This window comes from Chiloscyllium plagiosum, unplaced genomic scaffold, assembly GCF_037043375.1.
Source record: "Chiloscyllium plagiosum isolate Xiang-an unplaced genomic scaffold, Cpla_swu_hap1 HiC_scaffold_7, whole genome shotgun sequence".
Lineage (NCBI taxonomy): Eukaryota > Metazoa > Chordata > Chondrichthyes > Orectolobiformes > Hemiscylliidae > Chiloscyllium > Chiloscyllium plagiosum.
In genome coordinates this window covers 56,770,975-56,872,851 of record NW_028270145.1, presented here as the reverse complement: position 1 = coordinate 56,872,851, position 101,877 = coordinate 56,770,975, and the positions used below count along the sequence as shown (strand labels likewise).

Here is a 101,877-nt window from a genome sequence, read left to right as displayed (position 1 = left end):
TGTACAGATCCTGTCTGTACTGTACTGACCCTGTCTGTACTGACCGTGTCTGTACTGACCATGTTTGTTCTGATCATGTCTGTAATGACACTGTCTGTAATGACCCTGTCTGTACTGAACTGACCCTGACCCTGTGTGTATTGTACTGACCCTGACCCTCTCTGTACTGTATTGACTCTGTCTGTACTAAACTGACCCTGACCCTCTCTGTACTGTACTGACCCTCTCTGAACTGACCCTACCCCTGTCTGTACTGTATTGACTCTGTCTGTACTGAACTGACCCTGTCTGTACTAAACTGATCCTGACCCTCTCTGTATTGTACTGACCCTCTCTGAACTGACCCTACCCTTGTCTGTACTGTATTGACTCTGTCTGTACTGAACTGACCCTGTCTGTACTGAACTGACCCTGTCTGCACTGAACTGATCCTGACCCTGTCTGTACTGAACTGAACCTGACCCTGTCTGTACTGTACTGACCCTCTCTGAACTGACCCTACCCCTGTCTGTACTGTATTGACTCTGTCTGTACTGAACTGACCCTGTCTGTACTGAACTGATCCTGACCCTATCTGTACTGTACTGACCCTGACCCTCTCTACTGTATTGACTCTGTCTGTACTGAACCTATCCTGACCCTCTCTGTACTGTACTGTACTGATCCTGTCTGTACTGTACTGACCTTCTCTGTACTCTACTGACCCTGACCCTGACTGTACTGAACTGATCCTGTCTGTACAGATCCTGTTTGTACTGTACTGACCCCGTCTGTACTGACCCCGTCTGTACTGACCCCGTCTGTACTGACCCCGTCTGTACTGACCCGGTCTGTACTGACCCTGTCTGTACAGTACTGACCCTGTCTGAACTGACCCTGTCTGTACTGAACTGACCCTGTCTGTACTGACCCTGTCTGTACTGAACTGACCCTGTCTGTACTGAACTGATCTTGACCCTCTCTGTACTGTACTGATCCTGTCTGTACTGAACTGATCCTGTCTGTACCGATCCTGTTTGTACTGTACTGATCCTGTCTGTACTGACCCTGTCTGTACTGAACTGACCCTGTCTGTACTGACCCTGTCTGTACTGAACTGACCCTGTCTGTACTGAACTGATCTTGACTCTCTCTGTACTGTACTGATCCTGTCTGTACTGAACTGATCCTGACCATCTCTGTACTGAACTGACCCTCTTTGTACTGATCCTGTCCCTTCGGTATTGTTTCTGATCTTGTCTGTACTGATCCTGACCCTCTCTGTACTGAACTGACCCGGTCTGTACTGAACTGATCCTGACCCTCACGGTACTGTACTGACCCTGACCCTCTCTGTACTGTATTGACTCTGTCTGTACTGAACCTACCCTGACCCTCACTGTACTGTACTGACCCTCTCTGTACTGTACTGACCTTCTCTGTACTCTACTGACCCTGACCCTGTCTGTACTGAACTGATCCTGTCTGTACAGATCCTGTTTGTACTGTACTGACCCTGTCTGTACTGACCCTGTCTGTACTGACCCTGTCTGTACTGACCCTGTCTGTACTGACCCTGTCTGTACTGACCCTGTCTGTACTGGTCCTGTCTGTTCTGACCCGGTCTGTACTGATCCGGTCTGTACTGACCCTGTCTGTACTGTACTGACCCTGTCTGAACTGACCCTGTCTGTACTGAACTGACCCTGTCTGTACTGACCCTGTCTGTACTGAACTGACCCTGTCTGTACTGAACTGATCCTGACCCTCTCTGTACTGTACTGATCCTGTCTGTACTGAACTGATCCTGACCATCTCTGTACTGAACTGACCCTCTTTGTACTGATCCTGTCCCTCTCTGTAGTGATCCTGATCTTGTCTGTACTGATCCTGACCCTCTCTGTACTGAACTGACCCTGTCTGTACTGAACTGATCCTGACCCTCACGGTACTGTACTGACCCTTTCTGTACTGATCCTGACCCTCTCTGTACTGAACTGCAACTGTCTGTACTGACCCTGTGTACTGAACTGATCCTGTCTGTACATATCCTGTCTGTACAGATCCTGTCTGTACTGTACTGACCCTGTCTGTACTGACCCTGTCTGTACTGACCCTGTCTGTAGTGACCCTGTCTGTACTGACCCTGTCTGTACTGATCCTGTCTGTACTGATCCTGTCTGTACTGATCCTGTCTGTACTGACCATGTCTGTACTGACCATGTCTGTTCTGACCATGTCTGTTCTGACCATGTCTGTACTGTTCTGACCCTGTCTGTACTGTTCTGACCCTGTCTGTACTGTACTGACCCTGTCTGTACTGTACTGACCCTGTCTGTACTGTTCTGACCCTGTCTGTACTGTACTGACCCTGTCTACAGTACTGACCCTGTCTGTACAGTACTGACCCTGTCTGTACAGTACTGACCCTGTCTGTACTGAACTGAACCTGTCTGTACTGACCCTGTCTGTTCAGTACTGACCCTGTCTGTTCAGTACTGACCCTGTCTGTTCTGTACTGACCGTGTCTGTACTGACCGTGTCTGTACTGACCGTGTCTGAACTGACCCTGTCTGAATTGACCCTGTCTGAACTGATCCTGTCTGTACAGACACAGTATGTACTGTACAGGCCCTGTCTCTACTGTACAGGCCCTGTCTGTACTGTACAGGCTCTGTCTCTACTGTACAGGCCCTGTCTGTACTGAACTTAACCTGTCAGTACTGAACTGACCCTGTCTGTTCTGAACTGACCCAGTCTGTACAGAACTGATCCTGACCCTGTCTGTACTGAACTAACCCTGTCTGTACTGAACTGATCCTGACCCTGTCTGTACTGAACTGACCCTGTCTGTACTGAACTGATCCTGACCCTCTTTGTACTGATCCTGACCCTGTCTGTATGAACTGACCCTGTCTGTACTGAACTGATCCTGACCCTGTTTGTACTGTACTGACCCTGTCTGTACTGATCTGACCCTGTCTGTACTGAACTGACTCTGTCTGTACTGAACTGACCCGGTCTGTACTGATCCTGATCCTGTCTGTACTGACCCTGTCTGTTCTGATCCTGTCTGTTCTGATCCTGTGTGTTCTGACCCTGTCTGTACTGTACTGACCCTGTCTGTACTGTACTGACCCTGTCTGTACTGTACTGACCCTGTCTGTACTGAACTGCTCCTGACCCTGTCTGTATTGTACTAATCCTGTCCCTGTCTGTACTAACCCTGTCTGTTTTGTACTGACCCTCTTTGTACTGATCCTGACCCTCTTTGTACTGATCCTGACCCTGTCTGTACTGAACTGACCTTGTCTGCACTGAACTGACCCTGTCTGTACTGTTCCTGTCCCTCTCTGTACTGATCCTGATCTTGTCTGTACTGATCCTGACCCTCTCTGTACTGAACTGACCCTGTCTGTACTGAACTGATCCTGACCCTCACTGTACTGAACTGACCCTTTCTGTACTGATCCTGACCCTGTCTGTACTGATCCTGTGTACTGAATGAATTCTGTCTTAACTGAACTGACCATTTGTACTGAACTTGATCCTGTCTATACTGAGCTGATCCTGACTCTGTCTGTGCTGAACTGACCCTATCTGTACTGACCCTGTCTGTACTGAACTGATCCTGTCTGTACTGACCCTGTGTACTGAACTGATCCTGTCTGTACAAATCGTGTCTGTACTGTACGGACCCTGTCTGTACTGACCCTGTCTGTACTGACCCTGTTTGTTCTGATCATGTCTGTAATGTCCCTGTCTGTACTGTACTGACCCTGTCTGTACTGTACTGACCCTGTCTGTACCGTACTGACCCTGTCTGTTCTGAACTAACCCTGTCTGTACTGACCCAGTCTCTACAGAGCTGAAAATGTGTTGCTGGAACAGCACAGCAGGTCAGGCAGCATCCAGGGAACGGGAGAATCGACGTTTCGGGCATAAGCCCTGTTCCAGCAACACATTTTCAGCTCTGATCTCCAGCATCTGCAGACCTCACTTTCTCCTGTCTGCACAGACCCAGTCTGTACTGTACAGACCCAGTCTGTACTGTACAGGCCCTGTCTCTACTGTAGAGGCCCTGTCTGTACTGAACTTAACCTGTCAGTACTGTACTGACCCTGTCTGTTCTGAACTGACCCTGTCTGTACTGAACTGATCCTGACCCTGTCTGTACTGAACTGACCCTCTCTGTACTGAACTGATCGTGACTCTCTCTGTACTGTGCTGACCCTGTCTGTATGAACTGACCCTGTCTGTACTGAACTGATCCTGACTCTGTCTGTACTGTACTGACTCTGGCTGTACTGAGGAGGAGGTGAGGTCTGCAGATGCTGGAGGGGCATTGGAAATGCGATAAGTGGGAAGAGGTCAAGGTGAGGGTGATAGGTCAGAGTGGGGTGGGGGCGGAGAGGTCAGGAAGAAGATTGCAGGTTAGGAAGGCGGTGCTGAGTTCGAGGGATTTGACTGAGACAAGGTGGGGAGAGGGGAAATGAGGAAACTGGTAAAATCTGAGTTCATCCCTTGTGGTTGGAGGGTTCCTAGGCGGAAGATGAGGCGCTCTTCCTCCAACTGTCGTGTTGTTGTGGTCTGGCGATGGAGGAGTCCAAAGACCTGCATATCCTTGGTGGAGTGGGACGGGGAGTTGACGTGTTGAGCCACAGGGTGGTTGGGTTGGTTGGTCCGGGTGTCCCAAAGGTGTTCTCTGAAACGCTCCGCAAGTAAGCGGCCTATCTCCCCAATATAGAGGAGGCCACATCGGGTGCAGCGGATGCAGTAGATGGTGTGTGTGGAGGTGCAGGTGAATTTGTGGCGGATATGGAAGTTTCCTTTGGGGCCTTGGAGGGAAGTGAGGGGGGAGGTGTGGGCGCAAGTTTTGCACCTCCTGCGGTTGCAGGGGAAGGTGCCGGGAGTGGAGGTGGGATTGGTGGGGGGTGTGTATCTGACTGAACTGTGTACTGAACTGACCCTGACCCTCTCTATACTGTACTGACCCTGTCTGTACTGTACTGACCCTCTCTGTACTCTACTGACCCTGACCCTGTCTGTACTGAACTGATCCTGTCTGTACAGATCCTATTTGTACTGTACTGACCCTGTCTGTACTGACCCTGTCTGTACTGACCATGTCTGTACTGACCATGTCTGTACTGACCCTGTCTGTACTGTACTGACCCTGTCTGTACTGTACTGACCCTGTCTGTACTGTACTGAACCTGTCTGTACTGTACTGCCCCTGTCTGTACTGAACTGAACCTGTCTGTACTGTACTTACCCTGTCTGTACTGACCCTGTCTGTTCTATACTGATCCTGTCTGTTCTGTACTGACCCTGTCTGTACTGACCCTGTCTGTACTGACCCTGTCTGTACTGACCCTGTCTGTACTGACCCGGTCTGTACTGATCCTGACCCTGTCTGTTCTGACCCTGTCTGTTCTGACCCTGTCTGTACTATTCTGACCCTGTCTGTACTATTCTGACCCTGTCTGTACTGTTCTGACCCTGTCTATACTGTTCTAACCCTGTCTGTACTGTACTGACTCTGTCTGTACTGAACTGAACATGTCTATACTGTACTGACCCTGTCTGTACTGACCCTGTCTGTACTGACCCGGTCTGTACTGATCCTGACCCTGTCTGTTCTGACCCTGTCTGTTCTGACCCTGTCTGTACTGTACTGACCCTGTCTATACTGTACTGACCCTGTCTGTACTTTACTGACCCTGTCTGTTCTATACTGACCCTGTCTGTTCTATACTGACCCTATCTGTTCTGAACTGACCCTGTCTGTACTGACCCAGTCAGTACTGTACAGACCCAGTCTGTACTGTACAGGCCCTGTCTGTACTGACCCTGTCTGTTCTATACTGACCCTGTCTGTTCTATACTGACCCTGTCTGTTCTGAACTGACCCTGTCTGGACTGACCCTGTCTGTACTGACCCAGTCAGTACTGTACAGGCCCTGTCTGTACTGACCCTGTCTGTTCTATACTGACCCTGTCTGTTCTATACTGACCCTGTCTGTACTGACCCTGTCTGTCCTGACCCTGTCTGTTCTGAACTGACCCTGTCTGTTCTGACCCTGTCTGTCCTGACCCTGTCTGTCCTGACCCTGTCTGTCCTGACCCTGTCTGTCCTGACCCTGTCTGTTCTGACCCAGTCAGTACTGTACAGACCCAGTCAGTACTGTACAGGCCCTGTCTGTACTGAACAGATCCTGACCCTGTCTGTACTGAACTGACCCTGCCTGTACTGAACTGATCTTGACCCTGTCTGCACTGAACTGGCCCTGTCTGTACTGAACTGATTCTGTCTGTACTGAGGTGATCCTGACCCTGTCTGTACTGAACTGACCCTGTCTGTACTGACCCTGTGTACTGAATTAATTCTGTCTTAACTGAACTGACCATCTGTAATGAACTTGATCCTGTCTATACTGAGCTGATCCTGACTCTGTCTGTGCTGAACTGATCCTGTCTGTACTGACCCTGTGTGCTGAACTGATCCTGTCTGTACAGACCCTGTCTGTACTGTACTGACCCTGTCTGTTCTGATCCTGTCTATATTGTACTGATCCTGCCTGTACTGAACCTGTGTACTGAACTAATCCTGTCTATACAGATCCTGTTTGTCCTGTACTGACCCTGTCTGTACTGTACTGACCCTGTCTGTACTGTACTGACCCTGTCTGTACTGACCCTTTCTGTACTGACCCTTTCTGTACTGACCCTGTCTGTTCTGACCCTGTCTGTTCTGACCCTGTCTGTACTGAACTGACCCTGTCTGTACTGAACTGACCCTGTCTGTACTGAACTGACCCTGTCTGTACTGTACTGACCCTGTCTGTACTGATCCTGTCTGTATTGTACTGATCCTGTCTGTATTGTACTGATCCTGTCTGTATTGTACTGATTCTGTGTACTGAACTGATCCTGTCTGTACTGACCCGGTCTGTACTGTACTGACCCGGTCTGTACTGTACTGACCCTGTCTGTACTGTACTGACCCTGTCTGTACTGTACTGACCCTGTCTGTACTGTACTGACCTTGTCTGTACTGTACTGACCCTGTCTGTACGAAACTGACCCTGTCTGTACGAAACTGATCCTGACCCTGTCTGTACTGAACTGATCCTGACCCTGTCTGTACTGAACTGATCCTGACCCTGTCTGTACAGAATCTGACCCTGTCTGTTCTGAATCTGACCCTGTCTGTACTGATCCTGACCCTGTCTGTACTGAACTGATCCTGACCCTGTCTGCACTGAACTGACCCTGTCTGTACTGTACTGATCCTGTCTGTTTAGTACTGACCCTCTTTGCACTGATCCTGACCCTGTCTGTCCTGATCCTGACCCTGTCTGTCCTGAACTGACGCTGTCTGTCCTGAACTGACCCAGTCTGTACTGTACTGACCCAGTCTGTACTGTACTGACCCAGTCTGTACTGTACTGACCCAGTCTGTACTGTACTGACCCAGTCTGTACTGTACTGACCCTGTCTGTACTGAACTGACCCTGTCTATACTGTACTGATCCTGACCCTCTCTGTACTGAACTGACCCTGTCTGTACTGAACTGACCCTGACCCTCGCTGTACTGTACTGACCCTGTCTGTACTGTACTGACCTTGTCTGTACTGTACTGACCTTGTCTGTACTGTACTGACCCTGTCTGTACTGTACTGACCCTGTCTGTACTGAACTGACCCTGTCTGTACAAAACTGATCCTGACCCTGTCTGTACTGAACTGATCCTGACCCTGTCTGTACAGAATCTGACCCTGTCTGTTCTGAATCTGACCCTGTCTGTACTGAACTGACCCTGTCCGTACTGATCCTGACCCTGTCTGTACTGAACTGATCCTGACCCTGTCTGTACCGAACTGACCCTGTCTGTACTGTACTGATCCCGTCCCTGTCTGTCCTGATCCTGTCTGTTTTGTACTGACCCTCTTTGTACTGATCCTGACCCTGTCTGTACTGATCCTGACCCTGTCTGTACTGATCCTGACCCTGTCGGTCCTGATCCTGACCCTGTCGGTCCTGATCCTGACCCTGTCTGTACTGAACTGACCCTGTCTGTACTAAACTGACCCTGACCCTGTCTGTCCTGATCCTGACCCTGTCTGTCCTGATCCTGACCCTGTCTGTACTGAACTGACCCTGTCTGTACTGAACTGATCCTGACCCTGTCTGTACTGTACTGACCCTGTCTGTACTGAACTAATCCTGACCCTGTCTGTACTGAACTGACCCTGTCTGTACTGAACTGCTCCTGACCCTGTCTGTACTGAACTGACCCTGTCTGTACTGTACTGACCCTGTCTGTACTGTACTGACCCTGTCTGTACTGAACTGACCCTGTCTGTACGAAACTGACCCTATCTGTACTGAACTGCTCCTGACCCTGTCTGTACTGAACTGACCCTATCTGTATTGATGCTGACCCTGTCTGTACTGATCCTGTAACTGTCTGTACTGTATTGATCCTGTCCCTGTCTGTACTGACCCTGTCTGTTTTGTACTGACCCTCTCTGTACTGATCCTGACCCTCACTATACTGATCCTAACCCTCTTTGTACTGATCCTGACCCTGTTTGTACTGAACTGACCCTGTCTGTACTGAACTGACCCTGTCTGTACTGATCCTGACCCTGTTTGTACTGAACTGACCCTGTCTGTACTTCTCCTGACCCTGTGTGTACTGATCCTGACCCTGTCTGTACTGAACTGATCCTGACCCTGTCTGTACTGAACTGACCCTGTCTGTACTGATGCTGACCCTGTCTATACTGAACTGACCCTGTTTGTACTTTACTGATCCTGTCCCTGTCTGTACTGACCCTGTCTGTTTTGTACTGACTCTCTTTGTACTGATCCTGACCCTCTTTGTACTGATCCTGACCCTGTCTGTACTGAACTGACCCTGTCTGTACTGAACTGACCCTGTTTGTACTGAACTGACCCTGCCTGTCTGATCCTGACCCTGTCTGTACTGAACTGACCCTCTCTTAACTGTTCCTGACCCTCTCTGTACTGATCCTGACCTTGTCTGTACTGATCCTGACCCTCTCTGTACTATACTGACCCTGTCTGTACTGTACTGATCCTGACCCTGTCTGTACTGACCCTGTGTACTGAATTAATTCTGTCTTAACTGAACTGACCATCTGTACTGAGCTGATCCTGACCCTGTCTATGCTGATCCTGACCCTGTCTGTGCTGATCCTGACCCTGTCTGTACTGAACTGAACCTGTCTGTACTGAACTGAACCTGTCTGGACTGAACTGAACCTGTCAGTACTGTACTGTCCCTGTCTGTACTGATCCTGTCTGTTCTGTACTGACCCAGTCTGTACTGTACTGACCCAGTCTGTACTGTACTGACCCAGTCTGTACTGTACAGACGCTGTCTGTACTGTACAGACGCTGTCTGTTGTACCGGCCCTGTCTGTACTGAACTTAACCTGTCAGTACTGTACTGACCCTGTCTGTTCTGAACTACCCTGTCTGTACTAAACTGATCCTGACCCTCTCTGTACTATACTGACCCTGTCTTACTGAACTGATCCTGACCTATCTGTACTGAAATGACTCTGTGTGTACTGATCTGACCCTGTCTGTACTGAACTGATCCTGACCCTGTCTGTACTATACTGACCCTGTCTGTACTATACTGACCCTGTCTGTACTAAACTGACCCTGTCTGTACTGAACTGATCCTGACCCTCTCTGTACTGAACTGCCCCTGTCTATACTGAACTGACCCTGACCCTGTCTGTACTGAACTGACCCTGTCTGTACTGAACTGACCCTGACCCTCGCTGTACTGTACTGACCCTGTCTGTACTGTACTGACCCTGTCTGTACTGAACTGAACCTGTCTGTACTGTACTGACCCTGTCTGTACTGATCTGACCCTATCTATACTGAACTGATCCTGACCCAGTCTGTACTGTACTGACCCTGTCTGTACTGTACTGACCCTGTCTGTACTGCACTGACCCTGTCTGTACTAAACTGACCCTGTCTGTACTGAACTGATCCTGACCCTGTCTGTACTGAACTGCCCCTGTCTATACTGAACTGACCCTGACCCTGTCTGTACTGAACTGACCCTGTCTGTACTGAACTGACCCTGACCCTGTCTGTACTGTACTGACCCTGTCTGTACTGTACTGACCCTGTCTGTACTGTACTGATCCTGACCCTGTCTGTACTATACTGACCCTGTCTGTACTATACTGACCCTGTCTGTACTAAACTGACCCTGTCTGTACTGAACTGATCCTGACCCTGTCTGTACTGAACTGCCCCTGTCTATACTGAACTGACCCTGACCCTGTCTGTACTGAACTGACCCTGTCTGTACTGAACTGACCCTGAACCTCGCTGTACTGTACTGACCCTGTCTGTACTGTACTGACCCTGTCTGTACTGAACTGAACCTGTCTGTACTGTACTGACCCTGTCTGTACTGATCTGACCCTATCTATACTGAACTGATCCTGACCCTGTCTGTACTGTACTGACCCTGTCTGTACTGTACTGACCCTGTCTGTACTGCACTGACCCTGTCTGTACTGCACTGACCCTGTCTGTACTAAACTGACCCTGTCTGTACTGAACTGACCCTGACCCTGTCTGTACTGAACTGACCCTGTCTGTACTGAACTGACCCTGACCCTCGCTGTACTGTACTGACCCTGTCTGTACTGTACTGACCCTGTCTGTACTGAACTGAACCTGTCTGTACTGAACTGAACCTGTCTGTACTGTACTGACCCTGTCTGTACTGAACTGACCCTGTCTGTACTGATCCTGACCCTGTCTGTACTGAACTGATCCTGACCCTGTCTGTACTGAACTGACCCTGTCTGTACTGAACTGACCCTGTCTGTACTGAACTGACCCTGTCTGTATTGTACTGACCCTGTCTGTACTGAACTGACCCTGTCTGTACGAAACTGACCCTATCTGTACTGAACTGCTCCTGACCCTGTCTGTACTGAACTGACCCTATCTGTATTGATGCTGACCCTGTCTGTACTGATCCTGTAACTGTCTGTACTGTACTGATCCTGTCCCTGTCTGTACTGACCCTGTCTGTTTTGTACTGACCCTCTCTGTACTGATCCTGACCCTCACTATACTGATCCTAACCCTCTTTGTACTGATCCTGACCCTGTTTGTACTGAACTGACCCTGTCTGTACTGAACTGATCCTGACCCTGTCTGTACTGTACTGACCCTGTCTGTACTCTACTGACCCTGTCTGTACTGAACTAATCCTGACCCTGTCTGTACTGAACTGACCCTGTCTGTACTGTACTGACCCTGTCTGTACTGTACTGACCCTGTCTGTACTGTACTGACCCTGTCTGTACTGAACTGACCCTGTCTGTACGAAACTGACCCTATCTGTACTGAACTGCTCCTGACCCTGTCTGTACTGAACTGACCCTATCTGTATTGATGCTGACCCTGTCTGTACTGATCCTGTAACTTCTGTACTGTACTGATCCTGTCCCTGTCTGTACTGACCCTGTCTGTTTTGTACTGACCCTCTCTGTACTGATCCTGACCCTCACTATACTGATCCTAACCCTCTTTGTACTGATCCTGACCCTGTTTGTACTGAACTGACCCTGTCTGTACTGAACTGACCCTGTCTGTACTGATCCTGACCCTGTTTGTACTGAACTGACCCTGTCTGTACTTCTCCTGACCCTGTGTGTACTGATCCTGACCCTGTCTGTACTGAACTGATCCTGACCCTGTCTGTACTGAACTGACCCTGTCTGTACTGATGCTGACCCTGTCTATACTGAACTGACCCTGTTTGTACTTTACTGATCCTGTCCCTGTCTGTACTGACCCTGTCTGTTTTGTACTGACTCTCTTTGTACTGATCCTGACCCTCTTTGTACTGATCCTGACCCTGTCTGTACTGAACTGACCCTGTCTGTACTGAACTGACCCTGTTTGTACTGAACTGACCCTGTTTGTACTAAACTGACCCTGCCTGTCTGATCCTGACCCTGTCTGTACTGAACTGACCCTCTCTTAACTGTTCCTGACCCTCTCTGTACTGATCCTGACCTTGTCTGTACTGATCCTGACCCTCTCTGTACTATACTGACCCTGTCTGTACTGTACTGATCCTGACCCTGTCTGTACTGACCCTGTGTACTGAATTAATTCTGTCTTAACTGAACTGACCATCTGTACTGAGCTGATCCTGACCCTGTCTGTGCTGATCCTGACCCTGTCTGTACTGAACTGAACCTGTCTGGACTGAACTGAACCTGTCTGGACTGAACTGAACCTGTCAGTACTGTACTGTCCCTGTCTGTACTGATCCTGTCTGTTCTGTACTGACCCAGTCTGTACTGTACTGACCCAGTCTGTACTGTACAGACGCTGTCTGTACTGTACAGACGCTGTCTGTTGTACCGGCCCTGTCTGTTCTGTAGAGGCCCTGTCTGTACTGAACTTAACCTGTCAGTACTGTACTGACCCTGTCTGTTCTGAACTACCCTGTCTGTACTAAACTGATCCTGACCCTCTCTGTACTATACTGACCCTGTCTTACTGAACTGATCCTGACCTATCTGTACTGAAATGACTCTGTGTGTACTGATCTGACCCTGTCTGTACTGAACTGATCCTGACCCTGTCTGTACTATACTGACCCTGTCTGTACTATACTGACCCTGTCTGTACTAAACTGACCCTGTCTGTACTGAACTGATCCTGACCCTGTCTGTACTGAACTGCCCCTGTCTATACTGAACTGACCCTGACCCTGTCTGTACTGAACTGACCCTGTCTGTACTGAACTGACCCTGACCCTCGCTGTACTGTACTGACCCTGTCTGTACTGTACTGACCCTGTCTGTACTGAACTGAACCTGTCTGTACTGTACTGACCCTGTCTGTACTGATCTGACCCTATCTATACTGAACTGATCCTGACCCTGTCTGTACTGTACTGACCCTGTCTGTACTGTACTGACCCTGTCTGTACTGCACTGACCCTGTCTGTACTAAACTGACCCTGTCTGTACTGAACTGATCCTGACCCTGTCTGTACTGAACTGCCCCTGTCTATACTGAACAGACCCTGACCCTGTCTGTACTGAACTGACCCTGTCTGTACTGAACTGACCCTGACCCTGTCTGTACTGTACTGACCCTGTCTGTACTGTACTGACCCTGTCTGTACTGAACTGAACCTGTCTGTACTGTACTGACCCTGTCTGTACTGAACTGACCCTGTCTGTACTGATCCTGACCCTGTCTGTACTGAACTGATCCTGACCCTGTCTGTACTGAACTGACCCTGTCTGTACTGAACTGACCCTGTCTGTATTGTACTGACTCTGTCTGTACTGAACTGACCCTGTCTGTACGAAACTGACCCTATCTGTACTGAACTGCTCCTGACCCTGTCTGTACTGAACTGACCCTATCTGTATTGATGCTGACCCTGTCTGTACTGATCCTGTAACTGTCTGTACTGTACTGATCCTGTCCCTGTCTGTACTGACCCTGTCTGTTTTGTACTGACCCTCTCTGTACTGATCCTGACCCTCACTATACTGATCCTAACCCTCTTTGTACTGATCCTGACCCTGTTTGTACTGAACTGACCCTGTCTGTACTGAACTGATCCTGACCCTGTCTGTACTGTACTGACCCTGTCTGTACTGTACTGACCCTGTCTGTACTGAACTAATCCTGACCCTGTCTGTACTGAACTGACCCTGTCTGTACTGTACTGACCCTGTCTGTACTGTACTGACCCTGTCTGTACTGAACTGACCCTGTCTGTACGAAACTGACCCTATCTGTACTGAACTGCTCCTGACCCTGTCTGTACTGAACTGACCCTATCTGTATTGATGCTGACCCTGTCTGTACTGATCCTGTAACTGTCTGTACTGTACTGATCCTGTCCCTGTCTGTACTGACCCTGTCTGTTTTGCACTGACCCTCTCTGTACTGATCCTGACCCTCACTATACTGATCCTAACCCTCTTTGTACTGATCCTGACCCTGTTTGTACTGAACTGACACTGTCTGTACTGAACTGACCCTGTCTGTACTTCTCCTGACCCTGTGTGTACTGATCCTGACCCTGTCTGTACTGAACTGATCCTGACCCTGTCTGTACTGAACTGACCCTGTCTGTACTGATGCTGACCCTGTCTATACTGAACTGACCCTGTTTGTACTTTACTGATCCTGTCCCTGTCTGTACTGACCCTGTCTGTTTTGTACTGACTCTCTTTGTACTGATCCTGACCCTCTTTGTACTGATCCTGACCCTGTCTGTACTGAACTGACCCTGTCTGTACTGAACTGACCCTGTTTGTACTGAACTGACCCTGTTTGTACTAAACTGACCCTGCCTGTCTGATCCTGACCCTGTCTGTACTGAACTGATCCTCTCTTAACTGTTCCTGACCCTCTCTGTACTGATCCTGACCTTGTCTGTACTGATCCTGACCCTCTCTGTACTATACTGACCCTGTCTGTACTGTACTGATCCTGACCCTGTCTGTACTGACCCTGTGTACTGAATTAATTCTGTCTTAACTGAACTGACCATCTGTACTGAGCTGATCCTGACCCTGTCTGTGCTGATCCTGACCCTGTCTGTGCTGATCCTGACCCTGTCTGTACTGAACTGAACCTGTCTGGACTGAACTGAACCTGTCTGGACTGAACTGAACCTGTCTGGACTGAACTGAACCTGTCAGTACTGTACTGTCCCTGTCTGTACTGATCCTGTCTGTTCTGTACTGACCCAGTCTGTACTGTACTGACCCAGTCTGTACTGTACTGACCCAGTCTGTACTGTACTGACCCAGTCTGTACTGTACAGACGCTGTCTGTACTGTACAGACGCTGTCTGTTGTACCGGCCCTGTCTGTACTGTAGAGGCCCTGTCTGTACTGAACTTAACCTGTCAGTACTGTACTGACCCTGTCTGTTCTGAACTACCCTGTCTGTACTAAATTGATCCTGACCCTCTCTGTACTATACTGACCCTGTCTTACTGAACTGATCCTGACCTATCTGTACTGAAATGACTCTGTGTGTACTGATCTGACCCTGTCTGTACTGAACTGATCCTGACCCTGTCTGTACTATACTGACCCTGTCTGTACTATACTGACCCTGTCTGTACTAAACTGACCCTGTCTGTACTGAACTGATCCTGACCCTGTCTGTACTGAACTGCCCCTGTCTATACTGAACTGACCCTGACCCTGTCTGTACTGAACTGACCCTGTCTGTACTGAACTGACCCTGACCCTCGCTGTACTGTACTGACCCTGTCTGTACTGTACTGACCCTGTCTGTACTGAACTGAACCTGTCTGTACTGTACTGACCCTGTCTGTACTGATCTGACCCTATCTATACTGAACTGATCCTGACCCTGTCTGTACTGTACTGACCCTGTCTGTACTGTACTGACCCTGTCTGTACTGCACTGACCCTGTCTGTACTAAACTGACCCTGTCTGTACTGAACTGATCCTGACCCTGTCTGTACTGAACTGCCCCTGTCTATACTGAACTGACCCTGACCCTGTCTGTACTGAACTGACCCTGTCTGTACTGAACTGACCCTGACCCTGTCTGTACTGTACTGACCCTGTCTGTACTGTACTGACCCTGTCTGTACTGAACTGACCCTGACCCTGGCTGTACTGTACTGACCCTGTCTGTACTGAACTGAACCTGTCTGTACTGTACTGACCCTGTCTGTACTGATCTGACCCTATCTATACTGAACTGATCCTGACCCTGTCTGTACTGTACTGACCCTGTCTGTACTGTACTGACCCTGTCTGTACTAAACTGACCCTGTCTGTACTGAACTGATCCTGACCCTGTCTGTACTGAACTGCCCCTGTCTATACTGAACTGACCCTGACCCTGTCTGTACTGAACTGACCCTGTCTGTACTGAACTGACCCTGAACCTCGCTGTACTGTACTGACCCTGTCTGTACTGTACTGACCCTGTCTGTACTGAACTGAACCTGTCTGTACTGTACTGACCCTGTCTGTACTGATCTGACCCTATCTATACTGAACTGATCCTGACCCTGTCTGTACTGTACTGACCCTGTCTGTACTGTACTGACCCTGTCTGTACTGCACTGACCCTGTCTGTACTGCACTGACCCTGTCTGTACTGCACTGACCCTGTCTGTACTGAACTGATCCTGACCCTGTCTGTACTGAACTGCCCCTGTCTATACTGAACTGACCCTGACCCTGTCTGTACTGAACTGACCCTGTCTGTACTGAACTGACCCTGACCCTCGCTGTACTGTACTGACCCTGTCTGTACTGTACTGACCCTGTCTGTACTGAACTGACCCTGTCTGTACTGTACTGACCCTGTCTGTACTGAACTGACCCTGTCTGTACTGATCCTGACCCTGTCTGTACTGAACTGATCCTGACCCTGTCTGTACTGAACTGACCCTGTCTGTACTGAACTGACCCTGTCTGTATTGTACTGACCCTGTCTGTACTGAACTGACCCTGTCTGTACGAAACTGACCCTATCTGTACTGAACTGCTCCTGACCCTGTCTGTACTGAACTGACCCTATCTGTATTGATGCTGACCCTGTCTGTACTGATCCTGTAACTGTCTGTACTGTACTGATCTTGTCCCTGTCTGTACTGACCCTGTCTGTTTTGTACTGACCCTCTCTGTACTGATCCTGACCCTCACTATACTGATCCTAACCCTCTTTGTACTGATCCTGACCCTGTTTGTACTGAACTGACCCTGTCTGTACTGAACTGATCCTGACCCTGTCTGTACTGTACTGACCCTGTCTGTACTCTACTGACCCTGTCTGTACTGAACTAATCCTGACCCTGTCTGTACTGAACTGACCCTGTCTGTACTGTACTGACCCTGTCTGTACTGAACTGACCCTGTCTGTACGAAACTGACCCTATCTGTACTGAACTGCTCCTGACCCTGTCTGTACTGAACTGACCCTATCTGTATTGATGCTGACCCTGTCTGTACTGATCCTGTAACTGTCTGTACTGTACTGATCCTGTCCCTGTCTGTACTGACCCTGTCTGTTTTGTACTGACCCTCTCTGTACTGATCCTGACCCTCACTATACTGATCCTAACCCTCTTTGTACTGATCCTGACCCTGTTTGTACTGAACTGACCCTGTCTGTACTGAACTGACCCTGTCTGTACTGATCCTGACCCTGTTTGTACTGAACTGACCCTGTCTGTACTTCTCCTGACCCTGTGTGTACTGATCCTGACCCTGTCTGTACTGAACTGATCCTGACCCTGTCTGTACTGAACTGACCCTGTCTGTACTGATGCTGACCCTGTCTATACTGAACTGACCCTGTTTGTACTTTACTGATCCTGTCCCTGTCTGTACTGACCCTGTCTGTTTTGTACTGACTCTCTTTGTACTGATCCTGACCCTCTTTGTACTGATCCTGACCCTGTCTGTACTGAACTGACCCTGTCTGTACTGAACTGACCCTGTTTGTACTGAACTGACCCTGCCTGTCTGATCCTGACCCTGTCTGTACTGAACTGACCCTCTCTTAACTGTTCCTGACCCTCTCTGTACTGATCCTGACCTTGTCTGTACTGATCCTGACCCTCTCTGTACTATACTGACCCTGTCTGTACTGTACTGATCCTGACCCTGTCTGTACTGACCCTGTGTACTGAATTAATTCTGTCTTAACTGAACTGACCATCTGTACTGAGCTGATCCTGACCCTGTCTGTGCTGATCCTGACCCTGTCTGTGCTGATCCTGACCCTGTCTGTGCTGATCCTGACCCTGTCTGTGCTGATCCTGACCCTGTCTGTGCTGATCCTGACCCTGTCTGTACTGAACTGAACCTGTCTGTACTGAACTGAACCTGTCTGGACTGAACTGAACCTGTCAGTACTGTACTGTCCCTGTCTGTACTGATCCTGTCTGTTCTGTACTGACCCAGTCTGTACTGTACTGACCCAGTCTGTACTGTACTGACCCAGTCTGTACTGTACTGACCCAGTCTGTACTGTACAGACGCTGTCTGTACTGTACAGACACTGTCTGTTGTACCGGCCCTGTCTGTTCTGTAGAGGCCCTGTCTGTACTGAACTTAACCTGTCAGTACTGTACTGACCCTGTCTGTTCTGAACTACCCTGTCTGTACTAAACTGATCCTGACCCTCTCTGTACTATACTGACCCTGTCTTACTGAACTGATCCTGACCTATCTGTACTGAAATGACTCTGTGTGTACTGATCTGACCCTGTCTGTACTGAACTGATCCTGACCCTGTCTGTACTATACTGACCCTGTCTGTACTATACTGACCCTGTCTGTACTAAACTGACCCTGTCTGTACTGAACTGATCCTGACCCTGTCTGTACTGAACTGCACCTGTCTATACTGAACTGACCCTGACCCTGTCTGTACTGAACTGACCCTGTCTGTACTGAACTGACCCTGACCCTCGCTGTACTGTACTGACCCTGTCTGTACTGTACTGACCCTGTCTGTACTGTACTGACCCTGTCTGTACTGAACTGAACCTGTCTGTACTGTACTGACCCTGTCTGTACTGATCTGACCCTATCTATACTGAACTGATCCTGACCCTGTCTGTACTGTACTGACCCTGTCTGTACTGTACTGACCCTGTCTGTACTGCACTGACCCTGTCTGTACTAAACTGACCCTGTCTGTACTGAACTGATCCTGACCCTGTCTGTACTGAACTGCCCCTGTCTATACTGAACTGACCCTGACCCTGTCTGTACTGAACTGACCCTGTCTGTACTGAACTGACCCTGACCCTCGCTGTACTGTACTGACCCTGTCTGTACTGAACTGATCCTGACCCTGTCTGTACTGAACTGATCCTGACCCTGTCTGTACTATACTGACCCTGTCTGTACTATACTGACCCTGTCTGTACTAAACTGACCCTGTCTGTACTGAACTGATCCTGACCCTGTCTGTACTGAACTGCCCCTGTCTATACTGAACTGACCCTGACCCTGTCTGTACTGAACTGACCCTGTCTGTACTGAACTGACCCTGACCCTGGCTGTACTGTACTGACCCTGTCTGTACTGAACTGAACCTGTCTGTACTGTACTGACCCTGTCTGTACTGATCTGACCCTATCTATACTGAACTGATCCTGACCCTGTCTGTACTGTACTGACCCTGTCTGTACTGTACTGACCCTGTCTGTACTAAACTGACCCTGTCTGTACTGAACTGATCCTGACCCTGTCTGTACTGAACTGCCCCTGTCTATACTGAACTGACCCTGACCCTGTCTGTACTGAACTGCCCCTGTCTATACTGAACTGACCCTGACCCTCGCTGTACTGTACTGACCCTGTCTGTACTGTACTGACCCTGTCTGTACTGAACTGAACCTGTCTGTACTGTACTGACCCTGTCTGTACTGAACTGACCCTGTCTGTACTGATCCTGACCCTGTCTGTACTGAACTGATCCTGACCCTCTCTGTACTGAACTGACCCTGTCTGTACTGAACTGACCCTGTCTGTACTGAACTGACCCTGTCTGTACGAAACTGACCCTGTCTGTACTGAACTGACCCTATCTGTATTGATGCTGACCCTGTCTGTACTGATCCTGTAACTGTCTGTACTGTACTGATCCTGTCCCTGTCTGTACTGACCCTGTCTGTTTTGTACTGACCCTCTCTGTACTGATCCTGACCCTCACTATACTGATCCTAACCCTCTTTGTACTGATCCTGACCCTGTTTGTACTGAACTGACCCTGTCTGTACTGAACTGATCCTGACCCTGTCTGTACTGTACTGACCCTGTCTGTACTGTACTGACCCTGTCTGTACTGAACTAATCCTGACCCTGTCTGTACTGAACTGACCCTGTCTGTACTGAACTGCTCCTGACCCTGTCTGTACTGAACTAATCCTGACCCTGTCTGTACTGAACTGACCCTGTCTGTACTGAACTGACCCTGTCTGTACTGTACTGACCCTGTCTGTACTGAACTGACCCTGTCTGTACGAAACTGACCCTATCTGTACTGAACTGCTCCTGACCCTGTCTGTACTGAACTGACCCTATCTGTATTGATGCTGACCCTGTCTGTACTGATCCTGTAACTGTCTGTACTGTACTGATCCTGTCCCTGTCTGTACTGACTCTGTCTGTTTTGTACTGACCCTCTCTGTACTGATCCTGACCCTCACTATACTGATCCTAACCCTCTTTGTACTGATCCTGACCCTGTTTGTACTGAACTGACCCTGTCTGTACTGAACTGACCCTGTCTGTACTGATCCTGACCCTGTTTGTACTGAACTGACCCTGTCTGTACTTCTCCTGACCCTGTGTGTACTGATCCTGACCCTGTCTGTACTGAACTGATCCTGACCCTGTCTGTACTGAACTGACCCTGCGTGTACTGATGCTGACCCTGTCTATACTGAACTGACCCTGTTTGTACTTTACTGATCCTGTCCCTGTCTGTACTGACCCTGTTCGTTTTGTACTGACTCTCTTTGTACTGATCCTGACCCTCTTTGTACTGATCCTGACCCTGTTTGTACTGAACTGACCCTGTTTGTACTAAACTGACCCTGCCTGTCTGATCCTGACCCTGTCTGTACTGATCCTCACCCTGTCTGTACTGAACTGACCCTCTCTTAACTGTTCCTGACCCTCTCTGTACTGATCCTGACCTTGTCTGTATTGATCCTGACCCTCTCTGTACTGATCCTGACCCTCTCTGTACTATACTGACCCTGTCTGTACTGAACTGATCCTGAGGAGAAAGTGAGGTCTGCAGATGCTGGAGATCAAAGTTGAAACTTTATTGCTGGTACAGCACAGCAGGTCAGGCAGCATCCAGGGAACAGGAGATTCGACGTTTCGGGCACAGGCCCTTCTTCAGGAATGTCCCTTCTTCGGTCTGTGCCCGAAACGTCGAATCTCCTGTTCCCTGGATGCTGCCTGACCTGCTGTGCTGTTCCAGCAATAAAGTTTCAACTTTGAACTGATCCTGACCCTCACTGTACTGAACTGACCCTTTCTGTACTGATCCTGACCCTGTCTGTACTGACTCTGTGTACTGAATTAATTCTGTCTTAACTGAACTGACCATCTGTACTGAGCTGATCCTGACTCTGTCTGTGCTGATCCTGACCCTGTCTGTGCTGATCCTGACCCTGTCTGTACTGAACTGAACCTGTCTGTACTGAACTGAACCTGTCTGTACTGAACTGAACCTGTCTGTACTGAACTGAACCTGTCTGGACTGAACTGAACCTGTCTGGACTGAACTGAACCTGTCTGGTCTGAATTGAACCTGTCAGTACTGTACTGTCCCTGTCTGTACTGATCCTGTCTGTTCTGTACTGATCCTGTCTGTTCTGTACTGATCCTGTCTGTTCTGTACTGACCCAGTCGGTACTGTACTGACCCAGTCTGTACTGTACTGACCCAGTCTGTACTGTACTGACCCAGTCTGTACTGTACTGACACAGTCTGTACTGTACAGACGCTGTCTGTTGTACAGGCCCTGTCTGTACTGTAGAGGCCCTGTCTGTACTGAACTTAACCTGTCAGTACTGTACTGACCCTGTCTGTTCTGAACTACCCTGTCTGTACTAAACTGATCCTGACCCTCTCTGTACTATACTGACCCTGTCTTACTGAACTGATCCTGACCTATCTGTACTGAAATGACTCTGTGTGTACTGATCTGACCCTGTCTGTACTGAACTGACCCTGACCGTCGCTGTACTGTACTGACCCTGTCTGTACTATACTGACCCTGTCTGTACTATACTCACCCTGTCTGTACTGAACTGACCCTGTCTGTACTGAACTGATCCTGACCCTCTCTGTACTATACTGACCCTTTCTGTACTGAACTGACCCTGTCTTACTGAACTGATCCTGACCCTATCTGTACAGAACTGACTCTGTCTGTACTGATCTGACCCTGTCTATACTGAACTGATCTGACCCTGTCTATACTGAACTGATCCTGACCCTGTCTGTACTGCACTGACCCTGTCTGTACTAAACTGACCCTGTCTGTACTGAACTGATCCTGACCCTGTCTGTACTGAACTGCCCCTGTCTATACTGAACTGACCCTGACCCTGTCTGTACTGAACTGAACCTGTCTGTACTGTACTGACCCTGTCTGTACTGATCTGACCCTATCTATACTGAACTGATCCTGACCCTGTCTGTACTGTACTGACCCTGTCTGTACTGTACTGACCCTGTCTGTACTAAACTGACCCTGTCTGTACTGAACTGATCCTGACCCTGTCTGTACTGAACTGCCCCTGTCTATACTGAACTGACCCTGACCCTGTCTGTACTGAACTGACCCTGTCTGTACTGAACTGACCCTGAACCTCGCTGTACTGTACTGACCCTGTCTGTACTGTACTGACCCTGTCTGTACTGAACTGAACCTGTCTGTACTGTACTGACCCTGTCTGTACTGATCTGACCCTATCTATACTGAACTGATCCTGACCCTGTCTGTACTGTACTGACCCTGTCTGTACTGTACTGACCCTGTCTGTACTGCACTGACCCTGTCTGTACTGCACTGACCCTGTCTGTACTGCACTGACCCTGTCTGTACTAAACTGACCCTGTCTGTACTGAACTGATCCTGACCCTGTCTGTACTGAACTGCCCCTGTCTATACTGAACTGACCCTGACCCTGTCTGTACTGAACTGACCCTGTCTGTACTGAACTGACCCTGACCCTCGCTGTACTGTACTGACCCTGTCTGTACTGTACTGACCCTGTCTGTACTGAACTGACCCTGTCTGTACTGTACTGACCCTGTCTGTACTGAACTGACCCTGTCTGTACTGATCCTGACCCTGTCTGTACTGAACTGATCCTGACCCTGTCTGTACTGAACTGACCCTGTCTGTACTGAACTGACCCTGTCTGTATTGTACTGACCCTGTCTGTACTGAACTGACCCTGTCTGTACGAAACTGACCCTATCTGTACTGAACTGCTCCTGACCCTGTCTGTACTGAACTGACCCTATCTGTATTGATGCTGACCCTGTCTGTACTGATCCTGTAACTGTCTGTACTGTACTGATCTTGTCCCTGTCTGTACTGACCCTGTCTGTTTTGTACTGACCCTCTCTGTACTGATCCTGACCCTCACTATACTGATCCTAACCCTCTTTGTACTGATCCTGACCCTGTTTGTACTGAACTGACCCTGTCTGTACTGAACTGATCCTGACCCTGTCTGTACTGTACTGACCCTGTCTGTACTCTACTGACCCTGTCTGTACTGAACTAATCCTGACCCTGTCTGTACTGAACTGACCCTGTCTGTACTGTACTGACCCTGTCTGTACTGAACTGACCCTGTCTGTACGAAACTGACCCTATCTGTACTGAACTGCTCCTGACCCTGTCTGTACTGAACTGACCCTATCTGTATTGATGCTGACCCTGTCTGTACTGATCCTGTAACTGTCTGTACTGTACTGATCCTGTCCCTGTCTGTACTGACCCTGTCTGTTTTGTACTGACCCTCTCTGTACTGATCCTGACCCTCACTATACTGATCCTAACCCTCTTTGTACTGATCCTGACCCTGTTTGTACTGAACTGACCCTGTCTGTACTGAACTGACCCTGTCTGTACTGATCCTGACCCTGTTTGTACTGAACTGACCCTGTCTGTACTTCTCCTGACCCTGTGTGTACTGATCCTGACCCTGTCTGTACTGAACTGATCCTGACCCTGTCTGTACTGAACTGACCCTGTCTGTACTGATGCTGACCCTGTCTATACTGAACTGACCCTGTTTGTACTTTACTGATCCTGTCCCTGTCTGTACTGACCCTGTCTGTTTTGTACTGACTCTCTTTGTACTGATCCTGACCCTCTTTGTACTGATCCTGACCCTGTCTGTACTGAACTGACCCTGTCTGTACTGAACTGACCCTGTTTGTACTGAACTGACCCTGCCTGTCTGATCCTGACCCTGTCTGTACTGAACTGACCCTCTCTTAACTGTTCCTGACCCTCTCTGTACTGATCCTGACCTTGTCTGTACTGATCCTGACCCTCTCTGTACTATACTGACCCTGTCTGTACTGTACTGATCCTGACCCTGTCTGTACTGACCCTGTGTACTGAATTAATTCTGTCTTAACTGAACTGACCATCTGTACTGAGCTGATCCTGACCCTGTCTGTGCTGATCCTGACCCTGTCTGTGCTGATCCTGACCCTGTCTGTGCTGATCCTGACCCTGTCTGTGCTGATCCTGACCCTGTCTGTGCTGATCCTGACCCTGTCTGTACTGAACTGAACCTGTCTGTACTGAACTGAACCTGTCTGGACTGAACTGAACCTGTCAGTACTGTACTGTCCCTGTCTGTACTGATCCTGTCTGTTCTGTACTGACCCAGTCTGTACTGTACTGACCCAGTCTGTACTGTACTGACCCAGTCTGTACTGTACTGACCCAGTCTGTACTGTACAGACGCTGTCTGTACTGTACAGACACTGTCTGTTGTACCGGCCCTGTCTGTTCTGTAGAGGCCCTGTCTGTACTGAACTTAACCTGTCAGTACTGTACTGACCCTGTCTGTTCTGAACTACCCTGTCTGTACTAAACTGATCCTGACCCTCTCTGTACTATACTGACCCTGTCTTACTGAACTGATCCTGACCTATCTGTACTGAAATGACTCTGTGTGTACTGATCTGACCCTGTCTGTACTGAACTGATCCTGACCCTGTCTGTACTATACTGACCCTGTCTGTACTATACTGACCCTGTCTGTACTAAACTGACCCTGTCTGTACTGAACTGATCCTGACCCTGTCTGTACTGAACTGCACCTGTCTATACTGAACTGACCCTGACCCTGTCTGTACTGAACTGACCCTGTCTGTACTGAACTGACCCTGACCCTCGCTGTACTGTACTGACCCTGTCTGTACTGTACTGACCCTGTCTGTACTGTACTGACCCTGTCTGTACTGAACTGAACCTGTCTGTACTGTACTGACCCTGTCTGTACTGATCTGACCCTATCTATACTGAACTGATCCTGACCCTGTCTGTACTGTACTGACCCTGTCTGTACTGTACTGACCCTGTCTGTACTGCACTGACCCTGTCTGTACTAAACTGACCCTGTCTGTACTGAACTGATCCTGACCCTGTCTGTACTGAACTGCCCCTGTCTATACTGAACTGACCCTGACCCTGTCTGTACTGAACTGACCCTGTCTGTACTGAACTGACCCTGACCCTCGCTGTACTGTACTGACCCTGTCTGTACTGAACTGATCCTGACCCTGTCTGTACTGAACTGATCCTGACCCTGTCTGTACTATACTGACCCTGTCTGTACTATACTGACCCTGTCTGTACTAAACTGACCCTGTCTGTACTGAACTGATCCTGACCCTGTCTGTACTGAACTGCCCCTGTCTATACTGAACTGACCCTGACCCTGTCTGTACTGAACTGACCCTGTCTGTACTGAACTGACCCTGACCCTGGCTGTACTGTACTGACCCTGTCTGTACTGAACTGAACCTGTCTGTACTGTACTGACCCTGTCTGTACTGATCTGACCCTATCTATACTGAACTGATCCTGACCCTGTCTGTACTGTACTGACCCTGTCTGTACTGTACTGACCCTGTCTGTACTAAACTGACCCTGTCTGTACTGAACTGATCCTGACCCTGTCTGTACTGAACTGCCCCTGTCTATACTGAACTGACCCTGACCCTGTCTGTACTGAACTGCCCCTGTCTATACTGAACTGACCCTGACCCTCGCTGTACTGTACTGACCCTGTCTGTACTGTACTGACCCTGTCTGTACTGAACTGAACCTGTCTGTACTGTACTGACCCTGTCTGTACTGAACTGACCCTGTCTGTACTGATCCTGACCCTGTCTGTACTGAACTGATCCTGACCCTCTCTGTACTGAACTGACCCTGTCTGTACTGAACTGACCCTGTCTGTACTGAACTGACCCTGTCTGTACGAAACTGACCCTGTCTGTACTGAACTGACCCTATCTGTATTGATGCTGACCCTGTCTGTACTGATCCTGTAACTGTCTGTACTGTACTGATCCTGTCCCTGTCTGTACTGACCCTGTCTGTTTTGTACTGACCCTCTCTGTACTGATCCTGACCCTCACTATACTGATCCTAACCCTCTTTGTACTGATCCTGACCCTGTTTGTACTGAACTGACCCTGTCTGTACTGAACTGATCCTGACCCTGTCTGTACTGTACTGACCCTGTCTGTACTGTACTGACCCTGTCTGTACTGAACTAATCCTGACCCTGTCTGTACTGAACTGACCCTGTCTGTACTGAACTGCTCCTGACCCTGTCTGTACTGAACTAATCCTGACCCTGTCTGTACTGAACTGACCCTGTCTGTACTGAACTGACCCTGTCTGTACTGTACTGACCCTGTCTGTACTGAACTGACCCTGTCTGTACGAAACTGACCCTATCTGTACTGAACTGCTCCTGACCCTGTCTGTACTGAACTGACCCTATCTGTATTGATGCTGACCCTGTCTGTACTGATCCTGTAACTGTCTGTACTGTACTGATCCTGTCCCTGTCTGTACTGACCCTGTCTGTTTTGTACTGACCCTCTCTGTACTGATCCTGACCCTCACTATACTGATCCTAACCCTCTTTGTACTGATCCTGACCCTGTTTGTACTGAACTGACCCTGTCTGTACTGAACTGACCCTGTCTGTACTGATCCTGACCCTGTTTGTACTGAACTGACCCTGTCTGTACTTCTCCTGACCCTGTGTGTACTGATCCTGACCCTGTCTGTACTGAACTGATCCTGACCCTGTCTGTACTGAACTGACCCTGCGTGTACTGATGCTGACCCTGTCTATACTGAACTGACCCTGTTTGTACTTTACTGATCCTGTCCCTGTCTGTACTGACCCTGTTCGTTTTGTACTGACTCTCTTTGTACTGATCCTGACCCTCTTTGTACTGATCCTGACCCTGTTTGTACTGAACTGACCCTGTTTGTACTAAACTGACCCTGCCTGTCTGATCCTGACCCTGTCTGTACTGATCCTCACCCTGTCTGTACTGAACTGACCCTCTCTTAACTGTTCCTGACCCTCTCTGTACTGATCCTGACCTTGTCTGTATTGATCCTGACCCTCTCTGTACTGATCCTGACCCTCTCTGTACTATACTGACCCTGTCTGTACTGAACTGATCCTGAGGAGAAAGTGAGGTCTGCAGATGCTGGAGATCAAAGTTGAAACTTTATTGCTGGTACAGCACAGCAGGTCAGGCAGCATCCAGGGAACAGGAGATTCGACGTTTCGGGCACAGGCCCTTCTTCAGGAATGTCCCTTCTTCGGTCTGTGCCCGAAACGTCGAATCTCCTGTTCCCTGGATGCTGCCTGACCTGCTGTGCTGTTCCAGCAATAAAGTTTCAACTTTGAACTGATCCTGACCCTCACTGTACTGAACTGACCCTTTCTGTACTGATCCTGACCCTGTCTGTACTGACTCTGTGTACTGAATTAATTCTGTCTTAACTGAACTGACCATCTGTACTGAGCTGATCCTGACTCTGTCTGTGCTGATCCTGACCCTGTCTGTGCTGATCCTGACCCTGTCTGTACTGAACTGAACCTGTCTGTACTGAACTGAACCTGTCTGTACTGAACTGAACCTGTCTGTACTGAACTGAACCTGTCTGGACTGAACTGAACCTGTCTGGACTGAACTGAACCTGTCTGGTCTGAATTGAACCTGTCAGTACTGTACTGTCCCTGTCTGTACTGATCCTGTCTGTTCTGTACTGATCCTGTCTGTTCTGTACTGACCCAGTCGGTACTGTACTGACCCAGTCTGTACTGTACTGACCCAGTCTGTACTGTACTGACCCAGTCTGTACTGTACTGACCCAGTCTGTACTGTACAGACGCTGTCTGTTGTACAGGCCCTGTCTGTACTGTAGAGGCCCTGTCTGTACTGAACTTAACCTGTCAGTACTGTACTGACCCTGTCTGTTCTGAACTACCCTGTCTGTACTAAACTGATCCTGACCCTCTCTGTACTATACTGACCCTGTCTTACTGAACTGATCCTGACCTATCTGTACTGAAATGACTCTGTGTGTACTGATCTGACCCTGTCTGTACTGAACTGACCCTGACCGTCGCTGTACTGTACTGACCCTGTCTGTACTATACTGACCCTGTCTGTACTATACTCACCCTGTCTGTACTGAACTGACCCTGTCTGTACTGAACTGATCCTGACCCTCTCTGTACTATACTGACCCTTTCTGTACTGAACTGACCCTGTCTTACTGAACTGATCCTGACCCTATCTGTACAGAACTGACTCTGTCTGTACTGATCTGACCCTGTCTATACTGAACTGATCTGACCCTGTCTATACTGAACTGATCCTGACCCTGTCTGTACTGCACTGACCCTGTCTGTACTAAACTGACCCTGTCTGTACTGAACTGATCCTGACCCTGTCTGTACTGAACTGCCCCTGTCTATACTGAACTGACCCTGACCCTGTCTGTACTGAACTGACCCTGTCTGTACTGAACTGACCCTGACCCTGTCTGTACTGTACTGACCCTGTCTGTACTGAACTGAACCTGTCTGTACTGTACTGACCCTGTCTGTACTGAACTGACCCTGTCTGTACTGATCCTGACCCTGTCTGTACTGAACTGATCCTGAACCTGTCTGTACTGAACTGACCCTGTCTGTACTGAACTGACCCTGTCTGTACTGTACTGACCCTGTCTGTACTGTACTGACCCTGTCTGTACTGAACTGACCCTGTCTGTACGAAACTGACCCTATCTGTACTGAACTGCTCCTGACCCTGTCTGTACTGAACTGACCCTATCTGTATTGATGCTGACCCTGTCTGTACTGATCCTGTAACTGTCTGTACTGTACTGATCCTGTCCCTGTCTGTACTGACCCTGTCTGTTTTGTACTGACCCTCTCTGTACTGATCCTGACCCTCACTATACTGATCCTAACCCTCTTTGTACTGATCCTGACCCTGTTTGTACTGAACTGACCCTGTCTGTACTGAACTGACCCTGTCTGTACTGATCCTGACCCTGTCTGTACTGAACTGATCCTGACCCTGTCTGTACCGAACTGACCCTGTCTGTACTGTACTGATCCTGTCCCTGTCTGTCCTGATCCTGTCTGTTTTGTACTGACCCTCTTTGTACTGATCCTGACCCTGTCTGTACTGATCCTGACCCTGTCTGTACTGATCCTGACCCTGTCTGTCCTGATCCTGACGCTGTCTGTCCTGATCCTGACGCTGTCTGTCCTGATCCTGACACTGTCTGTCCTGATCCTGACACTGTCTGTACTGAACTGACCCTGTCTGTACTGACCCAGTCTGTACTGTACTGACCCAGTCTGTACTGTACTGACCCAGTCTGTACTGTACTGAGCCAGTCTGTACTGTACAGACGCTGTCTGTTGTACAGGCCCTGTCTGTACTGTAGAGGCCCTGTCTGTACTGAACATAACCTGTCAGTACTGTACTGACCCTGTCTGTTCTGAACTACCCTGTCTGTACTAAACTGATCCTGACCCTCTCTGTACTATACTGACCCTGTCTTACTGAACTGAGCCTGACCCTATCTGTACTGAACTGACTCTGTCTGTACTGATCTGACCCTGTCTATACTGAACTGATCCTGACCCTGTCTGTACTGTACTGACCCTGTCTGTACTGTACTGACCCTGTCTGTACTGTACTGACCCTGTCTGTATTGCACTGACCCTGTCGGTACTGCACTGACCTGTCTGTACTAAACTGACCCTGTCTGTACTGAACTGATCCTGACCCTGTCTGTACTGAACTGACCCTGTCTGTACTGAACTGACCCTGATTTTCGCTGTACTGTACTGACCCTGTCTGTACTGTACTGACCCTGTCTGTACTGAACTGACCCTGTCTGTACTGAACTGACCCTGTCTGTACTGATCCTGATCCTGTCTGTACTGAACTGATCCTGACCCTGTCTGTACTGAACTGACCCTGTCTGTACTGAACTGACCCTGTCTGTACTGAACTGACCCTGTCTGTACTGTACTGACCCTATCTGTACTGAACTGCTCCTGACCCTGTCTGTACTGAACTGACCCTATCTGTATTGATGCTGACCCTATCTGTACTGATCCTGTAACTGTCTGTACTGTACTGATCGTGTCCCTGTCTGTACTGACCCTGTCTGTTTTGTACTGACCCTCTCTGTACTGATCCTGACCCTCACTATACTGATCCTAACCCTTACTATACTGATCCTAACCCTGTTTGTACTGATCCTGACCCTGTTTGTACTGAACTGACCCTGTCTGTACTGAACTGACCCTGTCTGTACTGATCCTGACCCTGTCTGTACTGAACTGATCCTGACCCTGTCTGTACCGAACTGACCCTGTCTGTACTGTACTGAACCTGTCCCTGTCTGTCCTGATCCTGTCTGTTTTGTACTGACCCCCTTTGTACTGATCCTGACCCTGTCTGTACTGAACCTGACCCTGTCTGTCCTGATCCTGACCCTGTCTGTACTGAACTGACCCTGTCTGTACTGAACTGATCCTGACCCTGTCTGTACTGTACTGACCCTGTCTGTACTGTACTGACCCTGTCTGTACTGTACTGACCCTGTCTGTACTGAACTGACCCTGTCTGTACTGAACTAATCCTGACCCTTGTCTGTACTGAACTGACCCTGTCTGTACTGTACTGACCCTGACCCTGTCTGTACTGAACTGCTTCTGACCCTGTCTGTACTGAACTGACCCTGTCTGTACTGAACTGACCCAGTCTGTACTGATGCTGACCCTGTCTGTACTGATCCTGTCCCTGTCTGTACTGTACTGATCGTGTCCCTGTCTGTACTGACCCTGTCTGTTTTGTACTGACCCTCTCTGTACTGATCCTGACCCTCACTATACTGATCCTAACCCTCTTTGTACTGATCCTGACCCTGTCTGTACTGAACTGATCCTGACCCTCTTTGTACTGAACTGTCCCTCTTTGTACTGATCCTGACCCTGTCTGTACTGAACTGATCCTGACCCTGTCTGTACTGATACTGACCCTGTCTGTACTGAACTGACCCTGTCTGTACTGATGCTGACCCTGTCTGTACTGAACTGACCCTGTTTGTACTGTACTGATCCTGTCCCTATCTGTACTGACCCTGTCTGTTTTGGACTGACCCTCTCTGTACTGATCCTGACCCTCCCTATACTGATCCTGACCCTCGTTGTACTGATCCTGACCCTCGTTGTACTGATCCTGACCCTGTCTGTACTGAACTGACCCTGTCTGTACTGATGCTGACCCTGTTTGTACTGAACTGACCCTGCCTGTACTGATCCTGACCCTGTCTGCACTGACCCTGTGTACTGAATTAATTCTGTCTTAACTGAACTGACCATCTGTACTGAGCTGATCCTGACTCTGTCTGTGCTGATCCTGACCCTGTCTGTACTGAACTGAACCTGTCTGTACTGAACTGAACCTGTCTGTACTGAACTGAACCTGTCTGGACTGAACTGAACCTGTCAGTACTGTACTGTCCCTGTCTGTACTGATCCTGTCTGTTCTGTACTGACCCAGTCTGTACTGTACTGACCCAGTCTGTACTGTACTGACCCTGTCTGTACTGTACTGACCCTGTCTGTACTGAACTGACCCTGTCTGTACGAAACTGACCCTATCTGTACTGAACTGCTCCTGACCCTGTCTGTACTGAACTGACCCTATCTGTATTGATGCTGACCCTGTCTGTACTGATCCTGTAACTGTCTGTACTGTACTGATCCTGTCCCTGTCTGTACTGACCCTGTCTGTTTTGTACTGATCCTGACCCTCACTATACTGATCCTAACCCTCTTTGTACTGATCCTGACCCTGTCTGTACTGATACTGACCCTGTCTGTACTGATACTGACCCTGTCTGTACTGAACTGACCCTGTCTGTACTGATGCTGACCCTGTCTGTACTGAACTGACCCTGTTTGTACTGTACTGATCCTGTCCCTATCTGTACTGACCCTGTCTGTTTTGTACTGACCCTCTCTGTACTGATCCTGACCCTCCCTATACTGATCCTGACCCTCTTTGTACTGATCCTGACCCTCGTTGTACTGATCCTGACCCTGTCTGTACTGAACTGACCCTGTCTGTACTGATGCTGACCCTGTTTGTACTGAACTGACCCTACCTGTACTGATCCTGACCCTGTCTGCACTGACCCTGTGTACTGAATTAATTCTGTCTTAACTGAACTGACCATCTGTACTGAGCTTATCCTGACTCTGTCTGTGCTGATCCTGACTCTGTCTGCACTGATCCTGACCCTGTCTGTACTGATCCTGACCCTGTCTGTACCGAACTGACCCTGTCTGTACTGTACTGATCCTGTCCCTGTCTGTCCTGATCCTGTCTGTTTTGTACTGACCCCCTTTGTACTGATCCTGACCCTGTCTGTACTGAACCTGACCCTGTCTGTCCTGATCCTGACACTGTCTGTACTGAACTGACCCTGTCTGTACTGAACTGATCCTGACCCTGTCTGTACTGTACTGACCCTGTCTGTACTGTACTGACCCTGTCTGTACTGAACTGACCCTGTCTGTACTGAACTAATCCTGACCCTGTCTGTACTGAACTGACCCTGTCTGTACTGTACTGACCCTGTCTGTACTGCACTGACCCTGTCTGTACTGAACTGACCCTGTCTGTACTGTACTGACCCTGACCCTGTCTGTACTGAACTGCTTCTGACCCTGTCTGTACTGAACTGACCCTGTCTGTACTGAACTGACCCAGTCTGTACTGATGCTGACCCTGTCTGTACTGATCCTGTCCCTGTCTGTACTGTACTGATCGTGTCCCTGTCTGTACTGACTATACTGATCCTAACCCTCTTTGTACTGATCCTGACCCTGTCTGTACTGAACTGATCCTGACCCTCTTTGTACTGATCCTGACCCTGTCTGTACTGAACTGCTCCTGATCCTGTCTGTACTGATACTGACCCTGTCTGTACTGAACTGACCCTGTCTGTACTGATGCTGACCCTGTCTGTACTGAACTGACCCTGTTTGTACTGTACTGATCCTGTCCCTATCTGTACTGACCCTGTCTGTTTTGTACTGACCCTCTCTGTACTGATCCTGAACCTCCCTATACTGATCCTGACCCTCGTTGTACTGATCCTGACCCTCGTTGTACTGATCCTGACCCTCGTTGTACTGATCCTGACCCTGTCTGTACTGAACTGACCCTGTCTGTACTGAACTGACCCTGTCTGTACTGAACTGACCCTGTCTGTACTGATGCTGACCCTGTTTGTACTGAACTGACCCTGCCTGTACTGATCCTGACCCTGTCTGCACTGACCCTGTGTACTGAATTAATTCTGTCTTAACTGAACTGACCATCTGTACTGAGCTGATCCTGACCCTGTCTGTACTGAACTGAACCTGTCTGTACTGAACTGAACCTGTCTGTACTGAACTGAACCTGTCTGTACTGAACTGAACCTGTCTGGACTGAACTGAACCTGTCTGGACTGAACTGAACCTGTCTGGACTGAACTGAACCTGTCAGTACTGTACTGTCCCTGTCTGTACTGATCCTGTCTGTTCTGTACTGATCCTGTCTGTTCTGTACTGACCCAGTCTGTACTGTACTGACCCAGTCTGTACTGTACTGACCCTGTCTGTACTGTACTGACCCTGTCTGTACTGAACTGACCCTGTCTGTACGAAACTGACCCTATCTGTACTGAACTGCTCCTGACCCTGTCTGTACTGATGCTGACCCTGTCTGTACTGATCCTGTAACTGTCTGTACTGTACTGATCCTGTCCCTGTCTGTACTGACCCTGTCTGTTTTGTACTGACCCTCTCTGTACTGATCCTGACCCTCACTATACTGATCCTAACCCTCTTTGTACTGATCCTGACCCTGTCTGTACTGAACTGCTCCTGACCCTGTCTGTACTGATACTGACCCTGTCTGTACTGATACTGACCCTGTCTGTACTGATACTGACCCTGTCTGTACTGAACTGACCCTGTCTGTACTGATGCTGACCCTGTCTGTACTGAACTGACCCTGTTTGTACTGTACTGATCCTGTCCCTATCTGTACTGACCCTGTCTGTTTTGGACTGACCCTCTCTGTACTGATCCTGACCCTCCCTATACTGATCCTGACCCTCGTTGTACTGATCCTGACCCTCGTTGTACTGATCCTGACCCTGTCTGTACTGAACTGACCCTGTCTGTACTGATGCTGACCCTGTTTGTACTGAACTGACCCTACCTGTACTGATCCTGACCCTGTCTGCACTGACCCTGTGTACTGAATTAATTCTGTCTTAACTGAACTGACCATCTGTACTGAGCTTATCCTGACTCTGTCTGTGCTGATCCTGACTCTGTCTGCACTGATCCTGACCCTGTCTGTACTGATCCTGACCCTGTCTGTACTGAACTGACCCTGTCTGTTCTGACCCTGTGTACTGAACTGATCCTGTCTGTACAGATCCTGTTTGTACTGTACTGACCCTGTCTGTACTGACCCTGTCTGTTTTGTACTGACCCTGTCTGTTTTGTACTGACCCTGTCTGTTTTGTACTGACCCTGTCTGTGCTGTACTGACCCTGTCTGTGCTGTACTGACCCTGTCTGTGCTGTACTGACCCTGTCTGTACTGTACTGACCCTGTCTGTACTGTACTGACCCTGTCTGTACTGTACTGACCCTGTCTGTACTGAACTTAACCTGTCAGTACTGTACTGACCCTGTCTGTACTGACCCTGTCTGTACTGACCCAGTCTGTACAGTACTGACCAGTCTGTACAGTACTGCCCCAGTCTGTACAGTACTGCCCCAGTCTGTACTGTACAGACCCAGTCTGTACTGTACAGACCCTGTCTGTACTGTACTGACCCTGTCTGTACTGTACTGATCCTGTCTGTTCTGAACTGACCCTGTCTGTACTGATCCCGTCTATACTGACTGAACTGATCCTGTCTGTACTGACCCTGTCTGTACTGAACTGACCGTTTGTTCTGTACTAATCCTGTCTGTTCTGAACTGCTCCTGTCTGTACTGATCCTGTCTATACCAGTCCTGCGTACTGAATTTATCCTGTCTATTCTGACCCTGTGTGTACTGAACTGACCCTGTGTGGACTGCACTAACCCTGTCTGTACTGATCCTGTCTGTACTTACCCTGTCTGTATTGAACTGATCCTGCGTACTGAACATATCCTATCTGTACTGACCCTGTCTGTACTGAAGTGATTCTGTCTGTACTGTACTAATCCTGTCTGTTCTGAACTGATCCTGTCTGTACTGAATCTGCCTGTATTGAACTGATTCTGCCTGTACTGATCCTGTCTGTGCTGACCCGTTCTGTACTGAGCTGATACTGTCTGTACTGACCCTGTGTACTGAATTGATCCTGTCTGTACTGATCTTGTCGGTACTGAACTGATCCTCTCTGTGCTGAACTGATCCTGACTGCAATAAACTGATCCTGTCTGTACTTAACTGATCATGTTCAACTCCAGGATATGCTGTCTGAAGTGACTTGATCTTGTCTGAACTGCTGTGATTCTGTCTGAACCGACCAGGTCATATCTGTATTGAGTTGATCCTGTCTGTACAGACCTTGTCTGCTGTACTGATCCTGTCTGTACTGATCATCTCTATACTAAACTGATCATACCTGTACTAACTAATCTAGTTCTTACAGAACTATTTATGTCCAACTCCAGGACATACCATCTGAACTGGCCTGAATCTCACTGAACTGACCCGATCTTGTCTATACTAAACTGATCCTGTTTGTACTGAACTGAACCTGTACTAGCTCGGGCAGTCTGTACAGATGCAGTCTGTACTGAACAGATCATGTCCACCTCCTGGATGTGCTTTCAGAACTGACCTGATTCTGTCTGAAGTGACTTGGTCTTTTCTGAACTACTCTGATTCTGTCTGAACTGACCAGAGGCTTCCTGAAGAAGTGCTTATGCTCGAAACGTCGATTCTCCTACTCCTCGGTTGCTGCCTGGCCTGCTGTGTTTTTCCAGCACCACATTTTTCAACAGATGCTATCTGAACTGAGTGATCCCATGTGAAATATCCTGACCCTGTCCAAACCCATCTGATGCTGAAGAAGCTGATCTGATCCTGACCAAACTAAATAGATATTATGTCCAAACTGACGTTTATGAACTGGAGCAGACCCTTCAGCCAGTTGAGCCTGCCTGCCATTCAATACAAACATGGCTGGTCAAATACATTGATGCCTTTTCCTCACCTCACACACACCAACTATACACCACTAGTGATCAAAAATCTATCAATCGCTACCTTAAACATAGACAAAGACTAAACCTCCATAGCCTTCTGTGGTGGAAAATTCACAGTCCTTTGAGTGAAAAGAAATTCTCCTCATCCCAGACCTAAGTGGCATTCCTCTTATTTTAAAATTATGCCCTGGTTCTAGATTTCCCAACCAGGGAAACATATTGCTTGAATTTTCTCCCTGTCTCCCATCAATTATTTTGTAAGTTTCAATGAGATCACCTCTCATTTGTCAAAACCCTAGAGAATACAGGCCCAGATTACCCAAATTCTCCTCATAGGATAACCCCACCATCCCAGGAACAAGTCTAGTGAACCTTGGCTGCACTTCTATGGCAATAATATCTTCCGTGAGATAAGGAGACCAAACTTTACAAAATACTCCAGGTGTAGCTAACCAAATTCCTATGAAATTGAAGGAATTGGCCAAACTGCCATAAACATTTTCAAACTGATTGATCCTGACTAGCATGAACTAACCTGTTGCTGTCCAAGCCTAGCTGATACTGCCTGTAATATCCTGATTCTGGATTAGTGGTGCTGGAAGAGCACAGCAATTCAGGCAGCATCCGAGGACAGGCAAAATCGACGTTTCAGGCAAAAGCCCTTCATCAGGAATAAAGGCAGAGAGCCTGAAGCATGGAGAGATAAGCTAGAGGAGGGTGGGGGAAGGGAGAGAGTAGCATAGAGTACAATAGGTCAGTGGGGAAGGAGATGAAGGTGATAGGTCAGGGAAGAGAGGGTGGAGTGGATAGGTGGAAAAGGAGCTGGGCAGGTCGGACAAGTCCGGACAAGTCGAGTTGCTGGAGGTTAGAAACTAGGATGAGGTGGGGGAAGGGGAAATGAGGAAACTGTTGAAATCCACATTGATGCCCTGGGGTTGAAGTGTTCCGAGGCGGAAGATGAGGCGTTCTTCCTCCAGGCGTCTGGTGGTGAGGGAGCGGCGGTGGAGGAGGCCCAGCACCTCCATATCCTCAGCAGAGTGGGAGGGGGAGTTGAAATGTTGAGCCACTGGGCGATTTGGTTGATTGATGCGGGTGTCTCTGAGATGTTCCCTAAAGCGCTCTGCTAGGAGGCGCCCAGGCTCCCCAATGTAGAGGAGACCGCATCGGGAGCAACGGATACAATAGATGATATTAGTGGATGTGCAGGTAAAACTTTGATGGATGTGGAAGGCTCCTTTAGGGCCTTGGATGGAGGTGAGGGAGGAGGTGTGGGCACTGGTTTTACAGGGGAAAGTGCCAGGATGGGAGGGTGGGTCGTAGGGGGGCGTGGACCTGCCCAGGTAGTCACGGAGGGAACGGTCTTTGCGGAAGGCGGAGAGGGGTGGGGAGGGAAATATATCCCTGGTGGTGGGGTCTGTTTGGAGGTGGCGGAAATGTCGGCGGATGATTTGGTTTATGCGAAGGTTGGTAGGGTGGAAGGTGAGCACCAGGGGCGTTCTGTCCTTGTTGCGGTTGGAGGGGTTGGGTCTGAGGGCGGAGGTGCGGGATGTGGATGAGATGCGTTGGAGGGCATCTTTAACCACGTGGGAAGGGAAATTGCGGTCTCTAAAGAAGGAGGCCATCTGGTGTGTTCTATGGTGGAACCGCTCCTCCTGGGAGCAGATACGGCGGAGGCGGAGGAATTGGGAATACGGGATGGCATTTTTGCAAGAGGTAGGGTGGGAAGAGGTGTAATCCAGGTAGCTGTGGGAGTTGGTGGGTTTGTAGAAAATGTCAGTGTCAAGTCGGTCGTCACTGATGGAGATGGAGAGGTCCAGGAAGGGGAGGGAGGTGTCAGAGATGGTCCAGGTAAATTTAAGGTCAGGGTGGAATGTGTTGGTGAAGTTGATGAATTGCTCAACCTCCTCGCAGGAGCACGAGGTGGCGCCAATGCAGTCATCAATGTAGCGGAGGAAGAGGTGGGGAGTGGTGCCGGTGTAATTACGGAAGATCAACTGCTCTACGTAGCCAACAAAGAGACAGGCATAGCTGGGGCCCATACGTGTGCCCATGGCTACCCCTTTGGTCTGGAGGAAGTGGGAGGATTCAAAGGAGAAATTGTTAAGGGTGAGGACCAGTTCGGCCAAACGAATGAGAGTGTCGGTGGAGGGGTACTGTTGGGAACGTCTGGAGAGGAAAAAACGGAGGGCTTGGAGGCCCTGGTCATGGCGGATGGAGATCCTATCTGAACTAACCTGGTTCTGTCCTAACTGACCTGCTGATCCTGTCCAAACTGACCTCATCCTATCAGAACTGAACTGAACCTGTCCAAACTGCTCTGACCCTATCCAAATCAGTTCTGAGGAAAGGGTCACTGGACCTGAAACGTAAACTCTGTTTTCTCTCCACAGATACTGCCAGAGCTGTTGAGTTTTTCCAGCAATTTCTGATTTTTTTTTGTGATCCTCTCCAAACCAACCTGGTCCTATCTGAACTAACCTGATCCTGGCCAAACCAACTTAATCTTGCACCTGGTTGGTGAGAATCTCTGATTTTTCCTTAAATACAGGGGTAGTAGCAATACACTGAACAATTGCAAATTTTACACCTGTGTTCAGCAAAGGGTGTAAAAATCAGCCCAGCTATGACAAATGAACGAGTCAGATTTACCTTAGTCGTGGAAATTTTTGGAAAAGGTAATTCAGGGCAACTGACTTAATGTGGAATCATTAAGGAAAAGCAGCTTAGATTTGTTAAGGGCAAACTGTTTTTAACTAACATGGTTGACCTTTCTAATGAGGTATCACAAAGGGTTGACATGATGTCAAAGACTTCCAAAATGCATCCTCAATGATAAAGAAGGCCAACACATCAGTTTAAAAACAAGGCTGGAACATTTTTACTCATCTTTAGCCTGAAGTGCTAAGAAGATGATTCATTTTGGCCTCGTCCAGAAGTCTCCAGTGTTACAGGTTCTAGTTTCTAGGTTAGTTTGTTCTACATGATAACAAGAAATAGCTGAAAGTGCAGGATACTGCAAAGGCTCTGAACCCTCACAACATTCTGGCAACAGCACTGATTAGCTGTAACTCTAACTGAGCAGTGGCAGAAATTTTTCAGAATATTCAAGTAAGTATTCCTAACAGAAAGAAGAATTCCAAGGGGAGGACCCATCACCTCCAGTGAACTAAAGAAATCAAGGAAAGTATCAAACTAATGGAAAAAGTATATGAGCAAAAATGAGTGCTAGGTAAAAAGATTGGTCAGCTTATAAAAAATGTAGAAACTACTAATTGGGAGAAAGCTATTACAGTACAAAAGAAAGATAGAAATGCAAATTAGATAGCAGTAGTTTCTACAGGCATCGAAAAAGGAAAAGAGTGAACAAAGTTAGTGATAATCCTCGAGAGAATGTGAATGCCACCTGCTTTATTATCACTCTCTTAATGATTTATTTTCATATACATCTGCGTCCCTATGCTGCTGCACTCCAGTCCTCCTGCCAGTTTCTACTCATACTCTCTGATTTTTAAATTTACTTTCTCAATTTATAGGAATTCTCTGAACTTTCTTTGATGGACCTCATTCTCATTTATGGAAGTGTTATCCACCTGATATCAGTCAAAAGCTCATTTTGTTTTCTGTTTCACTTTATTTCACAGTATCTTTTTCATCAATGAGGAAGCTCTGGGTTTGTTTCTCCTACCTTCTTTCACCTCAGTAGGAAGATATCTTGCCTTATTTAAAGTACATTTACAGTTTACTCTGTTAATCTTTGATGCCAATTTATCTGAGTCAGATTTATTATCACTACATTGAAGCTGACTTTTCCCCAGTGAATTATTGTTGTCCTTTTCAAACCAACCTTATCATGGTTACTGTTCCTTGATTGACACTTGATCTACTTGGCACAATTCATTCCCATGAGCCATTGCTCAGGAAAACAAGTGCTTTACAGCCAATTAAATATGCTAGAAGTAAAAATACTGTTCAAATGTAAGAAATACGACAGTTAAGTTAGCACAAGGTCCCATGAACATCAGTGTAATAATGACTAGATAATCTGCCTTTGTCATATTGATTGAAGAACAAAATTGTAACCTTCTGACTCAGTACTATGAGAGTACTATGAAGTGAGCCAAAACTGACATGACACATGGGTAATTTTTTTTATTGAAGTGAGCAATAGACTCCATACATTCAATCTTGACCTGCAATCTTCTTCCCGACTTCTCCGCCCCATCCCCTCTCCAGCCTATCACCCTTACCTTAACCTCCTTCTACCTATCGCATTCCCAATGCCCCTCCCCCAAGTCCCTCCTTCCTATCTTTTATCCTAGCCTGCTTGGCACACCCTCCTCATTCCTGAAGAAGGGCTTATGCCAGAAATGTCGATTCTCCTGCTCCTTGGGTGCTGCCTGACCTGCTGCGCGTTTCCAGCAACACATTTTTCAGATACATTCAATGTATGCCTGGAACTATTCTAGCATTCTCTTTTGTGGAAATTCATTTAAACAACCTATGGAATACAAATTCACATGACCATAATATAGTTTAATTGAATTCATTTTAATGGATATAAGGCCGAAACATAATATGCAGAGAGATGAACTGTAGAACTCAAAAATCTTTTTAAGTACAGAGGGACTGCCATATCCGTGGAGTCGGTTTCCATAGTTTGCCGCAGCCCGAACATATTACACAGAACATTCTAGAACCAGGGACCAAGGGGCTGTCGGAGAAGAGGTGAATTTCTTATTTAAATGACTGGATTCGCTAATATCCGCAGTTTCAGGCTTCTGCAATAGGTCTGGAAACGTACCCCCCACCCCCCCCCCACGGGTAGGAGGGGGGAACTACTGTATATTAACAATCGATAATGTTCAAATACTCATATTTTAGTATATTTATAATTCATCTATAGAGTGAAATGAAATTGCTTTTTAAAAATACATATTGAAGTAACATAAACATTTCAACGACTTAATAGACCTCGATAATTAATGAAAAGGGAAAATAAGATCGCAAACACTTATTACACATATGTAACTGAATCATTTGTGAATGAAATACAGACGCTGTTTCTCTGGATAAAGACCATTACAGATGTCCAGGTTCATTCAGTAAGACACAAATGAATGATTCTGTTAGGTTACATTTTTATCAAGGTCCAACATAAAATAAATTTAGAATAAATGAAAAATATAGAGATTTACCTAGATTAATTTAGAATTTGTGATGAAAACTGCAGTACTTTAAGAATACTTTTGGAATGTTCTAAAACTAATTCCAAAACTTCAAAAAGGCTATTTTCTTTAGGTTGTTTGACTCAGCATTTTAATTTGAGTATTGCCGAAAAATGACACATTCAGTCAAATTGTTTTATCCCGCTCTCAAGACAATTTGAAAGAAATACCAAAGGGAAAGGAACATGTTTACTAGATGGAAGGAGAATGCTGGTTGTTGCATCAGACTTAAATTCCACTTGCTCCTGCAGAGTGCCCTCAAGCATTTTTCCCAAAGTTAATTACCTGGTTATGCCTACTTCTTTATGAATGCATGTACTATCTTTTCGAATGTTTGTTAGAATTTTGGCAAATTATCAATAACAGCATTACAAATATCCTCCCTTATTTCATTGTCTTTAAATCAATGGTTATTGTATTATCATGGACTTGACATTCGTATTATGACATAGAAATACAGGAGTTTGAAGCATGAGCAGGATATTTGGCCCTTTAGTCCTGCTTTGCCAGGCAATAAGATCATGTCCGATCTGATTGTGGTCTCAATTTCACTTTCTTACTTGTTCTCCGTAATGCCATCATCAAAATATCACTTCCTTAAATGAATTCAATGATCCACCCTTCACTGCCGTCTGAGGGGAGAGACTCTCAAGATTATCAGCAAGAGAGCTAGGAGGGAGATGAGGAGAAACGTCTTTACTCAGCAAGTTGTTAGGATTTGGAATGTGCTTCCTGGAAGAGTGGTGAAGGTAGATTCCATCGGAGGCTTCAAAAGAGAGCTGGATATATATTTAAAAGTGATGAAGTTAGAGGGTTATGGAGATAGGTCTGGAATGTGGGACTAGCTGGATAGCACTTTCAGATGTTGATTCAGACATGATGGGTTGAATTGCCTCTTTCTGTGTTGTAAAATATTATGATTCTATCATTCTGATTTTAGATACTAATGAGCCTCTGAGAGAAAATAGTCTCCTCCTCTCCATCTTAAATAGGTAGCCTCCTATTCTTAACCCATATCCACTTGTTGTAGTCTACGCACAAGAGGGAACATTTTCCACACTGTCAAGTCCTTTCTGGATCTTAAATGTTTCAATAAAATCTCTGCTTATTCTTCTAAACTCCAGTGAGAAAATGTTTAACCTTCTTCATGAGATAAGCCCTTCATCCTAAGAATAATTCTAAAAATCTTCCTGAAGTGATTCTATTGTAACTGTATCTTTTTTCAAGTAAGGGAACCAAAACTACACAGTCTCACCAAGGCCCCATACAATAGAAATTCTCACTTTGATATGTGGCTCTGGTTACAATTTACAATAATTCAAAATTCCATAAATCTCAAAATAAAGTGATTCTACTGGCCGCACCATGTTTTACTTGTAATTTCATTTTAACATGAAAATGAAGTGGTCTTGCTGCTAGTCCCTGTCTGTTCTCATTGACATTAATCCAATCCCACATGTCCTGCTGTTACAGAGTGATTTGTCACGACCGCAGAAAAAGGCTATCAGTTCCCCTTCTCTTTGCTTGTTCCCTTCTATTGATAGGTTTCCTGGTGCTAAGGTGGAAATCAACAATTTGTTTCTCTGAATTGCTTGTTGTTGTACAACATATTACCTGCATTCAACATTTGTGATTCATGCATGAGAATACCCAGATCCTCTCTTTGTACCACCAAATTCTGCAATCTCTTACCATTTTAATGCGATATTATTGATAATATGTTGTACAACAACATGAAATTCAGAGAAACAAATTGTTGTTTTCCACCTTAGCACCAGGAAACCTATCGAAAGAAGGGAACAAGCAAAGAGAAGGGGAACTGACAGCCTTTTCCTGCAGTGGTGACAAATCACTTTGTAACAGCAGGACAAGTGGGATTGGATTAATGTTAATGAGAACAGACAGGAACCAGCAGTAAGACTACCTCATTTTAATGTTAATATAAAATTATAAGTAAAACTTGGTGGGGCCAGGCTTAGAATCACTTTATTTTGAGGCAGATAGCTCAAAGATTAGAAGGAAACAATGTCACCTACATTGACAAACATCAAGGAGGAATCATAGAATTGCTACAGTGTGGAAAGAAGCCACTTGGCCCATCAAATCTGGATCAACCCTCTGAAGAGCATCCCACGTCGACCCAACCCACCACTCTATCCCTGTAATATCTATGGCTGACCCACCTAGCCTGCTCATCCCTAAACACTATGGGCAATTTAGCATGGCTGATCCACCTAACCTGCAAATTTTTGGTCTGTGGGAGGAAACTAGAGCACTCAACAAAAATCCACGCAGACACAGGGAGAACATTCAAACTCTATACAGACAGTCACCAAGGCTGGAGTTGAACCAGGGTCCCTGGTGATGTAAGGCAGCAGTGTCAAACACTGGTCCACTGTGCCAGCCTTTTAATTCAATTAGAAAGAAATGAAATAAATAAATAAAACATCAAGAAATATTTATATTGAGCAATATATCCCAAGACAGTTCTGAGAAAAATAGTCATATAAGAACATTTTAAACTAAATAAGACATGTCACATGAGGAGATATTGGCCAGAAATTTCGATAGGACAGGTAATTCTTGCACAGCATATATTTCGTATCAAGACGATGTGGAAATAATGACATAGCTGACTCCCGTGAGCTGCTTGTAAAGTTGGAATTTACTTGGGGTGATTACCTGGCATCAGGAACCCTCTGATAAAGTCCCAGTTTTGAGCTGGAAGTGGAGACTTCAGAGTATTCTGACACTTAAGTTTAATGGTTACCCAAGAAAGATCAGAAGAATAAAACCTGCTCTAACTCCTGAGTCACTATTAAATAGACTCACCAAAACATCATTAACAGTCATCCCCACTACATCTGACAACACCACACCACTCCCTAACCACTGATATCTCAGCTCCAAACCTCCCCGAATCCCAATCCCACCAAAACCAACAGCCCCACAACAAGCTAACTCCACTTTACTACTAGTGACTTAGATCAAGAGACCATAAGTTATTCATGGATGAGTTGAATTAAAGGGTCTGTTTCCATACTGTACATCTCTATGACTCTAAATAGGAACAGGATTAGGCCAGTTAGCCTCTTGAGCCTGCTCTGCCATTCAATAGGGTCATGGCTGATTTGACACTGCTCACCCACTTTCCTGCTGTTTCCCTATAATCATTGATTCCCCTACTGTTCAAGCATCTATCTATCTCAGCCTTAAATATATACAAGGCCTCCACCCCCACAGCCCTCAGTGGCAAGTAATCACAAAGACTCACAACTCTCTGGAACTACTCCTCATCTCAGTCTTAAATTGACACCTTATAATTCTGAGACTATGCTCTCTAGTCCTAGGTTCTCACATGAGGGAAAACATCTACTGAGCATTTACTCTGTCAAGCTCTTTAAGGATCCTATATATAGGAATCTTCTCATTTCCTAAATTCCAATGAGCAGAGTCCCAATCTTTTTAACCGTTGTCACATGGTGAATCGCAGCATCAATGGGATGAATAGTGGCAATGTGAGAAGCTCACCCATAAGGTTTCCTGTCATAGACTTAATGTGGGAGAAGGTGAGGAGGTGGAGCAGTTGCCACCTACCACCAGACTACTCAATTTAGTGCTTTCGACCCTGGAGTATGGCACATGGATTCTGACCACCCCACAAATATATTAGTTTGCATTTGCTTCATGTGCAATTACAGATTAAATCCAAAGCTTAAGGTGACTAGTGTTTTCCCTTCTTCTCCATATCAATCACAAAAACAGATAATATGTAAAGTTGATGCTTCAGAAATCAGGATCCTGTGGAATAGTAGGCATTTCTGGAATTTTTAAACTACATTTTACTTTCCATGGGAGTTTGTGGAGCATGACAATATTCACATTATTGGATTTCCTATCAGAGTCCAATTTTAATAGCTGATTATCTGAATGAATTGTATGTGTATTCATTAAATGTGCACAAAATAATGAAATATTTGAATGTCATCCAAAGTAAGTATGTCACATCAAGGCATATTTGTTTTCCAATATTGTGTTGATGCTTAGTGATTTCCTGCATGCCCATAAAACATAGCAAATTTTCCAGATTTTATCCCCATAATCTGCATGAGAGAAATATGCATTTAGTTTCACTAATCAGTGTTAAATTAGGATTTAATATGTGAGAGTAAAGTTATTTATCCTGGCACCAGGGAGGCAACACACCATTCTGATTTTTCACTGACATCAGTGAGCCTGACATCAGTGGTGGGGAAGTGTTGCAGAGAATCATGACGGACAGGATTTACATGTACTTGGAAAGGCAAAGACTGATTAGGGACAGTCAGTATGGCTTTATGTGTGGGAAATCATGTCTCACGAACCTGAATGAGTTTTTTGAAGAGGTAACAAAGAGGATTTTTGAGGGCAGAGTGGTAGACGTGATCTATATGGACTTCAATAAGGCATTTGACAAGGTTCCCATGGGAGACTGGTTAGCAAGGTTAGATCTCATGGAATACAGGATTAACCAGCCATTTGGACACAGAACTGGCTCGAAGGTAGGAGACAGAGGATGCTGGTGGAGGGTTGGTTTTCAGACAGGAGGCCTATGACCAGTGGTGTACCACAAGGATCGGTGCTGGGTCCTCGACTTTTCGTCATTGACAAATGATTTGGATGTGAACATAAGAGGTATAGTTAGTAAATTTGCAGATGATATCAAAATGGACAGCAAAGAAGGTTACCTCAGAGTACAACAGGATCTTGATCAGATGAGCCAAAGGACTGAGGAGTGTGAGGTGCTGCATTTTGGAAAAGCAGATCAGAGCAGGATGTATATACACTTAATGGTAAGTTCCTGGGGAGTGTTGCTGAACAAAGAGACCTTGGAGCACAGGTTCATAGTTCCTTGGAAGAAAAGTCTCAGGTAGGTACGATAGTCAAGTGTAGTCTTGGTGTGCTTTCCTTTATTGGTCAGAGCATTGAGTGTAGGAGTTGGGAGGTCATGTTGGGGCTGTATGGGACATTGGTTAGCCCACTTTTGGAATAGCATGCAATTAGAAGGATGTTGTGAAACTTAAAAGAGTTCAGAAAAGATTTATTAGGATGTTGCCAGGGTTGGAGGATTTCAGCTACAGGGAGAGGCTGAATAGGCTGGAGCTGCTTTCCCTGGAGCATCGAAGGCTGAGGGATGACCTTATCAAGGTTTATAAAATCATGAGGGGCATGGATAGGATAAATAGACAAGGTCTTTCCCCTGGGGTGGAGGAGTCCAGAACTGGATGGCACAGGTTTAGGGCGAGAGAGGAAAGATATAAAAGGAACCTAAGGAGCAACTTTTCCACACAGAGGGTGGTGTATATATGGAATGAGCTGCCAGAGGAAGCAGTGGAGGCAGGTACAATTACAGCATTTAAAAGGCATCTGGATGGGTATATAAATAGAAAGGGTTTAGAGGGATATGCACCAAGTTCTGGCAAATGGAACTAGGTTAAGTTAGGATATCTGGTCAGCATGGATGAGTTGAACCAAAGGATCTGTTTCCATGCTGTATGATTTTATGACTGTAATTAGGTAAATAGCTTGTAGTATGATGGAATAGTTACTCTTCATCAAAGCAGATTGCATTATTTATCTCACATACTGTCACACAAGTAGTTTATTGAATTCCTGTTGAACCATAATGATGTCAAATGCAGTTAGCATATTGCCACTTTGTAATTGGACTTTTATGTCTGGATGGACTTTAACAGCATGGTGTAAACAGGGTCTTAGCAGGCTGTGCATTTTCATTTGGAAGTTGGTAAATCTGCTTTGAACACTAATGTACCTTTTCTAATCTGCTCATCATCTTCATTTTTCTTTGGTTGCTGAAATGAAGTTGGCAATGTATAAAAACGACTCACTTTTCTGTGGCACGGTTGCTGACCTGTTTTTAAAGTTGAAGTTTGAATGCAAGAACCATGAGACCTGGAAGAATCAACATCCTTTTTGTTTCTCTCTATGGTATTTGTTACATTTCCTTGTGGACTTTGCTGCTTTTCACAAGAGTTTTCAAACACAATGTTTGGGATTTGGCCTTCATTTACTTTATCCTCACAGTTTGGAGTGTGATCAGAACCTGGAATTGGCTCAGGTAAATATTTTAAGATGAAGGATAGTTCAAGAGTCGTAGGAGAAGAATATTGTGATATCTCCGATATATTTTCATTGCAGAATGGAGAGGATACTTCAGTATACTGGTCCCCAAATATGAACAGAAGATCTGAAACTGACAGACAATATTGTTGGTAGTTATCATCTAAAGGAAACTCTTCTTTTCATACATTTGATTGAGCAAGAATTTGCAACCTTATGTCTCTGTGGATCTGTTTTGAGGAAACATGTAAACCAGCTAGCTCGAATCACTGTTAACATTATATTATAATACGAACATAAATACAGCATAAATATATGAATAAACAACAGAAATAGGCCATTCAGCCCTTTACGTCTGCTATGTCATTCAAGGCAATCATGGCTGATTTCTTTGTGTTTTGACTTCCATAACCTCATCTGACTCCAATAAGCTTTGATTATCTCATCTAACAAATATCAATATACCTCCACCCTGAAAATATCGCTTTCAATTTCCAAAGACCTCAGACAGAAAAAAAAGTCCCTTAATATCTGTTCTAAAACAGTGACCCCTAATTTTAAAAATGCTCCTTGGTTCTGGACTCACCCATAGAACAGAGAACAAAGAACAATGTAGAACAGGAGCAGGCCCTTCTCCCCTCCAAGCCTGAGCCACTATAATTTGCCTTCCATACTAAAACTGTCTTCACTTACAGGATCCATTTTCCTTTATATTCATATATTCATACAGATGTTTCTTGAATGCTGTTACTATGTCTGCTTTCACTCCCTCCTCTGGCAACACATTCCACCCTTAGTGCGAAACACCTGACTCACTCATTTCTTTTAAACTTTCCCCTTCACACCTTGAACCTGTGTCCCCTAGTAATTGACCCCTCTATCCTGGGAAAAGCCTCATACACTCCACTCTATCCATGCCATTCACAATCTTTTAAACTTCTATCAGGTCGTCCCTCGACCTCCTGCACTCTAGTGAAAACAAATCCATTCTAGCCATTCTTTATAGCTAAATTATCCCATACCAGGCAATGTCCTGGTAAACCTTTTCTGTACCCTCTCCAAAGCATCCACATCCTTCTGGTAGTGTGGTGACCAGAACTGTTCGCGATATTCCAAGAGTGGTCCAACTAACGTTCTATAAAGCCGCAGCACAACTTGTTTATCCTTATATTCAATGCTCCTTGAAATGAAAGAAAACATATCCTAAGCCTTTTTTTACAATCTTATTTACCTGCACTACCATCTTCAGTGGTCTGTGCACACCCAGACCTCTCTGCATTTCAATAATTCTAAGGTTTCTGCCATTCGCTGTATAATTTCCACCTGTACCTGACCTTCCAAAATGCATCACCTCACATTTGTCTGGATTAAACTCCAACTGCCATTTTTCTGTCCATGCCTCCAACTGATCTGTATCCTGCTGTATCCTCTGACAATCCTCCTCACAATGCGCAACTCCATCAATCTTTGTATCATCTGCAAACTTACTAATTAGACCAGCTACATTTTCCTCCAGATCATTTATGTAGATCATGAACAGCAGAGGTCCCAGCACTGATCCCTATGGAATACCACTAGTCACAACCCTCCATTCTGAAAAGCATCTTTCCACCACTACCCTCTGTCTCCTATGACTAAGCCAGCTCTGTTTCCATTTTGCTAGCTCATAACTGATACTGTGTGACTTCACCTTTTGTACCAGTCTGCCATGAGGGACCTTGCCAAAGACTTTACTGAAGTCCATGGAGACACTTTTTCTTCATCAATCAATTTCATTCCTTCCTCAAAAAACTCAACCAAGTTAGTGAGGCATAACCTCACTTGCACAAAACCATGCTGTCTATTGCTAACAAGTCCATTTGCTTCTAAATGTGTATAGACCTTGTCCCTGAGAATCTTTTCCAATAATTTCCTATTACTAATGTGAGGCTCACAGGCCTGTAAATTCCTGGGTTATCTCTGCTACTGTTCTTAAACAATGGGACAACATTGGCTATTCTCCAATCCATTAGGACCTCACCTCTGGCCAAAGATGATACAAAGATATATGTCAATGCTCCAGCAGTGTGTTCTTTTGCCTCCATCAATATTCTAGGATAGGTCCCATCAGGACCAGGGGACTTATCTACTTAATACTTTTTAAGATGCAGAACACCTCTTCATTTTTAATAGCAACTTGGCTTAAAAACTCAACACTCCGTTCTCTGAGATCAACCCCCACCAATTCCTTCTCTTTGGTGAATACTGACACAAAGCATTTGTTTAGGATCTCACCTACCTCTTCTGGCTCCACGCATAGCTTCCCTCCTTTATCCTTGAGTGGGCCAACCCTTTCTGTGCTGCCCTCTTGCTTTGTATATATGTATAAAAAGCCTTGGGATTTTCCTTAAGCCTGTTTGCTAAGGACTTTTCATGATCCGTTTTAGCCTTCTAATTCCTTGTTTAAGTTCTTTCCTACTTTCTTTACATATTTCAAGAGTTTCATCAGTTCCCATCCTCCTAGACCTTACTTATGCTTCCTTTTTCCTTTTTACTAAGGTCAAAAAATCCTTGGTCATCCAAGTTCACATAACTTGCCATATTTATCCTTCATTCTTGCAGGCATGTGCCACTCCTGAACTCTTTTCAACTGTTGTTTGGAATGCTCCCAACTGTCTGATGTAGAGTTACCCTCAAACAGACACCTCCAATCAAAATTCTCCAGTTCCTGCCTAATATTGTTGTAGTTCACCTTCTAGGAGAAAGTGAGGTCTGCAGATGCTGGAGACCAGAGTTGAAAAATGTGGTGCTGAAAAAACACAGCAGGCCAGGCAGCATCCGAGGAGCAGGATAATCGACGTTTCGGGCATAAGCCTTTCTTCAGGAATGAGGCTGGTGTGCCAAGCGGGCTGAGATAAAAGGTAGGGGGGAGGGAATTTGGGGGAGGGGTGCTGGGAATATGATAGATGGAAGGAGGTGAGGGTGAGGGTGATAGGCCGGAGAGGGGGTGAGGGTGGAGAGGTTGGGAAGAAGATTGCAGGTCAAGAGGGCGGTGCTGAAACCGAGGGTTGGGACTGAGATAAGGTGGGGAGAGGGGAAATGAGGAAGCTGGAAAAATCTACATTCATCCCGTGTGGTTGGAGGGTTCCTAGGCGGAAGATGAGGCGCTCTTCCTCCAGGCGTCATATGGCCAGGGTCTGGCGATGGGGGAGGCCAAGGACCTGCATGTCATTGACGGAGTGGGAGGGGGAGTTAAAGTGTTCAGCCACGGGGCAGTTGGGTTGGTTGGTGCGGGTGTCCCAGAGGTGTTCCCTGAAACATTCCGCAAGTAGGCGGCCTGTCTCCCCAATGTAGAGGAGACCACATCGGGTGCAGCAGATACAGTAAATGATGTGTGTGGAAGTGCAGGTGAATTTGCAATGGATATAGAAGGATCCATTGGGGCCTTGGAGGGAGGTGAGGGGGGAGGTGTGGGCGCAAGTTTTGCACTTCTTGCGGTTGCAGGGGAAGGTGCCGGGAGTGGAGGTTGGGTTGGTGGGGAGTGTGGACCTGATGAGGGAGTCGCAGAGGGAGTGGTCTCTCCTGAATGCTGATAGAGGTGGAGAGGGAAAGATATCCCTGGTGGTGGGGTCTGTCTGGAGGTGGCAGAAATGACGGAGGATGATACGATGTATCCAGAGGTTGGTGGGGTGGAAGGTAAGGACCAGTGGGGTTCTGTCCTGGTGGCAATTGGAGGGACGGGGTTCAAGGGCGGAGGTGCGGGAAGTGGAGGAGATGCCACCTCCATGCAGACCCCACCATCAGGGATATATTTCCCTCTCCACCCCTATCAGCATTCAGGAGAGACCACTCCCTCCTCGACTCCCTCGTCAGGTCCACACCCCGGACCAACCCAACCTCCACTCCCGGCACCTTCCCCTGCACCTTCCCCCTCACCTCCCTCCAAGGCCCCAATGGATCCTTCTATGCCCATTGCAAATTCACCTGCACTTTCACACACATCACTTACTGTATCTGCTGCACCTGATGTGGTCTCCTCTACATTGGGGAGACAGGCCGCCTACTTGCGGAACGTTTCAGGGAACACCTCTGGGACACCCGCACCAACCAACCCAACCACCCAGTGGCTGAACACTTTAGCTCCTCCTTCCACTCCGCCAATGACATGCAGGTCCTTGGCCTCCTCTTTCGCCAGACGCTGGCCACACGACGCCTGGAGAAAGAGTGCCTCATCTTCTGCCTAGGAACCCTCCAACCACATGGGATGAATGTAGATTTCTCCAGCTTCCTCATTTCCCCTCCCCCCCACCTTATCTCAGTCCCAACCCTCGGATTCAGCACCGCCCTCTTGACCTGCAATCTTCTTCCCGACCTCTCCGCCCTCACCCCCTCTCCGGCCTATGACCCTCACCCTCACCTCCTTCCACCTATCGTATTCCCAGCGCCCCTCCCCCAAATTCCCTCTCCCCTACCTTTTATCTCAGCCCGCTTGGCACACTAGCCTCATTCCTGAAGAAGGGCTTATGCCCGAAACGTTGATTCTCCTGCTCCTCAGGTGCTGCCTGGCCTGCTGTGTATTTCACCTTCTCCCAATTTAACACTTTCACGTATTTCCACGTATCACCAAGGCGAGTCACAATGCTTCTCCAGCTCCAACGTGGAACGTTTAAGCTTTGCCATTTCAAATCAGCCTCTCACAATCATGAGCATCCCCTTGAATGACCCAGGTAGTTGATTTCACAAATGGTTTTGCTGCTAGCAGATGACCTCTGCAGCAGACACATTCATCACTTTTTGTTCTGAGAAAAAGTAAATTGTGCCAATTGCACTGAAATGTGACATGGATCTCTGTTTGTCTAGATGGGTAAACTTCTAACTGAAATCAAAGTTCATCCATTGAAAACTGTCTGTAAATAAATTATGATATGTTTTGGTCTTCTATATGCAAACATCTGTGCTGGCCTTCCTGTGAGCAATTTACTCTTGTAGCTAATTAATAATAATGGCTGTATCCTAGGATTGATTAAGTTAGAATTATATTTTCAGTGATTTGTCTTGTCAATGTATTAATATAGTGATAGTGGGAAATTTGCAATTGTGGCACAGTTAATGGTCAGGATGAGGCAATTGGAATTTTTTTTGTTGGAGATTCTTAAAACACGTGTAACACAAATGCTACACTTGTCAGCCCAAATCCTGATATAGACTGGAATAGGTTTTTTTCATCATCAGAATAGTTGTAAATGAAACTTTATTCTGTGGAATCGTCAATAAACAGCCATGCACCTGATCTTCTGTCATTGATAAAGCAGCTAAGGATGGTTTGACCAAGGACATTTTTCTGAAGAACTCCAGCAATGATATTCTGAGATTGCTATAATTAGTCTCTGTCGCTCACAACAAACTTCAAATGTATTAGGTACAGCTCTAACCTTTGAATTGTTTTCACATTGATTGATTACTTTCCTGGAGACATATGGTGTCACATTTGGTCAAATGTTGACTTGATTTTAAGGCTGGCTACCTTCACCTCTTCTCTAGCATTCAGCTCTTCTGCTTATGCCTGAATATAGGGTGTGATGATTTCAGGAATCAAGTGGTTCTGACAGAATCCAAATTTAGCATTTGAGAACATGTTATTGGCAATAGATATTGAGTCCTTTGTGTCACTTCTTTTTGTGATTATGTGAGGGATGATCAGTTAATGATTGACCTACATTTTTCCAGCTTTTTGTAGTAGGGCATAGCTGGCAATTTTCCAAATTATTGGATATGCATAGAAAGATGCAGAAGAACAGTTTGAGAAATGTTAAACTTTAACAGACAAAAAAGAGAGAAAGAAAATGGATACAGAAAATAATCATAATATAGAAATAAAAGAACAAAGATTTAAGAGAAGGTCAGTGAAGCCAGAAAATAACCAAATAAATTAAATGAGAATGGAGGAGCAAAAATAAATAAATGGATGGATAACTAACAGCACAATAACTTGTATATATCCGCATCTTTACAGAGTAAAAAATTCCGAGGTGTTTTATAGGAATATTGTAAAGCAAGATTTGACATTGAGTCGCATAAATTGAAACTAGGGCAGGTGGCCAAAATCTTGGTCAAAGAGATAGGTTTTAAGGAGCATTCCAAAGAAGGAAAGAGAATAGAGAGGTGGAAAAGTTTGGAAAGGGAATTTCAGAACTTAGGGCAAAGGTGTTAATGATGGAGCAATCAGAATAGCCAACGTTCAAGAAGTCAAAATTAGAAGAGTAGAGTTACCTTGGATGATGTTTTGGTCTGGAGAAGATAACAGGAATTAGGAGGCCCACATCATGGAATGCATTGAAAATACATGTGATAATTTAAAAATAGAGGCATTGCTTAACTGGGAGACAATGGAGGTTGTTGAGAGCAAGGATGATAAGTGAGTGGGATTAGGATTTTAAGTATATAAAAACAAAAGGGAAGAGACTGAAAGGGGTAAGTTATATTCATATTTGTGCTACTGAGACTTTATAAAGTTCTGGTTAGGCCCCATTTGAAGTACTGTGTCCAGTTTTGGTCCCCACACCTCAGGAAGGACATACTGGCACTGGAGCGTGTCCAGCGGAGATTCACACGGATGATCCCTGGAATGGTAGGTCTAACATACGAGGAACGGCTGAGGATCCTGGGATTGTATTCATTGGAGTTTAGAAGATTAAGGGGAGATCTAATAGAAACTTACAAGATAATACATGGCTTGGAAAGGGTGGACGCTAAGAAATTGTTTCCCTTTGGCGAGGAGACTAGGACCCGTGGACACAGCTTTAGAATTAAAAGGGGTAAAATTCAGAACAGAAATGCGGAAACATTTCTTCAGCCAGAGTGTGGTGGGCCTGTGGAATTCATTGCCGCAGAGTGCAGTGGAGGCCGGGACGCAAAATGTCTTCAAGGCAGAGATTGATAAATTCTTGATGTCACAAGGAATTAAGGGCTCCGGGGAGAATGCGGGTAAGTGGAGTTGAAATGCCCATCAGCCTTGAATGAATGGCAGAGTGGACTCGATGGGCTGAATGGCCTTACTTCCACTCCTATGTCTTATGGTCTTATGGTCTTATATTTGTAAATATACTAATGTATATCTTGACAGCATCTGAATGATAACATAAATTACTTACAGAGGTTATCAAAGATCTATTCTTGTAAACTTCAATGATGTGGAGCACTAGAACTGTATGAAATTTTTAAGCAATTTAAATACTAGTCTATGGGAATTGACTAGTGTTAAAAAATATAATTAATTTTACTATATAATACTGCCTTTTATGAAACAAAATTGCGAGTCCACACAGCATAGTCTGACCCTTGTCGATGTAAAGACCTATTGGTGCCTTTACACTGTCTGGATTGATCTTGCATATGCTTTGTCTTCTGTCCTTTCCTCATTTCCTCAGGTTGGCTCACCAGGATTAGAACCTCATCCAGGTTTTGGGTACAAATTCATATTCCAATGGTTAGTCCTCACAGTGTATTGTAGCTCTGAAAATCTTTATCACCAGAAGGCAGTAATTTTGATCTCATTTTAACTTAAGGAGAAACAGCAAGCCGTGTTAGAAAGGTCAGTTAAAACTCTTATAGTTGAAGTAAAACTGGTTAAACGTTCAATGAAAATGCAAATTATAATTCTTTAATGAACTATTTCTTACTCTGGGCCAAGGTATCAGCTGCTTCATCTCGCAAAGTTGAAGCAAATGGTCTCTTGTATTGATCCACTATTAGGCCCCTCTTAATAAGACTATCAACCAAAATGTGGCATGATGGGGGGATTTCAAAATATGGTGGACTTTCTTCCACAATCTAGAGAGGAAATAATTTGTTTCATTAAAAATTGTAAAAAGCCAAATGTCACAACTTATCATGTGGAAACAACACAACAATTTCTATTGAGGAAAATCCATTTGTTTTAAAACATATTCAAAAATAAGATTTATTACAAAGGTCAATCCTATACTTGTATAAAAGGAAACAAAAGTATATTTATATTCAATTGCAGTTAAATGGTAATCATACTGCAGGAATGTTCAATTTGCACATGTGCAATTTGTGAGGAATTTTGAGGAGGGTTTTAACTTTATTCTTACTGGTAGTGAGGGTGGGTGTTGGCAAGGAGGTGGCCAGAAGCAAGGCAATTAAAGTTGTGTAGAACCTCTCAGAAACCTGTCTGGTTTTGAAATTTAACTGGAGTTTACAGCAAATGCAGGTGAATCCGTTTAAAGTACTGACCAGCTGTGATCTAATTGATTGGTGGAATAGGTTCAGAGGACTGTATGGTCTATTCGTATGGTCTCTACATTTGCATGAATGTTTCTGCACTTAAGGTGCAATGGAGAAAGCACCATTTTCCATAGTCATCAAGTGTTTCCAGGTCAAAGTAAAACTCATTTCATTCTGAAATAACAATGCACGGCTATATCCTCATCAGAATATTTTAGCTCCTTCTGATTGCCCCATTTTAGCCATTTTTATGGTCTTTGTGAAAGTAGTTACCAGGGGGCTCAAAACTATGAATAGATATTTTTATTCATACTCATTGGAAATGAGACTGCTTCAAATTCATTTCACCTGAGACCTTTATATCAAACAGAATGAGTATTCCTACATTCTGCCAGAACAATATAATTCAAATTCTGGATTAGTGGTGCCGGAAAAGCACAACAGTTCAGACAGCATCTGAGGAGCAGTAAAATCGACATTTCGGGCAAAAGCCCTTCATCAGGAATACAATATAATTCAAATCAAGTTTCAGAGATGAAAGTACAGCAGCAACAATCAGTCTTCAAAATGACACGGCGGCTAAATATTTACTAAACGTGCATGTTCATAAAAAATTAAATACTTGACTACTAAAATGTTTTAAAACTGTTTTGAATTATTTTCGTATAATGATAAATTGCACTTACCACCTTATATAAAACATGTATTTCACTAAACTTCTTTAGCCATGGTTGCCTTCCATTAATCATGTGTAGAAGGGTACAGGTCGCACTCCAAACATCTGCTCTCCAGTCATGGCCAATACTCTGTGCTACTTCTGGAGCCATATGTGTTTGTGTACCTACCGGAGCTTCTCCTGAAGGAATAAACAGGGAAAGGTTTCTTACACTTTAACATACGTATCCCCTTGGGTATCTAAAGTGGCCTAAGGAGGCAAAAGTTTTAATTAGTGCACAAAACGTACACAGTAAGCTTTGGTTTATTCTATACTTTGAAATCTCAGATTTTTCTTGGCCATTCAGATCATTAGTCGTTAGATGGTTCAACTGTTACCATCAGCTCCCTGTTGACACTGAACAGAATTTTATTTTGAAAAGTGAAAGTGGTAGGTTCTAGTGCAGGTTGGGGGGATGGGGAGTTTAAAGAGTCAAACAAAATTTGGAGGTGTCGGAAGCCATTTTTAATGGCCATGCATTTGGAGGATCATGAGAAGTCATTGGAATTACAGCCCGCCATTTTACTATGTTAAGGGGCAATTAAATAAATATTTAACAGACAGTGGCTTTCTGGAGTGGCTTTCTAAGCTTTGTAAAACATACCCGTGCCAACAAGGCAAGAAATCAGTAGGTCTTAATGATTTTGTGAAATGGACAGGATGGAATACCTTAAAATACAGAAACAATGCAGATGTTTTACCTTGGTGAAGGGTTCTTGCTCAAATGAATTTTCTAAGATTATGCTTGCATTGCTTTAAAGGAGATTTCCAAAATTCTGAAGTTGTTTTGCTAACCTGGATCTCTCATTTCCCTGCTGTCAACATTCACTGCACAATGGGAGCAACCTATGCAGGCCTACCGGTGAGAACAAAAGGAGCAGTAGCAGAAATAATAACATCAAGAGCATCAGAAGGAATAACAATAACAGTAGCTGTCCCCTCCTGAGCCACATGTCATTCCACAGGGAAAGGGAAATGGACACAGCTGAATGGAAGCAACAGCACAGTATATATAGCCAGAGGATCGACTTTCTCGACGTGATTGAGTAACAGTGCCTCAGGAGACTGAGCCTTTGCTGGCAATTGCTGTTGAAATCTGTAGCCTTCTGATGCAGAAACACCTTGCAAGAGAGCCATTGAAGCTGCAATGCCTCTGGCTACTCAGGTCACCACAATTCTGAATTTCTTTGCTGTAGCTCCTTTCAGGGATCTGTTGCTAGCATCTACAGAATATTACAATCTGCTGTGCAAAAGTTCATCTCCTGAGTGATTTATAACAGGGTCACTCACAACGAGGACAGACCAAACCAGTAAGTTCTGTTTTTTTCTGGAGTGGCTGAATTGGCAGAGTCCAGGTACAACAGAGTACACAAACAGGGAAATCAAAGTACTGTCAGATTAACCAGAAGACTTCAATCAGAAAAGATTCCAGGGTCCCATCACCTCAATGTTCGCTGTTATGTGATTTCTGAAAAGTAACAAATCATGCCTGTGTATGATAAGGGGAAGCTGACAAACTGTTTTAATTCTGGGCCAATCACATCATCCATAGACCTTTGGGTCTCCAGGCAGAGATTGCTGGGACCTTCTTGGAGTCACTATCTCGAAAGACTTGGATGAGAAAGGGTCACCAGACCCAAAATGTTAACTTTGATTTCTCTTCACAGATGGAGCATCGGAGGCTGAGGGGTGACATTTAGAGGTGTATAAAATAATGAGGGGCTTGGATAGGATAAATAGACAAAGTCTCTTCCCTCGGGTGGGAGAGTCCAGAACTAGAGGGCATAGGTTTAGGGTGAGAGGGAAAAGATATAAAAGAGACCTAAGGGGCAACATTTTCACACAGAGGGTGGTACATGTAAGGAATGAGCTGCCAGAGGAAGTGGTGGAGGCTGGTACAATTGCAGCATTTAACAGGCATCTGGATGGGTACATGAATAGGAAGGGTTTAGAGGGATGTGGCCAGGTGCTGGCAAATAGGATTAGATTGAGTTGTGATATCTGGTCGACATGGACAAGTTGGATGGAAGGGTCTGTTTCCGTGCTGTACATCTCTATGACTCTATGGGCGGCACGGTGGCACAGTGGTTAGCACTGCTGCCTCGCAGCACCAGAGACCCGGGTTCAATTCCCGCCTCAGGCGACTGACTGTGTGGAGTTTGCACGTTCTCCCCGTGTCTGCGTGGGTTTCCTCCGGGTGCTCCGGTTTCCTCCCACAGTCGAAAGATGTGCAGGTCAGGTGAATTGGCCATGCTAAATTGCCCGTAGTGTTAGGTAAGGGGTAAATGTAGGGGTATGGGTGGGTTACGCTTCGGCGGGTCGGTGTGGACTTGTTGGGCCGAAGGGCCTGTTTCCACACTGTAAAGTAATCTAATCTAATCTATGTTGCCAAACCTACTGAGCTTTTCCATTTACATCCACAGTTCTTTCATTTTTTAAAAGATTTGGATGATGATGTTTATGAGGGCTCCTCCGAAATAATGCAGAGAAAAGATACAACTGAGGCCACATAAGCACAAGATCATATAGGAGAAACCATTGTGTCGAGATAAGGGTGTATGGATAGAACTAGGAATGCTATATATTGTGCTGCAGAAGGGAATGGAATCACAGAAGGAGGAAGATGATGACTATTCTGCATTCTGGAAGGCAGATGAAGAGGAAGTTTGTGTTCAGGATGCTTGCAGCCACTCTCCTAGCTGCTGGAGAAATCTACTTTGACCTCAAGCAACATAGTTCAGATATTCTGAATATATGAACACTGCTGAATCCTGTCCAAACACAACCAATGCACATATACTTCCTGCCACGCAGCACAACCCAAATCCTTCTCACTGCCTGTAATTTCTTCATTACATCAATATCTTTTACCGATCTTCGACTCTGGTCATACTATTCTTCTTGAAACTAATGTTCATTCGAAAAGTAGGACCCAATAAAGAAGATGACTGAACAATGAAGACTTGAAATAAAGGTTATGATTCAGTGACATTTTCCAATTCATTACCATAGCAACATTGTTAAAAATAGCCAAGTGAATCCCTTGTGCAAGTAAAAAGTCTTTCTCTTCCATATCTTATTGCATCCCTATGATATTATTCCATTAGCAGAGCTAGAAACAAGTTAGTTTTTCTCCTGTAGTGACTGCTGAGGTACTTATCGTCGGATATCATCTGTGTCCCTGAGTTTTGGAGCTCAGGACATCCCTACCAAGGGCTTTCCCCCCTGTACTGATGAAAGGGAGAAGACTTGTTCACTGGAGTAGGAGGCTACATAGTTTCTAACTTCAGAAGGGTTTGGTGGAGGTGAAGAATGAGATGTTGACGTGCCAGGAGCAGCTTTCCTATTTCCTGGTACTCTTTCTCCCTCATTCTTCTCATTGTACTTCCTTGCTAAATTTGAAGAGCAATTTTCTGCAGTTCAATGAAAAGTCAGGGAGTGGCTTTCTTTCATCGTATTTCAGTTGTAAAACTAAGAATGAAGACCATTGATCAGTCAGTACACACATGCACTTGCTTGCCCACTGCATCTAGTTCATTGCATGTGACTTTTCTTTATATGGAGATGTCTGGAATATAATAAATATGTCAGAGACAGAACCCAGCAGTCTCCCTGCAAATGTATGTTGTGCCTCTGGAAATGCCAATAGATCCTCATACATTCTCTGCTGCTGCTCCAGAATTGCCCTCTTTTCTGATGAATCCAGAGGCTTAGCATTTGCATCCGGCTTACTAGAACTTAGAGCAGCCTCCAACAAGGATCCCTGTACCTGTCTCCAACCAGTTCTTGCTCATTTTGTGAAAACCTCGCTAACCTGGAGGCTCTATTGAGGAGTTCATCTTTTTGCTATTGAAAGGTGAACATGAGTCAAGTGCATGAGTTCCCTTAAATGTGAAATTTCTTTTAAGGACTCCTCACTTCCTCCTGTTCCAGCTTACCCTTCAAGTAGTCTGTGAAGGACCAGTATTAGAAATGATGCAGGGACAATATTTAAAGTCATCATTATACAGGTGCTTATGTTTCAGTTACCAGTGACAACAAATCAATATTAGCAATGTGCCAAGTGACAGTGGTCTCTACTCCTGCAAGAAGAGAAATCTGAGTTAAAGGTTTCGACAAACGGATTGTGTGAAGAGGATTGAATGATAACATTTGTGGAGGCTGACTCTGAGACAAGGGATTGATGTAAGTGAGGGTGAATTTTGGTTGTTCAACTGGGGATGTGAGAGATTGCTCAAAAAGACAGTGGAATGAGTGCATTCACAAGGTGTGTTGGTGTGAGGAGTGCGTCGAAAAGCACTGAGGAATTATGTGTGGGTAGGCACTTGAATGTGTAATGTGAATATGCCCGAAACGTCGATTCTCCTGCTCTTTGGATGCTGTCTGTCCTGCTGCGCTTTTCCAGCAACACATTTTTCAGCTCTGATCTCCAGCATCTGCAGTCTTCACTTTCTCCTGAAGGGCTTATGCCCGAAACGTCGATTCTCCTGCTCCTTGGATGCTGCCTGACCTGCTGCGCTTTTCCAGCAATACATTTTTCAGACTTGAATGTGCAATATCAAACGCCTTTTAAATCCTAATAGGACTACCATACTTCTTGCATATTGATTGCAACTGAAGCACACATTCCCTTTGTTGTCTTCAGCTACTTCCAACCATGGCTGTTTCATTTGTGAGACAGGCCCCTTCCTCCACTCTGTGTGGAATTCCACTTCTCCTGTAGCACTTAGCTGCAATAATGACCTCCAGGGAAGCATCAGAAAATGGAGAACTTTCCCCATTGAACATCCATACTTTTACTTGTTCTCTTATGAGTAACAGGTCTGCAATGGAGTCATTCTGGACCCCACTGGGACACATGCAGGATGCAATCTCTCTTGATTGATCGAATAACCTAGTAGCAGTTTTCTAACGCTAAATCTGAGTTAAGAATCTATGGCAAAACTCATGCTGACAATCCCACACTGCTGTAAATAGTCAGCAACATAAAAATTCAACCTTCTGACTCAAAATGGTGACTTCTATTGCCAATGAGCAGGGTAAATGAAATACTTTAACTTTTAAAAGAAAGGGAAATGGAATAATTATATGGTCTGAAATGATAGTAACTTCCAAAAGGGAATCATATAAGGGAAAGGGAAATTGCTTGTGGGATGACAAGTAAAGATTGAGTGGCCCTTTCAAAGAGCTGGGACATGCATGTTGGACCAAATGGCCTCCTTCTGCATTATCATTCTATGATAGTGACATAAAATAGCACTTTGTACATGAAGTTGTCATTTACTTTCCCGATTAAAGGACATAGAAGCAATTTCCAATCGTTGTTCTAAAGTAGCTGAGTTTGCAAGTCATAAAACATGAGTTTTATAAATTATTCCATTAGTTGAAGGATGAATTAATTTTAATTTTATTGCATTTTTTGGAAATGCCTTATTACATCAAATCATATTTCCCTGATAATATATTTCAAAAATGTCTGACTCAAATTGCATGTAATCATTCTTTTTTATAATGCATTCTTGCAAGGGTGACATTTAGTGCTTATCCTGAGTTGCCCCCAGTAGTCAGTGTTGCTGTCTTCTTGAAGCACTCCAGTCATTCAGAATGGTTTGATGTACCTGAGAGGATTGTTGGCCATTGTAATGGGAAGCAAAGAATGAGTTACATTGATGTGAGAATGACGACACGCATAGGTCAGAATGGTTAAACACGAGAAGTTTTCTTTTTGTAAGGTGAACCAGTTGGATTTTTATGCAGATGCATGATCTTTAAGGTTCACTTCTTGCTGCCATCTGCGTTTATATTTCCAAATTCAGCTACAACACTGGCATCCATCCAACAATGTGGAAAATGGACTAGATATGCCCTGTACACAAAAAGGAGGATAAATCCAACTCAGACAATTACTGCCCCATCTGTCTGCTCTTGATCATCAGTAAACTGTTGGAAGATGTCATCAACAGTATTATCAGTAACACTAGCTTAGCAATAACTTGCTCACTGATGCTCAGTTTGGATTGTGCCAGGGCCATTCAGCTCCTGATCTCATTACAGCTTTGGTTCAAACATGGGCAGAGCTGCTGAATATCAGAGGTGAGATGAGTATGACTACATTTGATTCAAAGGCACATTTGACTGAATATGGCATAAACAATCCGAGCAAAACTAGAGACAATGGGATTCAGGGGAAAACTCTCAGCCAGCTGAAGCAAATAGGAAGATGGTTGTAGTTAGGAACATAGGAAGAGAAATAGGCCATTCAGCCCATGAAGTCTTCCCCATCATTCAATACAATCATAGCTGATCATACTCAACTCATCCTTATATCCGGTATGTCACTGGAAATTAGAAATTAGAATATCTTAAACATACTCAAAGACTGGATCTCCACAGCCCTCTGTGGTAGAGAATTCCAAAGGTTCACAATCCACCGAGTACAAAAAAAATCCTTCTTATCTTAGACCTAAGTGGTATTCCCCTTGTTTTTAAACTGAGGTCCCTGTTTCTAGACTCTGTAACCAGGTGAAACACCTTACCTGCAACAACGCTGCCCATCCCTTTAAGCACTTTGTAAGCTTCAATGAGATCATCTCTCATTCTTCGAAACACAGAGAATGCAGGTCCATTCTCCTCAATCTCTCTTCATAAAACCTTCTGCCATCCTGTGAACAAGACTGGTGAATCTTTGCTGCATCCCTCTATGACAATTGTATATTTCCTAAGATATGCGATTTAAACTGCACATATGATTGTAGTAGGAGGGCAGAAGTGATATTGTGAAGGGGAGCTCACATTAAGACCCGGTTTCATTTCAGGGACACATTCTAATTTCTAATTTCCAGTGACATTTTAATAAAGCAGAAGGGTCTCATGCTGGAAAGGACATCAGGCAGGTACAAAGTCTCAGGCCAAGAATACTGGCAAACCGAGGAAATGGACCCTGATGTAAAGTTAGTGATGAAAAGTGGGATTAGCAATTAATCCAGCTCCTATGTGGGAGGTGAAGATAGGATCTTACGATGCATAAGGATTACTTGCAGGGATCTGGAGATCATTCTATACTTCTCCCAACCCATAAACATTTTCTATAGAAAAGTTACACTTTTAAACTTTCCTTGATTACTTTTCGTCATGTACTCTGCAATTCTCACCATGGTATGGCTGTTGGGCTTGACCTTTGCTGGCTATCAATTTCTAATTTAGGGTACATCCCTGAATTCTGGAAATGGCCAGTCCTTCCATGTTCTCAGGCAAGTGAAAATTGAAGATGGGAAGTCTGAGAATTCTCTGTGGCAACTCAACATTTCAAACTCTCACCCAAACCTCTTAATCACCACCCTGTCCACAATGTGTATGCATACAAAATATTCCATAGCAGCACCCAAGTCCTGTTGTAGTCAACAACGGTGAAGGTGTTTCAACAAAAAAAACTTAATGCAAGTAAATTAAGATAAATTTAAGTAACTGCTTCCCAACAACTTTTTTAAAAATGATCAGTTAGAAGATTGATAAACTCATTTGATCATAACATTTTGGGCATTTTGAATTCTAAATTTGAAGACCTTGATACTTGGCAGAAGAATACCTATTTTTAAGAGGCTGCATGGACTCCTGAGTTTCCAATACAACTGCAGCAAGCATGTGTTCAAAATGAGCAGGAATTGTTTTACTCACCATGCTGATAATGACCAAAAGCAAATAAGGTCCAAACACTTGTTTCTGCAATATATTTCTTTGGTTTCCTTCAGGAAGTCCAATCTACAAAACTGCTAATAGGCAATCCTTAAAGGATCTGCTAAACTACAGTCAACAAGGTAAGATTTTAAAATAGGAGAAAGTGAGGACTGCAGATGCTGGAGATCAGAGCTGAAAATGTGTTGCTGGAAAAGCGCAGCAGGTCAGGCAGCATCCAAGGAGCAGGAGAATCGACGTTTCGGGCAATGAGTCCTTCTTCAGGAATGAAGATTTTAAAACATACTTACATATACTTGAATATGGAGCTCAGAGTAACAACGGTGCATTTCAAAGAAGGTGGAGTGTTGCTAGATCTGGCTTGCCCCATTGCTGACATTGGCTGACCAAAGGTACCTCATCCTGGACATTGCTGCTGTTTGCCTGATCACTGACCCAGTCAACCCCTTTTTTCAACTGCCCCCTCTTTCTCGATTATGGTTCATCAAAACTGTAACCCCTTCCAGTCTCTTTTTCCTACTTACCTGAGAGCTGCTGTTGAAATTGGAGTGGCCTGATTTTCCGTTCCTCTTCACCAGGGAGCTGCCAAGGGCTTAGAAGCCTACAGCTCAGCAGTGAAGATGATGAGGCCCAAAGGCTTTGATGTCCTTTGGGCCTCACCTGTTAAGTGAAAGAATTGTTCCTTGCACCCTTCATGTACCCAGAATTTGCTCAATTTTCAATTCTGTAGTATATAAATCCAACAAGAACTTGGAGTTATAGTATACTCCTCAGGGTGAGTGTAGAGAGAGGATGAAAAAGGTTTTCAAAATAAAGAAAGAAGTAGTAAGTCTGAGTGATTTAGAAGTGCATTTTAAGAAATAGGAGCAATATGACTGAAAGATCAGCCTCTGGTGATGCTATCGAAAAACAGCTATACACTCTCATTAGAGTGTGAAAATAGATAAGTCCCCCAGGCCAGATGGGATTTATCCTAGGATCCTCTGGGAAGCCAGGGAGAAGATTGCCGAGCCTTTGGCATTGATCTTTAAATCGTCATTGTCTACAGGAATAGTGCCAGAAGACTGGAGGATAGCAAATGTGGTTCCCCTGTTCAAGAAGGGGAGTAGAGACAACCCAGGTAATTATAGACCAGTGAGCCTTACTTCAGTTGTTGGTAAAGTGTTGGAAAAGGTTATAAGAGATAGGATTTATAATCACCTAGAAAAGAATAATTTGATTAGGGATAGTCAGCACAATTTTGTGAAGGGTAGGTCGTGTCTCACAAACCTTATTGAGTTCTTTGAGAAGGTGACCAAACAGGTAAACCGGTTGATGTGGTGTATATGGATTTCAGCAAGGCATTCGATAAGGTTCCCCACAGTAGGCACTTGAACAAAATGCGGAAGAATGGGATTGTGGGAGATATAGCAGTTTGGATCAGTAATTGGCTTGCTGAAAGAAGACAGAGGGTGGTAGTTGATGGGAAATGTTCATCCTGGAGTCCAGTTACCAGTGGAATACAAAAGGGTCGATGTTGGGTCCACTGCTGTTCATCATTTTTATAAACGACCTGGATAAGGGCATAGAAGGGTGGGTTAGTAAATTTGCAGACGACACTAAGGTCGGTGGAATTGTGGATAGTGACGAAGGATGTTGTAGGTTACAGAGAAACATAAATAAGCTGAAGAACTGGGCTGAGAAGTGGCAAATGGAGTTTAATGCGGACAAGTGTGAGGTGATTCATTTTGGTTGGAGTAATTGGAATGCAAATGACTGGGCTAGTGGTAAGATTCTTGGTAGTGTAGATGAGCAGAGAGATCTCGGTGTCCAGGTACACAAATCCTTGAAAGTTGCCACCCAGGTTGACAGGATTGTTAAGAAGGCATACAGTGTTTTAGCTTTTATTAATAGAGGGATCGAGTTCCGGAACCTTGAGGTTATGCTACAGCTGTACAAAACTCTGGTGCGGCCGCACTTGGAGTATTGTGTACAGTTCTGGTCACTGCATTATAAGAAGGATGTGGAAGCTTTGGAAAGGGTGCAGAAGAGATTTACTAGGGTGTTGCCTGATATGGAGGGAAGGTCTTATGAGGAAAGGCTGAGGGACTTGAGGCTGTTTTCGTTAGAGAGAAGAAGGTTGAGAGGTGACTTAATAGAGACATATAAGAGGGTTAGATAGGGTGGACAGGGAGAGCCTTTTTCCAAGTATGGTGACGGTGAGCACGAGGGGGCATAGCTTTAAATTGAGGGGTGATAGATATAGTACAGATGTCAGAGGTAGTTTCTTTACTTAGAGAGTAGTAAGGGTATAGAATGCTTTGCCTGCAACGGTAGTAGATTTGCCAACTTTAAGTACATTTAAGTCATCATTGGACAAGAATATGGATGTACATGGAATAGTGTAAGTTAGATGGGCTTCAGATTGGTATGACAGTTTGGCGCAACATCGAGGGCTGAAGGGCCTGTACTGCACTGTAATGTTCTAAGTAATTCGACATTTACAGCAATATGTTTTTTCATAAGTCTTTACAATTTCCAGTTCATTGCAGGTAACATGGTCACGTAAATAGCAAAGCAAATAATCAACTACCATTGAAATTTGATGTAGGGCATTTTCATAACCAATGCAGTCCGGCCACAGTTGATGCTTTAACACAAAAGACAAAAGCCTTTTGTCTAGATAAGATGATGAATAAAATTTATAAATCCTGGATGGTCAGTTAAGGTATTTTGGAAAATTGTCAATCTGGACAGATTCCAGTTCAGCAATAACATCTCCGTTCCATTTGCAGATCAGCATTACATTGGGGGTTCAAAGGTGGCTATGCAAGGCATGGTAATATGATACATTCCACCTATGCTTTCAGTAGGCCCAAGTGAAATTCCATCACCCTCGTAGCCTTTAACAAGGCCACAAACATGAACTGAGGTAAAAATTCTGCTGGGAACCAAAAATTTTATTTATCTAGAAGACCTGTAACAACTTCTGGTAAATGATTAGCTAATTTGAATTGAATTGAAAATTTGTGCTGTGTCCTACTGAAATGCACTTATAGGTGTGATACATACATTTCTGTCATGTCCTTTTTCCCTGGGATCTGGGCCTGGTTCTCTGGTTTTTGACCAGGAAGAAATGTATCCTAATCTACTCGTCTTGCATTGCCAGAGCAGCTCTTGACTAACTTGAACAATATGTTTGCTGACAGCAATAGTCTAATGATGATTACCGATTGTGCAAGCTCACCACTGATTATTAAAGTCTGTGCTTGTGTACTCACATATGCACAACACCAACCCAATTTTTAAAATATTAAAAGTTTACTTTGTTTTACATTTCAATTCTCTTGCTTGCTCTAAACTTTGATTAAAATTGTATCATTATTTGGTACTCACCACTTTTGTTAAACTATATTTATGAGAGATGTCACTATTAAAGCTCATACTTCTGGAGGGTCAGCAAATATTGTCCAATTTTAAGACAAAAGTTATACCCTTCACTCTCTTTCATTACATCCTAATTGTCAGAGTCATAGAGATGTACAGCATGGAAACAGACCCTTTGGTCCAACCTGTTCATGCCACCCAGATATCCCAACCCAATCTCGTCCCACCTGCCAGCACCCGGCCCATATCCCTCCAAACCTGAGGTTACCATGGTACAAAGATTCCATGATATTGCAGTAAGACAACAGAAGAGCAGGTCTCAAGAATTACATCAGTTGGTATGGAGATTGAACCAAGTCATTGACATTATTAAGGATCATGCAATTACCAATGAGTTATCTGGCTTTGCTATGCTTCTAGGATATCTTTTACAAATCTGCCTGGATTAAATGAATCTCAAGGTTGCATTGTATGTTGCAGAACCTTGATCACAACTGTTGACATTTATCAGATTCAACTTTCAGTTCTGAATCTGTTGGTCAGAACTGTCTGATCTTCATGCCATTTTACTCTTTAAGCATGTTGTGTAAACAGTACCAATGCCTCTTCATGTGGGCCTTAGCTGTAATCTGGGTTTGAACATTGTGAAGTATTTCATAAATCCACAATTTTTATATGACAGGGCAGGAATGTAATACAAAATAAGTGTACTTTAGAAGACTACTTAAACTAGTTTACCTTTGGGTGTGAGCTGTCCCAGTGGTAGTCTTTGAGCAAATGTAAAGTCACAAAGCAAAAGTCGCTGTTCATTGTCAGAAAGAAGAATGTTGTCACCTAAAATATTTCAAACTTATAGTTATTAAAAATGATCATAAAACTGCTCATTATTTATCTGTTTGGGTGTTAAGTTAATGAAAGTAGAACATATCAATAAATTATTTTCATAAGTACAATTTATAGTAGACTGAATTGAGCATAATAGAACACAAGGGGAGTTCTGCTGATGGATATCTATTCAGTTGCTTCCTTGACAAATATAAATGCTAAAAGTTTCCCAATTTAGCACTGAGCTAATTCTAAACTGAACCCAATTTCTACATCCTTTGCATCCTTCTGGGAAATTATTGTTAGCTGTGCTTTTCAGCTTGAAATAGCGGTTAAATAGTATTGAGCTGGTTTTATTTTTCCCAGAAGGTTAGGAAACATCTAACTTGACACACATTATTCATTTATCTGTAATGGTACAACAAGGGTAAGGCCTGGGTTGGCCAACTACAATCATGGGCTATGGCTGAATTACAAACCTACTTCAATTTTTAAAAAATGTTATTGTCAATCTGCATGAGAATTGCAAATGAAAGCAACTTCTTGTGTTTTAAATAATCCTTTTAACCTCATCAGATTCTAGTTTCTAAAATACTCCAGAATTTTAATAATACTATTTATTTCTCCTTTTAACATGCACTTTGATTTAGGATATGTTATCTTTTGACCCATTCGAACAGCATCATTATTTATATTGGATATTACTGTGATTGAATCCAGTGGGCATAATGTTTAAAATGTAGGCTTGGTGCCAGCAAAGCCAAATAGCTAGTGCAGCGTTCAGCCATTTCCCCAGGTGATGAACACTTAGTGCTCACTCACTGGAAAATCTTAGCAATTAATTCTCTGAAAAACCTAATAGAAATATAGTTGCTATTAATAATTGAATAAATACTTCAATCTGTCAAAAGTGAAAAATAATAATAATGCTATAATACCCGTGCTGGTTATTAACTAGCAACAAACAATGGCATGAAGCTTTCTTCTACCTTTCACGTCGTTGTGAATGATGCTGCATCGGTGCAAATAGTCAAGGGCATCCAGAAGCATTTTGAAGTACTTTATGGCCACTTTGTGAGAAAGGCAGACCTTTTTCTTTATTAGTGCACTTAATGTTCCACCTATATGGAAAGAAGGATGAATATAAAATATCTTTCAATATAAAATGTAAGGAAAGTAATACTGTTGGAATTAGTTTATTCTTAATTTGGTTGGCAAGTGCTGTATCACTTGGAAAGTGCTGTTTTACCCCACAGGGTTGAATGATCAACATGCATATACCTTCAGGGAAAATGATTAAAGATAGAGATCTGGGTTTTCTAGTGCATTGATTCCTCCTGTGTAATGATAAATGGCAAAATATCTCACATGAACATTGCATTGTAAGTGAATTTGATTGTAAGGTGAGCATATTTTAGTCTGGTACAAGACTTTGGTTAAACCTCAGCCAGAATACGGAGAGGGATAAGGAGTGAGGAATTTTAACTTTTTGACCTGCCCAGAATGAATAGAGCAGCTGCCTACTCACTTTGGAGTTTTGACTCTGGAGTGCACATTCAAACTGACTGCTGTTTTGACAGACCAAACATCCATCTATCTCAGTCTTAATTGTATTCAATGATGAAGCATCCACAAACCTCTGGAGTTTACAATTAGAAAGTTTCATAAGCCTTTGAGTGAATTAATTTCTCTTTAGGGTCCTTATCCTGAGACTATGGCCCCATTTTCAAAATTCCAGCAGAAAAGAACTCTTAGCATCTAAAATGTGAAGCCCATTTGCAATTTTGTAGATTTCAATGAGATCACTTCTCATTCTCATAAACCCCAGAAAGTATAAGTCCTTTTCATTCATAAATTCATGGGATATGGGTGTGCCTAGCTCTAAAGTCATAGAGATGTACAGCACAGAAACAGACCTTCGGTCCAACTCATCTATGCTACCAGATATTCTAACCTAATTTAGTCCCATTTGCAGCATTTGGCCCATATCCCTCCAAACCCTTCCTATTCACATACCCATCCAGATGCCTTTTAAATGCTGCAATCGTACCAGCCTCCACCACTTCCTCTGGCAGCTCATTCCACCCTCTGCATGAAAAAGTTGTCCCTTAGGTCTCTTTTATACCTTTCCCCACTCACTCTAAACCTATGTCCTCTAGTTCTGGACTCCCCCATCCCAGGGAAAAGACCTTGTCTATTTATTCTATCCATGCCCCTTATGAAGGGCTTATGCCCAAAATGTTGATTTTCCTGCTCCTTGGATGCTGTCTGACCTGCTGTGCTTTTCCATCACCACACTCTTCGACTTTGTTCTCCAGCATCTGTAGTCCTCACTGTCTCCTAGTGTATGAGTCCTGCTCTGATTTGCTTTTCCAAAATGCAGCACCTCGCATTTAATTCAATTAAACTTCATCTGCCACTCTTTAGCCCATTGGCCCATCTGATCAAGATCCCATTGTATTCTGAGGTAACCTTCTTTACTGTCCACTACACCTCCAATTTTGGTGTCATCTGCAAATTTACGAACTATACCTCTTATGTTCACATCCAAATAATTTGTATCAATGACGAAAAGTAATGGACCTAGCACCAATCCTCATGGCACTCCACTGGTCACAGGCCTCCAGTCTGAAAAGCAACCCACCACCCTCTGTCTTCTACCTTTGAGCCAGTTCTGTATCCAAATGGCTAGTTCTGTCTGTGTTCCATGAGATCTAACCTTGCTAACCAGTCTCCCATGGGGAACCTTGTCGAACACCTTTCTGAAGTCCGCACAGATCACATCTACCACTTTGTGTTCATCAATCCTCTTTGTTACTTCTTCAAAATCAAGTTCATGAGACATGACTTCCCATGTACAAAGCCATGTTGACTATCCCTAATCAGTCCTTGCCTTTCCAAATACAAATAAATCCTGTCCCTCAAGATTCCCTCCAACAACCTGCCCTCCACCAACATTAGGCTCGCTGGTCTATAGTTCCCTGGCATTTCCTTATCACCTTTCTTAAATAGTGGTACCACTTTAGCCAACCTCCAGTGGGGACCTCACCTGTGACTATCAATGATACAAATATCTTAGCAAGGGCCCAACAATCACTTCCCTAGCTTGCCACAGAGTTCTAGGGTATACCTGATCAGGTCCTGGGGATTTATCCACTTTTATGCATTTCAGCATTTTTCTCCTCTGTAATAAGTACATTTTTCAAGATGTCATCTATTTCCCCACATTCTATATGGATGGCATCTATTATCCATCCTGACCTGCCCTTCAAAATGTAAGTTGACTTCTTACATTGCTGCAATTTGTGAAGTTTAGAAACATTTACAGTGCAGTTGGTTCTTGGATTTTGAACCAGTGACAGTGGAGGAACAGCAATATATTTCAAAGACAGAACATGTGTAGCTTGGAGAGGAACTTGCTGATGGTGGTGTTCCTACAAAACAATTGAAGCAAGACTTCTTTCCAGCTATACTCAAATCCTCTTGTGATAAAGATTTGAATTTCTGGCTGTACCTTCATGCTAGAATTCAGTGACTTATAAGCAAGAACATATGGGTCCCTTTGGACATCAACACTTTCCATCTGCCACCATTCAGGAAGTATTTTACACCTCCCTTTCTCCTACTTCTCACACTTATTCATTATATTCCCTCTATCAGATTATTGCCCATTCACTTTGTCTAATTTTTGTTTGTGTATTCAGGGAATGTGGATGTGCTCACTGACTGGGCCAGTATTTAGGCTCATCCCCAATTGTCCTGGAGAAGGAGATGATGAACTGCATTCCTGAAATGCTAGAGTTCATTTGGTATATATTAGGGAGAGACCTTTAGGTTTTAACACAGCAGCCATAAAGCAACAATAATATACTCCAAGTCGGGTATAAGTGGCTTGCAGAGGTACTTGGCAGATGGTAGATGGTATCAAGCCTCTTGAGTACATTTGGAGCTGCACTTATCCAGGCAAACACTGGGTATTCCTTCATATTTCTGACTTATGGAGATGAATGCTGTGTTGCAGGATTCCTAGACACTGACTTGCTCTTGTAGCCACAGTATTTATCTGGCTAATTCAGTTTAGTGCAGTACTAGCCAAAAAAATATCAATAGGGATGATTCAGCAATAATATTATCATTAAAGATCAAAGAGCAATGGTTAGAACCCCTCTTGCTGGAGATGGTCATTGCTGGGTATTTGTGTGGAACAAATATTACTTACCATTTCTTAGTCCAAACCTGGATATTGTTCAAGTTTTGTGACATTTGGGCATCAACTTCATTATCTAAGAGTTCAGAATGGTGCTGAATGTAAATGCAATCATCAGTGAACATTTGTACTTCTGACCTTATGATGGAGAGAAAGTCATTGATGAAGCATCTGAAGATGGTTGGGCCTAGGAGCCTCCGCTGGGGAACTCCTAGAAATGTCTGGAACTGAGCTAACTGAACCACAACCATCTTCCTATGTACTAGGTATGTGGCAAAGCTTTCCTGCTGATTCCCATTGATTCCTGCTTTGCTAGTGTTCCTTGATGTTACACTGAGTTAAATGTGGGCTTGATGTCAACAGCAATCACCCTCACCTCAACAATGGAGTTCAGCTCCTTGTATCCATGTCTGAACCAAGGCTGTAATGAGGTCAGGAATTCAATAGCACTAGTGGAACCCAACCTGAGCATTATTGAACAGGTTGTTGCTAAGGAAGTGCTGCTTGATAAAACTACTGGGGATAACACCATCCATCACTTTTGATGTTAGAGAGTAGACTGTTGGGGCAACAATTGGCTGTGTTGGATTTGTCTTGCTTTTCACCCGGACCAACCAACCCAACCACCCTGTAGCTCAACATTTCAATTCCCCCTCCCACTCCACCAAGGATATGCAGGTCTTTGGACTCCTCCATCGTCAGACCACAACAAAACGACGGTTGGAGGAAGAATGCCTCATCTTCCAGCTAGGAACGCTCCAACCACAAGGGATGAACTCGGATTTCACCAGTTTCCTCATTTCCCCTCCCCCCACCCTGTCTCAGTCAAATCCATCAAATTCAGCACCACCTTCCTAACCTGCAATCTTCTTCCCGACCTCTCCGCCCCCACCCCAGTCTGACCTATCACCCTCACCTTGACCTCTTTCCACCTATCACATTTCCGACGCCCCTCCCCCAAGTCCCTCCTCCCTACCTTTTATCTTAGCCTGCTGTACAAACTTTCCTCATTCCTGAAGAAGGGCTAATGCCCGAAACGTCGATTCTCCTGTTCCCTGGATGCTGCCTGACCTGCTGCGCTTTTCCAGCAACACATTTCCAGTTTTCATGCACAGGGCATACTTAGGCAATTTTGGAAGATAGATGCTAGTGTTATACCCTGTAGTTGTACAGGTTGGCTGAGGGCAGGGCAAATTCTTGAGCACAAGGTTTCAGCATAGTTGCCAGACTATTGTCAAGGGTCATAGTCTGTTCAGCATCCAACAGCTTCAAATACTTCTTAACATGCAAGGTTTGTGAAGGTTTGTAGCTCAGGTTGATGTTTAGGGTGTGGGTTTGCTCGCTGAGCTGTAGGTTTGATATCCAGACGTTTCATTACCTGGCTAGGTAACATCATCAGTGGCGACCTCCAAGTGAAGCAAAGCTGTTGTCTCCTGCTTTCTATTTATATCTTTCTCCTGGATGGGGTTCCTGGGGTTTGTGGTGATGTCACTTCCTGTTCATTTTCTGAGGGGTTGACAGATGGCATTGAGATCTATGTGTTTGTTTATGGTGTTCTGGTTGGAGTGCCAGGCCTCTAGGAGTTCTCTGGTATGTCTTTGCTTAGCCTGTCCCAGGATAGATGTGTTGTCCCAGTCGAAATGGTGGTTTTTTTCATCCATGTGTAGGGCTACGAGGGAGAGAGGGTCGTGTCTTTTTATGGCTAGCTGGTGTTCGTGTATCCTGGTGGCTAACTTTCTTCCTGTTTGTCCAACGTAGTGTTTATGGCAGTGCTTGCATGGAATTTTGTACATGACGTTGGTTTTGTCCATGGGTTGTACTGGGTCTTTTAAGTTTGTTAGTTTTTGTTTGAGAGTGTTGGTGGGTTTGTATGCAACTAGGATTCCGAGGGGTCTTAGTAGTCTGGCTGTCATTTCTGAAACTTCTTTGATGTATGGTAAGGTGGTTAGGGTTTCTGGCTGTGTTTGGTCTGCTTGTCGTGGCTTGTTCTTGAGGAATCTGCGCACTGTATTTTTGAGTATCCGTTCTTCTTGAATACGCTGTATAGGTGGTTCTCCTCTGTTTTCTGAAGTTCGTCTGCAGCACAGTTTGCCCACCCTTTGTTACGCCTGAGTTACACCCTGAATTTGGCAGTGATACCAGAGGGTCTTTTCCTTGTTTATATGCTAATAACATGCAATTTTCAAAATTAGACTTACTGCAGTTCTCACTGAAACAAAACTTGTTTTAGGCCTATAGGAGTTTACTTCATTTTTTAAAAGTATTTTACTTCAGGAAGTATAAAAGTAGTCAAATACGGGTCTCAAATTGATGCCAAATTTAATATCATTGGTGAGGAAAAATTCTAAAGTGAAGTAATACTGTATACTGAAAGGAATTGAACCAGAACTCCCCATTTTCAGTGAAACCTGTACTGTTGCTACAGAAGTTGCAGTTGAAATAAAATTAATGCCAATTTCTAAGTTTTGTCACCATTACAGATTCTTTAGAATGTGTAATATTTTGTCTAATATTTTCAAATTAATAACTTTCAGCAATATACAAACTGCAAGAAGTTGAAGCAATCAGATTGTTTTATGTTATTGTGAGTTTGTAGCTTTCTTGTCTCCTAATTAATGCAATTGTTTTTGATTAACTAATTGGGAACAATTGGTTACTTGAGCAAACTGTACCTTTATTCTGACCAATCATGCATGATTTTCTTTTCACCGCAGGTGTGTGAGCTAAAGGTAATTACTAGCCGTGAGTCTGAAGTACAAAAATTTTAAAATCCCAATATGAAAGTAAAATGTATTTGTGAGCTACATCGCTTTGCCTCAATGTAAATTAGGTCAAATATTTTAAATGTATTATTCTTAGTATGATACAGCCTTTTTATTGCACTGAGCGTATGATTATGAGTTCCATCTGATATCCACTTCAGAAATATGACAGCACCCATCTTTACAAATTATTGACAAATTATTTTGAAAAAATTAAAGTTTGACTTTCTCAACTGATGACAGTTTAGAGGTTGTAAATAATTCCAATTAGTAATTACCATTCACCAGTTCCATGAAGAATATTACACAATCTCCATGTACAACAGATCCAAACAGCTGAACAATGTTCACTGCATTCAGACTTTTCCAGATTTCCAATTCTTCTTGTCTATAATGTTTCCTTGGAATCTAAAAATGCACAGAGATGGTCAAATAGCAACCAAAGAAAGTTGTTGTCTTGAATTGATGTAATTGATGTAATGAATTAACATTTCATTTTACTTAACATATAGCAATAATACAGTTTTACAAAATTGTCAATACAAAAGTCTCTACTAAAACTTGACCGATCCTTTAAAATCAGAGATTATTGTCTGTTTCTGCCTTGAAGTAAAGACCGAGGATTTAATCGGCAAATTTTTCACAAGCTTATTGGACAGCTAATGCTCTCTCCATATCACTGCGTATCTTTGCTCAGTCTCTGTCAATGAATGAGGATGTGAGTCAAAGATTTATGATATCCATCCCTTTGTACAATTTGTATCTACAGCAATGATACTGACTAGTTCTGAGTTACAGTGAACAAAACTATCAGCTGATATCAACTGATTTCTCAAAAGACCTCTGTTATGCTCCACTCAGTAAGAAGTATTGTCCTGTCGTAACAACTGATGTGATGGCTTATCAATGACAGCTGGTTAGAATGGAGACTTCCTGACTTAGTTTATCTTATCCATAAATCTTTGGAGTTTGGGCACATTCTGGTGAGTTGGGAACTCCTTGATTGCTCATGTCTTCTGCAGATCAACTCTTAAATCAAATGTTTCTCCAATATGTCCAAGGTACTTGGAGGTCTTGACTTGTGAGAACTCACATTTGTTGTCAGGTGCAGTTCCTGCTTCCTGTAGGTATTGCTGCAAAGCTTACATTCTAATGCCATGTTCTGAATGAATTGATCTTTGAGTTAGGATATCATCCATGTGACACAAGACTTGATCCAATTATTTTAGGATGTTAAAGTACATTCTAAGTCTTTTACAGAATGCCTCCATAAGTATTTTACAAACTGACAATGGTGAGTTTAAGGCATATGCTTTTGGAAAACAGCAAATGTTTTGTTCAATACCCATTTGGCTAGACCTGAATAAAGAGATGTAGATTTAATTGAAAGTATTGAAACTTTTACATTGATAACCACCACAACACTACCAGCAACAATCAGCGACCAAATGAAATCAGTGATGCACTGAGAGAGAATCAGAGAATACTATATCTAAGTATGGCGGACATATGTTCCACAAACTCTCATACTCAGATGAACAGAAGGGAAACCTCAGGGTAGTAGATCTTTTCTTCATCTGTGACAAGACTCTCATTTTGAAATGACTGCACCTAGTGCATCAAGGTATCACAAAATATGGAGGCAGAGTGAGAGATTCTGTTTGGTGGTCATGTCTCTCAAAAACATTGGAAGAGACTTTTTTTGTTCATAGGTTGTAGGCATTTGGGCTAGGACAGTATTTATTGTCCATTCCTAACTGCCTTGGAGGAGATGATTTCAAATCAGTATAGTGTGTGGTTTTAATGGGAACTTGCAGGAGGTAATGTTCCTATGCATCTGCTGTACTTATTCTTCTAAGTTGTAGAGGTTGCTAGTTTTGCAAATGCTATCGAAGTAGCCTTTATATGTTTCTGCTATAAAACATGTAGGTGGAATACTCAGCTTGCTGCTTTGCATTGGTAATGAAGGGAATGAATGTTGAAGATGGTGGATCTTGTGCTCAAGCAGGCTGCTGTGACCTGGATGGTGTCAAGTTTCTTGAGCATTGTTGGAGCTGCATCCCTCCAGACAAGTTGGGATTCTTCCATTGCATTCTTGACTTGTGCCTCTCAGATGGTGGACAGGCACTGAGGAGGCAGGAGATGAGTTACTCATCACAGAATTCTTAGCATCTGATCTGTTGTTGTAGTTACTAAATTTAAAATAAAGCTGTAATTTTTTGTGTACTATTCATTATCAAGAGACAAGAGAAGTATTGATGTCACTCTGCTTTCACCAAGGCCATGGGAACATCTTGAAATGGATGAGCACAGGGATAAAATGTTCTTGATTATAGTAGACTTCTACTCCAAATGGATTCAAGTCAAACAACGGCAGGGCTACACATCTGAAGCAGTGATGTTCCTCTGAATCTTGAAAAAAAGACTAAGGTCAGAGGCTGGCAATACCACATTTTTGTTTAGCTAGCAATGTAATGTGGCAGGATGGCATTCCTGGGACCAATCCTGGAACAATGTAAAGAGGAAAGTGAGGTCTGCAGATGCTGGAGATCAGAGCTGAAAATGTGTTGCTGGAAAAGCGCAGCAGGTCAGGCAGCATCCAGGGAACAGGAGAATCGACGTTTCGGGCATAAGCCCTTCTTCAGGAAGGGCTTATGCCCGAAACGTCGATTCTCCTGTTCCCTGGATGCTGCCTGACCTGCTGCGCTTTTCCAGCAACACATTTTCAACAATGTAAAGGGGGCAAAGACACAGGGAAAAATGCATTCACATAGTGCCATTTCAAACCCATGCTCCACAAAACTGCATTAGTTGAGTGAAATCAAATGTCACTGATGGTCACTACCTGTGAAGCATTCCTCATTTATATAATTGAATAAATACACATGGGCCTAGGCATTAAATCTGATGGTGTTGGTAAAAACAGTGACTGCAGATGCTGGAAACCAGATTCTAGGTTAAAGTGGTGCTGGAAAAGCACAGCAGTTCAGGCAGCATCCGAGGAGCAGGAAAATCGACGTTTCGGGCAAAAGTCCGAAAGAGCTCTATTCCTGATGAAGGACTTTTGCCCAAAACGTCGATTTTCCTGCTCCTCGGATGCTGCCTGAACTGCTGTGCTTTTCCAGCACCACTCTAATCTAGAATCTGATGGTGTTGGCTGTACCCAGAAAATCAATATTGACTGTGTAACATGGATTTGAAGTGACATTATGTGAATTAGTTTCTTCCCTCAATATAATGAGTGAGCAGTCATTTCTCTCTTAGAAACTGAGCGTTTAGCACAACTGTAATTAAAAGGAAAATTTTTCTTAATATGTTGATTGTCAAGAGCAGAAATACTATTCATTTAAGTTTCAAAACTGTTTTCAATAGAGATAATACAATTTTGATAAATACATTTGGAAATGCGTTGTCAGCCCACATGATAAAATATAATTGTTTCAAGCTTAGAAGCTTTAATATGAACAATCCGGGATTTCACTTTACAATACCTTTAATGTGAAAAGGTAAGCATGCTCTTGTTCATTTTGTTATTGAAAAACTTCTATACTCAAAGCAAAAACCATAAGGCTGGGTGAAAGATTAGAAGCAAGTAAGTTTAATTAAATCGTAATTTTTAAGGACATTTTCTGTGAGTAAAATGCCTTACAAAACAAATTATGACTGAAAGCTGAATAATAAACTATTGATCGAAGTGACAGAGAATGTGAATGCACACTGGAATTCATTCATGTAATAGGATAGCATCTGCAGTAACCCCTGAGAACTCTAGCAAATCATTTTTTTTATTACATCTGGAGTTAAATTTATTTCAAAAACAGAAAATCCTTTAACTCAGTTAGGCAGATGCAAAGCCATGAAATAGTGAAAGCTTTTGCCCACCAGGATCAATTAACAAAAAATGATGAAAATCTTCTTGTGCCAATGGCTCATAGTCACTAACGTTTAATATTTCAGTCTAATAGTGTAATAAATCTATATATCATGGAACCTTTCTCAGTTAAATTATACTTACCACAATAATGGTTCAGTATTTCAGGAACGATGTGTCCCTGTGATCTTGACTGATACATTGAGAGAAATTATTAAGTGAAGTCTATAACAGTGATGTACATCCCAAAGATATAGTAAACCTGAGCTTTTGAGCTACTTGAAGCTTAACATTGAGGTATAGAGCTTACTTTGCAAGAATGATTGCAACAGATCAGTTAACTTCAAAACTTTGGAAGCAATGGTGATGCTAAAATTAAACTTAAAAATATTATTGTAAAGGGATAAATTAACTCAAAGGATAACTGTGCACCTATTTTTTCTGTAGTTAAACTTCATCATTTGAAAATAAGCATATCATTACTGTTAGAAGTTAACAATTTTTTGGCAGTTATCCTGAATTAATCATGAATATGCCAAATTAGCCTGGTCTCTCGGGATAGTCAGCATGGCCTTGTGTGAGGTAAATCATGTCTCACAACTTGATTAAGTTTTTTGACAATATGGAAAAAATGATAGATGAGGCCACAGCAGTAGATGTTGTCTACGTCGACTTTAGTAAAGTCTTTGACAAGGTTTCTCATGGTAAACTGGTTAATAAAGTTAGGTCACATGTGATTCAGGGAAAGCTTTATAATTGGATACAAATTTGGCGTGACAGTTAGAGACAGAGGGTGATTATGGATGGTTATTTTTCGGACTGGAGGCTTGTGACCAGCAGTGATCTGCAGGGATCAAAACTGGGTCCACTTTTGGTTGTTATTTATATAAATGATTTGGATAAGAAGTTGGGATGCATGGTTAGTAAGTTTGTTGTTCACACTAAAATTGCTGGCATTGTGGAGTGAAGAAGGCATCTAAGTTTACAAAGAACTTGATCAATTGGGCTAATGGGGACTGAGGAGTGGCAGATTGAGTTTAATTTGGATAGATGTGAGGTATTGCATTTTGGTAAGATAAATAAGAGCAGGACTTATACAGTTAATGGGTGGGCCCTGGGTAGTATTGTCGAACAGAGAGACCTAGGGGTTCAAGTACATAGTACTTTGAAGGTTGTGACACACATTGACAGAGTGGTGAAGAAGGCATTTAGCATGCTTGCTTTCATTGCTCAGACCATTGAGTATGGAAGTTAGGACATCATGTTGCAATTGTACAGGACATTGGCGAGGTCACTTTTGGAGTAATGTGTTCAGTTCTGATCACCCTGCTATAGGAAGGATATTATTAAATTGGAGAGGGTTCAGGAAAGATTTTCAATGGATGCTGTCAGGACTGAGGGGCTTGAGTTATAAGGAGATGTTGGATTGGCTAAGACCTTTTCAATGGAGTGTAAGAGGTTGAGGGATGACCTTAGACATTATAAAATCATGAGGGCCATAGATAGGGTGGGGGAGTTCAAAACTAGGGGGCATATTTTCAAGGTCAGAGGAGAAAGATTTAAAATGGATCTGAGGGGCAACTATTTTTACACAGAATGGTTCGTATGTTGAATGAACTGCCAGAGGAAGTGGTAGATGCAGGCACAGTTACAATTTTTAAAAGATATTTGGATAGAAATTAATGAATAGGAAAGATGTAGAGGGATATGGGCCAAACTCAGGCAAATGGGACTAGTTTGGTTTGGGAAACCTGGTTGGTATGGACTAGTTGGGTAGAAGGGTCTGTTCCCATGCTGTATGACTCTATGACTCTTTCTGTATGATTGAAACCAAGATCTCCCCTACAGTAAAAAGCAAACAAATCTGCATTTATGCATAGCCTTTAATTTCTCAGGATGTTTCAATAGATCATTCTATCACAAAGACACTAATGTGAGAATCTAGGTTATACCATCACTGTTTGAGTGCAGTCTTCTGGCTTACAGGCAATAGGATTACCACTAGCTACATTAAAGTTGTACAGTAAGAATTTGACTGGGAGAATTACAATTTTGAATTGGATAACAAATAATAAAATCATTTCTCAGCATGGTTTGCGGAACAGTGCTCACTGATGTCCGTTTATATTGACCAAAGGTAATTAAGGCTTTCTCCAAGCTCATCATTTTCCACAATTATTTTAATGTTAATAATTGATAGATAAAATTATTGTAGTTCAGAATTATGAAGCAACAATACAAAAATCAATAAATCATTCATGCAACTCTAAGTGCTAGCAATGTGTGAGGGGCTAAGAATACATCTTTTACAAAATGAAGTCACATTTTGCATCTCAGCTTTGTTACCTCTTTTGCAGCACATACGAGCTTCTTCTTCTTATCATAAACAAGAGTGACATCGCCAAAATTTCCACTTCCAAGAAAATAAATAGGGAGCCAGTTTTTACCCTCACTTAAATGATCATATGCTTGATGCTGTCTCTAAAAAAAGGCATAAATAAGGAAAATTAACAATATAGATCATTGTTAGTAATGAATTATACTGCAAACCAAAAAAAAATGACTGAGTAGCCAATGAAAACTTACTTCTTTTAAAGGGGAGTTATAAATTAAAAAGTAATTTCTCATTCTATGCATGAAGTCCACCTCAACAGAGTACAGCTTTTAAAGGGTACTGATCAAAGCTCTGCAGTCCTGTCATGTCAGTCATGAATGATGGTGGATAAGTAAATAACTAGCAGGAGGTGGAATATATACAAATGTTCCCATTCTCAACAATGAGGAAGCATAGTGGATCAGTGCAAAAGACAAGCTGAAGCATTGGTGTTGAGAGAGAGAGAGAGAGGGGGGAAGTGAGCACTGCAGATGCTGGAGAGTCAGAGTCGAAAAGTGTGGCACTGGAAAAGCACAGCAGGTCAGGCAGTATCCAAGGAGCAGGACAGTTGACATTTTGGGCATAAGCTCTTCATCAGGAATTTTGGGGGTGGGGGCTGAGAGGTAAATAGGAGGGTGGGGCTGGGGGCTGAGATAGCTGGGAAAATGGTAGGTGGATGCAGGTGGGGGGGTGATATTGATAGGCCGGTAGGGAGGGTGGAGAGAATAGGTCGGAAGGAAGATGGACAGGTGGGACAGTTCAAGAGGGTGGTGCCCAGTTGGAGGGTTGGATCTGCACCACCCTCTTGAACTGTCCCATCTGTCCATCTTCCTTCCCACCTATCCTTTCCACCCTCCCTATCGACCTATCAATATCACCCCCGACCTGCATCCACCTACCATTTTCCCAGCTATCTCAGCCCTACCCCGATCTAGGATGAGTTGAGGGGAGGGGTGATTTGGAAACTAGTGAAGTTGACATTGATGCCATGTGATTGAAGGGTCCCAAGATGGAAGATGAGAGGTTCTTCCTCCAGTTGTCAGGTGGCTTGGATTTAGTGGTGGAGGAGGCCCAGAACTTGCATGTCCTTGGCGGAGTGGGAATGGGGGTTGAAGTGGTTGGCCACAGGGCGATGGGGTTGTTTGGTGAGTGTGTCCCAGACATGTTCCCTGAAATGCTGTGTGAGCTGTTGTTCTGTCTCCCCGATGTAGAGGAGACCACATTGAGAGCAATGGACTCAGTAGATGGGAGGCGAGGGTGGTGGTGGTGGATGTACAGGTAAATCTCTGCCAGATGTTTTTGCTCATCAGCCAGGAGTGCCAAGTGGATAATTTATCTTGGCCTGCCCCTGAAGTCCCTAACATCCAAAATGATAGTTTTCAACTATTTTCAATCACTCCATTCAATATAAGGAAATAGCTCAAGGTGCTGGAAACTGGAAAACCTATAAAGCCTGACATTATTCTGCAACAATATTGCTTGTGCCTCAGAACTAGCCATACTCCAGTGTGACTTGCATTAAAACAATTTGGAAAATTACGCAAGTATGCCCTGCCGCAAAAAAAAGCACAGATCCAACCTGGCCAAAGATTGCCCTATCTTCTATACTTGATCATCTGTAAAAGTGACGGAAGTAGTCATTTACAGTGCTATCAAATTGTAAATGTGAAGGAAAAGCCTGCTTACAGATACTCAATTTGGATTCCACCAAGGCCATTCAGCTCCTAATCTCAATACAGCCTTGATCCAATTATGGACAAAAGGTCTAAACTCCAAAGGTGAGCTGGGAGTGACTGCCCTTGACATCAAGGCAACATTTGACCAAGAATAGCACGAAGGAGCCCAGGAAAAATTGGATTCATATGGAATTAAGAGGAAACTCTCCAGTGGTTAGTGCAAAAGAAGACGGTTATGGTTGATGGAGATATATCATCTCAGCTCCAGGTCATCACTGCAGGAGTTCTTCAAACTATTGTCCTAGGCTCAACTACCTTCAGCTGTTTTATCAATGACTTTCACTCCATCCTTAGGACAGAAGTGGGGATGTTCACTGATGATTATACAATGTTCAGCACCACACACTAATTGTCAGGTATATAAGTGACCCATGTCCCTGTGCAACAAGATGTGGACCTGGCTTGGGCTGATACATGGCAAGCATCATTTGTATCACACAAGTGTCAGACAATGATCATCTCCAACAAGAGGGAATCAATTTGTGTTCCATCAAGGCCACTCAGCTCCTAATCTCATTACAGACCAAAGGCTAGGAATTCTGTGGTGAATAACTCACTTCCTGTCTCTTTAGTGCCTGTCCACCACCTACAAAGCACAAATCAGGAGTATGACTGAACACTCTTTCCTTACTTGGATGGATATATTTCCAAACACAATGAAGAAGCTCAACACCATCCAGAACAAAAATTAATTAGCAACCCACTCATCAACTTCAACACTCAGTCCCTTCACCATCGATGCAGATGGACAGTATTGTGTTCCATCCTCAAGGCATACTATAGAAATGTACACAAGATCGCCTGACAGCATCATCAAAAACCACGACCTCTAACACCTCCAAGGACAAAGGCAGTAATGTATGGGAATTTGCAACTTCCTCTCCAAGACACATGTTGTCCTAACGTGAAACTATATTGCTGTTATTTCACTGTCACTACTAAGTCAATATCCTGGAAGTCCTTTCCTTACAGCATTATTGATGGACCTATATCAAAATGTCTGCTCTAACTTATTTACAAATTTGCTAGTGACACCACGTAGTTGGATCTTCAACATGGAGACTGAGTACAGGAAAGAGATAGAGAGCTTAGTGGCATTGTATAAAGACAACAATCTCTCCCTCAATGTCAGCAAAACAAAAAACCTGGTCATCGACTTTTGGAATTGGAATGGAGGACACACCCCTGTCTGGTAACTCTGACATCAATCACGATGTAGTGCTTCATGAGGTTAGTAATGACACATATCAACTCTAGCCTCCCAGATTGCCTTGATCCACTACAATTCACCTACTGTTGCAATAGGTCCATGGCAGACACCATCTCCATGGTCCTATACTTATCACTGGATAAGAAGGACACCAAAATCAGACTATTAGTTATTGCCTTTAGCTCCTCCTTCAATGCCATAATTCAAATCAAATTCATCTCCAAACTCCACGATGTAGGACTCTGCTCCTCCCTCTGCAACTGGATTTTTGACTTCACGAGACATAGTTTGCAATCAGTAAGAATAGGTAACAACATCGTCTCCATAATAATCGGTGCCCCACAAGGCTGCATATTCAGCCCCTTATTATACTTGTGACTGTGTGGCCAAATTCAACTCTAACTCTATTTATAAATTTGATTATGGTAGCAGGTTGGATCTCAAACATGATGAGACACAGTACAGGAAAGAGATAGAGAGCTTAGTGGCATGGTGTAATGACAATAATCTCTCCCTCAATGTCAGCAAAATGAAGGAGCTAGTCACAAACTTCAGGAAGCAGAGTGGAGGACATGCCTTTGTCTATATCAATGGTCCAGAGGTGGATGTGTTCAAGAGTTTTAACTCCTGAGAAGTAAATATCACCAACAATTTGTCTTGGTCCATCCTTGATGCTACAGGAAAGCACACCAACACCTCTACTTCCTCAGAAGGCTAAGGAAATTTGGCATGTCCACAATGACTATAATCAATGCACCATAAAAAGCATCCTATCCGGTTGCATCACAGCTTGGTATCGCCTCCCCCAACCCCCACATCTTGTCCTGAAGAAGGATTAATGCTGAAAATGTTGTCTTCACCATCTCCTGATGCTGCTTGGCTTTGGTGTTCTTCCAGCCTCCTGTTTGTTCTCCCCAAGATCCACAATTCCAATTACTCTGACTGACCCATCATCTCCTGCTCCCCTGACTGACCCATCATCTCCTGCTCCACAGAACTTATTTCTTCCTAGCTCAACTCCGTTTTCTCCCCTTGGTTCATGCAATTCCGATCTACATCTGTGACACAAACCACATGCTCCTCATCTTTGGAAACTTCCAGTTCCCTGGTTCCCAGTGCTTCATCTTTATTATGGATGTGCAGTCCTTATGTACATCCATAGCACAATGACAGCCTGTAGGCCTCTCCCACAGACCCATCCAGTTCCCTCCATCAATACTCTCCTCTGCCTCGTTGAATTAGTCCTCATCCTCAATCACTTTTACTTCAATTCTTCCCAATTTCTCCAAATTCAGGGAATGGCCATGGTCACTACACCTGCCTCTTTGTTGGTTATGTTGCCTAGCAGTCCCTCTTCAGTATGAACACCAGTACTGTTCCCCAACTGTTCCGCCCTTACATCGATGACTGCATCCTGCACCCAGGCTGAACTGGAGCATCTCATCGACTTTGCTAACAACTTCCACCCACCCTCACATTCACTTGGTCTATCTTGGAAACCTCCTTCCCCTTTCTTGACCTCTCCGTTTCCAACTTCGGCGACAGTTAATGGACCAACATTTACTATAAATTCACAGACACCCATAGCTACTAGGACCACACTTCCTCCCACTCTATATCCTGCAAAAGTTCCAGCCTGTTTTCCCAATTCCTCCATCTCTGCTGCATCTGCTCTGATGAGGAGACTTTCCACTCCTGAGAATCCCAGACATTCTCCTATTTCCAATAAAAATTTCTTTCCCCGTCAGGCATCGAGACAGCCCTCCACATCACCTCCTCCATTCCCCACTCCACTGTTCTAGAACATAGAACATAGAACATAGAAGAATACAGCGCAGTACAGGCCCTTTGGCTCTCGATGTTGCGCCGATCCAAGCCCACCTAACCTATACTAACCCACTATCCTCCATATACCTATCCAATGCCCGCTTAAATGCCCATAAAGAGGGAGAGTCCACCACTGCTACTGGCAGGGCATTCCATGAACTTACGACTCGCTGAGTGAAGAACCTACCCCTAACTTCAGTCCTATATCTACCCCCCCTTAATTTAAAGCTATGTCCCCTTGTAATACCCGACTCCATACGCGGGAAAAGGTTCACACTGTCAACCCTATCTAACCCCCTAATCATCTTGTACACCTCAATCAAGTCACCCCTAAACCTTCTTTTCTCTAATGAAAACAGCCCCAAGTGTCTCAGTCTTTCCTCATACGATCTTCCTTCCATACCAGGCAACATCCTGGTAAACCTCCTCTGCACCCGTTCCAGTGCCTCCACATCCTTCCTATAGTATGGCGACCAAAACTGCACACAATATTCCAGATGCGGCCGCACCAGAGTCTTATACAACTGCATCATGACCTCAGGACTCCGGAACTCAATTCCTCTACCAATAAAAGCCAGTACGCCATATGCCTTCCTCACCGCACTATTTACCTGGGTGGCAACTTTCAGAGATCTGTGTACATGGACACCAAGATCCCTCTGCTCATCCACACTACCAAGTATCCGACCATTAGCCCAGTACCCCATCTTTTTGTTATTCTTCCCAAAGTGAATCACCTCACACTTAGCTACATTGAATTCCATTTGCCACCTTTCTGCCCAGCTCTGCAGCTTCTCTATATCCTGCTGTAACCTGCCACATCCTTCCTCACTGTCAACAACTCCTCCGACTTTCGTTCTCAACCAACACCTCCACCAAACATAATAAAGATAGGGTCTCTTTTGTCCCCACCAGCCTCTGCATCCAACATAACATCCTCAAACACTTCCACAAACTCCAGTTGGAACCTACTACCCAGAACATCTTTCCCTGCCCAGCCCTCTCTGCCTTCTACAAGGACCGTTCACTTCGCCATTCCTTGGTTCACGCCACACGCCCAACTAACCACTCCAACCCTCCCGGTATCTTCCCCGTAACTGAAAAAGATGCAACACCTGCCCAATACATCATCCCCCTCATCTTCATCCAGGGCCCCAAACAGTCCCTACAGATGAGACAGAGGTTCACCTGCCTGTCTTCCAACCTAGTTTATTGCATCTGGTGCTCCTAGTGTGGTCTTCTCTACGTTGGGGAGGCCAAACTTAAACTAATGGCACGTTTCATCAAGCATCTTTAACAGGTCTGAAACAGTCAGCTTGATCTCTCAGTCACCACCCATTTCAATTCCCCTTCCCACTCCCTCTCCATATGTCCTTTCTCAGCCTTCTCCATTGTCATCAGTGAATCAGACGGTAGGTTGGAGGAACAACACCTTATCTTCAGTTTTGGCAAACCTACAGCCCAGAGGACTTAAGATTGAATTCTCCAATTGCAAACAATCTTCTTGCCAATCTTCTAACTCCTTTTGCAGTCCCGCCTCCTCCTTCCATTCCATCTACCAACCCTTCCTTTTAGCTATCAACTGGATTCATTCTTCCCATCAACCAACTAGTTCGTACCCACTATCTCTGTCCACCTATCATTCCCTCAACTCTGCTACTCTCCTCACCCCACTAGCACCCCCAACTAGCTGCTGCTAACCCCAATGTGGTGCTGAAGAAAGATTCAATGTCGAAACGTTGACTTCTCCACCCTCTGAGGCTGCTTGGCTTGCTGTGTTCTTCCAGCCTCCTGTTTGCCTACATTGGTACAGCAACTGCTCTGCCCAAGATCACAAGAAATCACAGAGGGTTGTGAACACAGCCCAGTCCATCATGCGAACCAGCTTTCCTTCCATTGACTCCATCTACACTTCTCACTGCCTCAGGATAGCAGCCAATGTAATCAAAGACCCTTCTCACCCCAGTTATACTCCTTTCCACCCTCTCCCATCGGGCAGAAGATACATAAGTTTGAAAACACGTACACCCAGATTTAAGAACAGCTTTTCCCTTGTTGTTATCAGACTTACGAATGAATGCACAACATTAGACACCCTCCAGTCCTCCTGCACCTCACCCGTATTTATAGATGATGCAAACATTTCTGCAAGGGACCCTGCAATTTCCTCCCTAACTTACCACAACATCCTGGGATACACTAGATGAGGTCCTAGAGATTTATCGACCTTTATATTTTCTAAGCTCTCCAGCATACCATCTTCTATAATGTAAACTGCTTTCAAAACATCAATATTTATTTCCCTCATTCTTTATTCTCCATAGTAAAAATTTGTCTGGTTTGTATGCAAACGTGACAATAAAACATCAAAACAAAGTTTGAAAACATGTACCAACAGATTCAAGAACAGCTTTCTCTCCATTTTTATCAGACTTATGAACGGACCTTTCATATATTAGCGTTGTTCTTTCTTGCACCTTCTCTATACTGATAACACCATATACCGCATTCTGCTCTATTATCCTGGTTTATTTCTGTAAGGTACGATTTGTCTGTATAGCATGCAAAACAACACCTTTCACTGTATCTCAGTACATGTGACAATAATAAATCAAATCAAGTCAAATTGGAAATCTGATTTTAAAAGGAAAATAATTCCATCCCTAATCCTTTCTCATTGCAATCTACATCATAAAAAGAAACTATCTTTTCGTACCACATTGTTCCTTTGTGTGAAAATTGGAATACATTATGGCTTGACGGCAGCATCCTTGAAACCACTTGCACTATATGGTCACTGAGTCAAACTGTTGGCTTCACCTGTTTCTCAAACTTTGGCAATGCTTTACATTACCAGGGTAAACTAATATAGATTGGACACTTCTCAGGACCAAGAATGACTTTCTTGGGTCTTTCATAAAGTTTTGTGCATTGACACAAAAGCTGCCTCTTGCAATTCTGGTGTCACTGTTCTCAGGAAGTCACTCTGGGCATCCAACTGCACTTCAATTATATCCATCGATCAGCTGGAGCTCTCATCAAGCTAAACATGAAAGACCTAAAGTAAAACTTCCACCGCCTGGATAGTTCTGACTCTGTACAATTGTGGTGTGCTCTGTGTCAAATGCTTTTGCTCTGCAAGACAAATACCCCATGGAACCATAAATGAGCCAGAAAATGAATCGCCGTGAGTGAGAAGACACTGATGATATGGAGGATGATAAGAAACTGCACAAACTCAAACATCTGTCTACATTCAGAGCTCCTCAGCAGCAGCCAGCAGAATAATGCTTTAGCTGAACAATCTTTCTTCTGCAGCATCAACATTCATTACCAACAATTACCCTCCAGTCCTTCCAATCTCAAATAAAATGTAATCACCCAAAGCATTCGCTATCATTATTATTCACATTAACCAACATTTCAGGCTATCGGTGACCTAAAAAAAAAACCCTCTTTTTCAGGTGTGTTGTCTGTTCTTCATAAATACCAGTACACTAATTAATTACCCTGGAGTGAGCCATTAGTGAGAACTGCTCTCTTACAATTCATTTTCTTACTTGGTCCTTTTTTATTGGTTGCAGCTTGGAGGTTGAAGGTTATCAAGGAGGTAATAGCCTAGTGGTATTATCACCAGACTATAAGTCCAGAAACTCAGCTATTGTTCTGGGGACCTGGGTTTGAGTCCCACTGTGGCAGGTGGTGGAACTTGAATTAAATTAAAACTAAAATCTGTAATTACAAATCTACTTATGACCATTGCTGATTATCAGAAATAAACCTAAATGGCTCACTAATGTCCTTTAGGAAAGAAAATATACCATCTTCACCTGTCTGGCCTGCATGTGACTCCAGATCCACATCAATGGGATTGACTGTCCTCTGAAATGGACTAGCAAGCCACACAGTTCAAGGGCAGCTCGGGATGGCAATAAATGCTGGCCAGCCAATAATGCCAGTATACCATGACTGTATGAAAAAAGGCTGCTATGACTTGGTCAAGGCAATTAGCAACAGAAAGATGAAAAAAAAATCCAACTATGAGCTCAGAACTTTAGCTAAATGAATTAAAAGCAAATTCAAGGAGAAAAAAAAGGCCCACTACTCCAGAAACTACAGAAATAAAGCCTATTGAGGTGGCAGGATGGGAAATATGCAGTTAAGGGATATGATGCAAGACATTGAGATGAAATAAAATGATAAAACTAATAAGCTATCAAAATAGTGGAGGAGTCCTGATTGGTCAAAGAGTTTTAACCTGTTTTAACACCTTAACAGAGCAACACAAAATAGAATCAATGTTCCTTTTAGTTCATTTTGTGGGATGTGGGCATCACTTGCTGGCCAGCATTTATTGCCAATCCCTAGTTGCCCTTGAGATGGTGGTGGTCAGTTGCCTTCTTGAACTGCTGCAGTTCAACTGCTGTGGGTTGACATTAGGGAGGGAATTCCAGGATTTTGACACAGCGACAGTGAAGGAAGGGTGATATATTTCCAAGTCAGGATGGTGAGTGGTTTGGAGGGGAACTTGAAGGTGATGGCGTTCTCATATATCTGCTGCTCTTGTCCTTCCAGCTGGAAGTAGTCGTGAGTTTGGGAGGAGGTGTATGAGGATCTTTGGTGAATTTCTGCAGTGCATCTTGTGGATAGTACACGTTGCTGCTACTGAGGGTCAGTGGTGGAGGGTGTGGATGCAGTGTCAATTAAGCGGTTGTTTTGTCCTGGATGATGTCAAGCTTCTTGAGCACTTACCCAGGAAAGTGGGGAGTATTCCATCACATCCCTAACTTGTGCCTTGTAGATAGTGGACAGTCTTTGAATAGTCAGGAGTTGATTTACACGCTGCAGCATTCCTAGCATCTGACCTGCTCTTATAGACACTGTGTTTATGTGTTAAGTCCAGCTGAGTTTCTCATCAATGATAACCCCTAGGATGTTGATAGTGAAGGACTCAGTGATGATAACACCATTGAATGTGAAAGAGTGGTAGTTAGATTGTCTCTTATTGGTGAGGTCATAGCCTGGCATTTGTGTGACGTGTGTTACTTGCCACTTGTCAGCCTGGATATTATCCAGATCTTGTTGCATTTGAACATGGATTGCTTCAGGGTTTGAGGAGTTATAAATGGTACTGAACATTGTGCAATCATCTGCAAACATCCCCATTTCTGACCGTATGATGAAGGGAAGATCATTGATGAAGCAGCTGAATATGGTTGGGCCTAGGACCTGAAGGATCTGTGCAGAGATGTCCTGGAGTTGAGATGACTGACCTCCAACAACTACTGTGGGTCTGGAGTCACTTGTAGGACAGACAAGGTGAGGATGACAAATTTCCTTCCCTGAAATAATCAGGAAGCCAGGTGAGGTTTTGTTTTCCAACATTTGAAGTTTCTTAGTTCCAGATTTTATTTTATTGAATTCAAATTCCACCATCTCCTGTTGCGGGATTTGAACCCTTGGAATTTTAGCTGAGTTTCTGAATTAAAAGACTAGTGATAATACCACTAGGCCATCATCTTCCTGTATGAATGTATGAATCTATTTCACATTTCTGGGAATTATGAATAGCAGATAATTACAGCATCTATAGTTTCTTATTCTCTGGTTAATATGGGTCCACAAACCATTACAAACATTTGAGGTAGCTACTGCATATTATAGAAACAATTTTGAAATTGCACAACACTTACGTCTTTCCTTGTTAGCTCTTCATCCTGATAGCTTGTATTTTCCCACTTACTATTTACTTGCTTTTCCAAGTTGAATGTATTCCTGAAGGTTTCCTCTTGGCTCCAAAGTTTCTCTGTTTTCTGGATTATTTCAGATTCACTTTGATGGTTCTTAACTTTTACCCCAGCATCTCTGTCACTGACGTCATTGAAGTACAACCAATATGAGGTGTTGTTGTCTATTGAAATTGTAAGAATGTTGATATACTTTCACTTTGTGTTTGCTTTCAATAATAAAGACAAAAGTGTAATATAGAAATAATATTAGTTACAATTAATACTATTTATAATACAATAATAAGTCCTTTCCTGTCATGTTCTTAAAAACCCTTCTCTGTACTAGTATAAGAAATGGTTTTGAAACAAGGACTTTTTTCATGGCAAGAATGTATATATCAGAGGAAAGCATAAGAAGACAATAAACAGAGATGAACATCTGGTGTGAAAAGGGGTTAAGGCTTCTGTTTGCTCAGCTGTTGAATCAAATGGGCAATGTAATGATTGAAATAACAATTGCATTTGGGAAAAAGAAAGATAAACCAAAAGCGTAAAGGACAGATACCATGTCTTACTTTGAAAGAAAGAAGGAAAGAAATCATCATTGAGATTCAGGAGGGTCAATAGGCTTGAAAAAGCCAATTTGATGACTCTGATGTGCCCTGTTTGCACTCAAAGTAGCTAATACCTAGAGCTCCTCTATTAGAAGGATCTCAGCAGTCAGAGTGTGGATGTGTGTAGCTTGGGTCCAGCTCTGCAGAAGCCACAGGGAATACACATGTAGAAGTACTAGAAAGTGTAGGAAAAAATAATTCATTGGCAGATGCGCAAGGGTGTTAAATTGCCTTTCTTTATTCAAAGCTGAAAATGTGTTGCTGGAAAAGTGCAGCAGGTCAGGCAGCATCCAGGGAACAGGAGAATCGACGTTTCGGGCATAAGCCCTTCTTCAGGAATGAGGAAAGTTTGTCCAGCAGGCTAAGATAAAAGGTAGGGAGGAGGGACTTGGGGGAGGAGCGTCGGAAATGTGATAGGTGGAAAGAGGTCAAGGTGAGGGTGATAGGTCAGAGTGGGGTGGGGGCGGAGAGGTCAGGAAGAAGATTGCAGGTTAGGAAGGCGGTGCTGAATTCGACGGATTTGACTGAGACAAGGTGGGGGGAGGGGAAATGAGGAAACTGGTGAAATCCGAGTTCATCCCTTGTGGTTGGAGAGTTCCTAGGCTGAAGATGAGGCGCTCTTCCTCCAACCGTCGTGTTGTTGTGGTCTGACGATGGAGGAGTCCAAAGGCCTGCATATCCTTGGTGGAGTGGGAGGGGGGAGTTGAAGTGTTGAGCCACAGGGTGGTTGGGTTGGTTGGTCCGGGTGTCCCAAAGGTGTTCTCTGAAACGATCCGCAAGTAAGCGGCCTATCTCCCCAATATAGAGGAGGCCACATCGGGTGCAGAGGATGCAATAGATGATGTGTGTGGAGGTGCAGGTGAATCTGTGGCGCATATGGAAGTTTCCTTTGGGGCCTTGGAGGGAGGTGAGGGGGGAGATGTGGGCGCAAGTCTTGCACCTCCTGCGGTTGCAGGGGAAGGTGCCGGGAGTGGAGGTTGGGTTGGTGGGGGGTGTGGATCTGATGATGGAATCACGGAGGGAGTGGTCTTTACGGAATGCTGATAGGGGAGGGGAGGGAAATATATCCTTGGTGGTGGGGTCCGTTTGGAGGCGGCGGAAATGACGGTAGATGATGCGCTGTACATGGAGATTGGTGGGGTGGTAGGTGAGGACCAGTGGGGTTCTGTCCTGGTGGTGGTTGGAGGGGCGGGGCTCAAGGGCGGAGGAGCGGGAAGTGGAAGAGATGCGGTGGAGGGCATCATCGACCACGTCGGGGGGGAAATTGCAGTCCTTGAAGAAGAAGGCCATCTGGGTTGTACGTTTTTGGAACTGGTCCTCCTGGGAGCAGATGCGGCAGAGTCGAAGGAATTGGGAGAATGGGATGGCGTTTTTACAGGGGGCAGGGTGGGAGGAAGTGTAGTCCAGGTAGCTGTGGGAGTCGGTCGGTTTGTAGTAGATGTCCGTGTTGATTCGGTCGCCTGAGATAGAAATAGAAAGGTCGAGGAAGGGGAGGGAGGAATCTGAGACTGTCCAGGTGAATTTGAGGTCGGGGTGGAAGGTGTTGGTGAAGTGGATGAACTGTTCAACCTCCTCGTGGGAGTACAAGGCGGCGCCGATACAGTCATCGATGTAGCGGAGGGAAAGGTGGGGGGTGGGGCCAGTGTAGTTGCGGAAGATGGACAGTTCCACATATCCTACGAAGAGGCAGGCATAGCTGGGGCCCATGCAGGTGCCCATGGCTACTCCTTTCATTTAGAGGAAGTGGGAGGATTGGAAAGAGAAGTTGTTCAGGGTGAGGACCAGTTCAGTCAGTCGAAGGAGGGTGTCAGTGGAAGGGTACTGGTCGGTACGGCGGGAAAGGAAGAAGCGGAGGGCTTTGAGTCCTTCGTCATGGGGGATGGAGGTGTACAGGGACTGGATGTCCATGGTGAAAATAAGGCGTTGGGGACCGGGGAAGCGAAAATCATGGAGCAGGTGGAGGGCATGGGTGGTGTCCCGAACGTAGGTGGGGAGTTCTTGGACTAAGGGGGACAGGACGGTGTCAAGGTATGCGGAGATGAGTTCGGTGGGGCAGGAGCAAGCGGAGACAATGGGTTGGCCGGGGCAGTCAGGTTTGTGGATTTTGGGCAGGAGGTAGAAGCGGGCGGTGCGGGGTTGTGGGACTATGAGGTTGGAGGCGGTGGATGGGAGATCCCCCGAGGTAATGAGGTTATGGATGGTCTGGGAGATGATGGTTTGGTGGTGGGGTACCTTTTATCTTAGCCTGCTGGACAAACTTTCCTCATTCCTGAAGAAGGGCTTATGCCCGAAACGTTGATTCTCCTGTTCCCTGGATGCTGCCTGACCTGCTGCGCTTTTCCAGCAACACATTTTCAGCTCTGATCTCCAGCATCTGCAGACCTCACTTTCTCCTTTCTTTATTCAAAACTGAATAGACCACAACACATGTTCAGGTCTTTTCCTTCTCTGCAAAACTACTCACTATTCCACTATCACTCTGGAATGCAAAGGTAACCATTGGTTTATTTTCTCAATTGCAAGTCACATTCTTAAAGCCCTCTTTAGAGACCACTCCCTCCACGACTCCCTTGTCAGATCCACACCCCCCACCGACCCAACCTCCACTCCCGGCACCTTCCCTTGCAACCGCAGGAGGTGCAACACTTGCGCCCACACCTCCCCCCTCACTTCTCTCCAAGGCCCCAAAGGAAACTTCCATATCCGCCACAGATTCACCTGCACCTCCACCCACATCATCTACTGCATCCGCTGCAGCCGGTGTGGCCTCCTCTATATTGGGGAGACAGGCCGCCTACTTGCGGAGCGATTCAGAGAGCACCTCTGGGCCACCCGGACGAACCAACCCAACCAACCTGTGGCACAGCATTTCAACTCCCCCTCCCACTCCACCGAGGATATGCAGGTCATTGGACTCATCCACCGCCAAACCACAACAACCCGACGGTTGGAGGAGGAGCGTCTTATCTTCCGACTGGGAACCCTCCAACCGCAGGGGATGAACTTGGACTTCACCAGTTTCTTCATCCCCCCTCCCCCCACCTTGTCTCAGCCGGATCCCTCCAGCCCGGCACCGCCTTCCTGACCTGCAGTCTTCTTCTTGACCTCTCCGCCTCCATCCTACTCCGACCTATCACCCTCACTTTGACCTCTTTCCACCAATCACATTTCCGACTCCCCTCCTCCAAGTCCCCCCTCCCTACCTTTTATCTTCTCCTGCTGAACACTCTCTGCTCATTCCTGAAGAAGGGCCTGTGCCCGAAACGTCGAATCTCCTGTTCCCTGGATGCTGCCTGACCTGCTGTGCTGTTCCAGCAATAAAGTTTCAACTTCCCTATCTCCTCCAGCCTCAACTCCAACAAATAGGAGGGGCTCATGGACTTCTTTGTTTCTATGATGAAGACCAGGCAATTACATGTCTCTGCCACTTCCCTGGCCTACCAGAACAGATTTGTTTTCTTTATTCTTTGGTGGGTGTCAATGGCAGACCATCATTTGTTTCCCATTTATGATTACCCTTGAAGGCCAGTTAATAGTCACTTACCCTGCTGTGTATGGAGTCTCATGTGGGCTACATTACATGATGGTGGAAGTATTCCTTTGTAAAGGACATTACTGAAACAATTGGGTTTTTACAACAATTGGTGTTAGTTTCATGGTTATCATGATTGCAACTCGATTTATACTCTTGGTTGGTTAACTGAAGTTAACTGGGCCTTGGGATTAATAGTCTTATAGCATTACCCCTACATCACCCTTTCCTCTTGTTCTAACACTTCAGTCGCAGCCCAATCCCCGCCTGCCTTGAATTTTAAATCCCTGCTTAAAATGCTTCGTAAGAACCAGATTAACATGTTAATATGAGTTGATGAGCATTACCCAGTGGTGTCTCATTTAAATTAGAATGAATAAGTTGGAAATGATTTGGGATGGTTAAAATTTTAAACCAACCAACCTACCAACACACCCCATCCTCTCCATTTATTACCTGTAGACGATTAGTTATCCCACTTCATTTTTGCTGCACCTGCAAAATCTATAAGATTGAGTAAGGCAGAAGCCAGAAAAGTTAGTAAGATTTAATTATTAAGACATTGAACAAATCAGCATTTATTATGTAGAAGTTATTCCCCTGTATTGATGGACATTGGGTACTCATGAACTATTATCTCATGATACTTACGTAAAGAATGTTTAAATTCTGATTCCATTAAATCCAGCCAACGATAACTTTCGGCAGATTCCAAACACTCTCGGTAGAAGTCTGAAATTAATACATTTCCTTTTGGTATCATTTTTAATCAAACCCAGCAGCAAAGAAAAATTAAGAAAGGCCATTCAGATTTTTTTGAAGACCTATTGTTTGATTAAATTTCCAGGTTTTAAAATAGTGTACTTTGCGTTATGGTGACAGTAAGCTTATTTCCCCCAGTTTGTATATTTCTTGTTACGCATTTGGTCAAATGTCCCTCAGGCACCCGAAATCTGAGCTGAAGAGTAATTATCATCTGCATTTTGTCATTAAATCTCTTTCCAGACAAGAAATTTAAAAGAGTAGAAATGCAGAAATCAGGTGAGCATAGCCATCCAATTCAGAAAGCATATACCTGGGTCTGAGCACAATGGCAAACATCTGTTGGCACTTTGATCCTAATGCTCTAAATCCTAGTGTCAACCTGAATCAGTGATTAGGCTACTTGCATATAGTATAAGAGGCTGAATGCACAAGTAAAGACCATTTCCTCTAATTTGACTTCACAGTACTCCAAAAGTGAGAACTGGCCCATGACAGATCAAGCAGAACCATACCATTATCAATACTCCTCACCCACACACTATTTGCAGTGACCCAAAATTTTGCCAGCAAGCTCCCTGAGTGCCAGATATAGGAACAGGCATTTTCCCAGATTTAGTAAAATAATGTCTTAGCAAGCAGACTTGATGGTTACATTGTACTTTGCTCAATAACTGCATGCATTCATGTAGAACTCTGAGCTCAAAAACTGCATGAATTCATGTAAAACTCCATTATCTCACTTTTTAGATTAGAATCAATCTAAACATCATGGCAAAGGCAGAGTACACAGGGGGCCAACACCTTCAACATATTGTCTAGCTATCACCATTGTTAACCTGAGAATGCAACTTTTTAAAAAAAGGTTTTGTGATTTACATATGGAAGAAGTGAAAATGTCATGGTATTCAAGCAGATGAAAGACTTAACAGACAATCAATTTTTCAATGTAAATGTTTGCTATAAATTCTGTGTGTTAGGATTGAGCCCTCCACTATCACCTGATGAAGGAGCAACACTCCGAAAGCTAATGTGCTTCCAATTAAACCTGCTGGAGCATAACCTGGTGTTGTGTGATTTTTAAATTCTCAACTCTGATCTCCAGCATCTGCAGTCCTCATTTTCTCCCACCATTGGAAGAGTCTGTTCTGGTTTTAAACTTTCTGGACACCTTTCTGGTCACCACTGACAATATCAGACTGTGGATGTGAGAAAGGTCTGGTTCTGGAAAAATTAAAACAGCTGGTGGTGGTGGGGAAACTAAAGACCATCACAACCAGAATTGAAACCTTTCCGGACCTGTTGAGACCAGATCACTGTAGAGGACGGCATTTAATTATGGGAAACAACAGTAATTGTCTTGAGCAAAGGTCGCTGCCAGATACTGGCCGAACTCTACCAAGGATACCCAGGGGTGTTCAAAATGAAGATGTTGGCAGGAAGTTATGTCTGATGGCCAGGATTGGATGTGGACGTAGCCGCGTTGGTGGGGAATGCCCAGAGTGCCAACAAAAATTACCACCAAGAGCTCCCCTATATTCACGGGAATGGCTGGGTAAACCTGGGACTTGGTTACATGTTGACTGTGCAGGTCCTTTCATGGGCTCAACGTTCTTAATCATGATGGCTGCATACTCAAAGTGGTTGGATGTGCATAGAATTCATTTGTCAAACACAGGGATAATGATAGAAAAGCTGTAAGCATCTTTTGTAATACATGGACTCCCAGAGGTGTTGGTCATACACAATGGGCCATCATTTACAAGCAGGGATTTCAAGAATTTCTTAAAGTCAAATGGCATTTGGCATGTAAGGACAACTCTATACCACCAATTGTCCAATGGTCTGGCAGGAAGAGCAGCCAAACTTTGAAGGCAGGCTTAAAGAAACAGCCTACAGCGTCATTCGATACCAAACTGTCCCAGATTCCAATAAATTATCAGACAATTCATGCAACTAGAGGGATAGCTCTCAGCAAAGATGCTAATGTAGAGAAGACTCCTCACCAGGTTAAATCTGATCTTCTCAGCTTGGGGTGGAGGGTGAAATGGCATCAGGAATGCCAAAGCTGGACACAAGACTCCTTTAACTGAGAGAGAGAGACAGTTTATTTCAATGTTTAGTGCCAAAACCATGAAAATGGCCCTGCATCGATAAGAGGCACAGTCAACACGAGGTCAGTTACCACGACGTACAAAGTTCAGATAGGTGAGGTGTTTCTGAACAAACACGTGGATCACATGAAAGCTGCAAACTTGCAAAATGGAGCAAAACATACTTAGTCCCTCAGAACAGCTGGCAACGCTGTTGGAAGCCATGGGTTCTCCCTCTCCATCTGGCATTGAAGAAATCTTGGCATCTGAGATGGACATGATGAATGTCACAGCCTATACATTTTTTACTGCCGGGAGAAGAGGATGAATTTCTCCCCAAGTGCTCTGTTTGCAAGAGGCAGACTAAGGTCTAGTGCCCACCACCTGCACCCAAGGCAGAATTAGAGGAAAAGGACCCAATGTGAAAATGTCCTAGGAGGGATTACATGAGAAGGAATAGGCCTATATCCCAGGACTTAGATGGAGACAGATGTAGTGACTGTAGTGAGGTCAGCTAGGTGGACTTCATAGTATATGAGTTCCCAGATTGAGGCTGTTAACCTGGTCCGATCAAGGAGCCTTGGATGACAGAGATAAACAGGACTGTTTGAGGTTCTGCTCACTCTGACAGCTGGCTCTCAGGAAGGCAGATCAGTGTCAAGTACTATGCATTTGTAAATAAAGGCTGGCTGGGTGACAGGACACCAGCCTCTGAGGAGTTATTTTAGTCATGATTGTTGGAAGTCAATCATCTCAGTCCCAGGATTTACCTACAAGAGTTCTTGAGAGTAGTCTCTAATGCCCAACAATCTTCCCCTGCTGCACTAATCACCTTTTCTCCACCATAAGGTCAGGAGTGGAGTTCCTTAGCAATGTTTGTGCAATGTTCAGCATTACTCACCACCAGTCAAATAATTAAGCAGCCTGTGTCTATACACAGCAATCCCTGGACAATATCCAGGCTTGGGCTCATAAATGGCAAGAATATTCATGTCACTGACCATTTCCAACAAGAGAGCATTTACCATCTCTACTTGATGTTCACTGGCATAATCATAAGCTGAATCCCCATTAACAGCATTCTGGGTGTTACCATTGACCAGAAATAGAACTGGACTAGCCATGTAAATACCATGGCTTCATGTGCAGCTCAGAGGCTAGTAATTCTGTAATGATTAACTGACCTCCTATCTCTCCAATGTCTGACCAACGAACAAAGAGAATGAACAGTACAGTACTCGAACAGAACCTTCAGCCCACCAAAACTGCGCTGAGACATAATGTTTTTCTAAACCAAAAAAAACTATCGACGAGCACAACTCAAGAATATGATTGAATACTTTCTCCTTCATCAGATTTGTATTACTCCAACAACACTCAAGAAGCTCACTATCAATGAGGTCAAAGATCGATTGTCACCCCATCCATTCTTCCACCACCAATGCAAATTGGGACCAGTCTGTACCATCTACAAAAAATGTTGCTGAAATTCACCTAGCCTTCTTTGTCAGCACCTTCTAAACCATGCTGTCTATCACCTGGGGAGGGCAACAACAACAGATATATGGGAACACCACTAGCTATACCTTCCACTTCAAACCTGACTTAAATACATTGTTGTTCCTTCACTGCTGCTGGAATAAAGTCCTGGAACTCCCTTTGTAACAGCACTTTGGGTGTACTTGCACCAGAAAGACTCTACAGTTCAAGAAGGCAGTTCACCATGGCAATTATGTATGGATACTAAATATTGGCAAACAACAACACCCACCCCTCATGAGCAAATAAAATAACTTTAAACGTGATGCTGTAAAATGCAATTAGCATACTACCACGCTGTAATTGGATTTTTATGTCAAGATGGACTTTAGCAGCATGATGTAAACTAGGTCTTAGAATTACCAGCAGGCTGTGCATTTTCACTTAGAAGTTGTTAAATCTAATTTGAAAAGTAACGTACCTTTCATAATCTGCTCATCATCTTCATTTATCTCTGATTGCTGAAATGGAGTTGGACATGAATAAACACGAGTAACTTTTCTGTGGTATGGTTGCTGATCCATTTTTAAAGTTGAAGTTTGAATATAAAAACCATGAGGCTTGGGAGAGGCCAGGAATCCTTTTTTCTATGATATTTGTTACATTTTCTTGTAGAACTTTTCTGTTTATCACAAGAGCTTTCAACCATAAAGTTTAGGGTTTGGCCTTGATTTCCTTTATATTCTGGAGTGCAATCAGATCCTGGAAATGGGTAAGATAAATATTTTAAAATGGAGCATGGATCACGAGTCGTAGGCAAAGGATATTGTGATGTCTCTGACATATTTTCATTGCAGGATACAGGGGCTACTTCAACATACTGCTCCCCAAATATGAACTGAAGATCTGAAATTGACAAAAGCAAGATTAATATTATGGTCAGTAGTTATCATCAGCTAATTGACACCCTTCTTGCGATACAACTAATTAAGCAAGAATACCACATCTTTATATTTGTGGAGTTGTTTGTGTGTGTT

At 44.4% G+C, this 101,877-nt stretch overlaps 1 protein-coding gene across 1 annotated transcript; it reads right to left on the bottom strand.

Annotated features, from left to right (window-relative positions):
• Nucleotides 1–43,920: 43,920 nt before the first annotated feature.
• LOC122552019 (mitogen-activated protein kinase kinase kinase 15-like) lies at nucleotides 43,921–101,597 on the bottom strand. The gene is made up of 10 exons (XM_043694575.2): nucleotides 101,322–101,597; nucleotides 97,158–97,238; nucleotides 92,325–92,542; nucleotides 81,831–81,965; nucleotides 75,892–76,021; nucleotides 69,634–69,765; nucleotides 68,558–68,653; nucleotides 56,733–56,902; nucleotides 55,479–55,629; nucleotides 43,921–47,953 (listed from the first exon to the last, which is right to left on the bottom strand). Exons 1-10 carry the CDS (start codon nucleotides 101,422–101,424, stop codon nucleotides 47,472–47,474), a joined length of 1,698 nt encoding a protein of 565 aa, XP_043550510.2. The 5' UTR covers nucleotides 101,425–101,597; the 3' UTR covers nucleotides 43,921–47,471.
• Between the last annotated feature and the right edge of the window lie 280 nt (nucleotides 101,598–101,877).

What these genes read in the sequence shown, in the direction of transcription:
- LOC122552019 (XM_043694575.2), bottom strand. Translation starts at nt 101,424, where the DNA reads ATGGATCAGCAACCATACCACAGAAAAGTTACTCGTGTTTATTCATGT. An exon ending in TGATGAGCAGATTATGAAAG is followed by an intron (nt 97,239 to 101,321) that starts GTACGTTACTTT and finishes TATTAATTTCAG; the next exon opens with ACTTCTACCGAGAGTGTTTG. An exon ending in AGAATTTAAACATTCTTTAC is followed by an intron (nt 92,543 to 97,157) that starts GTAAGTATCATG and finishes CAATTTCAATAG; the next exon opens with ACAACAACACCTCATATTGG.